The sequence below is a fragment of the Gossypium arboreum genome, chromosome 8, assembly GCF_025698485.1.
Source record: "Gossypium arboreum isolate Shixiya-1 chromosome 8, ASM2569848v2, whole genome shotgun sequence".
NCBI lineage: Eukaryota > Viridiplantae > Streptophyta > Magnoliopsida > Malvales > Malvaceae > Gossypium > Gossypium arboreum.
The window spans coordinates 76,321,240-76,465,418 of NC_069077.1; the positions used below are offsets into that span (position 1 = coordinate 76,321,240).

The 144,179-nt window shown below is 36.9% G+C and overlaps 1 pseudogene; it reads right to left on the bottom strand.

The window, feature by feature from the left end:
• Positions 1-12,477: 12,477 nt before the first annotated feature.
• On the bottom strand, positions 12,478-87,885 carry LOC108462152 (amino acid transporter AVT6E-like; annotated as a pseudogene).
• Between the last annotated feature and the right edge of the window lie 56,294 nt (positions 87,886-144,179).

The following is a 144,179-nucleotide window of genomic DNA, read 5'->3' on the forward strand; positions in this document are numbered from 1 at the left end:
CTGTAAACTCTGGTAATACTTCGTAACCCTATTTTGGGGACGGATACGTATTAGGCGGTTACATTTATTGGTATCAAAGCTACAATTTAGTCGATTCTCGGGCTAAACATAGCGTGTAGAGTCTAGCTATACATGCCATTATAAAACCTGTGATAGTGTGATATCTCTTGATCGCTTTGTACATGTTTTTATATAGCAATGACATCCAACTAAGCTAATTTTGATGAAGTTGAGATCAATGCTCAAGCCTCCATTCACGGAGTAGGTTCGTGTCGTACGAGGCCCATATCTGAGGGCCAGGGAGGAGAGGCTAAGGAATCCTTCATCCAGATGATGAATGAATGGTTCACCAAGTTTGTACGGATGAACCCGACTGCTTAACAACCTCCACCCCTCCTATTCCCCAACCAGTTCCTGTTATTCCTCAAGGTATGGAACCAGTCCGAGTTAGTAAGCCGCATGTTGATAAGATACATAAGTATGGGGCTAAATAATTTTGAGCTACTGCTGAGAATGATCCCGAAAGAGCTAAATATTGGCTAGAGAATACAATCAGGGTTTTTAATGAGCTATCCTGCTCACCGACCAAGTGTGTTAAATGTAAAGTGTCGTTATTGAAATATTCGACTTACTAGTGGTGGAACACATTAGTTTCTATTGTGCTGAGAGAGTGAGTCACCTGGGAATTTTTCCAAACAGAGTTTCAAAAGAAATATATTAGTCAGAGGTTTTTAGATCAGAAAAATAAAAAAAATTTGGAGCTTAAACAGGGTTGTATGATGTATCAGAGTACGAGTGGGAATTTGTTAGATTGAGCAAATATGCTCGAGAGTGTGTTTCGACCGAGAGCACTATGTGTAAAAGATTTGAAGAAGGTTTAAAAGAAGACATTAAGCTTTTGCTTAGAATTCTTAAACTAAAAGAGTTTGTTATACTGGTTGACTTGGCACATAAGGCCGAAGAACTGAGTAAAGAGAAAAGACGTGCTGATTTTGAAGCTAGAGACTTCAGAAAGAGATCAACTGCGAAGTCTTATAAGCCAGTATCAAAGAAATCAAAAGAACATCACAACTGTTCTACTGTTTCTGTGGGTTATTCCTAGAGACAGAGGTACCCGACGCTCCAGTCCTAAACCTTAGGCTACATCTATAGCGAGTGTGGGTAGTGTCAGAGATACTAGACTCGAGTGTAAGCACTATAACAGACCACATTATGGTGAGTGTCGAGTAAAGAGTGGAACGTGTTTTAGGTGTGGTTCCTTAGACCACTATCTTAGAGATTGCATAGAGAAATTCGAGAAAGAAAAAGTTTATGAGATCGAGCAGCATAGTTTTGAAAGGTAGGCCACCTTGTAATCCTAGAAATGTAAGTGGTATCCTTGGTGTTACAAAATATTCTGCTGTGAGATCAGAGATAGGAGAACCGACTAGGGCTTATGCTCTTCGCGCACGCAACGATACTTCTGTGCTAGATGTTGTTACTAGTACTTTCTCTATTTATGATACTAATGTTACTACTTTGATTAATCTGGGATCAACCCATTCATATGTTTGCATGAATTTAGTATCTAGTAAGAATTTACCTGTTGAGTCCCCTGAATTCATGGTTAGAATATCGAACTCCCTAGGTCGGTATGTGCTAGTTGATAAAGTTTGCAAGAATTGTCCTTTAATGACTCAGGGTTACAGTTTCCCAGCTAATTTGATGCTATTACCTTTTGATGAATTTGATGTGATACTGGGTATGGATTGGCTAACTCTGCATAATGCTGTGGTAAATTGTAGACGAAAGCTTATCATATTAAAATGTCAAAATGGTGAGATGCTTCTTATTGAATCAAATAATCTGAATGGGTTACCTAATGTTATATCAGCTATGTCAGCATAGAAATATGTGAGAAAAGGTTGTAATACTTATCTTGCTTATGTATTGGATACTAAATCGTCTGAATCAAAGCTTTAATTAGTGTAGTGGCTTACGAGTATTTCAATGTATTTCTAGAGGAGTTACCTGGATTAACGCCTGTCAGAGAGGCTGAGTTTGCTATAGAACTTGTACTGGGAACACCATCGATATCGATAGCACCTTAGAAAATGACTCCTACTGAGTTAAAAGAGTCGAAAGCACAGCTATAGGAGTTGACAAATAGGGGTTTTGCTCGACCTAGTTTTTTGCCTTGGAGTGCACCGGTTCTATTTGTTAAGAAAAAAGATGGGTCTAAGAGATTGTGTATTGACTACATTCAGCTCAACAATGTTACAATCAAGAATAAATATCCACTACCTCGAACTGGCGATTTGTTTGATCAGTTGAAAGGTGCCACAGTATTTTTGAAGATTGATCTTCGTTTACACTACTATCATCTACAAGTGAAAGATTCAGATGTGCTGAAAACTGCATTTAGAACTAGGTACGGACACTATGAATTTCTTGTGATGTAGTTTGGTTAAACTATTACAGCTAGAGTACTTATCGATTTGATGAACATAATCTTCAGACCATATTTAGACAGATTTGTTGTGGTATTTATTGATGACATTCTGATCTATCCTCAAGACGAGTTTGAACATGTTGAACACTTGACGATTGTGTTACAAACTCTGCGGGATAATCAGTTATTTGCCAAATTTAGGAAATGTGATTTTTTACTTTGAGAAGTTAGTTCTTTGGGACATATAGTATCGACTTGAGGCATTAAGTTGATTCGAGTAAAATTTCAGCAGTTGTTGACTAGAAACCACTGAGAAACGTATCTGAAGTCAGAAGTTTTCTAGGATTAGCTAGTTATTATTGAAGATTCATCAAAGGGTTCTCAATGATAACTACACAGATGACGTGGTGGCTATTACAGAAAAATGTGAAATTTGAGTGGTCTAATGAATGTCAGCAAAGTTTCAATCAGTTGAAAGCACTGTTGACTGAAGCACCAGTTTTAATTGAGCTTGAATCGAGTAAAGAATTTGTGATTTTTAGCGATGCATCTTTAAATGGTTTAGGTTGTGTTTTAATGCAGGAAGGCAAAATAATAGCTTATGATTCCAGATAGTTAAAACCACACAAAAAGAACTATCCAATGCATGACTTACAGTTGGCAGCTATTGTGTTTGCATTGAAAATATGACGACACCATTTGTTCGGTAAAAAATGCCATATATTTATCGATCATAAACATTTGAAGTATTTAATGTCGCAAAAATATTTGAATCTGATACAATAAAGATGGCTCGAACTATTAAACGATTATGAGTTGATCATCGATTACATCCGGGAAAAATAAATGTAGTTGCTAATACCTTAAGTAGGAAGTCCTTATTTACTTTGCGTGTGATGACTATGTGACTAACATAATCTAATAATGGCTTGATCTTAGTCGAGTTAAAAGCTAAATCTATGTTTTTACAGCAGATTTGTAAAGCTTAGAAATGTAATAGTGAGTTGCTAGGTAAACGGGCACAATGTGAATCGATTTTTGATTCAGATTTTCAGATAGGACCCAATGATTGTTTACTGTTCAGAGGTAGAGTGTGTGTACTAAAGAATTCAAAGCTTATACAGAAAATTTTGCACGAAGCTTATAGTGGTTGTTTATTTGTTCATCTAGGAAGTAATAAAATGTATAGTGATTTGAGATAGATGTACTGGTGGTCGGGAATGAAATACAACATTTTTTATTTTGTATTGAGATGTTTGATATGTCAGTAAGTTAAAGCTGAACATCAGGTACCTTCGAGATTGCTGCAGCCGGTGATGATATTGGAGTGGAAATGGGATAGAGTTACTATAGACCTCGTATCGTGTTTACCCCTAAATTCGAAAAAGAAAGATGTTATTTAGATTATTGTTGATCGTTTGATGAAGTTTGCGCATTTTATTCTGGTACATACAGATTTCTTCCTTGATAGATTGGAAGAGTTATATGTTTCCGAGACTGTCAAATTACACGGGGTGCCAATCTCCATTATATCAGATAGAGATCCCGATTTACATCACGATTCTAGAGAATGTTAGAGGAAGCTCTTAGTACACGGTTGCATTTTAGCACTACATTTCACCCTCAGATCGATGGTCAATCCGAGCGTGAGATTCAGATTCTTGAAGATATGCTTTGGTGTTGAGTTTTAGAGCTTGAAGGAAACTACAAGAAATACTTACTATTTGTTAATTTTGCATATAACAAAAATTTTTAGTAGAGCATAAAAATGGCACCATTTGAGGCTTTGTATGGTCGTAAATGCCGAACTCCATTATACTAGACCAAGCTTAGTGAAGAAAAGATACACGGGGTTGATTTGATTCCGAGACTAAAGAAAAAATGAAACTGATCAGAGATAGTTTGGAAGCAGCTTCAGATCGTCAAAAATTATATGCAGATCTTAATCGAAAAGATAGTGAATTCCAAGTCGGTGACAAAGTATTTTTGAAAGTTTTGCCCTGGAAGAAAGTTCTTCAGTTCAGTCACAAAGGAAAGTTGAGTCTACGATTTATCGGGCCGTATGAGATTACTGAAAGAATCAAACCTGTTGCATATCAATTAGCTTTACCATTAGAAATAGAAAAGATTCATAATGTTTTTCACATGTCTATGTTACAATGGTACCGATTTGACCCTTCACATTCTAGCAATAGATGTGAATTGAGAAATAAGAACATAGCTTTAGTTAAAGTTCTCTGGTTGCCTCACGTAATAGAAGAAGCTACCTGGGAACCTAAGGAAGCTATGAGAAAGCAATATCCGAACCTCTTTTTTGGTAAGATTTTTAGGGACGAAAATCCCTTTACGAGGAGAGTTTAACAACCCGTTTTCAGTGAAATTAGAATAGTGGTTTCGGGAACACAAATTCAAGAAAATTATGTTATTATTTTTTATGGTCTATAACATGATAGAAATACCGTATAAAAATTTTGTTAAGATATTTTACTGTCTACATGCTTAATTTAATAAAAATGACTAAATCGCGTAAAGTGCAAAAGTTTAGTTGTAATAGCTAAAGGTATTAAATAGCTTTAGGGCTTTAAAGTGGAAGTCCTTATATGGCAATTAGACCATTTATTAGTTAGTGGAAGATGTTGTCTTAGCAATTTTGAAATTTGGTTTAGTTATTAAGGTTAATTTCGAAAATTAGTAATTAAAGATAAAATAAATAAAACAAAATCAAGTCTTCATATTTTATGTTTCTTCTTCAACCGAAACTAGGGATTTAGAAAGCTATTTTTGAGTTTGATATTCGACCAAGCTTACAAACTCAATTGGTAAGTGATTTTTGTCCCGTTTTTAATGATTTATACATTTTCAGGATCATTGTAGCTTAATGTATCTAGCTCGAGGATTAATTTGTGAAACTGTTAAATTGTTAGGGTTTTACCATTGATGAGCATGTTTGAGTTTTGAAGTTTGATGTTAGACAATGAATGGTTGTTGTTAGATAAACAACTTTTGCAAAGGAATTTTTGATGAAATTATCAATTAGGGGCTAAATTGAAAAATAGAAAAATTGTGTGGTGAAATTATAAAATATATGGGCTGCTACTAATATGTATCAAAATTGGCTAGGCTTGGGTAAAAGTTAAATTGCATTAATTTCATTTTTTGAGCCTAAGGACTAAATTGCAAAGAAATTAAAACTATAGGGAAAAATGGTAATTTTTCCAAAAATATGTTTTGGACTAATTTGAATGATAAATATATTAAATTGAGTTAAATTTATCCGTATAGATCCAATTAGATGTCGTACGGAGTTAGATCGGGGCAAAGAGAAAATCTCGAATTAATCGTCTCCGTATCTATGTATACTCATCGAGGTAAGTTCATGTAATGAAGTTTAGTATTTATATGTTTTAATTCAATTATATGTATGTGATTTGTATAATTTCTATGTATAAATACCGATCGCAAATCCAATGACGTATGACAATTACCGAGTCTCGTTTGAGCCTTAGAAATTTGTATGATACAAATGACATGTCATTAGGGATTACCAATTCTTAGCTCGTATGAGCTTACCGATATTTAGCTCGTAAGAGCTTGCCGATTCTCAGCTCGTATAAGATTACCGATTTACAGCTCATGAGAGTATACCGATTCATAGCTCGTATGAGCATATACCGATTCATAGCTCGTATGAGCATACATGTACAAGAATTGACAGATTACAGTTTAGCACACTATGTGTGAGCTATCCCGCATATCCAATAATATTCTAAATGGTTCAATGGGCAATGTTTTGATACAATATGACATGAGTTCGATACCAACTATTACAAGTACAGATATGAATTTCATGGAAAATGATATTACATGGTATATAGGTATATGAAATGGATGATACATGTATATGGAATTTGATTAATTGTTGAGCTCACCCATGACTTGGTTTATATATGTGTTTACATGACTAACATGGTTGATGTATATGTGCTTATGTAACGCCCCAATTTTTGGGATTTTCGAGATTTCTATGATTTGACTGTTTGATGTAGGTTTGAGTATGTTAATGGGCCTTTAGAAGGCCCAAGAGTAAATTTAATTCAAGGTAATTTCTGAATTTTCAATTTTAGAGAGAGAGGGTTCTGGCATTATGGGCTTTTAAATTAAAGGTGGTAAAATAAGACACAAGAAGATCTGTGGTAAAGTGGCATGTGACGCCACATAGGTGTTTGGGAAGTGGCGTGTGGATGTTTAGGGGGAGCCAAGGTTCAAGTCGAAAGGTAAGTTAAATAGGGTATTTATTTTTTGTGAACAGGAAAAGTAGGTAGTGGAACGTAGGTGGAACTCTGTTAGGGAGAGTTTGAGCTACTTAGGGGATTGGGTAAGGGAGAGATAAGGAAGGAAAATTAGGAACTGATCAAGGAGCTTGTTGTTGGCCGAATGTTGGACTCTTGAGGAGCAAGAGTTGGTCGACCAAGGGTCTTTAGTATAGGCAAATTCGGCTAGGTCATTTAGTGTGGGGAATTTCGGCATTTGGACTTGTGGCTGCCGAATTCTTTTTGTATTTTCGGGACTAGTTTTGTCGAAATAGGGTGGTGTACCTAGGGTTTTCTCTTTTTCTTTCTTTTGCTAGAAGCAGAAACTACACCCTACACATGTGCCGACTTCTCTTCTTTAAGAACCGAATTCTCTCATCTCCTCCCCTCTTCTTTTCTCTTTTCTTTTCTTGTCGACTCCCATCTTCTTTATCTCTATTTCCTCTTAAAACCAAGTACCTACTACCGATTACCCCTTGGCTGAACCTAAATCCTTCATATTTCTCTTCTTCTTTTCCCTCATAAACCCTTGTCAAGAACTGGTTACCCGAAACTCCATTGAAGCCGAACCTCCCATTCTTTCTTTTAGAACCGAAACTTTTCCACACCGAGGTACTTCAAAAACCGAATCCTTGAGTATAATTTTCCCTTCTTGTATGGTGGATGGATCTACAGTAGATCAGGAGTAGTGTCATAACGATAGAGGTAAGTGTTTGAATCTTTCTTTAGTTACTCATGATTTAAGGTAAAAGCCGAAACCCCTTAAGGGTGGCTAACATTGGGACTAAGGGCAGTTTTGCCTCTTTCTTTGGTTTTGTATGTGCTAGCATGGACAAGGGTGCGTACAGCGAAGGGCTTGAAGGTTAACTCGGTTGGACATCTAGATCTAGTCCATATTTCGGCAGGAAGGTAAGAACTTTGGGGTCCAAGGCAATGTTGGCCGAATATGGTAAGGGGTCTAGTGCGTAGTTTGTTTTTGATATGTAGGCTGACGTTTTAGTAACTCGATTGTAGGCAACTCGAGTGTGGATCTTGCCAAGGTATCGTTACAGATCAGGTGTGTAAACGACACCCACTTATAGACTAGATCGGCAAAAGCCGAAAAGCCAAAATGCCGAAGAGCAACATTTTGTGAACTTACGAGCGTGTGAGCGCTCGTGAGATAGTTTGTTTGTTAATTCTGGTAATCTCAAGCAGTAAGATTGCAGAGTGCACAATTTCATGCATTTCGGTATTTGGGCTTAAAGGGCCGAAATCGGGTTAATGGGCCAACGGACCCAATTTAGTAAAAACGTTCGGTAAGTGTTTCTGTTAATACGTTAATGGCTGTAACATGCATGAAAACCCTAAAATAGTAAATTTACTAAAAATACCCTTAAGTATGAAAATTACCATTATACCCCTAGGTGCAAAATGACCATTATACCCCTAGGGTTAATTTTGACTGAAATGCATGATATTCTGATTCTGTTTATTGTACGCCATAACATGTATATCTGTTGCATGGGATATGGGTTATATTGATGGAGGAAGCGTTCTGGTGGCTATGCCACAAATATCTGTTTCTGGTGGCTAAGCCACAAATATCTATTCAGGGTGGCTCTGCCACAATATCTGTATCTGGTGACTCTGTCAGAATATCTGTTCTGGCAGCTATGCTACAAATTCTGTGGCGTGTAGCGGATGGGTGGGTTGAGTAGTCTCCCCATATGGTGTAAGGTTGGTACGGGGGTGTATGGATGGATATGGGTTGGGTTCTCAGCATACATGATATATCTGTTCTGTATCTGTTATGGGCCTATGGGCTTCATTCTGAATTCTGTATAGGGCTAAGGCCCTACTTAATCTGTTTCTGTGGTTTGACCTGATTTGGACTATGGTTGGGTTATTTTACACGCTGAGTTTTACAAACTCACCCCTTAATTTCATCCATACAGGAAATCCCCAACCATAGTGGACTTGGAGCCGTGAGGGATTCGTAGTGGCCACATGTTCTGCAAATTCGGTTTTCTTCATGTGTTTGGTTCAGCACTTATTTGCTTTAATTGTTGGGTTTTAAGTTGTAATAAGGCCATTTTAATTGTTTTTAATGGTTTTAGTATGTTTTGTTAGCTTAGGCATGATATTGTTTTAATTGTTTTGAAATTGAATAGCTCTAGGGCACGTTTTAAAAAGTTATGTGATTTCAAAATATCGTGATAACAAGCAAAGCTTCCGCAACGAAAACGTTTTCAAAAATTAATAACCTTCTTAAATGGCTTCAAATGAATTGGTTTTGCCTGAACAACCACTCAGTTAAAGTGTGGCAATGGTTGTGTGCATGTTTAAGATTGGATCCTTGGAGAGCTAGGTACTTAAGCAGTCTAATTGACTCACCTCCTCTTTTTCTGGCTTTCTACCTGGTGCACAGCTTCCATTCACTTTAATCTATAACGAGGATATTTTTTTAACACTAAGAAAGACTTTAGATAAAACATGACTTTTCTAGTAACGCTTCAATGTGACACACCGGATTCGGTCATCACGTCTGGGCCGGGTTTGGGGCGTTACAGCTTAAGCATTTGGCTAATATATGTTCGGATATTGTTTGATTAGTTACCTTATATGTGAATAAATGGCAAGTTAAATTCTAAGTTATACGAACTTACTAAGCTTAAATGCTTACTCTGTGTATTTTCCGTGTTTTATATAGTATTGGAAGCTCATTCGAGTTGGAAGATAGTCAGAGCTTTGTAATGGCATGTATAGGTTATTTTGGCTAATGTTAGCCTATGCATTTTTGTTGTGGAAATGACCATTTGGTTGGTTTGCATTTTGGCCTTATGTTGGTGAAAAGGTATATTTTGATGTGTATATAAGTTATTTTATACGGTTGAGGTATGGCTTGATATGGTAGAATGATGGAAGGTAAAATGGTGGTTTGAATATGTATTTTGTGTAAGCCTTGAATGGTTGTGAATTGGTACTTGTTTGAATGACTTATTTGGTGTTTTTAGTGCACAAATTATATATGAATTATATGACCATTTGAAGCTAGTTTTTGTATGTCATATATGGTACATTTTGGTATGTTTTTAAAGGGTGAATCAAGTGGCATAATATGGTTTAGTTTTGGTCAAGCCTTTATTGATTAAATGAACAAATTGTGTGTGTATTTGCACATGTTTATGAATTTTCATTTGAGGTGCCTAAAGGCATATTGGTTGTATGTTAATATACTACATGTTTAACACTTGATTTTGCTTGTTTTGGATGCCTTAATATGGCTTGTCCATACACACAATGTTGAGTGTAGGCTGATTCCAAGTTGGGTGAGAAATTTGGCTTGTAAAATGGTCTATTTTAGTCCACACTGTAATGCCCCAAACCCGGCCTAGACGTTATGGCCGAATCTGGCGTGTCACATCAAAGTGCTTTTCGAAGACTTGATCTTTTCGGTAAAAATTTATTACTGAATTTAAATCCTTTTATTCCTATTCAAAAATAGTTCTTATCAGAACGTTTACCAATTTATTTAACCTTGGTACATTTATCCAATCTAAATCGCGGAAGCATTTTGAAAACTTTGTTGTTGAAAGCTCGTGCTCTTTTAAAAAACTGTGACAATTTGAAAACTCGTGTTTTCCTAGACTAGCAGTTTATCATAGAAATTCACAAGCGCCAATTAAAACACAAAACCACCAATGGCCTTATTACATAAGCAGGACCCCAAAATGAAACTTAAATAAATAAAGTTAGAAGTAGATCATTAGCAAACGTGTGGCCACCTCTAAGCCTCTTACAGCTCCAAACCGTCTAAGGTTGGGGATTACCTGTATAGTTAAAACAAATGGGTGAGTTTATGAAAATTCAGTGTGTAAAATCCCCTATCATTCAAACAGTAAACAATGAATGTAGTAACATGCAGGCTGAGCCCTATTCATGTCGATCTGACTGGGCCTTAGCCTATCTGATAATAATGTGGGCCTAAGCCCAATGTAGTATCAGTGCAGTGCAGATATGCAACCCATCCCATCCTACTCTAACCAACGCACCACCCGTACCAACCAACACACCATGTGGGGATTAAATCGACCCACCCAACCAACACACCAATATCACAGCAAAGCTGCTAATAACAGTAAACATGGCATAGCCACTAATATTAGAATGTGTGGCAAAGCCATCAGAACAGTAAAAACGTGGTAAAGCCACTAGTACAGTACTTCCTCCAAATAAGAATCCCAACCCCAATGCAAAATGTCATGTCATAAATATTACATGTATGCAAAGTCATACTCAGCACAATCATATAAGTAAATCATAAGCACATCAGTCATACGGGACATAAGGGCATAATTGTCATAATACCATGCAGGGGTATTACGGTCATTTTTCTCTACAGGGGTTTTCAATAATTTTACACTACAAGGGTATTTCGGTCATTTTACCCTATAGGGGCATTACGGTCATTTTACAAACTAAGGGTATTTTGATAATTTTGTAAATCGGGGGTATTTTGGTAATTTTGTAAATCGGGGGTATTTATGACCCATCATATGGTCCGCCGTTGCCTCGAGCAACTTAAGTAACCTAAACAAACATAACAGTACAAATGGGCCTAAGGCCCATACTTGACCTAAGTGGGGCCCACAAGCTCGTGTGGCCCTTTTCGCCCAAACTTAGATATGGTTATGTGTATACAATAGCCCGATTCATTAACAGTCACATACCGCAGATTTTATCTGTGTGGGGCCCACGAGCCCATTGGGCCCACACGGCTTATTTTGGCCCATCGAGGCCCAAAAACAGCCTAAGTCATGTGCGCGACATGACAAGTCTACCTACTTCCTACTTAACAGCGAAATCTACCCACACGGGCCCATTGGGCCCATACGGCCCATTTAACCCAGAACTATTCACGGCGGTACAAACGATGTAGCCCAATCTAAAACTTACCACATAGCATACATTTTATCCGTGTGGGCCCACAAGCCCATTGGGTCTACACGGCCCAGTCCTGCCCAACGTAGCCCTGAACGGCTTATGCCATGTACGCAACATGACAAGCACAACCATATTCCACCTAGCAGCTGATTTGACACAAGCGGGCCCATGGGCCCATTGGGCCAATTCAGCCCATTTCATGGCTCAAGTGGCCCACTACGGCCTAAGCCCACAAATTCGTTCATGGTGGCCTTACTTGTCATATGCCCACATTCCGTGAGCTCGGTTCACCACACGCGCCATCGCACGCTCGTGTGGCGTCATACCCCATATTTCTGGCTTTTCGGTATTTTGTCGATCTATAGTCATAACATAGTAAACAACACACACATTTTCGGCTTTTCAGCCGGTTATCAAAACAAGGCATACAGTTACACACCTTCTTGCGAAAACTAGCTAAGATCCACGCTCTTCGAACCTAAAGTCAAACAAGATACACATATCAGCTTTACAACCAATAGGGTTAATGATTAGCTTTACCCCTAAATCGACAACCCTTGCTCACCTTGGTTGAGAAAATACCACTACTCCTATATGATAGTTGGCTAGAACCGATCACCCTTCCTCATTGACTAACTGTGACAAAACAGTCAACTATCAGTCACGACTACCTAACCCAAGGGTTGATGTGCACGAATCCGAAAGGCACAACCCCTAGATTAGAGCACAAATATTCGACCACCACACAACACAACCACATCTATCTCCAGTTGAACCAAATAATTGAGAGTAGGATTACCTTAGATGAAATCACAAAGAGGTTCCGAAAGCTTTAGCACTTCTGATAAACCCCTCAAGACACTTAGGACCTAGCGAACCAATAACACATAGAGGGTCAAAAGTTGCAATCCGAACCCAAAAGAAGAAGAAGCATTCGACTTTAAAGAAAGAAAAGGAAAGGAAAGCAACTTGAAACTATAGAAAGAATGAAAGACAAAACTCACCGAATGACTACCACTACCACCGAAACATAAACAAAGGGAGAGAAAGAACGAAAAGTTTAGTCGGCTAGAATATGAGAGAAGAGGGACAAAGGTTCGGCCAAAAGAAGAGTTAAGATTGAGAGGAGAAAAAGGCAATATTCGGCTTTGAGAATGCCTAAAAGTAATTGGGTCACCAAGGTAGAGCACGAAAACACCCAAGAAAAAAACAAGCAAATTTGGCACTTAGGAAAACCGAAACTAGGTGTCACTCCCAAAACTCAAAATTTGGCACAAAGAAAGAATACTCTAAAAGTTCCCATAATGCTTAAATGCCTACCAAAGAGACCCCTACTTGAATTTGCATGCACAAGCTTCCCCAATCGGCTACAACTCTTCAAGCTTTGAATTCCTTGATTTACTCCTCCAAATTCTCCTCCATAATCCCCTCCTCAACTTACTCCCACGTCATGTTCAAATTCCCTGACCAAATCAACCTTGCACCACATAGAATTTTACTCTAATTCAACCACCTGCCACCCAAAAGTGCAAGATAAATACTCATCAATATCCCATGCCAGTGCTCAAACCCTGGACCTCCTTGCCACCCTTGTGACACCACCTTGCCACTACATGACAAGGCTCTTTGTGTCACCATTTATCCTCAATTAACTAAAAGGTCTACAAGCCAAAATCTGGGTTCCTTTAAAAGAAAACTAAAATAAGAGCCAAGACTTGAACCCAGGCTCCCTTACAACCTTAATGACGCCCCAACCACTAGACTACATGCTTCTTTGTGTCATTTATTTAACACCATAATTTAAAAGGCCTTCATCCAAACATTCAGGGTTTTATTCACTTAAAACCAATTTTTTTTCTAAAGCCCAGGTTTGAACACAAGATTTCTCCAACACTTCTCAAGGCTATTAACCACTAAAGCAGACATTTAATTGTGTCATTTCCTTGCACAATTAAATACTTATATAACACCTCCTTACAGACCCACATTCAAGGCCCAATACTTCGAGGCCCAAATTTGGGGCGTTACAATTCTACCCCCTTAAAGAAATTTCGTCCTCAAAATTTCCAACTATCAAAACAGTCGCACAACCCAGACTACACCACTACACTCTCGCTGCGCACTCCGATCCCAATAACACTTCCACACTTTAACTTGAACTTGAAACCTCTTACACACACCCAAAACATCTAACCATTGGAGAAGATAGACATCACACGTATACAATTTCTATGTCCAAATCATCACACTCAAACAAAACATACCTGACTTAATAGTGATTTGGCAGTCTCGAGCCCGGTGCTCCTGAGACTCGCATCTGAGACATGCTCCTGACTTCCTCCAGTATTCTTCCGGGTGACGCCTTCTGTAATACTCACAAGTTGGAAAGTTTTGACGCATTTTAACATCCTGCATAGAATGAGGCTCCAGCCCTAGAGAACTGCGATCTCTCTTCTTCTTACAGTCCACATACCAGCCTGGAGTGTTTTACCAATCTTCTTAACTTCCTCCAGTACTTCCTGTAACACCCCGAACCCGAGACCATCGCCGGTGTCGGACACGAGGGGTTAACAAGCCAAGTCCACATATTTTGCCCACCAATTTGACATTTCCAGTCAGGCTGGAAAACTGCGTCACTGTCGCCTTAAAAATCATATCTCGAGTTTCAAAACTCGGAAACTGGTTTCGTAAATTTTCCCTGAATTTAGACTCATATATCCATCCATGGATTTATTTCTAGAATTTTTGGTCAGGCCAATTGGTACAGTTTATTAGTTAAAGTCACCCATTTTACAGGGATCGACTTCTTTAACCTTCGCGCGTTACAACTTGAATATCTCTCTGTACAGGGCTTTAATACTGGTGCCGTTTGTTTCTAATGAAACTAGACTCAAAATGGAATCTGTACATATAAGGCATGACTCCTAATTCTTTCTGGATAATTTATAGTAAATTTTAAAAGTTGCGACAGGGGACCCAGAAACCGTTCTGGCCCTGTCTCACAATAGCTTTAATATCTCTTAACATGTAACTCCTATGACCATTTCGTTTCTTCCATATGAAAATAGACTCATCAAGGTTCATTTACATAGCTTATTCACTATTTAATACCATTCCTACAAATTTTGGTGATTTTTCACATTCACGTCACTGCAGCTGGCAGCATCTGTTTTAAGGTAGGTCTTACCTATTTTGTAGTCTCCATGAACCAACTAGTCTTGTCATACATAGGTTCACATATGATCATTTTAACCATACCAATGGCTGATCATGTGACCAACATTCCCATTTCAATCCATAATCACATCATGACACCATATATATATATACAAACCGCAAATAGTCTAAGTTCAGACTTCACTTTTACGAGCCATTTTTGCATGGCCGTACACATATACATCACAGCATATTTAAACCAACAAGGGTAGTCCTATACATGCCATTTCAAAGTTCAACCAAAATTTATACCAAAATAGAGGCGTTGATAGTGTGGATGACTTCGACTTTAATGATCCCGAATCCGATTGCTATCGAGCAAAATCTATAAAACAGAGAGCCAAAGCAGCGGGGTAAGCATTTTTATGCTTAGTAAGTCTCAAGGAATATAATCAGCTTTAATTAAAGCAATACATTCACATAGCCAAATGCATCATTTCATTAATACACATTCACATAATCATTCTTACTTCACACTTCATCATTATATACTTTCACAAAGTATCAACCAATTCAATAGCTGAAATTAGTTAGTCGATTGAGCGAATGTTGCTCAAACATGTCGACTTTCAATGCACATATAAACGTACCTTATTCTTTGGGCTTTTCGAGCGTACTAATCAATTTATTACAGCAACCAACACTCACCTCCAGCCCAAGCTTCTTGAATACAACCGGATATAACCACGTGCACGAATGCCTTGGTCTTAGCCGGATAGAATGACTCGCACGAATGCCTTGGTCTTAGCCGGATGTAGCCACTAGCACAATTGCCTTGGTCTTAACCGGATATAATTTCAGCATAAGCGTCTTGAGTTTAGCCGGATATCATTCAATTGCTCATGCACACATACATCAATAATCATTAGACATTCATGTTTCATTTTCGTTACTAAGGCTCAAACACAAATGTAATCACTAGCATAATCGCCTTGGGACTTAGCCGGGTATCATTCAAATACTCATACACATAAATCAATAATCATTACACATCCATATTTCATTTCACATAATTCAAGTAGGGTCACTTCTTGAGGACTTACCTCGGATGTTGTCGAGCGGCTTTTACGGCTATTCGATCACTTTTCCTTCCCTTGTCCAATTGTGGCCCTCTAAGCTCTTGAGCTAATTCAAACAAATTCAATTTATTAAAACCTCATTGTGCTAGCTTATGGCGAATATGACAAGGAGTTTAAGCGGTCATATGGCCACCCTTTAGCTTGAATACACAATGGTCATGCACATTTTATACTACATCAAGCAATTCAATACAATTCATTCGAGCATCAAGGAAAAGCTAAGGCCATCAATAGGCTACCTAAGGCCGAATATACATGTCCATGTTGAGGCCAATTATGCACTAATACCACACAAAACAGCATGCATTTTACTAGTTAATGCTTTGCATATTGTAGCTCAAAACTTATAATATAGCATCAAGCACTCATATGTGTGCTAGGCAGAATGTGCTTGCAATTTCACAAACATTCTTCAACATCTTCTTCTTTAAACAAACATATTCATCACTTACTTCATAACCAAAACATCATGTGCAAACATATATATACATATATGAGCATGGCGAATTTCAAGGTGTCCATAGCCATCCAAAACACAAATTTTAACTAACATGCAAGAAGCATGAACCATGCTCATGAATGCATCATGGCGAATACATCACAATCATGCCCTTTCAACTTCAATCATGGTTAAACAAAAGAAAACTCAAAGTCTTACTCAAGATGGCTACAAAGAAATCTCAAGAGTAGACAATCCATCATTGCATGCATCATCATCAAGCTTCACACTTAGCATGCAATGGCTTTATCACCATATTCACTTTGGCCGAATTTCATTCCCATGACATAACAAAGATTTGAACCATGGGCTAACAAGAACATCAATCTAGCAACCACAAACATGCATGAATCTCATGGCACAACCTCAAACATACCTTACTCTTGATGCAAGTATAGCCAACCTCTTCCTAATCCTCTTCCAAACCAAGTATGAAGCAAAACTCCTTCCTTATCCTTAGTGTTTTCGGCCAAAAAGAGAGTGAAAATAGATGAACAATTTTTTTTCTTTTCTTTCTTTAGGACATTCGCCAAGAGCTATGGAGAAAGATGAACACTTTTTTTTTTTGTTTCTCATCCTACTAACATTAATTTTTTTTCCATACTCTTATTTTATTATTTCTAACATCCACCACTAGCAAAACATGTTTAAGACATGTTTTCTTTTATATATTCATCACCATGGCCGCCACTTCCTTCTCTTTGGGTAAATTGACATGCAAAACCATTCTTTTGCATGCATGTACTATTAGACCTTTGAAGATTGGCCTATCACCTTTCAACAATGTTTCATATAAGTCCATCTAAATAAATTCACATAGAAATGATCAAATTAATGCATGCAACTTTCACACATGCATTTGCTAACATCATAAACATAGAATATAACTTCTAATTACTTATAAGACTCGGTTTAATGGTCCCGACACCACTTCCCGACTAGGGTCAAATTAGGGACGTCACAACTCTCCCCCACTTAAGAAATTTTCGTCCCTGAAAATCTTACCGGTAAATAGGTTTGGATATCGCTCTTTCATAGAGTTCTCGGTCTCCCAAGTAGCTTCTTCTATCCCGTGCTTGAGCCATAACACTTTCACTAGCGGAACCCGCTTGTTTCGCAACTCTTTCACTTCCTGTGATAGGATACGAATCGGTTCTTCCTCATAACTCAAATTAGCTTGAATTTCAATTTCTTATGGACTAATCACGTGCGATGGATCGGATCTATAGCGTCGAAGCATCGAAACATGAAAGACATCGTGAACCCTTTCGAGTTCAGGGGGCAAAATCAAACGATATGCCACTGGACCGACTCGCTCGGATATCTCATATGGCCCAATGAACCTCGGGCTCAACTTGCCCTTACGGCGAATCGAGTATTTTTTCCAAGGCGAAACCTTGAGAAACACTTTATCTCCCACGATACTCGATGTCCTTACGCTTGAGATCCGCGCCGACTTCGGCGATCGGAGGCTATCTTTAGACTTTCACGGATTACTTTCACTTTCATTCAGCATCTCTAATCAAATCCACCCGAAAATTTTGCTTTCACCGAGCTCGGTCCAAAACAATGGTGTACGGCATTTACGACCGTACAAAGCCTCGTAGGGTGCCATCTTAATACTTGATTGAAAGTTTGTTGTTGTAAGCGAATTCAATCAACGGCAAATACCGTTCCCATGAACCACAAAACTCGAGGACGCAACATCTCAACATATCCTCAAGTATCTGAATTATCCGCTCGGATTGACCATCGGTTTGGGGGTGAAAGCGGTCTGAAATGCAACTTGGTACCCAAAGCTTCTTGCAACTTTTTCCAAAATCGCGAGGTAAATCTCGGATCTCTATCCGACCACGATGGAAATAGGCACCCGTGTAATCTCACAATCGAGAAGCGTACAATTCGGCTAATTTGTCCATTGAAAAATCCGTACGTACGGGGACAAAGTGAGCCGACTTAGTCAATCTATCTACCACGACCCAAACCGCATCCTTCTTACTTGCTGACAATGGCAGTCCGGATACAAAGTCTATTGTGACTCGATCCCATTTCCACTTGGGTATCGTGATTGGCTGAAGTAATCCTGAAGGCACTTGATGTTCCGCTTTCACTTGTTGACATATTAAACATCTCGAAACAAAGTCGGAGATGTCTCGTTTCATACCATGCCACCAAAACTGACGTTTCAAATCATTGTACATCTTCGTACACCCCGGGTGGATTGCCATTCGGCTACAATGGGCTTCATTCAGAATTATCGAAATGAGTTCCGAATTCTTTGGAACACACAGACGACTTTTGAACCTCAAAAAATCGTCATCATCAATTTGAAATTTCGAGTCCTTGTTCGGAACACACTCAGCCCGTTTTGCAGCCAACTCGTCGTCGACTTTCTGAGCTTCTCGAATTTGATGTATCAATAGTGGTTTGGCTTTCAATTCAGCTACTAACACACTATCGGATCGAGCATGACAAGTGCACGTTCATCGCTCGTAAAGCGAATAATGATTTGACTTAAGGCATCCGCAACCACATTCGCCTTTCGGGTGATAGTCAATGACCAGCTCATAATCCTTTAACAGCTCGAGCCAACGTCTTTGTCGCAGATTTAAGTCTCTTTGGGTCATCAAATATTTGAGACTTTTGTGATCCGAGTACACATGGCACCTTTCACCAAATAAGTAATGTCGCCAAATCTTTAAGGCGAATACGATGGCGGCCAATTCGAGATCATGGGTCGGATAATTTTTCTCATGTGGCTTTAATTGCCTCGACGCATAGGCCACAACTTGACCTTCTTGCATCAATACACAACCTAACCCAAATAGGGAGGCGTCATTATAGATGACAAACTCTTTGCCGGACTCGGGTTGCACTAGAATTGGGGCTTCAGTCAAATAAGTTTTCAGTTGATCGAAACTTTTCTGACATTTCTCCGTCCATTCGAACTTAACATCCTTTTAGAGTAGCTTCGTCATCGGCGTGGCTATTGTTGAGAAGCCTTTTACAAATCGTCGGTAATAACCGGCAAGCCCCAAAACTCGAACCTCGATAATATTTCTGGAGGCTTCCAATTAAGTATGGCTGAAATTTTATTCGGTCGACTCGAATACCCGATCTGAGATACCACATGACCCAAGAAGCTAACCTCTCTTAACCGAACTCACACTAGCTAAACTTAGCATATAATTGCTTATCCCGTAAAATCTGCAAAGCACTAACCTCGGTGTTCAGCATGTTCGGTCTCATTTCTTGAATAGACCAAGATGTCATCAATGAACACGACTACGAATCGATCCAAATATGGTGCGAAGATCCGATTCATTAAATCCATAAATACTGCGAGGGCATTAGTGAGCCCAAACGGCATCACTAGGAACTCATAGTGACCATATCTCGCTCAAGGCGGTCTTGGGTGCGTCCAATCTCGGATTCGCAATTGATAATAGCCCGATCTCAAATCTATTTTCGAGAACACCGAGGCTCCTTTCAGTTGATCGAACAAGTCATCAATACGTGGTAACGGATATTTGTTCTTTATCGTCGCTTTATTAAGTCGACGATAGTCGATCTGCAACCGCATGGTTCCATCCTTCTTTTTCACAAACAACACTGGCGCACCCCAAGGCGAAAAACTCGGGCGAGCAAAACCTCTATCCACCAATTCTTGCAACTGAGCCTTCAACTCCTTTAATTCCGTTGGTGCCATACGATACGGAGCTATCGAAATTGGAGTGGTACCAGGTACCAATTCGATGCCAAATTCTATTTCCCGAACAGGTGGTAAACCCGGCAATTCTTCAGGGAAAACATCCGGGTATTCACAAACCACGGGCACAGATTCGGGTTTCTTTTCTGATTCCTTGTCATCGAGCACATACGCAAGGTACGCTCCGCACCCTTTTCTTACATATTTCCGGGCCAACATTGCGATATTATACCGGCAACCCTTTAAGTCCGTAGACTCAACCCGAATTATCTCGTTATTCGCGCACCTCAAATCGATAGTCTTGCTTTTGCAATTTACAACCGCATCGTGCATGGTCAACCAATCCAAACCAAGAATAACGTCGAATTCATCGAACGGCAAAAGCATCAAGTCCGCCGGAAACAAGAACCTCGGAACACTAGGGGACTTTTCTTGCACACTTTGTTGACAAGCACGTAATGACCCAAGGGTTTGACACCGAATTACAAACTCGATGAGACTCAATAGGCAAAGTCTTCTTTGGATGCTAAGGTTTCACATATATAAGAATGAGTAGAACCGGGGTCAATCAAAGCAATCACATTAGTATTGAAAAGAGTGAAAGTACCGGTAATGACATCCGGAGAGGCATCTTGGCGTGCGCGTGTGGCATAAGTCCTAGCAGGAGCCCGAGCCTCGGATCGATGGTAGCATCTCTAGATCCTCTCGACCGCCACTAACATTGCCCACATTTCTAGGTGGCCTACCTCGGCGATGGTAGCCCCGGGTTTCCACTCGACTTACATTCTGTTCAAGCATCCTCGGGCAATCCTTCATAAAGTGGTCGGCCGATCCACACTTATAGCAGGAGCGATCACGGAACCAACAGCTCCCGAATGCCATTTGCCATAATGCGACACACTCCGCCTCTCTCGGCGATCATTTCCACCATCGGCGATCGAAGTGACTCGTGTGGTCACAGGGGTCGATCGTGTCCTCGTCTAGAAAAGCCCAAGCGCCTCTAGACCGGCTCACATCATCTCGAAATCTCTTGATGCTGTTGAAGAGACTTTCCGAGGACCTCTTCGAATTCTCCGGTTCCCACATCAACTTTTGTTTCTCCTTTCTAAGCTCTTGACTTTACAAGCTCGCTCAACAAGTACTACGAACTCTCGTATTTCGAGAATGCCAACGAACATCCTTATATCATCATTCAGCCCATCCTCGAGCGTTTACATAATAGCTTGGACGAAATGCATTCTCGCGTGTCGGCTAAGCCTCACAAATTTTCGTTCATAGTCGATGGCGACATAGAACCTTGCTTAAGATCAAGGAATTCCCTTCGCTTTTGGTCGATGAATCTCTGACTGATATACTTTTTTCGGAACTCGGTTTGAAAGAATTCCCAAGTCACTTGCTCTCTAGGTACCACAGAAGTTAGAGTACTCCACCAATAGTAGGCGGAATCACGTAGCAAGGAGATGGTACGCTTTAAGCACTCATCGGGTGTACAAGATAGCTCATCGAGCACCCGGATCGTGTTATCCAACCAAAATTCGGCTCGCTCGGCATCATCATCATCCGTAGCTTTAAATTCAGTGGCCCCATGTTTTCGAATCCTATCGACTAGGGGCTTACTTAACCTTATTTGGTCAGTCACCGGAGGTATTGTAGGTGCGGGGGTTGCATTTGTCGGGAATGGAGGTTGTGGAACAGCCGTGTTAGTTCGAATGTATTGGTTAAACCATTCGTTCATCACACTATAAAAGGCTTGCCTAGCCTCATCATTCGGATTGCTGGCCATAGGTTGAGAGTCCGCCGGCGCTATCCCTTGCGCGGGAGCAGGCGCCACACTCTCCACATCCTCAGCTATCGCTCGGTTGGGATCGGGATCCATTGCTATAAACAAACACAAAGTCAAATTGTCAGAAATCACCACACTATCGATTCATCATTTAATGGCATGTATAGCTAGACCCCAAACACATCACGATAGTCCTAGAATCGACTAAACCATGGCTCTGATACCAATAAAATTGTAACACCCCGAACCCGAGACCATCGCCGGTGTCGGACACGAGGGGTTAACAAGCCAAGTCCACATATTTTGCCCACCAATTTGACCTTTCCAGTCAGGCTGGAAAACTGCGTCACCGTCGCCTTAAAAATCATATCTCGAGTTTCAAAACTCGGAAACTGGTTTCGTAAATTTTCCCTGAATTTAGACTCATATATCCCATCCATGGATTTATTTCTAGAATTTTTGGTCAGGCCAATTGGTACAGTTTATTAGTTAAAGTCACCCATGTTACAGGGATCGACTGCTTTGACCTTCGCACGTTACAACTTGAATATCTCTCTGTACAGGGCTTTAATACTGGTGCCGTTTGTTTCTAATGAAACTAGACTCAAAATGGAATCTGTAAATATAAGGCATGACTCCTAATTCTTTCTGTATAATTTATTGTAAATTTTTAAAGTTGCGACAGGGGACCCAGAAACCGTTCTGGCCCTGTCTCACAATAGCTTTAATATCTCTTAACATGTAACTCCTATGACCATTTCGTTTCTTCCATATGAAAATAGACTCATCAAGGTTCATTTACATAGCTTATTCACTATTTAATACCATTCCTACAAATTTTGGTGATTTTTCACATTCACGTCACTGCAGCTGGCAGCATCTGTTTTTAAGGTAGGTCTTACCTATTTTGTAGTCTCCATGAACCAACTAGTCTTGCCATACATAGGTTCACATATGATCATTTTAACCATACCAATGGCTGATCATGTGACCAACATTCCCATTTCAATCCATAATCACATCATGACACCATATATATATATACAAACCGCAAATAGTCTAAGTTCAGTACTTCACTTTTACGAGCCATTTTCGCATGGCCGTACATATACATCACAGCATATTTAAACCAACAAGGGGTAGTCCTATACATGCCATTTCAAAGTTCAACCAAAATTTATACCAAAATAGAGGCGTTGATAGTGTGGATGACTTGACTTTAATGATCCTGAATCCGATTGCTATCGAGCAAAATCTATAAAACAGAGAGCCAAAGCAGCGGGTAAGCATTTTAATGCTTAGTAAGTCTCAAGGAATATAATCAGCTTTAATTAAAGCAATACATTCACATAGCCAAATGCATCATTTCATTAATACACATTCACATAATCATTCTTACTTCACACTTCATCATTATATACTTTCACAAAGTATCAACCAATTCAATAGCTGAAATTGTTAGTCGATTGAGCGAATGTTGCTCAAACATGTCGACTTTCCAATGCACATATAAACGTACCTTATTCTTTGGGCTTTTCGAGCGTACTAATCAATTTATTACAGCAACCAACACTCACCTCCAGCCAAGCTTCTTGAATACAACCGGATATAACCACGTGCACGAATGCCTTGGTCTTAGCCGGATAGAATGACTCGCACGAATGCCTTTGGGTCTTAGCCGGATGTAGCCACTAGCACAATTGCCTTGGTCTTAACCGAATATAATTTCCAGCATAAACGTCTTGAGTTTAGCCGGATATCATTCAATTGCTCATGCACACATACATCAATAATCATTAGACATTCATGTTTCATTTTCGTTACTAAGGCTCAAACACAAATGTAATCACTAGCATAATCGCCTTGGGACTTAGCCCGTATCATTCAAATACTCATACACACATAAATCAATAATCATTACACATCCATATTTCATTTCACATAATTCAAGTAGGGTCACTTCTTGAGGACTTACCTCGGATGTTGTCGAACGGCTTTTACGGCTATTCGATCACTTTTTCCTTCCCCTTGTTCAATTGTGGCCCTCTAAGCTCTTGAGCTAATTCAAACAAATTCAATTTATTAAAACCTCATTGTGCTAGCTTATGGCCGAATATGGCAAGGAGTTTAAATGGTCATATGGCCACCCTTTAGCTTGAATACACAATAGTCATGCACATTTTATACTACATCAAGCAATTCAATACAATTCATTCGAGCATCAAGGAAAAGCTAAGGCCATCAATAGGCTACCTAAGGCCGAATATACATGTCCATGTTGAGGCCAATTATGCACTTAATACCACACAAAAACAGCATGCATTTTACTAGTTAATGCTTTGCATATTGTAGCTCAAAACTTATAATATAGCATTAAGCACTCATATGTGTGCTAGGCGAATGTGCTTGCAATTTCACAAACATTCTTCAACATCTTCTTCTTTAAACAAACATATTCATCACTTACTTCATAACCAAAACATCATGTGCAAACATATATATACATATATGAGCATGGCGAATTTCAAGGTGTCCATAGCCATCCAAAACACAAATTTTAACTAACATGCAAGAAGCATGAACCATGCTCATGAATGCATCATGGCGAATACATCACAATCATGCCCTTTCAACTTCAATCATGGTTAAACAAAAGAAAACTCAAAGTCTTACTCAAGATGGCTACAAAGAAATCTCAAGAGTAGACAATCCATCATTGCATGCATCATCATCAAGCTTCACACTTAGCATGCAATGGCTTTATCACCATATTCACTTTGGCCGAATTTCATTCCCATGACATAACAAAGATTTGAACCATGGGCTAACAAGAACATCAATCTAGCAACCAAAAACATGCATGAATCTCATGGCACAACCTCAAACATACCTTACTCTTGATGCAAGTATAGCCAACCTCTTCCTAATCCTCTTCCAAACCAAGTATGAAGCAAAACTCCTTCCTTATCCTTAGTGTTTTCGGCCAAAAAGAGAGTGAAAATAGATGAACAAATTTTTTTCTTTTCTTTCTTTAGGACATTCGGCCAAGAGCTATGGAGAAAGATGAACACTTTTTTTTTTTTTGTTTCTCATCCTACTAACATTAATTTTTTTTTCCATACTCTTATTTTATTATTTCTAACATCCACCACTAGCAAAACATGTTTAAGACATGTTTTCTTTTGCCCATATTCATCACCATGGCCGGCCACTTCCTTCTCTTTGGGTAAATTGACATGCAAAACCATTCTTTTGCATGCATGTACTATTAGACCTTTGAAGATTGGCCTATCACCTTTCAACAATGTTTCATATAAGTCCATCTAAATAAATTCTCATAGAAATGATCAAATTAATGCATGCAACTTTCACACATGCATTTGCTAACATCATAAACATAGAATATAACTTCTAATTACTTATAAGACTCGGTTTAATGGTCCCGACACCACTTCCCGACTAGGGTCAAATTAGGGACGTCACACTTCCCTTACTAACCGGGTTAGCGCCTCAGTACCAAGCTCTGGGTTATCGCTACCCGAAGTTGGCAGGCTTGTCCTAACTTCCGTCTCTTGAACCATATCATGTTCCGATGAAGCTGGTGCCTCCCTAGCAGGCATGTGACCCGATGCTGAAGACCCAGCCGTAGCAATTCCTCAGCCTCTACCGTCGCCTCTTGTACCACTTCCACAAATACCTCTAGAGCTCATATCAATTCGCGTATTATCTGAATTTAGGAGTTTTATGCATCAGTTTGTAATTCCAGTAATTATTAACATATATGTTATGAACGACAGTAATTAGGTTTTGTTTTCGCAGAACAAGGTCTTACTACAGTTTTTAGTTTTCTATAGTTTCAGTTTCCGACAATCTCAGCTTACTCTAACTATAGAGTTGCAGTATAGTCCTACTATTTATAGTAGTTTCTCCGTAACATTTTAGTCTATAACAGTAAACAAAGTCAGAGAACTTATAGATTTAGCGTCAGAGACTCAGTGTACCACACATTTAGTATAACCTTTCAAAATAATTCAAATCGTTTAAAATAGTTCTTTTAGAATTTCAAAGTTTTAGAAAGAACCCAAAATTCATAGTTGAGTTTTGCAACTTGGCTCTGATACCATTAAATGTAACACCCCAAACCTGGCCTAAATATTATGGTCGAATTTGTCATGTCACATCAAAGTGCTTTTCGAAGACTTGATCTCTTCGGTAAAAATCCATTATTGAATTTAAATCCTTTTATTGCTATTCAAAAATAGTTCTTGTCAAAACGTTTACCAATTTATTTGACCTTGGTACATTTATCTAACCTAAATTGCGGAAGCATTTTGAAAACTTTGTTGTTGAAAGCTCGTGTTCTTTTAGAAAACCGTGACAATTTGAAAACTCGTGTTTTCCTAGACTAGGAGTTTATCATAGAAATTCACAAGTGCCAATTAAAACACAAAATCACCAATGGCCTTATTACATAATCAGAACCCCAAAACAAAACTTAAATAAATAAAGTTAAAAGTAGATCATTAGCAAACTTACAGCCACCTTCGAGTCTTTCACAGCACAAAACTGTCTAAGGTTTGGAATTACCTGTACAGTTAAAACAAATGGGTGAGTTTACAAAAACTCAGTGTGTAATCCCTTATCATTCAAATAGTAAACAATGCATGTAGTAACAGTCTGGGCCTGAGCCCTATTCAGTATCAGTACAGCTTGGGCCTTAGTCCTATATAGTAACAGTACAGGACTAAGCCCAATATAGTATTAGTGCCGTGTAGATATGCAACCCATCCCAATCAAACCAACACACCACCCGCACCAACCAACACACCATGTGGAGCTTAAATCGACCCACTAAACCAACACACCAATATCGCAATAAGTCTATCAACGAACGCAAACAAAGCGCTAATAATAGTTAACGTAGCGTAGCCACTAATATTAGAATGCATGGCAAAGCCACCAAAATAGTCAAAACGTGGCAAAGTCAGTAGTACAGTACTTCCTCCAAATCAGAATCCCAACCCCAATGCAGAATGTCATGTAATAAATATTACGTGAATGCAAAGTCATACTCAGCATAATCATATAAGTAAATCATAATCACATCAATCATACAGGACATGGGGCATAATCGTCATATTACCATACAGGGGTATTACAGTCATTTTTCTCTATAGGGGTATTTCGGTCATTTTACTCTACAAGGACATTACGGTCATTTTACAAACCAGGGGTATTTTAGTAATTTTGCAAATCAGGGGTATTTATGACCCATAATATGGTCCACCGTCACCTTGAGCAACTTAAGTAACCGAAACAGACATAACGGTGCAAATGGGCCTAAAGCCCAAACCCGGCCCAAGTGGGGCCCACACGCTCATGTGGCCCATTTAGCCCAAACTTAGATACGGTTATGTGTATACAATAGCCTCGTTCATTAATAGTCACATACTACAGATTTTATCCGTGTGGGGCTCACGAGCCCATTGGGCCCACACGGCACATTTCGGCCCATCGAGGCCCAAAAACAACCTAAGTCATGTGCGCGACATGACAAATCTACCTACTTCCCGCTTAACAGCAAAATTTACCCATGTGGGCCCACGGGCCTATTGGGCCCAGGCGACCCATTTAACCCCAGAACTATTCACGTGATACGAACGACGTAGCCCAGTCTAAAACTTACCACATAGCATACATTTTATCCGTGTGGGCCAACAAACCCATTGGGCCCACACGACCCAGCCCAGCCCAACATGGCCCAGGACGACTTATGCCATGTATGCGACATGATAAGCCTAACCATATTCCAACTAGCAGCTGATTTGACACAAGTTGGCCCATGGGACCATTGGGCCAATTCAACCCATTTCGTGGCTCAAGTGGCCCACTACGGCCTAAGCCCACGAATTTGTTCATGGTGGCCTTACTCGTCGTACGCCTACGTTTCGTGAGGTCGGTTCACCACACGCGCGATCGCATGTTCGTGTGGCGTCATAAGGCATATTTCTTTCTTTTTGGCATTTTGTAGATCTACAGTCATAGTAGAGTAAACAACACACACATTTTTGGCTTTTCAGCCGGTTATCAAAACAAGGCATACTGTTATACACCTTGTGAAAACTAGCTAAGATCCACGCTCTTCGAACCTAAAGTCAAACAAGATACACATATCAGTTTTACAACTAATAGGGTTAATGATTAGCTTTACCCCTAAATTGACAACCCTTGCTCACATTGGTTGAGAAAATATCGCTACTCCTCTACGATAGTTGACTAGAACCAATCACCCTTCCTCGTTGACTAATTGTGACAAAATAGTCAACTATTAGTTACGACTACCTAACCCAAGGGTTGATGTGCACGAATCCGAAAGGCACAACCCCTAGATTAGAGAAGAAATATTCGGCCACCACACAACACAACCACATCTATCTCCAGTTGAACCAAATAATTGAGAATAGGATTACCTTAGATTAAATCACAAAGAGGTTCCGAAAGCTTTAGCACTTCTAATAAACCCCTCGAGACACCAAAGACCCAGCGAACCAATAACACATAGAGGGTTAAAGATTGCAATCTGAACCCAAAAGAAGAAGAAGCATTTGGCTTTAAAGAAAGAAAATGAAAGGGAAGCAACTTGAAACTAGAGAAAGAATGGAAGATAAAACTCACCGAATGACTACCACCATCACCACCTAAACTTAAACAAAGGGAGAGAAATAACGAAAAGTGTAGTTGGCTAGAATATGAGAGAATAGGGACAAAGGTTTGGCCAAAAGAATAATTAATATTGAGAGGAGAAAAAGGAAATATTCGGCTTTGAGAAAGAGAGTAGAGAAAATGCCTAAAAGTAATTGGGTCACCAAGGTAGAGCACGAAAATGCACAAGAAGAAAATAGGCAAATTCGGCACTTAAAAAAATCGAAAATAGGTGTCACTCCCAAAACTCAAAATTTGGCACAAAGAAAGAATACTCTAAAAGTTCCCAAAATGCTAAAATGCCTACCAAAGAGACCCATAGCCGAATTCGAATACACAAGATTCCCAATCGGCTACACTCTCCAAGCTTTGAATTCCTTGATTTACTCCTTCAAATTCTCCTCCATATTCCCCTCATCAACATACTTCCACCTTATATTCAAATTCCCAGACCAAATCAACCTTCCACCACATAGAATTCTACTCCAATTCAACCACTTGCCGCCCAAAAGTGAAAAATAAATACTCGTCAATCTCTCATGCCAATGTTCGAACCCTGGACCTCCTTGCCACCCTTTCAATGCCACCTTGCCACTACACTACAAGGCTCTTTGTGTCACCATTTAACCTCAATTAACTAAAAGGTCTACAGGCCAAAATTCAAGTTCCTTTAAAAGAAAACCAAAATAAATTACAAGAGCCAAGACTTGAACCCAAGCTCCCTTACAACCTTAATGATGCCCTAACCACTAGACCATATGCTTCCTTGTGTCATTTATTTAACACAATAATTTAAAAGGCCTTCACCCAAACATCCAGGGTTTTATTCACTTAAAACCAAAATTTTTGCTAAAGTCCAGGCTTGAACCCAATATTTCTCCAACGCTTCTCAGGGCCATTAACCTCAAAAGCAGTCATTTAATTGTGTCATTTCCTTTTACAATTAAATACTTATATACCACCTCCTTATGGACTTACACTCAAGGGTTGATACTTCTAGGCCCAAATTTGGGGTGTTATACACACGGATAGAGACACGGGCGTGTGTCTCGGTTGTGTGTCAGGTATCCCCTATAGGTTTCAGAGGGTTACAAGTCAGGCTGTTACACAGCCTAGCACACTGGCGTGTGACTTGGCTGTGCGGCCCATGTTAGTGAGTTACATGGGTATGAGCACAAGTTGGGATATAGTTGTGTGTCCCTATTTTGAATGCCCACACGGCTTGAGACACGAGCGTGTCATTGGTTGTGTGACCCCTGCAGCTTTAAAAATTTTCAACATTTTTTGAAAAATTCTGAGTTTTTGATTTAGTCCCGATTTGTTTTAAATGCATATTTTGGGCCTCGAGGGCTCGTATATGGGACAATATGAACGCTTTTAATTGGTTTTTGATATGTTATGAAATGATCGAATTTATGTTTGTTTATACAGTAAACTCCGATAACACTCTATAACCCTGTTTCGACGATGGATACGGGTTAGGGGTGTTACAAATTGAGGATTTACTAATTGATCTATTTTCTTGTATGATTAGAGATGGTGGTTTTGGGCTAAAACTTTGATGTTTTAGATCGTAAATATTAATTATTTAATATTTACAAGGTAATTAATGCCATGTTAAAATTTGGTTATGAAATTTTATTGTTTAGATAGTTAATTAAGTGAAAAATACTGAATTGTAAAAGTTGCAAAGGTTAAATTCCATTAAATTAAAGGTATTAGATGCTAATTGAAAGGAAAGATAAGGTATTTAAATGGTTATTAAACATTTAATAATTATAATGGAGGGTTTGGGTAGCTAATAACATGAAATTTCATTAAATTTTAATGTTATAATCGTAATTTTGTAATTAAGCAAAATTTAAATAAAACAAAAGGCCAAAATGGCTATCATCTTCTCAATTCATTTTTTTTAAAGCTAAAACCACCATAGCTTAAGGGAGAAGCTTTTGGTTGAGCTTTGGGTTGCATGCTAGGTAGGTAATTTTTGCCCCATTTTAGTGATTTTTATGTTTTTAAGTTCGTATTAGCTTAATCTAGCTAACCCGAGGACTAACTTATAGAACTTTCAAATGTTTTGGAAGATAACATTAATGAATTTATTGTGTTCTTGAAATCTTATGTTAGATTGTTAAGTTTGGTTATTAAATAGTTCTATTTTGTAAAGTAATTTTTGGTAATTTTAATGTTTAAGGACTAAAATGTGAAAATAGTAAAAGTAAAAGGACTTCAAGTAAAATGACAAAAAATATGGGCTGTAATAGGGCCCCAACCAATTCAGCTAAACATGAATTTGAATAAAAATGGTTAAATTGCATGTTTTGGGCTAATGGACTAAATTGTATAAAAGTAAAATGTTGGGGGTAATTTTGTAAAAATGTAAAAAATGACTTAATTGCATAAAATATATTATTTTTTCTGTTATAGTTATTAAAATTAATGGAATTATTGTTTTAGATCCTAAAAGAGTGGAAAATTTAGGAAAAGAGAAAATTACCAAGTAGCCCCTATACTTTGTCGTTGCTACAGTTTAGTATGTACGTTCGTTCGATTTAATTTTAGTACATTTTTATATGTATTATATGAACTTAATTGTATATTGTTGGATTATATTGATGTGTATGATTGGAAATGGGAATAGTGGATTGAAATGACATCGATCACTAATTGAGATATTAAGAGTCGTTACTGCAAATCAATCTTGTAAGTTGTGCATTTATTTAAGCTTCTAATAATCTTTATATTCTTTGTTAATATACAATTATTAGGCGTTATATTATATATCGAATGAAGTTCAGTGAGCGATGTCCATCGATATACTGAATGAAGCTTAAATGAGTGTTACCTACTAAATCTATTGAAACATATGCGCTATCGAGCCATACCTATAGATCCTACTGAAAGTTGCTTAAACGAGCATTACTCACTGAATATATTGAAATACTGTATAGGTTGTTACTTCTTAGACAAAGGTTGCAATTTACGAAAATTTCATTACTTAATTTTAAATTGATTAATATGTTTGGTTGGAAAAGCTTAACGATTTATTTAATGAACTTACTAATCTTTATTCAAGCTTACCCGTATTTGTTTCATTTTGTAGATTATGTTTTGAGGGCTCAGAAAATTGGACCAACATGAGAAATCACACCATCTGGGAAATCTTTGGTAGAGTTTGATTTTAGTTGGTATATATGGCATGTATTAGGACCCTTTTGTATGTATGATATTGGTTCTTAGTTTTGAGCAAGTTTTACTTGAACTTGTGTTGTGTGATTGGAAAACAAATGAAATTAGGCATGTTTTACTAAGATAGGCTTATTGATTAAGAATGAAAATATTGACATTATGATGAACTATGATATGAAATGGAATTTGATTTTTTGATGTGTAAACTATAACTTGTACATGCAACTTGAAGGTATAATGTCATGAAATGCATTGAGGTGTCAATGATGGCGCATTGGTTAGGTAAGTTAGGATGTTTGAAATGGCATGTTTAGGTGTTTTTGAATGATGTTTAAAGTCATTTAATGTGTGCCCAAAATGAAATGATTAGTTATGCATGGTTTGGCCTTGGAATGACTTGGTTTTAGGTAAATTTTTGCTTTCACACGGTCTGAGACATGGGTTGTCACATGGCCCTAGGACACGGGTTGTCACATGGCCTAGCAACACGGTCGTGTGTCATTTTGAAATTTCTTAGTGTTCCAAGTCAGTGAATTACATGGCTTGAAACATAGGCGTGTAGGGCAACTCAGTGAGTTACATTGGTGAGGACACGGGTTGGGACAAGGCCGTGTGTCCCTTGTTCGAATATTGCACGACCTGGCCACACAGTCCTATGACCCATGTTTTCACATTTTTGCATATTTTTCTTAAAACTTCTATTTTGTTTCAAATTAGTCTCGATTTGCTTCTAAGTTATTTTTAGAGCTTCAAAAGTTCGATTTAAGAACTAAAACCGAATGATCTCTTTTATATTGAATATTACTTGTAATTATGGAATTGAATTGATTATTGAATGTAAATTGTGTTAACTATTCCAGCTTGACTGGTAACATTCGATATCCTATTCCAACAACGAAAATGGGATATGGGTGTTACACTCTGTTTCTTTCTGCACCTTAATTTTTTTTATTGAGTATTCTAAGATACTTTGATTATTTTTATGTTAGTTCTCTATTTCTTAATGTTCATATATTTTTGAACTAACCATTTTTTTCTCATCAATCTTTATTGGTTGTTTTTATAAAACAATAAGGGGGAGAAGAAAAGGTAAATTGATTAATTAATTTTATGCTAACCATATGCAAATTATGTGATCATTTTCCTCAAAGTCAAATTGAATGTCAAATTTTGAAAATGTATGTCAATTTTTTATTTTGGCCTTAAATTCAAAATGACTTTTATTAAAGTGGAGCAATGTATTCAAACAAATTTATCAAATGTTTTGTTATATCAAAAAGGGGGAGATTGCAAAATTAAGCTTTATTGAAAATATATTTTGATATAACAAATTAAAGGTTTTTTGAATAAAAGTTCAAATTAAACAAAATTGACTAAACGATTTCTCTAATGAAGTGTAAGAGATAAAATTTTTGAATCAATCTCAAAATCAAGTGAAAATGATTTTAATTAAGTAAGGTCTTTTTCAACTAGTCAAATAAATTTTTAAACAAGCTAGAATTGCTCCAGTCCAAAAGGTATTGATACTTTTCTGGCCAAGTATCGATATTTTCAAAATATGGATACCCCTTGGAAAAATGGTACCAAATTAGCATTATGTTTTTCACAAAATCAACTATGGATCGATTTGGTATCGATACCATTTATATGGTATCAATATTTCTTCTCTGGTATCGATATTTCAACTCCAACGGTCATTGAATTTAGCATTTATTGCAAAAAAATATTAGTCCCTTTTTTTCTAGTATCGATACTCACTATTGTAGGTGAATTAAATGATCTGGTTTTCACATTCCCAATGGCTCTGTTTATATCTCCAACAACCACAAGGGTTGGAATTCAATTCAGGGGTATAAATACTAGCTTCCAATGTAACACCCCTAACCCGTATCCATCGCCAAATTAGGGTTATGAAGTATTACCGATCATATCACGATCCATACAAGTATACATTACATTTTACAATTCGAAATTTAATCACATCATTTTTCGTATCATTATCAAATATCAAATCTTAAAATTCATATCGTTCATATGATAACATAATTAAAACATAATCCAACATAAATATCAACATAATTTATATATTTATATATAGAACATATAACAAATCAATAACTTCATTAATTGAATATCAAACCTAATTTTTACAAAAGTCTTGCACATGTATATGTTGTACTTCAAATGAAACAAATTTCAATACCAAACTTGCCATTCATTTATGCGGCATTACCATGTTAGTCAACATGAATTTCGTATTACATACATTAATACAAGTTAATGCATCCATTCAAATTCATGTATATATATATAGTCATTTAACCGCATTCAAATTAAGCTTTATAGTAAGTCACATTTACGGTCCATTAAACAACCGACATATAAGAGGTGCAAACATATTTCACTCTATTAACTAATCCTTTATTTAGTTGTTAAACATAATCTCAACCGGTCACACATTATCAAGTCACATACTTATTAAATGAACCACACACCAAAGCCGAATTGTTACCATATATATATTTAGCACATATAATAATCAATTATTTCACTAACAACTTGACTATTAAATGCCAAACCACAAACAACATGTCGTAAGCATAGTTATATATATTTTACCCATCACTAGGCATATCATTTGCTGTCTCCAAGAAAATTCACAAGACAAGTTACACATCTTAAATAAATCAATATAATAATCAAATTCACTTGTACTCCTATCCTTGCATAACCTTAGCCGAACCTTACTTATGTATATCCAAAGTCATCAACCACTTCAAGCATATAATACCTACCACAAATACTATGCATTCATAGTACATCACATTATAACCAAGATATATATATAAACCATGAGCAACATAACCAAATTCAAACATAAAAGTTAAGCCATTTTCGCATGGCTTAAATTACACATAACCAAAATCCAACATTTCAAAACATAGTCCAGCCTATACATGCCATAGATTCGAAAATTCACTTATAATGATACCGAAGGTAGTCGATAGTGTGATAGGCTTTACTGACAATTCCCGAGCTCGTAACTTGAATCCAAAATCTATAAAACAGAGTAAACATGAACACACTGAGTAAGCCATCATAGCTTAGTAAGTCATAAACAAATAAACAATCCAATGATATAATCAACTCATTTTAAACCAATTCGAATTACATTAACATTACCATGCTTAGACTCAAACTTACAATTTTCATAAATACTACAATTTCATACATAATTTCTACCTTGGCCGAATGCTCACAAAGTCAATTTAGCATATTATTATTCAACTTCCCAAGCCAAATAGTCATTATAAAACCTAGTCCACATACATTCCAATATATAAGCTCATATATCAAAATATAACTTCATATACACTAGTAATGTGGCTGAATACACATGATCATATATGCACATAGTTAAGAATCATTTCAATAAGATTCACAAGGCCGAATACACTTACCAAATTCACATATATTCTTTATTTGCATCAGACACAATTGTAACAAATATCAAGTTACTTACTTACCTTATTTCAATTAGACAACAAGCTAATTCATACTTGGCCATTTAACACATTTTACACATTCGATCAAAACTTAGCTTTGCCTGATGAACCATTCGGAATTGGATAGGACACTCAGATAATCACACATATATCGTACAATGCCAATATCCTCGATGTGGTCTTACATGTAATCACATATCGATTCCACTATCCCAAACAGGGTCTTACTGCACACATATATCAGAATCACATATCGATGCCATGGTCTTACTAGCACATCACATATCGGAATCTTATGTCATGACATATGTATCCTAGCTATTCCTAAGGTTCATACGGGGCTTTGGGATGTTGTAACTCAGTCGAAACGAATTCAGAAATATAGTTGCCAAGCTTACTCACATTCAGCTAATGCATATAAATACTGATATTTTCCATTTCAGCATGTATAATTTGCATTTAATTAAAATTAAGTACGTCTATTTGCTTATAAACTTACCTTGGACGATGTAAAACGGAACGGAACGACTAGTCGACAACTTTTGTTTTCCCCTGATCCAAACCTAATTTCTTTGGTTCTTGATCTAAACGTATTCAAATTAAACTCATTCAAACATATTTTCATTCAATTTAGTCCAAAAACACATAAATTGGAAAATTACCATTTTACCCCTAACATTTTACACTTTTTACAATTTAGTCCCTATTGCATAAAACACAAAATATGCAAAATTTCAATATACCCATGTTTGGGTGAATGTTCCTAGTGTCCATACAAGTCCATATATTTCATTTATTTCATATTTTAGTCCTTTAATTTATTATTTTTTTAATTTGGTCCTAATTACTCAAAATCATCAAAAACTTCAATACAAAACATGTTAATCCAAACCATATCTTTCATATTTCATCATCAAACAGCAAAAATCACAAGCTCTCAACAATGGCATAACTCAAAATATTCACCGAAATAAAAAATTCAAGCATGGGTTTACTAGTACTCGAAGCAACGATTTCAAAAATGTAAAAATTATCAAAAACCGAGTAAAAACGAACCTTGAATCAAGCTTGGAAGGTGGACGAACCTAGGTTTCATTTTCTTTTCTCTTGTTTTGGCAAGAAGATATTATGAATACAAAATAATGGTTTTATTTTCTTATGTTTTATGATATATTATATCTTATATTAACTAATGTTTAATTTACAAATATAACCTTAATGAAATATTATAAAAACTATATAATATATGCATAATACCGTCCATTCAATTTGTCAATGATATAATTGCAACATAAATCCTCCACATTAAAAGAAAAACCACTATTCGGCCTCTTTTACTATTAACCACCAAATTTTCATTTTACGCGATTAAGTCCTTTTATTTAATCGAACACTCAAACAACAAAATTAAATCACGAAAATTTCACAGATATAAATTCATACAAAATAAACATAAAAAATAGTTTTTAAATATTTTTTTGACTCAGATTCGTGGTCCCGAAACCACCGTTCCGATTAGGTTCTAAATTGGGATGTTACATCCAAAGATCCTACAGTAACAAAAAAGCATACTCAAGTAAAAATCATCAATCAAACAACCTTTGTGCCCAATTTTCCATGACATTAAAAATATATCCGACAAAGCCCGATCAATAATAATCTGATAAATGATAAATGATAAAAATGTTACTTATATGCTTGAAATGAATGTGGAATATGTTTATTTGAGTTATATGAATGTTATAGATGTATGAAATAATCACATGCTTAATAATGCTAGAAAAATGTTAAATCCCATTTGAATAAATGAAAAATCTATGGATATGTGATTTCTCAAAATGAATGAGGTCCTGCATTTGTTGCGGATGGGTAATTATGAAATAAGCCCTCTTGAGCGTATGTTATGGATTGGATTTAGCCCGGATGGGTAATCCAAAATAAGCTCTTTAGAGCATATGTCATAAAAAGATTTAGCCTGGATTGCTAATCCTGACTATGCTCTATTGAGTAAATATATATTAGAGACAGGATTTATCCTGGACTGGTAATCCTCTTGTATACATGTGTGGCTCGAGAGTGTACTCTCTAAGATAGTACCTTATTGGTACCATTGGACATGATTTGACGGATCCTAATTTGTACACCTCGAGTGTACTACCTGTGTATCCATCTATATTCTGATTAAAATTCAACGGGTAAAAATCTCGACATGAGAATATATGAATAAGAAATGAGTTATTACACGTATTTGTCTGAAATACATGAAAATGAGGATACATGACAATTGATATATGAAAACATGAGATGATTGATATATGGTAATATGGGATCATGATATTTGTACATGAAATTTATTTGATGAGTATGTTCATCCTTGATTATAGATTTGTACCCCTTGAGTGTACTATTTGTGACCTTGATGTTTCGAATGATATGAGTAAAGTTCTGACATGAAATAATTTGCACTTAAGATGAACTATTATGAAATTATACTTGTAATATAAAGAGATGATTTATACATGTTAAATGAATACATGTTGTGGAAAGCATATGTGCCTGGAAACTTGATCGCTGTTGAGCCCATATATGTTTTGATGTTTGTGACAGCCCAAAATTGACCCTAGTCGGGAAGTGGTTTCGGGACCACTAAACCGAGTCACCGAAATGTTTGAACGTAATATTTATTGTCTAGAATATGTATTTACGAATGTGTAAAAATTTCAAGCTTCGGTTTAGTCGATTGCATGTGAATTCAGTTAGTAGGACTTGTATGTCACTTTTGAAAAATGATAGGCTAATCTATAAGGACCTAATAGTACATGTAGTCAAAGGGAGGACTTGCATGTCAAAATCCCCCAAGTGCTAGTGGCCGCCATGACAAGGAAGCATGGGCAAGACATGTCATGAAACATGTTGGGTGAGTGTTTTATGTTGAAATAAATAAAATAAGGTGCATGAGTAATAAAAAAAAGTGTGTGTGTGAAGGCTTTCCCTCCCTCCCCATTGCCGTGCAAGTGAGAAGAAAAACAAAAAAAAAGCTTTGTTCATCTTTTTTTCCATCCTTTTAGTGAAAATCTCAAGGGAGAAGAAAGGGTCCTTGCTCATGGTTGGTTTGGAATAGGTTGACCATCCTTGTAGCTAGATTAAGGTATGTTTAATATGGTGCCATGAGATTCATGCATGTTCTTAGTTGCTAGTTTTAGTTCTAATTAGTCCATGATTCAAAACCTTGCTATGTCATGGGGATGATAGTATGAAATGAAAATTTGAGATAAGTAAGGTTAAATTTGATTTGGTAAAATCGGCCATATGGGTGTATATGTTTGTAAAATATATTTTCTTTGTTAACTCCTTACAATCGGTTGTAGGAGTAATATTGGCTTATAAGGTTGAGTTGATTCATGATGTTGTATGTTAGGATTAAAATACTTGAGACTAGATTAGCTTAATGGTGACCATGCATTGACCTTGAAGCATTAAACAAATGTTGGTTGAGATTTTGATATTTTGAACAAAGATAGTTGTGAAATGGGGTGAAAACCATTAAGTTATACACATAAAAATCCAGCAAGAAGATTAAACTACTAAATGTATTCATTTTAGATCAAGACATCAAAGAGGAGAACCAAGCAAAGGCAAAGCAAAGATAATCGAGTAGTAGATTGGGAATCATTTCATCCGATATAAGGTAAGTCATTAAGCACTTATTTGTACTAATTTAAAGGGTCGTAATGTCCAAGTAATGATGCTGAATGGAATGGTAGAATATATATATAAACATGTATGTATGTGGTGATAAAAATATTGAATTGAAAGAAAAGAGGTGAGATGTATTGAATGATCGGTTTGGCACTAAGTGTGCGGGTGTAAACATTTATAATCACAAATTGGCACTAAGTGTGCGGGTTCAAATTATACAGCACTAAGTGTGCAAGTTTGATTATATAGCACTAAGTGTGCGAGTTCGACTATTAAGCACTAAGTGTGCGGGCTTATTGCACATCCTCTAATAAACGTACATGTTCTATGTGCGCGGCCTTACCGAGTCAATCATGGACAGCGGTACGAGTAAACACCTTGAGCTCATGAGGAATGGACATTTTATTTATATTTGGAATTTTGGTTTGGTAAGTCTTGATCTATGTTCGAAAATAAATGCATGCAATGTCATATGGCGTAATGTATGAAATATCAAGTAGGGCTTGGTATGTGACCAAACCGAAATGCCTAAAGAATTATAGTACCGTTTGGGGTGTGGATGGAGGATTTTAATCCCGCATTAATTATTTTCTTTTATGGTATATTATTACTGAACGGCAATATAATGCTTATGGCTTACTGAGTTATATACTCAACCGGTGTTTGCTTGTCGCCATTTTAGGTTTCTGGACTCGTCCTTTTTGCGTGCTCGTGATCGTCATTGGAGTCATCACACGGCTATCAACTTTTGGTATTTTTTGTGTAGCGGTTTAGGAGAACATTTTGGCATGTATAGGCTAATATGATTTGTTGAACTTTGGTATGTAAACTTTTAGCCATGCGAAAATGGCATAAATGCTCGGTTGGATTTAGTTCTCCAATGTTAAGTCACAAGTCTTGGTAATTCGATTTCCATGCCTTATGCCATGGTTGATTATTTTGGTGTTAAAATGCATGTTATGGCAATAGTGTAGTAGGGAGATGTTGGATAATGATTAGCCTCTGGTATGGCTAGTCATGATCATGATTTGTGACATGTATGATGAATCACTAGTTAGATCAAAGGAAATCATGAAATAGGCATAGTTGCTTTAGTGACAGGTGCTGGCAGCAGCAGTAACGTGAGATTTAAAATTACTAAAAATAGTAGGAATGGTATTAAATAGTAAATAAATTATGTAAATGTACCTTGATGAATCTACTTTTATATAGAAGAAACGAAATGGTCATATGAGTTATAAGTTAACAGATATTAAAGTTCTTGTGAAACAGGGCCAGAACGGTTTCTGGATCCCCTGTCCCGACTTTCGAAAATCATTGTAAATTAACTAAAGATAATTAGGAGTCATGCCATATATGTGTAGATTCCTCTCTGAGTCTAGTTTCTATAGAAACAAACGGCATCAGTATTGAAGCCCTGTACAGGGAGATATCCAATTCGTAATGCACAAAGGTCAGTGTAGTCGATCCCTGCAACAGGGGAGACTTTAACTAATAAACTGTACTAATTGGCTGGACCAAAAATTCTAGAAAAAAATATGTAGATGGAATTATGAGTCTAGTTTCAGGGAAAAATTGCGAAACTGATTTTCGAGTTGTAAAACTCAAGTTATGAATTTTGGAGCGACTAGTACACAGATTGGCAGCTTGTCTGGAAACTCTCAATAAGTGGGTTGAAGTCTGTTAACACCTCGTGTTCGACTCCGGCGACGGTCTCGGGTTCGGGGTGTTACATTTTTATTGGTATCAGAGCTATGGTTTAGTCGGTTCTAGGACTACCATAGCGCGTATGAGTCTAGCTATACATGCCTTAATGTTAATGTTTAAATGTGTGATGACTTGACGGTTAAAATTTTTATTTTGATTAGTAAATGGATCACGGTGTAGAGAGAACCTTGGCGGATGACGTTGAAAGTGTAGCGGCTGCTCCTGCACAAGGGACGCCGCTGTTGAACCTCGGTCATCTGCGAATAATCAAGGTGAGGAGGCAAAACAAGCCTTCTTTACCATGATGAATGACTGGTAGCGCAATACGCCCAACCAATCCGGCTGTCCAACAATTCCGAATTTAAATAATCCACCCCAAGGGCTGTAATGCCATCGATTCTTGATCCTATGAGGCCGAGTAAGCCACCTGTAGACTTGATTAGAAAGCGGGGCTGAGGAGTTTAAGGCCATAGTTCTTGATGATGCCGAAAGAGCCGAAGTTACGGCTTGATAACACCATTCGGTGTTTGATGAACTATCATGCACACCGATGAATGTCTAAAGTGTGCTATATCCTTGTTGCGAGACTCACTTACTATTGGTGGAGGACTTTGATCTCCATAGTCCCAAACGAAGCGAGTTACTTGGGATTTCTTTCAAACAGAATTTGAAAGAAGTATATTAGTCAACGGTTCATCGATCAAAAGCGTAAGGAATTCTTGGAACTCAAGCAAGGCCATATGACAAGATTCGAATACTGAACATGAGTTCGTAAGACTTAGTCGGTATGCTCGGAGTGTGTGGCCGATGAGGTTGCTATGTGCAAAAGATTTGAAGAAGGATTGAATGAAGATTTAAAACTACTAGTGGGTATTTTGGAGATAAAGGAGTTCGTGACGCTGGTCGAACGAGCACGCAAGCGAAAGAACTTGGAAAGGAGAAGAAGAAGGCTGAATTTGAAGCTAAAGACTATCGTAAGAGATCGATGGGTAAAGCTCCGTTCTCGATTGTAAAGAAGTTCGGGAGGACACTAATAAATCGAGGACGATCGGGAATTTCCATTAGAGCACGACCATCGACGGACTCCGAGCTACTTCGGTGGCTAGTGTGGGCAATAATCGTCAAGGAGACCGGATGCCCCAATGTGGAAGACGACACCTAGGTGAATGTTGGGGTAAGTCTGTTAACCTGACTTTATTACGGATGTGGTTCAAGGACCACTTCATTAGAGATTGCACGGAGCTAGATGAGAAGAATAAGATGCAAGGTGCAAGATCGAGTGGGGCGACACTAGAGGTAGACCCCGAGGATTTCGGGAGGTAGGGGTGGTAATCGAGAGGAGCCACTGACACGGCTGTTCGATCCGAGACCCGCTCTCTGCTAGAGCATATGCCATCCGCGCACGAGAGGAGGCATCCTCCCCGACGTTATCACCGGTACTTTTACTCTCTTTGATACTAGTGTGATTACATTGATTGACCCGGCTCTACTCATTCATATGTATGTGAAACTTTAGCATCCAAGAAGACTCTACCGTTGAGTCTCATCGAGTTCGTAATTCAGTGTCAAACCCTTTGGGTCAATACGTATTCGTTGATAAAGTGTGCAAAAGATGCCCCTAATAATTCGAGAATCTTGTTTTCCGGCCGATCGATGCTTCTACCATTTGATGAATTCGATGTTATTCTTGGTATGGATTGGTGGCATTACATGATGCAAGATGGTGGATCGCAAAAGGAAAACCATTGATTTGAGGAGTGCAAATAATGAGGTAGTCCGAGTCGAGTCTATTGATTTAAAAGGAGTGCCAGCGATAATATCTTCTATGACCGCCGGAGATATGTGAAAAGGGTGTGAAACATACCTTGCGTATGTGTTTGAAAGTAAAGAGACGGAAAAGAAACTCGAATCGGTACCGTGGTTTGTGAGTATTCGGATGTTTTCCGGAGGAGTTACCGGATTGCCACCGGTTCGAGAAGTGGAATTCGCATCGGTTGTACCGGTACTACGCCGATCTCAATAGCTCCGTGTCGTATGGCATTAACGGAGTTAAAGGAATTGAAGGTCCAATTGCAAGAATTGACGGATAGAGGTCTCGCTCGACCGAAGTTTTTCTCCATGGGCGCACCAAGATTGTTTGTGAAAAAGAAGGGCGGAAGCATGAGGTTGTGCATCGACTATCGTCAACTCAATAAAGTGACGATAAAGAATAAATATCCGTTGCCACGAATTGACGATTTGTTTGATCAATTAAAGGGAGCCTCGGTGTTTTCAAAGATAGATTTGAGGTCGGGTACTATCGGTTGAGGGTCCGAGAATCGGACATACCCAAAACCGCTTTTAGAGCGAGGTACGGTCACTACGAATTCTTGGTGATGCCGTTTGGGCTCACTAATGCCCTACGGTGTTTATGGATTTAATGAATAGAATTTTCAGGCCATACTTGGATCGGTTCGTAGTTGTATTTATCGATGACATTTTGGTCTATTCGAGATGAAACCGAACATCTTTGAACACCGAGGCTAGTGTTGTAAATCTTACGAGATAAGCGATTATACGCAAAGTTCAATAAATGTGAATTTTGGTTGAAAGAGGTTAGCTTTTGGGGCACGTGGTGTCCGCGATCGGTGTCGGGTGGACCCGAACAAAATTTCGACCATAGTCGATTGGAAACCACCAAGGAATGTTACCGAAGTTAGGAGCTTTTTGGGGCTTGCGGTTATTACCGACGATTTGTAAAGGTTTCTCGATGATAGCCACGCCAATGACGGCTTACTCCAAAAGGATGTTAAGTTCGAATGGACGAGAAATGTCGAAAAGTTTCGATCAACTGAAAGCTTATTTGATGAAGCCCCAATTCTAGTGCAACCGAATCGGGCAAAGAGTTTGTCATTTATAGTGACGCATCCCTACTTGGGTTGGGTTGCGTATTGATGCAAGAAGGGCGAGTTGTGGCCTATCGTCGAGACAATTAAAGCCACATGAGAAAAATTATCCGACCCATGATCTCGAATTGGCTGCCATCGTATTCGCCTTAAAGATATGGCGACATTACTTATTTGGTGAGAAGTGCCATGTGTATTCGGATCACAAAAGTCTCAAATATTTGATGACTCAAAGAGACTTAAATCTGCGACAAAGACGTTGGCTCGAGCTGTTAAAGGATTATGAGTTGGTCATTGACTATCACCCGGGAAAGGCTAATGTGGTTGCGGATGCCTTAAGTCGTAAATCACTATTTGCGTTGCGAGCGATGAATGTACACTTGTCTGTTCTACCCGACAATGTGTTAGTAGCTGAATTGAAAGCCAAACCATTATTGACACGTCAAATTCGTGAAGCTCAGAAAGTCGACGATGAGTTGGTTGCAAAACGGGATGAGTGTGTTCCAAACAAGGAATCGGAATTTCAGATTGACGACCATGATTGCTTGACGTTCAAGGGTCGATTATGTATTCCAAGGAATTGAACTTGTTTCGATGATTTTGAGCGAGGCTCACGGTAGTCGAATGTCAATCCACGGGAGTACGAAAATGTACAACGACACGAGACACCGCTTTTGGTGGCATGGTATGAAACGAGACATTTCCAACTTTGTTTGAAGTGCTTAGTATGTCAACAAGTAAAGGCGGAACATCAAGTGCCCACGGTTTGCTTCACCAATCATGATACCGAATGGAAATGGGAACGAGTCACGATGGATTTTGTATCCGGCTTGCCGTGTCGGCAAGCAAGAAAGATGCAATTTGGGTCGTCGTTGATAGATTGACTAAGTCGGCTCACTTTATCCCGTCGTCACGGATTTTTCATTGGATAAGCTAGCTGAATTGTATGTTTCTCGTTGTGAGATTACACGGGTACCGATTTCTATTGTGTCGACACGGAGATCCGAGATTCACCTCACGATTTTGGAAGAAATTGCAAGAAGCTTTAGGTACCAAGTCGCATTTTAGCACCGCTTTTCATCCCCAAACCGATGGTCAATCCGAGCGGATAATTCAGATACTTGAGGATATGTTGAGATGTTGCATCCTCGAGTTTAATGGTTCATGGGAACGGTATTTACCCTTGATTGAATTCGCTTACAACAATAGTTTTCAGTCAAGCATTAAGATGGCGCCTTACGAGGCTTTGTATGGTCGTAAATGCCGTACACCATTGTTTTGGACTGAGCTCGGTGAAAGCAAAATTTTCGGGGTGGATTTGATTAGAGATGCTGAGCAAAAAGTTCGAGTAATTCGTGAAAGTTTGAAGGCTGCTTCGAATCGTCAGAAGTCGTACGCGGATTTAAAACGAAGAGATATTGAGTATCAGGTGGGAGACAAAGTGTTTCTTAAGGTATCACCCTGGAAAAAGATACTCAGATTTGGCCGTAAGGGCAAATTGAGTCCGAGATTCATTGGGCCATATGAGATCTCCGAACGAGTCGGCCCGATGGCGTATAGGTTGCTTTTACCCCGAACTCGAAAGGATCCTAACGTTTTCCATGTTTCGATGCTTCGACGTTACCGATCCGATCCTTCGCATGTAATAAACCCCTCCGAGATTGAAATTCAAGCCGATATGAGTTATGAAGAAGAACCGATTCGTATCCTAGCTCGTGAAGTGAAGGAGTTGCGAAACAAAAGGGTTCCGTTAGTAAAAGTGTTATGGCTCAAACACGGATGGAAGAAGCTACTTGGGAACCCAAGAATTCTATGAAAGAGCGTTACCCAATCCTATTTACGGTAAGATTTTCGGGACGAAAATTCCTTAAGTGGGGAGAGTTGTGACAGCCAAAATTGACCCTAGTCGGAAATGGTTTGGGACCACTAAACCGAGTCACCGAAATGTTTGAACGTAATATTTATTGTCTAGAATATGTATTTACTGAATGTGTAAAAATTTCAAGCTTGGTTTAGTCGATTGCATGTGAATTCAGTTAGTAGGACTTGTATGTCACTTTTGAAAAATGATAGGCTAATCTATAAGGACCTAATAGTACATGTAGTCAAAGGAGGACTTGCATGTCAAAATCCCCCAAGTGCTAGTGGTAGCCATGACAAGGAAGCATGGGCAAGACATGTCATGAAACATGTTGGGTGAGTGTTTTATGTTGAAATAAATAAAATAAGGTGCATGAGTAATAAAAAAAAAAGTGTGTGTGTGAAGGCTTTCCCCTCCCCTCCCCATTGCCGTGCAAGTGAGAAAGAAAAAAAAAAAAAAAGCTTTGTTCATCTTTTTTTCCATCCTTTTGGCCGAAAATCTCAAGGGAGAAGAAAGGGTCCTTGCTCATGGTTGGTTCGAATAGGTTGGCCATCCTTGTAGCTAGATTAAGGTATGTTTAATATGGTGCCATGAGATTCATGCATGTTCTTAGTTGCTAGTTTTAGTTCTAATTAGTCCATGATTCAAAACCTTGCTATGTCATGGGGATGATAGTATGAAATGAAAATTTGAGATAAGTAAGGTTAAATTTGATTTGGTAAAATCGGCCATATGGGTGTATATGTTTGTAAAAATATATTTTCTTTGTTAACTCCTTACAATCGGTTGTAGGAGTAATATTGGCTTATAAGGTTGAGTTGATTCATGATGTTGTATGTTAGGATTAAAATACTTGAGACTAGATTAGCTTAATGGTGACCATGCATTCGGCCTTGAAGCATTAAACAAATGTTGGTTGAGATTTTGATATTTTGAACAAAGATAGTTGTGAAATGGGGTGAAAACCATTAAGTTATACACATAAAATCCAGCAAGAAGATTAAACTACTAAATGTATTCATTTTAGATCAAGACATCAAAGAGGGAGAACCAAGCAAAGGCAAAGCAAAGATAATCGAGTAGTAGATTGGGAATCATTTCATCCGATATAAGGTAAGTCATTAAGCACTTATTTGTACTAATTTAAAGGGTCGTAATGTCCAAGTAATGATGCTGAATGGAATGGTAGAATATATATATAAACATGTATGTATGTGGTGATAAAAATATTGAATTGAAAGAAAAGAGGTGAGATGTATTGAATGATCGGTTTCGGCACTAAGTGTGCGGGTGTAAACATTTATAATCACAAATTGGCACTAAGTGTGCGGGTTCAAATTATACAGCACTAAGTGTGCAAGTTTGATTATATAGCACTAAGTGTGCGAGTTCGACTATTAAGCACTAAGTGTGCGGGCTTATTGCACATCCTCTAATAAGCGTACATGTTCTATGTGCGGCCTTACCGAGTCAATCATGGACAGCGATGCGAGTAAACACCTTGAGCTCATGAGGAATGGACATTTTATTTATATTTGGAATTTTGGTTTGGTAAGTCTTGATCTATGTGGTGATTATGCTCGAAAATAAATGCATGCAATGTCATATGGCGTAATGTATGAAATATCAAGTAGGGCTTGGTATGTGACCAAACCGAAATGCCTAAAGAATTATAGTACCGTTTGGGGTGTGGATGGAGGATTTTAATCCCGCATTAATTATTTTCTTTTATGGTATATTATTACTGAACGGCAATATAATGCTTATGGCTTACTGAGTTATATACTCAACCGGTGTTTGCTTGTCGCCATTTTAGGTTTCTCGGACTCGTCCTTTTTGCGTGCTCGTGATCGTCATTGGAGTCATCACACCGGCTATCAACTTTTGGTATTTTTTTGTGTAGTCGGTTTAGGAGAACATTTTGGCATGTATAGGCTAATATGCTTTGTTGAACTTTGGTATGTAAACTTTTAGCCATGCGAAAATGGCATAAATGCTCTGTTGGATTTAGTTCTCCAATGTTAAGTCACAAGTCTTGGTAATTCGATTTCCATGCCTTATGCCATGGTTGATTATTTTGGTGTTAAAATGCATGTTATGGCAATAGTGTAGTAGGGAGATGTTGGATAATGATTAGCCTCTGGTATGGCTAGTCATGATCATGATTTGTGACATGTATGATGAATCACTAGTTAGATCAAAAGGAAATCATGAAATAGGCATAGTTGCTTTAGTGACAGGTGCTGGCAGCAGCAGTAACGTGAGATTGAAAAATTACTAAAAATAGTAGGAATGGTATTAAATAGTAAATAAATTATGTAAATGTACCTTGATGAATCTACTTTTATATAGAAGAAACGAAATGGTCATATGAGTTATAAGTTAACAGATATTAAAGTTCTTGTGAAACAGGGCCAGAACGGTTTCTAGATCCCCTGTCCCGACTTTGGAAAATCATTGTAAATTAACTAAAGATAATTAGGAGTCATGCCATATATGTGTAGATTCCTCTCTGAGTCTAGTTTCTATAGAAACAAACGAAATCAGTATTGAAGCCCTGTACAGGGAGATATCCAATTCGTAATGCACAAAGGTCAGTGTAGTCGATCCCTGCAACAGGGGAGACTTTAACTAATAAACTGTACTAATTGGCTCGACCAAAAATTCTAGAAAAAAATATGTAGATGGAATTATGAGTCTAGTTTCAGGGAAAAATTCCGAAACTGATTTTTGAGTTGTAAAACTCAAGTTATGAATTTTGGAGCGACTAGTACACAGATTGGCAGCTTGTCTGGAAACTCTCAATAAGTGGGTTGAAGTCTGTTAACACCTCGTGTTCGACTCCGGCGACGGTCTCGGGTTCGGGGTGTTACATTTTTATTGGTATCAGAGCTATGGTTTAGTCGGTTCTAGGACTACCATAGCGCGCATGAGTCTAGCTATACATGCCTTAATGTTAATGTTTAAATGTGTGATGACTTCGACGGTTAAAATTTTTGTTTTGATTAGTAAATGGATCCCTGTAGAGAGAACCTTGGCGGATGACGTTGAAAGTGTAGCGGCTGCTCCTGCACAAGGGACGCCGCTGTTGAACCTCAGTCATCTGCGAATAATCATGGTGAGGAGGCAAAACAAGCCTTCTTTACCATGATGAATGAGTGGAGTAGCGCAATCGCCCGAACCAATCCGGCTGTCCAACAATTCCGAATTTAAATAATCCACCCCAAGGGCTGTAATGCCATCGATTCTTGATCCTATGAGGCCGAGTAAGCCACTGTAGACTTGATTAGAAAGCGCGGGCTGAGGAGTTTAAGGCCATAGTTACTGATGATGCCGAAAAAAGCCGAAGTTACGCTTGATAACACCATTCGGTGTTTGATGAACTGTCATGCACACCCGATGAATGTCTAAAGTGTGCTATATCCTTGTTGCGAGACTCACTTACTATTGGTGGAGGACTTTGATCTCCATAGTCCCAAACGAAGCGAGTTACTTGGGATTTCTTTCAAACAGAATTTCGAAAGAAGTATATTAGTCAACGGTTCATCGATCAAAAGCGTAAGGAATTCTTGGAACTCAAGCAAGGCCATATGACAATGACGAATCTGAACATGAGTTCGTAAGACTTAGTCGGTATGCTCGGGAGTGTGTGGCCGATGAGGTTGCTATGTGCAAAAGATTTGAAGAAGGATTGAATGAAGATTTAAAACTACTAGTGGGTATTTTGGAGATAAAGGAGTTCGTGACGCTGGTCGAACGAGCACGCAAAAGGCGGAAGAACTTGGAAAGGAGAAGAAGAAGGCTGAATTTGAAGCTAAAGACTATCGTAAGAGATCGATGGGTAAAGCTCCGTTCTCGACTGTAAAGAAGTTCAGGGAGGACACTAATAAATCGAGGACGACTGCGGGAATTTCCATTAGAGCACGACCATCGACGGACTCCCGAGCTACTTCGATGGCTAGTGTGGGCAATAATCGTCAAGAGAGACCTGAATGCCCCAATGTGGAAGACGACACCTAGGTGAATTTTGGGGTAAGTCATTTAACAAGACTGTTATTCGGATGTGGTTGAAGGACCACTTCATTAGAGATTGCAGAGCTAGATGAGAAGAATAAGATGCAAGGTGCAAGATCGAGTGGGCGACAGCTAGAGGTAGACCCCGAGGATTTCAGGAGGTAGGGGTGGTAATCGAGAGAGAGCCACCGACACGGCTGTTCGATCCGAGACCCGTGCTCTGCTAGAGCATATGCCATCCGCGCACGAGAGGAGGCATCCTCCCACGTTATCACCGGTACTTTTACTCTCTTTGATACTAGTGTGATTGCATTGATTGACCCGGCTCTACTCATTCATATGTATGTGAAACTTTAGCATCCATAAGACTCTACTGTTGAGTCTCTCGAGTTCGTAATTCAGTGTCAAACCCTTTGGGTCAATACGTGCTCGTTGATAAAGTGTGCAAGAGATGCCCCTAATAATTCGAGAATCTGCTTTCCTACCGATCGATGCTTCTACCATTTGATGAATTCGATGTTATTCTTGGTATGGATTGGTGGTCGTACATGATGCAAAGGTGGATCGCAAAAGGAAAACCATTGATTTGAGGAGTGCAAATAATGAGGTAGTCCGAGTCGAGTCTCTTGATTTAAAAGGAGTGCCGCGATAATATCTTCTATGACCGCTCGGAGATATGTGAAAAAGGTGTGAAACATACCTTGCGTATGTGTTTGAAAGTAAAGAGACGAAAAGAAACTCGAATCGGTACCAGTGGTTTGTGAGTATTCGATGTTTTTCCCGAGGAGTTACGGATTGCCACCGGTTCGAGAAGTGGAATTGACATCGAAGTTGTACCGGGTACTACGCCGATCTCAATAGCTCCGTTTAGTATGGCATTAACGGAGTTAAAGGAATTGAAGGTCAATTGCAAGAATTGACGGATAGAGGTTTCGCTTCGACCGAGTTTTTCTCCATGGGGCGCACCGGTATTGTTTGTGAAAAGAAGGACGGAAGCATGAGGTTGTGCATCGACTATCGTCAACTCAATAAAGTGACGATAAAGAATAAATATCCGTTGCCACGAATTGACGATTTGTTTGATCAATTAAAGGGAGCCTCGGTGTTTTCAAAAATAGATTTGAGGTCGGGTACTATCGGTTGAGGTCCGAGAATCGGACATACCAAAACCGCTTTTAGAGCGAGGTACGGTCACTCTGAATTCTTGGTGATGCCGTTTGGGCTCACTAATGCCCTCGCGGTGTTTATGGATTTAATGAATAGAATTTTCAGCCATACTTGGATCGGTTCGTAGTTGTATTTATCGATGACATTTTGGTCTATTCGAGAGATGAAACTGAACATCTTGAACACCGAGGCTAGTGTTGTAAATCTTACGAGATAAGCGATTATCATAAAGTTCAAGAAATGTGAATTTTGGTTGAAAGAGGTTAGCTTTTGGGGCACGTGGTGTCCGCGATCGGTGTCGAGGTGGACCGAACAAAATTTCGACCATAGTCGATTGGAAACCACCAAGGAATGTTACCGAAGTTAGGAGCTTTTTGGGGCTTGCGGTTATTACCGATGATTTGTAAAGGTTTCTCGATGATAGCCACGCCAATGACGGTTACTCCAAAAGGATGTTAAGTTCGAATGGACGGAGAAATGTCAGAAAAGTTTCGATCAACTGAAAGCTTATTTGACTGAAGCCCCAATTCTAGTGCAACCCGAATCGGGCAAAGAGTTTGTCATTTATAGTGACGCATCCCTACTTGGGTTGGGTTGCGTATTGATGCAAGAAGGGCGAGTTGTGGCCTATCGTCGAGACAATTAAAGCCACATGAGAAAAATTATCCGACCCATGATCTCGAATTGGTCGCCATTGTATTCGCCTTAAAGATATGGCGACATTACTTATTTGGTGAGAAGTGCCATGTGTATTCGGATCACAAAAGTCTCAAATATTTGATGACTCAAAGAGACTTAAATCTGCGACAAAGACGTTGGCTCGAGCTGTTAAAGGATTATGAGTTGGTCATTGACTATCACCCGGGAAAGGCTAATGTGGTTGCGGATGCCTTAAGTCGTAAATCACTATTTGCGTTATGAAGCGATGAATGTACACTTATGCATTCTACCCGACAATGTGTTAGTAGCTGAATTGAAAGCCAAACCATTATTGACACGTCAAATTCGTGAAGCTCAGAAAGTCGACGATGAGTTGGTTGCAAAACGGGATGAGTGTGTTCCAAACAAGGAATCGGAATTTCAGATTGACGACCATGATTGCTTGACGTTCAAGGGTCGATTATGTATTCCAAGGAATTCAAGAACTTGTTTCGATGATTTTGAACGAGGCTCACGGTAGTCGAATGTCAATCCACCCGGGAGTACGAAAATGTACAACGACCTGAGACACCAGTTTTGGTGGCATGGTATGAAACGAGACATTTCCAACTTTGTTTCGAAGTGCTTAGTATGTCAACAAGTAAAGGCGGAACATCAAGTGCCCACGGGTTTGCTTCAGCCAATCATGATACCGAATGGAAATGGGAGCGAGTCACGATGGATTTTGTATCCGCTTGCCGATGTCGGCAAGCAAGAAAGATGCAATTTGGGTCGTCGTTGATAGATTGACTAAGTCGGCTCACTTTATCCCCGTCGTCGGATTTTTCATTGGATAAGCTAGCTGAATTGTATGTTTCTCAGTTGTGAGATTACACGGTACCGATTTCTATTGTGTCGGACGGAGATCCGAGATTCACCTCACGATTTTGGAAGAAATTGCAAGAAGCTTTAGGTACCAAGTCTGCATTTTAGCACCGCTTTTCATCCCCAAACCGATGGTCAATCCGGCGGATAATTCGGATACTTGAGGATATGTTGAGATGTTGCATCCTCGAGTTTAATGGTTCATGGGAACGGTATTTACCCTTGATTGAATTCGCTTACAACAATAGTTTTCAGTCAAGCATTAAGATGGCGCCTTACGAGGCTTTGTATGGTCGTAAATGCCGTACACCATTGTTTTGGACTGAGCTCGGTGAAAGCAAAATTTTCGGGGTGGATTTGATTAGAGATCTTTGAGCAAAAGTTCGAGCAATTCGTGAAAGTTTGAAGGCTACTTCGAATCGTCGGAAGTCGTACGCGGATTTAAAACGAAGAGATATTGAGTATCAGGTGGGAGACAAAGTGTTTCTTAAGGTATCACCCTGGAAAAAGATACTCAGATTTGGCCGTAAGGGCAAATTGAGTCCGAGATTCATTGAGCCATATGAGATCTCCGAGCGAGTCGGCCCGATGGCGTATAGGTTGCTTTTACCCCCGAACTCGAAAGGATCCTAGCGTTTTCCATGTTTCGATGCTTGACGTTACCGATCCGATCCTTCGCATGTAATAAACCCTCCGAGATTGAAATTCAAGCCGATATGAGTTATGAAGAAGAACCGATTCGTATCCTAGCTCGTGAAGTGAAGGAGTTGCGAAACAAAAGGGTTCCGTTAGTAAAAGTGTTATGGCTCAAACACGGGATGGAAGAAGCTACTTGGGAACCCGAGAATTCTATGAAAGAGCGTTACCCAATCACATTTACAGTAAGATTTTGGGGCGAAAATTCCTTAAGTGGGGAGAGTTGTGACAGCCCAAAATTGACCCTAGTCGGAAGTGGTTTCGGGACCACTAAACCGAGTCACGAAATGTTTGAACGTAATATTTATTGTCTAGAATATGTATTTACGAATGTGTAAAAATTTCAAGCTTGGTTTAGTCGATTGCATGTGAATTCAGTTAGTAGGACTTGTATGTCACTTTTGAAAAATGATAGGCTAATCTATAAGGACCTAATAGTACATGTAGTCAAAAGGAGGACTTGCATGTCAAAATCCCCCAAGTGCTAGTGGCGGCCATGACAAGGAAGCATGGGCAAGACATGTCATGAAACATGTTGGGTGAGTGTTTTATGTTGAAATAAATAAAATAAGGTGCATGAGTAATAAAAAAAAAGTGTGTGTGTGAAGGCTTTCCCCTCCCCTCCCCATTGCCGTGCAAGTGAGAAAAAAAAAAAAAAAAAGCTTTGTTCATCTTTTTTTCCATCCTTTTGGCCGAAAATCTCAAGGGAGAAGAAAGGGTCCTTGCTCATGGTTGGTTGGAATAGGTTGGCCATCCTTGTAGCTAGATTAAGGTATGTTTAATATGGTGCCATGAGATTCATGCATGTTCTTAGTTGCTAGTTTTAGTTCTAATTAGTCCATGATTCAAAACCTTGCTATGTCATGGGGATGATAGTATGAAATGAAAATTTGAGATAAGTAAGGTTAAATTTGATTTGGTAAAATCGGCCATATGGGTGTATATGTTTGTAAAAATATATTTTCTTTGTTAACTCCTTACAATCGGTTGTAGGAGTAATATTGGCTTATAAGGTTGAGTTGATTCATGATGTTGTATGTTAGGATTAAAATACTTGAGACTAGATTAGCTTAATGGTGACCATGCATTCGACCTTGAAGCATTAAACAAATGTTGGTTGAGATTTTGATATTTTGAACAAAGATAGTTGTGAAATGGGGTGAAAACCATTAAGTTATACACATAAAAATCCAGCAAGAAGATTAAACTACTAAATGTATTCATTTTAGATCAAGACATCAAAGAGGAGAACCAAGCAAAGGCAAAGCAAAGATAATCGAGTAGTAGATTGGGAATCATTTCATCCGATATAAGGTAAGTCATTAAGCACTTATTTGTACTAATTTAAAGGGTCGTAATGTCCAAGTAATGATGCTGAATGGAATGGTAGAATATATATATAAACATGTATGTATGTGGTGATAAAAATATTGAATTGAAAGAAAAGAGGTGAGATGTATTGAATGATCGGTTTGGCACTAAGTGTGCGGGTGTAAACATTTATAATCACAAATTGGCACTAAGTGTGCGGGTTCAAATTATACAGCACTAAGTGTGCAAGTTTGATTATATAGCACTAAGTGTGCGAGTTCGACTATTAAGCACTAAGTGTGCGGGCTTATTGCACATCCTCTAATAAACGTACATGTTCTATATGCTGCCTTACCGAGTCAATCATGGACAGCGATGCAGTAAACACCTTGAGCTCATGAGGAATGGACATTTTATTTATATTTGGAATTTTGGTTTGGTAAGTCTTGATCTATGTGGTGATTATGCTCGAAAATAAATGCATGCAATGTCATATGGCGTAATGTATGAAATATCAAGTAGGGCTTGGTATGTGACCAAACCGAAATGCCTAAAGAATTATAGTACCATTTGGGGTGTGGATGGAGGATTTTAATCCGCATTAATTATTTTCTTTTATGGTATATTATTACTGAACGGCAATATAATGCTTATGGCTTCTTGAGTTATATACTCAACCGGTGTTTGCTTGTCGCCATTTTAGGTTTCTCGGACTCGTCCTTTTTGCGTGCTCGTGATCGTCATTGGAGTCATCACACGGCTATCAACTTTTGGTATTTTTTGTGTACTCGGTTTAGGAGAACATTTTGGCATGTATAGGCTAATATGCTTTGTTGAACTTTGGTATGTAAACTTTTAGCCATGCGAAAATGGCATAAATGCTCGGTTGGATTTAGTTCTCCAATGTTAAGTCACAAGTCTTGGTAATTCGATTTCCATGCCTTATGCCATGGTTGATTATTTTGGTGTTAAAATGCATGTTATGGCAATAGTGTAGTAGGGAGATGTTGGATAATGATTAGCCTCTGGTATGGCTAGTCATGATCATGATTTGTGACATGTATGATGAATCACTAGTTAGATCAAAGGGAAATCATGAAATAGGCATAGTTGCTTTAGTGACAGGTGCTGGCAGCAGCAGTAACGTGAGATTGAAAAATCACTAAAAATAGTAGGAATGGTATTAAATAGCAAATAAATTATGTAAATGTACCTTGATGAATATACTTTTATATAGAAGAAACGAAATGGTCATATGAGTTATAAGTTAACAGATATTAAAGTTCTTGTGAAACAGGGCCAGAACGGTTTCTGGATCCCCTGTCCCGACTTTGGAAAATCATTGTAAATTAACCAGAGATAATTAGGAGTCATGCCATATATGTGTAGATTCCTCTCTGAGTCTAGTTTCTATAGAAACAAACGAAATCAGTATTGAAGCCCTGTAGAGGGAGATATCCAATTCGTAATGCACAAAGGTCAGTGTAGTCGATCCCTGCAACAGGGAAGACTTTAACTAATAAACTGTACTAATTGGCTTGACCAAAAATTCTAGAAACAAATATGTAGATGGAATTATGAGTCTAGTTTCAGGGAAAAATTGCGAAACTGATTTTCGAGTTGTAAAACTCAAGTTATGAATTTTGGAGCGACTAGTACACAGATTGGCAGCTTGTCTGGAAACTCTCAATAAGTGGGTTGAAGTCGACGGTCTCGGGTTCGGGGTGTTACAATGTTATTATGGAATATATGGCTAACAAGGGCAATGAGGATATGTGTAGGGCTTGAGATCAAATTGATTGAATATGCCTTACATAGTTACCTCAAAATAGAATGAATGGTAAGTTAAGTATCATGTTATATGAACTTACTAAGCATTTTATGCTTACTTAGTTTTATTTCCCTATTTTATAGTAAATCAGAAGCTCGTTGGATTGAAAGCTTGGCAGAGATCACTCACAATATCCATCGGCCTATTTCAGTATAGGTTAAATTGGTCATATTGGCATGTAAATGTAAATGATTATTGTAATCTAGCCATTGGAATGGCTAATGATAATTATGTTTTGGTATATGTATATATGTATTATGTTTATTCTATGGAGATAACATAAGTGGTTATTATTGATTGATTGAGAAAGGTTAAATGAGTATCCTTATAAAAGGTAAGATTAAAAGCATGAATGCATGTAACAATATATCATATTAGATGTTACAAAATGCTTGAATTCAATGCTTGGATTGGTTGGTGTTTGGATGTAAGTTTGGTGCAGGAACTCAGTAAAAATTTTGGGTGAGAAATGAAGCTAGAAATGGCTTTATTTTGTCCACACGGACAGAAACACAAGCGTGTGTCTAAACCATGTGTGACACACGGCCTGGTACATGGGCGTGTGGTTAGGCCGTATGTCCCCTGCATCTTACATTTGAGAAAACAGAATGCTCAGAATTGAGCACATGGGCAGAGACACAAGCGTCTGTCTCAACCGTGTGTGCTACACGGGCATGTGTCTTGGCCGTGTGAAACTTACACCTAATTTCAAAGAATTTAATTAACCACACGGCCTAGCACACCGGTGTGTGGCCAGCTGTGACAGCCCTAAATTGACCCTAGTCGGAAAGTGGTTTCGAGACCACTAAACCGAGTCATAAAAATAATTAATTGTTATATTCTATGCTTACTATGTGTGTGCATGCATATGTGGAAGTTTCATTCTCTAATTTTACCAATTTTATGAGAAATTATTAAATAGGGATCAATGTGAAACATGGTGAAATATGATAGGCTAATTTTAAATGGCTTATTAGTGCATGTTAACACAAGGGTGGAGTTGCATGTCAAATAACCCATTTCCTAAGGTTAGTGGCTGGCCATGACATGATGATGGGCAAAGAAAACATGTCCTAGACATGTTGGCCTAGTGCATTATGGAAGGAAAATAAAGAAATGAAAAAAAAAGGAAAATGATGAAAAAAAAGAGTGTGGATGCCCCCCCCCTTGTTGCCGTGAGTTGAGGAAAAAGAAAGGAGAAAAATTTTGTTGTTCATCCTTTCTCATTTTGTTACAATTGCCATGACTTGAGAAGAAGAAAAAAAAAAGTGTCCATTCTCTCATTTTTCTTTGCATGGCCGAATGTACTAAGAAGAAAGGGGGAAGCTTGAGAAAATCAGCCATGGGAGCTTACTAGACTAAGGTTTTTTGATACAAGAAGCTCAAGAAGCTAGAGGGGGAGAATCAAGCAAAAGCAAAGGAAAGAACATCGAATAGCCGAGTTGGAACCATTTTACCCAACACAAGGTAAGTCATTAAGCATATATTTGGCATTGTTTTAAATGATCATAATATCTATGCAATTGTGTTTAATGAGATGATATGTAAATGAAAATGTATGTGTATGGAATGATGACATTGTTGAATGTAAAAGAAATAGTGAAATGTGTAGAAAGTTTGCTTTCGGCACCAAGTGTCTTGAACAATCGTGTGTACGGTGGCAGATTGGCACTAAGTGTGCATGCTGGAAATATATGGCACTAAGTGTGCATGCTGGAAATATATGGCACTAAGTGTGCATGCTGGAAATATATGGTACTAAGTGTGCATGCTGGAAATATACTGACCTTTGGGTGTGCGAGCTCGAAGGGTATGGCACTATGTGTGCGGGCTTAAATCACATGGCACTAAGTGTGCGAAATCGAGTATTAAGCACTTGTGTATGCGTACTCTATATATATATCTCCGATCGAACAATTATATGGAGGGTGTGTCTTCATCGAGTTGAGTATGGACAGCGGAAAGAGTAAGTACCTTGAGTTCGTGGCTAATAGATACTATGTTCATGCTCGGAGTTGAGTCGGTAAGTTTTAAATCTATGTGATGATTTCAATTGCATGATTGTTGCGGAAATGAAATGATGTATGGAAATTGCTTCAAATATCCTATTGAATAGTATATGAAATGTAAATGTATGACTTGGTATGAGATTGATCCGAAGGTCTAAGGAACTATGGTATAGTTCGGTATGGCTGGAACAATGGGCCTTGTTTCATTATTTCATTTTATGATAATTTTAGTAACGGATGGTTGTGAAATGCTTATGACTTACTGAGTTATAAACTCACGCGGTGTTTTCTTGTCACCCATTTTAGGTCTCTTGGACTCGTATCGTTTGCGTGCTCGGAACCGTCGTTGAAGTCATCACAATGCTGGAAATCTTTTGGTATTGTCTTCGTAGTTGAACTAGGAGAACATTTGGCATGTATAGGCTATTTTGTTTTGTTGAATCTCGGGTTGTAAACTTTAAGCCATGCGAAGATGGCCTATGTGGTCGGTTGAGTGTGAATCTAAAACCTATAGGCACGAGCCTTAGAAACCTTAATTTTGATAAGGTGGCCATAGTTTGTATTATGTATGATGAAATAGTTGGCCATGGAAGAATTATGAAATAGTCATTGTTTGCTTTAGTACCAGATGCTGCCAGCAGCAGTGAGGTGAGATGGATAAATCACTAAAAATAGTAGAAGTAGAATTAAATAGTGAATAAATTATGAAATTGAACCTTGATGAATCTATTTTCATATGGACAAAACGAAACGACCGTATGAGCTGTATTTTAAGAGATATTCAGGTTTTCACGAAACAGGGCCAGAACGGTTTCTGGATCCCCTGCTCCGACTTGGAAAATTTACCATAAATTATCCAGAAACAATTAGAAGTCATTCCTTATATGCATAGATTCCCCTTTGAGTCTAGTTTCATTAGAAACAAACGGCATGAGTATTAGAGCTCTGTACGAGATGATATCCAGGTCGTAATGTGTAAAGGTCAGTGTAGTCGAACCCTGAAATAGGGGTGACTTTAACTAATAAACTGTACCAATTGGCCAGACCAAAAATTCTAGAAATAAATCCATGGATGGATATATGAGTCTAGTTTTAGGGAAAATTGACGGAACTCATTTTCGAGTTCTGGAACTCGAGATATGATTTTTAAGGTGACAGTGACGCAGTTAACTAGCCTGCCTGGAACAGAAAAAGGAAAACAAAAAAAAAATTTTCCAAGAGAGGAATAAGTAAAGTAAGCCCGGTAACACCTCGTGGTCAAATCCGGTGACGGTCACGGGTTTGGGGTGTTACACCAGCTGTGTGGCACAAGTCAGAGAGTTAAATGGGGTTGAACAGGGCCTGCAGCACTAGCGTGTCCTAGTGTCACACGGTTGTGTCCCTTGGACCACACGGGCGTGTGAGCCCTGTAACTTGGAAAAATTTTGAAATTTCATAAAAAACTTTTAGAGTTCCCAGTTAAGTCCCGATTTAATTCTAAAGCTCATATTGGACCTCAAGGGTCCATTTAAGGGACGTTACGAATAATTTCAGAAAGTGAATAGTAATTATTGTAGATTATCTAAAAATACTCTGAAAGTTTTGGTAATAATTCTAACTCTGTTCCGGCGTACCGGGTTTGGGGTGTTACATTTAATGGTATCAGAGCTACAGTTTAGTCGGTTCTCGAACTGAACGTAGCATATGTAGAGTCTAGAAATACATGCCATTATATAACTTGTGAGAGTGTGATATCTTCTGACTCTGATGAAAATTGTTTTACAAATAGACAGAGATGCTTTTCAACCGAGCTAATTCTGATACTGCCGAAAGTGATACTCACGTGCCTGAGTAAAAATGTTTCTTATGATGAAACGAGACTCATAAAGGTATGAAATGAATGTTTTATAGTGAACATGTTAATGATAAATATTAAGTGATATGTGTGTAATTGTGAAAGTTAAATTTTGAGGTTTATGATATCCACCCCCTTACCAGTACAGTTTTATAATATGAAAATTCACAAGATTTATATGGATTAAACTCATGAATGTGAAACTAAAGAGTTCAAAGTCTGAATGATTAATAATGTACTCAGAATTGAGAATAGGTTGGTAAGTAAAGACAGTATTAAAAGAGATATCAGATTTTTCTAAAGATTTTTTCTGAATATGTGATGCCACTGTTAAGAAAGAAGTTATTCATGAGTAATCGACTTATTCAAGTATGATATCTACAGAACATATTAGCCAAAAAATTCTTTCGAATTGATTCTTTCAGTGAACTGAATAATGTAAGACTATTGATGACTTTATTAGTCAGTGGAATAGTGATAAAATTGCAAAGATATTTGAATACAGCTGTTATAATCGGGTATATTACAACAATCTCTTCTGGGTACTCCAGAAGTTCTGTTATTAGAGGCATATGAAATTTTTCATGTTCAGATGCAATATTTAACATATTGGAAGGTTGGCTAATTATAATAGTTGGAATTATTATAAGTCTGTTTGATTCATGAGCGGTATTGCTCTATCATACTTGGGTTTTCTAATTTATCATGATTGATATAAGATTTGATGATAAGGTTCATATGATATCATTTTCTACTTCTACTGATTGATTTTCTTCCACATATACAGTTTTAGAAATACCTTATCACCTACTTGAAATTTAATTTCCTTTTGTTTTAGATCTGCGTACGATTTCTATCTATCCAAAGCTACTTTCAAACAATCACGAATTATTTTCATTTTTTCTTCAGTTTCTCTAACCAAATCAACTCGTGAACCTGTCTCTCTCTAAGCTCGATCCAATACAATGGAGTTCGACACTTGCGACCAGACAGTGCCTCATATGATGCCATCTTTATACTCGACTGAAAGTTATTGTTATATGCAAATTTGACTAAAGGTAGATATTTTTCCCAACTACCTTCGAACTCTAAAACACAACAGTGAAGCATATCTTTGAGTATCTGAATCGTCCTTTCAGATTGATTGTCGATCTACGGATGAAATGCGATACTAAAATTCAATTTTGTGCCAAAAGCCTCTTGCAACTTTTTTCAAAATCAAGACATAAACCTCGGATCTCTATTTGAAATAATAGAAATAGGCACTCCATGCAATCTAAGAATTTCAGCACTGTACAATTTAGCTAGCTTATCAGGTGAATAGTCGGTAAATACCAGAATAAAATGAGCTGATTTCGTCAATCTATCAATAATGACCCAAACAACATCTTTCTTCTTCAGAGTCAGAGGTAATCCAGTTACGAAATACATTGTAATTCTGTCCCATTTCCACTTGGGAATCATCACATGCTGAAGTAAACCCGAAGATACTTGGTGTTCAGCCTTTACTTGTTGACAAATCAAACATCTCGATATGAATTCAGAAATATCACTTTTCATACCTGACCACTAATACAATTTCTTCAAATCATTGTACATCTTCGTACTTTCTGGGTGAACAGATAGACAAACACTGTGTGCTTCATGAAGAATTTTCAGAATAAGCTCAGTGTCTCTCTGTACACAAATCCTACCTTGGAACATCAAACAATCATTGGCCCCAATTTGAAAATCTGAATCACTAGTCGATTCGCACTGAACTCTTTTAGCTTGAATTTCTTTGTCACATTTCTGAGCTTCACAAATTTTCTAAAGAAATACCGGCCTAGCTTTCAACTCAGCTATAATCGAGCCATCATTAGATAAAGTTAGCCGTGTATTCATTGCTCTCAAAGCAAACAAAGATTTCCTACTTAAAGCATCGGTGACTACATTTGCCTTTCTCGGATGATAATCAATTACCCATTCATAGTCTTTTAACAACTCGAGCCATCTCAATTATCGTAAATTCAAATCTTTCTGAGTCATCAAGTACTTTAAACTCTTATGATCAGTATAGATGTGACACTTCTACCAAATAAATGGTGCCACCAAATCTTTAAAGAAAACATAATGGCAGCCAATTCCAAGTCGTGCATTGGATAATTCTTTTTGTGCGGTTTCAACTGTCTCGAGGCATAAGCTATCACTTTGCCCTCTTGCATCAGCACACATCCAAGACCGTTCAATGACGCGTCACTGAAAATCACAAACTCTTTTCTCGACTCAGGTTGCACTGATATCGGTTCCTCAATTAACAATGCTTTCAACTATTCAAAACTCTTTTGGCATTTCTCCGACCTCTCGAACTTAACATTTTTCTGTAACAATTTTGTCATATGTGTAGCAATCATCGAGAATCCCTTAACAAAACATCAATAATACTTGGCTAAGTCCAAAAAGCTTCAAGTACCGGATACATTTCTCGGTGGTTTCCAATTAACAATTGTTGAAATCTTACTCGGATCAACTCTTATACCTTCTGCTAAGACAATATGCCCCAAAAATCTGACTTCTCGGAGCCAAAACTCACTTTTGCTAAATTTAGCAAATAATTTCTTATCATTTAAAGTCTGCAATACAATTCTTAAATGTTCAGCATGCTCAAACTCATCTCGGGAATAAATCAAAATGTCATCAATGAACACAACTACAAACTTGTCTAAATATGGTCAAAAGATTTGATTCATCAAATCCATAAAAACAAAAGGAGCATTAGTTAATCCAAAAGGCATAACAAGAAATTCATAGTGCCCATACCTCATCTTGAATGCGATTTTTGACACATCCGAGTCTTTAACTCTCAGCTCATAATAACTAGATCCTAAATCTATCTTCGAGAATACTGTTGCCCCTTTTAACTGGTCAAACAAATCATCAATCCTCAATAAATGATACTTGTTCTTTATTGTAACCTTGTTGAGTTGACGATAATTGATACAAAGTATCATGGATCCATCTTTCTTCTTGATGAATAATACTGGTGCACCCTAGGGAGAAAAACTCGGTATCACAAAACCCTTGTCTGTCAACTCTTGTAACTGAGACTTTAATTCTTCCAACTCGGTTGGAGCCATTTTATACGGAGCTATCGATATTGGTGCAGTCCCCAGTACCAAATCAATAGCAAACTCCACCTTTCTTCTAGGAACACGTTCGGATATTCACAAACTATCGACAAAGATTCGATCTTCAATTTAGACACCTTAGTATTCAGTAAATTCACAAGAAATGCTTCAAAACCTTTTCTTACATATCTCTGAACTGACATCGACAAAATCACAATAGGCAATTCACCCGACTCATCTGACTCAACCCGAAGATTTTCATTGTTTTGACATTTCAATTAAATAACCTTTTGTCTACAATTCACTATGACATTATGCAGAGTCAACCAATCCATTCCAAGTATTTCATCAAACTTATCAAATGGCAAAAGCATTAAGTTAGCAAAAAAATAGTGACCCCGAATCATTAAAGGACAACTCTTGGAAACTTTATCAACTAAAACATGTTTGCCTAAGGGGTTCAACACCTTAATCACAATCTCAGTAGACTCAACCGGTAATTTCTTACTAGATACCAAATTCATGCAAATATAGGAATGAGTCGATCCAGAATCAATTAATGAAATTACATTAGTATCATAAAGAGAAAATGTAGCAGTGATCACATCAAGGGAGGACGCATTCTCACAAGCACGAATAGCATAAGCTCTCGCAAGTTCTCTAGCTTCCGATCTCACAACTAAGTCTTTGGATACTCTTCTGCTACTGGTCTCATTTCCCGTATTTATCACTGGCCTCCCTTTAGTAGTATTGTTACTTGATCTTGCATTCTGAAAATTATCTTTCTCAGCCATCTCAAGACAGTATCAGATAAAGTGATCTTGGGAGCCACATTTGAAGCACGCCCAGTTATTCATCCTACATTCACCGGGATGTCGTTTACCGCAGTGCTGACATTCAAGCCTATTAGACCTAGTGTTACCAATACTTGTTATTGACATAGTCTGGGCCTTAAAAACCGAATATTGCTTCCCACGATCTCTGTTGGGATACCCAGCTAAAGCATTCAATCAAGTATATAAATCCCTCAATTTCTTTGACAAAAGTTGAAACAACTTATTCATCGGCCTCTTTCTCGAATCTTTACCCTCAAACTCAACTTTACTCTTTTCCTTACTTAACTCCTCGGCTTTGCAAGCTCGTTCGACTAGCACAACAAATTCTTTCACTCTAAAGTCCCAACTAACAACATGATGTCCTCATTCAGCCTATCTTCGTATCTCTTACACATAATAGTCTCTATTGAAACACATTCCTGAGCATACTTATTGAGTCTAACAAAATCCCGCACATATTAAGTCACGGTCATTCGGCATTGTTTCAACTCTCAGAACTCTTTGCGTTTTTTATCAACAAATCGTTGACTGATATACTTCTTTCTAAATTCCTCTTGGAAGAAATCCCAAGTAACCCTTTCCCTCGGTACCATAGATACAAGTGTGTTCCACCACTGATATGACGTATCCCTCAGAAGTGATATAGAGCATTTCAAACACTCATCTGAGGTGTAAGAAAGCTCATCAAATACCTGGATAAAGTTCTCAAGCCAGAATTCCACTCTCTCAGGATCATCATCGACATTTTCTCTAAATTCTTTAGCCCATTGTTTTCAAATCTTATCAATTGGAGGCTTATTCAATCTTACCAATTCCACACCTTAGGGAGCTACGAGAACCAGTTGGGGGTTAGGTAGGGTGGAGTATGTTGGGCAGCCAGATTTGTTCGAACAAACTCGGCAAGCCACTCATTCATCCTTTGGAAGAAGGTTTCTCTAGCCTTTCATCCTCGACTAATCGTCACTGGTTTACTTTTAGATGGTGCGGTCCCTTGAGCGGAAGCCGTCGCATTACTCTCAACGTCATCAGTCACTTCTCAGTCGGGATCCATTTACTATATGAAAACACAGTTTAAATTGTCAGGAATTGTCACACTATCAAAATTTATATATAGCATGTATAGCTAGACTCTTTTACACACGCTACGTTAGTCCGAGAATTGACTAAACCATGGCTCTGATACCATTAAATGTAACACCTTTTACCCGTATTCAATGCCAAAATAGAGTCCAAGGCATTACTGGACTTACCACGCAAACAATCATACAATTTCGAGCCATAAATTTGCATCCAAATTAAAACCATTTGCAATTAATCGTATAGTCCCTAATATGAGCCTACGAGGCCCTAAACATGCTGTGGGAGTGGCTCGGGACTAAAACAAGAATTTTAGAAATTTTTATAGAACTTAGAAAAATTTTCCACTAAACAAGGGTCACACGCCCATGTGGATATAGGACACGCCCGTGTGATTAGGCCATGTGGTCACATATGCCCATGTCCTGACCCCGTGTAACTCTCTAACTTGTAACTCATGAACAAATTAGGATCACCCGGCCAAGTCACACGCCCGTGTGCTAGACCATGTAGAAAATTAATTTTCATAAAATAGGTGTAGACTGCCAGGGCACACGCCCATGTTCGAAGCCGTGCCGTCCACATGGCTGAGACACACGCCCATGTCTCTGCTCGTGTGCTCAATTTAAGCATTCTGTTTCTAAAAATTAAGGTGTGGGGGACACATGACTAAACTACATGCCAATACAATAACAACATCTATCATATGCACAACATTAATTATGCCCTAAATCAATCATGAAAATTTCACATTCATTAAGCCTCAATTTTCTACTTTCAAGACACCTAATTGTGCACAATTTATCATCTCATCAGTATATCACATTTCCAAACATTTCACATTCATCCTATGAATCACATTCCATCATTCACCAAGCATACCATGACCATATCACCAAAGACATTGGCACATATATGAATATGTTTAGGCTTACAACCATGTTAGCCAAAATAAGCCAATTTACACGGCCAAATATCAAATCAAGCCTTTGACTATTACAAGCTAATACATTGGCTAAAATCATAATGACACATATAACAAAATGACCAAGTCCCTATACATGTCATACTTTCAAAATACTAAGATCATCAATAACCAAAAATGAGAGTTTGATAGTGTGATTCGAATCTCCAACTATCCGAGTTAGCTTGTCGACACTATAAAACATGGAAAATAAATGGAGTGAGCTATATAGCTTAGTAAGCTCATATCCAAGAAATAAGCAACATTACCATGCATATAACATTTAAATATTATAACATAATTAAATGTAAATTTACCATAGTCTCATGATCATAACTCATTCCACCACGAAACTTACCTCATAGTCATCGTTTCAAGCATTTAATACACATGGGCTTTATGTACATACCTGAACCATCTCGAAATAAATTTACACATATTCTCATCTTTGACATACCCATGAACCACTCAGAATAATAATGTCAGATACTCGGGATTTTTGCACACTAAGTGCCACATACGTAGCCAATGCTACCTCAATCTCATATCACATAATCGCTCGTTCTCCAGCTATCGACGGGCCTGCTCACACAAGCTATTAGTCAAGACGTAGCTACATGGTGCTGTCACACAAGTTGTGAAGTATCCGCAACATATGCCGATATACTCAGCCACTAGTAGGACGTACAAGACCAGCACCCGGATCACATAATCACATAACACATAATGACCCTAGTGACATGTCACTTGTATCCTAATATATACCTAAGGTTCAACGGGACTTTTTACTTACTGAATCATTGTAACACCCCAAACCCGGCCTGGACGTTATGACCGGATCTGATGCGCCACATTGATGCATTCAAAACATTCCGTATTACTTAGTTTGGAAAAGCTGAGTTGGTGTTGTAAAAGACACTTTTAAAAGTAGGTTAAAGTGAATGGAAGCTGCACACGGTAGGAAACCGGGAAGAAGAGGAGGTGAGTCCGTCGACCGCTAAGTACCAAGCTCTCTCTTGGATCCAATCCTAGACATGCACACCGCCATTGCCACACTCTAACATCTCGTATAATTTTGAGAAAACCGTTTGATTATGACCACTTAAGAAAATGATTAAGGTTGCAAATCGTTTGCTTAAAATATTTATTTTTCTTGGGAAAACATTTACTTTGCGGAAACTTTGCGCGTCACCGTGATCTTTTAAAACAAGTAGATTTTATAAAACGAACCCTAGTGCTAACCAGTTTAATAATCCCCAAATAAAAGCAATTAAAAAGAGCGGCCTTATTACAACTTTTAGCATAATAAAAATAAAATAATCCAAATTAAAAGCTAAACTTATTTAAAATCGGCAATCAATCTTCATGGCCACTCTGAATCCCTTGACTCCAAGTCCACCAATTCTAGGGCTCACCGCAAGGATGGAAGAGGAAGGGGTGAGTTTGGGAAAACTCGGTGTATCTGAAACCCATCCAAAGCCCAATTCAGCTCGAGCCCATTGGGCCTAAGCCCTATTCAGATAACGATTACAGAGGTCAAGCCCTTTTCGAATATAGTAGCAAGGCCTTAGCCCTTTTTACATAACGGTGTGGCCCATAGGCCCGATTCAAGAACATGAGTAACAACAAGAATAATGAATGCAAGCCCATCCGGGAGACTACTCAACCCACCAACCGCTACACCGCCTGTACCAACCCTACACACCATGTGGGAATATCTCAACCCACCCACCCTACACACACAGTTAAACAACGAACACTCAAATTCGATCGATTGAGGCAAAGCCTCCAAGACGTGGATGAACCACTTTCATACTTCCTCCATTAATACCCCAATCCCATGCAACAGATATTAATAAATGCATATCATGCAAAATACAGTAGTAATCAATCAAGCGGTTGACCAATTTAAAACCCTAGGGGTATATCGGTAATTTTGCTCTTTAGGGGTAATTTAAGTGATCTACGCTCTCGCACAAGCTAATTCATAATTTTTATCAGTTTTATGCAATTTGATTCCACCATCTACCTAACAGCTAATTTGCCCATCTCTTACCCATGTTGGTCCGTAAGCCCATTGGGCCCGATTTTGGCCCATCGAGCCCTTTTTTCGAATACGCTAAAACGTCCACGCTGAACGTGCTTACCACCTTGCGGTGCGGATCTAACAATTACTCTATGACTTGAGAGCATTCACATACTTACATGACCATGAAATGCCGAATTTGGCATTTCGACTTTTGCAATTGAACTAAGAAAGGGTGTTCGGACACACCGTTATGGGTTGAAGTTGAAACGTTTCCAAAATCAATCGCCTCGATAACCACCACATCACTCAAACTTAACTAATCCAATATCAATATATGTAAATCCTAAGCACATCACCATACGGAACATAAGGGCATATTCGTCATTTTACCATACGAGGGTATTTTGTTAGTTTTACAAATTGAGGTATTATGGTAATTTCACAAACCAAGGGTATTTTAGTAATTTTGTAAATCGAGGGTAAAACAGAATTACAGAAATCTAGGGTAAAACAAGTAATTCTATAAATCGAGGTAAAACGATAATTATGTAAATCGGGGTAAAATGGTAATTATGTAAATTAGGGTAAAACGATAATTCTATAAATCGAGGTAAAATAGTAATTACAGAACCGAGGGTAAAACGGTAATTACAGAAATCGAGGTAAAGCGGTAATTTTACAAATCGAGGTAAAACAATAATTCTATAAACCGAGGGTAAAAGCAGTAATTACAGTAAATCGGAGTACTTTGGTAATTTTACAAGTTGAGGGCATTTCAAGAATTGGTAAACTAAAGCATTCTAAACATGGATAACAATACGAATGGGCCTAAAGCCTATTCTCGGCCCAAATGGGCCCACACGCTCGTGTGGCCCTTTTAGCCCAAACCTAGCCACGATATGCGATTCACCTAGCCTAGTCCAATATTTACTACACAATCAAACAACTTATCCAATTGGGCCCGTGAGGCCTATTGGGCCCACATGGCCCTTTTCATTACCATCGCGTCCAAGTAGCCATCCAACAACAAGAGTAGTGATAAATACACACGATAGGAGATCGGAGTTAATCCGCACTCGAGCACTTCTAGCCGATGCCCAACCCAAACGAGCACGCCATAACGCGAAAGGGATCGACCAAGAAAGGTACATTTGCTCTCCTCATAGTTCTCTCTATTTAAAGCCGACCGCATCCACTCCTATGTTAGCTTACCGATGTGGGATCCTCTATCTTCGAGTTTAAATTCAACACCAACTCTTGCCATCCCAACATAGCAAAATAATCAACCTTTGCATGCCAAGGATTCAACCAAAGTCCTCCTATATGCCAACTCACGCCATCACCACTAGGCCACCAACTCATTTGTGTCATAAATCCAACACATTAAACTTTAAACTGCACCTACTTGCTTCTAGATTTATTGAAAAGAAAAACCAAAATATATTGCAAGAGCCAAGACTTGAACCTTGGACCCTTGCTTCCCCTATGGCGTCACTTCCTTGTCCCTAAGTGGCGTCACCTTGCCACTACACCACACTCCTTTTGTGTCACAATTTCTCCAACAATATTCTTAAGGCCTACCTACTACACCCGTGGTTTGATCTACCTTAAATTTTTACTAGAGTCCGGTTTGAACCCAAGACTTCTCCAACACTTCTCGGACACTTAACCACTAAAACAAGCCTTCATTAACAAAATTTACATGCACAACAAAATATTAAAAGCTGCCTTCAACCGCTCCCATGCTCAAGGCCCAAAACTTTTAGGCCCATATTTAGGGTGTTACAACTCTACCTCCCTTAAAGAAATTTCGTCCTCGAAATTTCCATTTAACAGGGTAGTCATCTAACATCTACCCCACTACGCTACATCACAAGACTCGATCCTACTATCACTATCCCGGTGCTAGCTCCAGCAACCTTTTCCAAAATCTTAACATCACTTGAGACAAAGCGTCATCCCCTGCGGCCCGATCATACGGCCCATTTTCATTAACCGGTGGTGGTCGTGCCCCACCAGCTGGCATGTGTTCAGATGACGTAGATCCAGCTTGAGTGCTACCTCGGCCTCGACCACGGCCTCTTCCTCGAGTAGCCCTTGAACTAATAACGATTTATCTGATTACGAATTTTATGACATTAGTTTACTGTTTCCACTATTTATTACAGAATGTCTTATGAAAAGATAAAGTTTGAGTTATTTTCGCAAGAATCACAATTTAGCTACGGTCTCGGTTTGTAGCCCTAATACTACCTTATCAATAGCACTATCTCTAAGGCTCAAGATTATCTATAGTATTATTTCCATTCGATTTCATATAAATATTTAAAGCGTAAAAGAACACTTACAGACTTGGTGCGGGATTCATGTGCCACTTCTTTATCGATCCATAAAACCCATGTTTTTGTTTACCGAAAATAAAAAGATTTCATTTGAAAACACTTTTTTTAAAACTATTGATTTAACCCGTTTAACAAATAGAAAAACTTGAACATCTTGAAAAACTTACTATTTCCAAAAATACCCTTCTTAGGCCCAAGTTTTTGAAAAGATTTTCGGACCGATCCACACCGAGTTGTTGCAACCTAGGCTCGATACCACTAAATGTAACACCCCAAACCCGCCCGGGCGTTATGACCAGATCGATCGCCACATTGATGCGTTCAAAACATTCCGTATTACTTAGTTTGGAAAAGCTGAGTTGGTGTTGTAAAGACACTTTTAAAAGTAGGTTAAAGTGAATGGAAGTCTGCGCACTGGTAGGAAACCAGGAAGAAGAGGAGGTGAGTCCGTCGACCGCTTAAGTACCAAGCTCTCTCTTGGATCCAATCCTGACATGCACACCGCCATTGCCACACTCTAACATCTCGTATAATTTTGAGAAAACCGTTTGATTATGACCAGCTTAAGAAAATGATTAAGGTTGCAAATCGTTTGCTTAAAATATTTATTTTTCTTGGGAAAACATTTACTTTGCGGAAACTTTGCGCGTCATCGTGATCTTTTAAAACAAGTAGATTTTATAAAACGAACCCTAGTGCTAACCAGTTTAATAATCCCCAAATAAAAGCAATTAAAAAGAGCGGCCTTATTACAACTTTTAGCATAATAAAAATAAAATAATCCAAATTAAAAGCTAAACTTATTTAAAATCGGCAATCAATCTTCATGGCCACTCTGAATCCCTTGACTCCAAGTCCACCAATTCTAGGGCTCACTGCAAGGATGGAAGAGGAAGGGGTGAGTTTGGGAAAACTCAGTGTATCTGAAACCCATCCAAAGCCCAATTCAGCTCGAGCCCATTGGGCCTAAGCCCTATTCAGATAACAAGATACAGATGGTCAAGCCCTTTTGAATATAATAGCAAGGCCTTAGCCCTTTTTACATAACGGTGTGGCCCATAGGCCCGATTCAAGAACATGAGTAACAACAAGAATAATGAATGCAAGCCCATCTGGGAGACTACTCAACCCACCAACCGCTACACCGCCTGTACCAACCCTACACACCATGTGGGAATATCTCAACCCACCCAACCACACACACACAGATTGCAACAGAACACTCAAATTCGATCGATTGAGGCAAAGCCTCCGATCGTGGATGAACCACTTTCAAGACTTCCTCCATTAATACCCCAATCCCATGCAACATATATTAATAAATGCATATCATGCAAAATACAAGAGTAATCAATTAAGCGATTCACCAATTTAAAACCCTAGGGGTATATCGGTAATTTTGCTCTTTAGGGTAATTTCGTGATCTACGCTCTTGCACAAGCTAATTGATAATTTTTATCAGTTTTATGCAATTTGATTCCACCATCTACCTAACAAAGCTAATTTGCCCATCTCTTACCCATGTTGGTCCGTAAGCCCATTGGGCCCGCTTTTGGCCCATCGAGCCCTTTTTCCGAAATACGCTAAAACGTCACGCGAATGTGCTTACCACCTTGCGGTGCGGATCTAACAATTACTCTATGACTTGAGAGCATTCACATACTTACATGACCATGAAATGCCGATTTTGAGATTTCGGCTTTTTTAAATTGAACTAAGAAAGGGTGTTCTACACACACCGTTATGGGTTGAAGTTGAAACGTTTCCAAAATCAATCGCCACGATAACCACCACCGTCACTCAAACTTAACTAATCCAATATCAATATATGTAAATCCTAAGCACATCACCATACTAATATAAGGGCATATTCGTCATTTTACCATACTGAGGGTATTTTGTTAGTTTTACAAATTGAGGGTATTATGGTAATTTCACAAACCAAGGGTATTTTAGTAATTTTGTAAATCGAGGTAAAACAAGAATTTCAGAAATCTAGGGTAAAACAAGTAATTCTATAAATCGAGGGTAAAACGATAATTATGTAAATCGGGGGTAAAATGGTAATTATGTAAATTAGGGATAAAACGATAATTCTATAAATCGAGGTAAAATAGTAATTACATGAACCGAGGGTAAAACGGTAATTACAGAAATCGAGGGTAAAACGGTAATTTTACAAATCGAGGTAAAACAATAATTCTATAAACCGAGGGTAAAACAGTAATTACGTAAATCGAGTACTTTGGTAATTTTACAAGTTGAGGGCATTTCAGTAATTGGTAAACTAAAGCATTCTAAACATGGATAACAATACGAATGGGCCTAAAGCCTATTCTCGGCCCAAATGGGCCCACACGCTTGTGTGGCCCTTTTAGCCCAAACCTAGCCACAGATATGCGATTCACCTAGCCTAGTCCAATATTTACTACACAATCAAACAACTTATCCAATTGGGCCCGTAGGCCTATTGGGCCCACATGGCCCCTTTCGGCCCATCGCGGCCCGAAGTAGCCATCCAACAACAAGAGTAGTGATAAATACACACCTGATAGGAGACTGGAGTTAATCCGCGCTCCGAGCACTTCTAGCCGATGCCCAACCCAAACGAGCACGCCATAACGCGAAAGGGATCGACCAAGAAAGGTACATTTGCTCTCCTCATAGTTCTCTCTATTTAAAGCCGACCAGATCCACTCCTATGTTAGCTTACCGATGTGGGATCCTCCATCTTGAGTTTAAATTCAACACCAACTCTTGCCATCCCAACATAGCAAAATAATCAACCTTTGCATGCCAAGGATTCAACCAAAGTCCTCCTATATGCCAACTCACGCCATCACCACTAGGCCACCAACTCATTTGTGTCATAAATCCAACACATTAAACTTTAAACGCACCTACTTGCTTCTAGATTTATTGAAAAGAAAACCAAAATATATTGCAAGAGCCAAGACTTGAACCTTGGACCCTTGCTTCCCCTATGGCGTCACTTCCTTGTCCCTAAGTGGCGTCACCTTGCCACTACACCACACTCCTTTTGTGTCACAATTTCTCCAACAATATTCTTAAGGCCTACCTACTACACCTGTGGTTTGATCTACCTTAAATTTTTACTAGAGTCCGTGTTTGAACCCAAGACTTCTCCAACACTTCTCAGACACTTAACCACTAAAACAAGCCTTCATTAACAAAATTTACATGCACAACAAAATATTAAAAGCTGCCTTCAACCGCTCCCATGCTCAAGGCCCAAAACTTTTAGGCCCATATTTAGGGTGTTACAATCATCGTCGAACTCGTTTGTAGAATTATACTCATTCACATAATCAAACATACAATTCATGCAATATTAAAGCATTTAAGTACAATTATTCTAAAGCTTATTTTTAACATACTAACTTACCTCGATACAAAATGGCTAATAGTTCGATTTAGTCCACAACCTTGTTCTTTCCCCAGTCTAGGTCAAAACCTCTTCTTTCTTAATCTATAATATCAAATTTAACTCATTCAAACATCATATTATTCAATTTAATCCCAAAAATCCCTTCTAGAAAATTTATATTTTTGCCCCTAACTTTTCAACTTTTTACATTTTAGTCCTTGTAACGCCCCAATTTTTAGGCTTGGAAGTATTGGGCCTTGAGTCTAGGTTCGGGTGGAAAATGACCCGAATAATTTGGATGTTATTATTATTATTTCGTATGTTTAGTTTAGTAATGAAATAAATTACGAAGAGTTTATGTTGTGGGGAAAAAAAAAGGCCCAAGGGTAAATTTAATTCGAGGCAATTCCTGAATTTTAATTTTGGGAGAGAGGGTTCTGACGATATGGGCTTTTAAAGTTGAGGTGGTAAAATAGGACACAAATAAGGCCTTGGTAAAGTGGCAAGGTGGCGCCACTAAGTTTCTAAAAAAAAAGGCATCTAGGAAGGAATTAAAGGTCTAGGGTTCAAGTTGCAAGGTAGGCATATGGTTACTTTTTAATTTTAGGCATGTGCCGGGCATGTGATCACTTAAGTGAATTTTGGCAAGGGCCTTAAGGAGGTTGGGTCGATTGTTTTAGTTGATATTAGGCTTAGGTTCTTTTCTTTTTCTATCATGGAGAATTAGGGTTAGCCACCTGAAAGCTTTCACTGTCATTCATCCTTTCTGAGTTTTCACAAAAGCCGAAAACGCAAATTCCTTCTCCTTGGTGCCGATTTCTTCTTCCTCTCTTTTTCCTCCACTTTCTTTCTTCCTTTTTACTTTTTCTTCTAGTCGAAACCTTCTGATCACCTTACTCACCTCCTCTGTCGATCCCATCCTCCACAAAACCTCCACAGCCGATTGACATAAAAGCTGAACCCGAAAACTCACTTCTTGTGCTGATTTCTCCAAGCCAAAATCCTTCAGTTATTTTTGTTCTTTTTGATCAACTTTCATCTTCTCTAAACCCTTAGTATCTGTCGGCAACATTACTTCAAAGTTCTAGCCTCAAATCGTCATCTTCTTCATCACTTAAAAAGCCGAAATACCATAGATTTAGGGACTTATAGCCGAAACATCAGATCTCCTGGATTCGAGTTCTACTATCGTTTAGAGGATAGATCTACATCAGATCTGCGTAGAAATCAAATAGGAATAAGTGGTAAGTGCTCATCACCTCAGATCTAGTCTTATTTTACAATTTAGAAAAGCCAAAGTCCCTAAAATCTAGGGAGGTTGTCAATTTGGGCATAGGGCTTTAAGGGTCTTTAACCGATGAATTCTTTTGGTGATTAGTGTCTTTTAGAGGTTTGATCGAAGGCTTGGATCTTTGGAGCAACTAGACTTGGACCTAGTCATCGGTTTTCGGCAAAAAGGTAAGATTCTAAAGGCTTAAGGGGCATGGTTCGAATATGGGTAGGTGAATATTAAGATTGGTTGTTGTGGTTTGCAATCTAAGAATTATGGTAATCAATTGTAGGACATCATAAGGGATCTCAGCAGTAGTCGTCGCGAAACAGGTGTGTATCAAACACCCTCTCATAGTTCAAATCAGCAAAAGCTGAAATGCCAAAAATCTGGCATTTCGTGGGCTTGTGAGTGCACTACAGGAAAACAGACTTTTAGTGGCGTTTTTTTTCCTTTAGCGGCGCTTTCCCAAGCACCGCAAAAAACGTCGCTATATGCAGCGCCACAAAAGTTCGCGGTATTTTTTATAAAAGCGCCGCTAAAGAGCAAGACCTTTAGCGGCACTCTTAAAAAAACGCCGCCAAAGACCAGGACCTTTAGCGGCGTTTTTTATAAAAGCGCCGCTAAAGACCAGGACTTTAGCGACGCTTTTTTAAAAAACACCGCTATAGACCAAGAACTTTAGCGGCGCTTTTATAAAAAACGCCACTATAGACCTGTACTTTTAGCGGCGCATTTATAAAAAACGCCGCTATAGACCTGTACTTTTAGCGGCGCTTTTATAAAAAATGCCGCTATAAACCTGTACTTTTAGCGGCGCTTTTTTAAAAAACGCCGCTAATTTGCCCAGTTTTGCAATATGTATTTTTACACCTATATCCAACCCTCCTGCAAGAAATTCAATAAAAAACAGCAAATATACCATGAAATTCAACCCAACCAAAACATGCAAATTTAAATAATACAAAATTATACGAAAAATATATTATATAAATTGGAAATGAATATTCAAAATATTCTTAAAATAATGTTAAAAGTTACAAGAAAACATGTCTATGATGGCGGATTTTGAAATTGGTGGAACATAGTCATCATAGACTGAAGCTGCTGCTGGAGTTTATTGTATTTCCTGTTCTGCTCCGCCTCCCTCGCTGCTGCCTCCGCCTCCCTCGCTGTTGCCTCCGCTCTAAGTTGAGAAATTTGCTCATCTGTGCTAGCTTGTATCTGAACTATCGATCTTTTAACCTCTGAACTTGACTTGACTTTGACTTAGGAAGGCATGTATTGGTGCGAGGTGGATCCAAAATATTGGGTCGGGTTAACACGGATCCTTCAAATCTAACCCGACCATACCTTTCAGACCCAAAACTTCATTAATAATTACATTATCAATATCCTCAAAATTAACAGAACTATCGATCGAAGCGATCGTATTGCCTTCTTATCTTTTAGTTTCTCCTAATAAATTAGTTAAAGAGTTAGAAACGAAATATACAATAAAAGGAATACAACATAAAATTATTTAAATTACACTAATAAAAACGACGAGTTAAAACATTATAATTAAATATTATAAATATTTATAATGAATCAATTTTTATTAAGTAAATATACCATAATTTCGCACCTCGGTGACATCGGAGTTCCATCTTTTTTCTCATGCGTAATGTCAAAAAGTTGAAGGCGTCAACTTTTGACCGACGAGGCTTCCTACAATATAGTAGTAAAATATTATTTAATAGTAAAAGTTATTAATACTTGATAGATTTAATAAATCCATTGTACCTCGGCTTTGAGCTACACAAGCAAAACTTTTCGACCTGCTGTAATAAATAAATTTTGTTTTTGGTCTTTGCTTGTTCCAACTCGCTCACGGTCCTACATAATGAAATTATTATTACGTATATAGTAAATACTATAAACCAAAAATTTATAAGAGTTTGCAAGTACATAATACCTCTCCTTTCTTGAATTCCAAAATCGAACCGCATCTTCCCATTGGTACCTCAAAGATTCGATGGGACATTTTGCAATTTTTCTTGAGGCTTATGGGTTTTTAAAATATTCTTTTTCAAAATGCTTTTATTGTCTCTCCATTTTTACCCAATGCCTTCTTGATATAGGCATCGAGACCTCTAAAGCAAACCTATCCTAAAAACACAAGTTTAGGAAGTAAATATAAATGAAACTTAAACAAAAGTATTATAATTACATTAACGTTTTGTTACCTTAATATTAGAGAGAGCTTGATTTTTATTGCTATCGGGCATGTTATGCCATGATTAAGTAGTTGATGGGCAACATATTGGCATTTCGTGCTATAATGCCCAAATAGCCCGCTAAAAGTCGAGCTTCTTGTCCAACAGTGACCATGGTCGTTTCTAGTTACTTTGACATGCTCGATGTAATTTAAGTTATATAAATCATTAGGAGCGTCGTCCTCGACCTCTGCGCGTCCCACCATTTTCAGCTGAAAAATAATAAATTATTACTATATTGAAATTCAAAATAAATCAGTAATAAAATTTAATACAATTTGTAAAATAAACTTAACATTACTTTGAATTTCCACAGACTCGTCAAATGTCTCCGGTACGCTTGAAGATCCAACAACTGTCTGCTGTTCAATATTTACTTCTTCCGAATTTGTAGTATTCTGTACAATACTAAGACCTCTTAATCTTCTTCTAGGCATTTTTCCTGCAACACATAAAATAGATAAAATTTTAGTAAGAAATAACAACAATAGTAAATATAAAGTAGTTAAATTATATAACATGACCAATGTTAATATTGTAACATTACATATAAATAAAAAATCATAAAATCTTACTACATCATAAATCGTAAATATCTTTGTCTACATCCTGACGAACCCATTGAAATTGTGTACTAATACTAGGGATATTTTCATCTAAGTCTTGTTCTGGAAAAGGCAAAGTTTCTGATCTTTCACCGATGTCATCTCTACTTCCATTCCCCATGTCAAACAAGTCTCTAGGGGTGTTTCGGAGTACAATGTACCAACCCTCATCAATTGGATCTTTCAAGTAAAAAACTTGTTTAACTTGAGAAGAAAATACATACGGCTCGTCTATCAAATGTTCTCCAGTGTGAATCAATCGAGAGAAATTCACCATTGTAAAACCAAACTGATCATTTTTAATTCCACGAGCAGTATTAGCATCAGCCCAATCACATCAAAATAAGACAACTTTCCATTTTCCATAATAATCCAACTCAATAATGTCGGTTAGAAGTCCATAATACTCCACATTTCCCTCGACAGGATTACTGTCCCTAGCACTAGCGTAACTTGTAATTAAAGAATTAACAACTACTCCACAATTTTGAGTTCTCCTCAATCTCTCGCGATATTTGGTATGAAATCTGAATCCATTCATGATGAAGCCACTATATCTTTTTACTACTCGATTCAGACCTTGGGAAAGCCATTTAACTTCGTCATTAATGATATTCCCACTCCAAACCTATTGAATCGAAAGTAAATTGAGTAATTATAAATGTTATGAGAAAACATTATTATTTGTCAACAAAATGTTGAGTTGCATACCATTTGGCTTAACCATTCATAAAAAGATTCTGAGAATAACCTATTAATCTCGCGATGTTGTAATCTTCGTGAGCGTGGACGAGATCTTAAGATTTGTTTGTACTCACTATGTTAAACACATGTTTAATTCGTTAAAAAATAAACAAATCAAAAAAAGAAGAATATTTATCATATTCTAGAACTTAATTGCGTAATTGTTCAAGTGCATCGTGGTGGAAAAGAACATATCTATGTGCTTGTATCCAAGATCGGTCATCTAATTCTACAATTTCAACTTTGCCGATTGGTTCTCCATAACTTTGAAATAAATAAGTTTTGTCCAAGTTAGGATCATTGAGTCCAACATTTCTACTTGGTCTATTCAATCTTGTTTCAACATCTAAATATCTAGAACAGAATGTCATGCACTCCTCTGCCAAGTAGCCTTTAGCAATTGATCCTTCCGGATAACGCTTGTTACTGCAATAAGACTTCAATTTGCTTAGGAACCTAAACACCATATACAACATTATCAAAACTGGTAACTATAGGTATAAAGGTGAATTCCTTTGAAATAAATTAGCACCTTTCAATTGGATACATCCAACGATAGAAAACCGGCCCACCAATTATTGCTTCACGAGGGAGATGAATGGCAAGGTGCACCATAATAGTGAAGAAGAAAGGTGGAAAGATCTTCTCCAAATTGCATAATGTCAAAGTGGCTCGATCTTGTACTTTTTCAAGTTCTTCAACATTCAGAACTTTGCCACAAATTGCTTTCATTATATTGGACAGCTCAATTATATAGGACGTTACCTTCTTTGACATACAGCACCGTAAAGCAACTGGAAGTAGATCTTGCATCAGGATGTGATAGTCATGTGATTTTAATGAATATAGTCTTTGATCATTAAGACTTACACATCGAGATATATTTGATGAATACGCATCCGGAACCTTTATATCCTTCAACACCGTGCAGAACATTTCTTTCTCTTCCTTTGACATTGCAAAAATTGTAGGCGGCAACCAATATTTTCCATTAGGAAGTACTTGGGGATGAAGGTCACGCCTAATTCCCATGTGAACTAAATCAAGTCGACTTTGAAGATTATCTTTTGATTTACCATCGACGTTCAAAATTGTCCGGATGATGTTCTCGCAGACATTCTTCTCAATATGCATCACATCAAGATTGTGGCCTAATATGTGATGCTCCCAATAAGGCAACACAAAAAAAATACTTCTTTTCTGCCACAAGTTCGCCTCATTAGGGTCATCCTCCTCGTCAGATTCATCATCAGATTCATCCCTCGATCGTCTATTTGTTTGCTTGTTAGATGGTTGATTCAGCTTCCCGTAACTGAAATCCATATCTTTTAACATGAATAAGATTTCAGATCTAATGGTCTGCTCAGGAGCTTTTTTCAACTCTTCAGTACCATCAAATAAAGCCTTCTGAAATCTATATCTATGATTTTCATCTAACCACCGATGATGCCCCATATAGCAGAACTTCTTCCCATTATATAACCACTGTGAACACGTTTAAGCAGCACAACAAGGACAAGCATAACTTCCTTTGGTACTCTAACCCGATAAATTCGTATATGCCGGGAAATCATTAATTGTCCACATCAAAGCAGCACCTAGGTAAAAGCTCTCCTTTCTCAATACATCATACGTCTCAACACCCGCCCATAATTGTTTTAACTCTTCAATAAGTGGCTGCAGATATATGTCAATATCATTTCCGGGGCCTTTCTCTCCGGGGATAATCATAGATAATATCAAAGAAGATTGCTTCATGCAGAGCCATGGAGGCAAATTATAAGGAACAATGACCATAGGCCAAGTACTGTACGAGGTGCTCATGATTTTAAAAGGATTAAATCTGTCAGATGCTAACCCGAGCCTTACACTCCGAGGATCACTTGCAAAGCTTGAAAATTTATTATCAAATGATTTCCATGCAAAAGAATCTGTAGGATGCCTTAATAATCCATCATCCATTCGTTGATCATGATGCCACGTCATAAACTCAAATTGTCTTTGACGACATGAATAGCCTTTGAAGCCTTGGGATTAGCGGAAATATCGCAAAATCTTGTTCGGCTTCCTTCTTGATATGGCCCATATTCATCCTCATTAACATCTTCTACATCTCTATTCATCCAACGAGATTTACCGCAAACATGACAAGACTGTTGATTTCTCCGATCACCCCAATACAACATGCAATCATTTGGGCAACTATGAATTTTGTTGTACCCAAGGCCCAAATCTTTTATCACTTTCTTCATGTCTTTACATGATTGAGGATTTTGCAAATGGGAACATTTCTCTCAAAAGCTCTAACACATTGTCAAAGAGTTTCGGTCCACCCTCCCAAACATTTTAAGTGGAAAAGGCGAATATAGAATGACATTTTCAAAATTTTGATCCTCATAAAGTTCTTCATTCATTTCACCAAGTAACGTATAGAACTTCGCCGCTTCTTCATTCATTGTTCATCCGTACACTTCTTCTCGTTTCCATAAAAGTATTCCCACCGATATTATAATTATCGGATGCAACATAGTTTGGTGGAAATGATTGGAAACTTTCACTCCGCATATTAAATGCATCCCGCATCATACCTTCCATGTCATCTTCTCTAACATGCCGACGGTAACCACTATAAGGATAACCCGGATTAATCGTCAAGAGGCTCCACTAGTTGTACACTCTCCATGGAAAATCCATTTTTATACCCCGAATGAAGCCATCAACAATTAGATGTTCAGAGACAACTTCACGATAATGCCAATAGATATCGCCACACTTCTTACGGGCAAAGAATCATATTCTCTTGGCTTGAATTGTGAAATGCAAAATCTAAAAAAGATTGCACTCCATTTTGATACTTGTTGCTTGCCCTTGAGAAATTCATCCAAGTCCTATCCATTTCGTAGTTGTTGAAGTCTATGGTTGGCAATAAGTTTCACGGGTAAGTTGTTTATTATGTAAGTCTTGATATGATATATATTTATGTTTTATGTAAGTTATGTAGATTATGTAAGTTATGAAATTTGAACTTTTAAACTATATGCTTTTAAGGAAATTATTAGATTAAACTACATGTATTAGTTAAGTTATGTAAGTTGTTATGTACGATATGTGAGTTATGTAATTTATTTAAGTAATGATCAATATTAATACTATTTTGATAAAAATTAGTTATAATATATTTAAACAATGATCAATAATGTTATGTTGATAAAATAATTTATAATTGGCCATTCAATCGTTGAAATTTTTAATTCTTTTTAAGGTCAATAGAATTATTTATAAGCTCCATAGAACTTTTTGGAAATCTTATTAATATAACAAAATTTTAAAGACATTTAAAAATATTAAATATTAAAATCAAACATGTTTAATATAACAAAATAGTAATTTGAATATAATAATATCAAGAAAGAATCGTAGTTTAATTTTTATAAGTAAATTGGAAATAAATTAAGGTTATATAAATATTCAATAGCGATAGAACTTTTTCAATTCTTTTTGAATTTTTAAGATTCATCATACGTGGCGTTGTTACACCTAGGAGGATCCATTATATCTTGCACTCGATATAAGGCAACCCGTCAAAGTTTCCAACCTATATACTTTGAATCTTTAAAATATTTAAAATAAGGAATGGACAAGCAAGCTACATATATGGTAATAAAATTAATTCATACTTAAGTTGAATCAAATAATACTTAAGTTGAACCAACATATAAAAACTTATTCATACTTCAAATAATAATTAATAATACTATTTTGATAAAAATTAGTACAAAATTTTAAAGATATTTAAAAATATTAAATATTAAAATCAAACATGTTTAATATAACAAAATAGTAATTTGAATATAATAATATCAAGAAAGAATCGTAGTTTAATTTTTATAAGTAAATTGGAAATAAATTAAGGTTATATAAATATTCAATAGCGATAGAACTTTTTTCAATTCTTTTTGAATTTTTTAAGATTCATCATACGTGGCGTTGTTACACCTAGGAAGGATCCATTATATCTTGCAGCTCGATATAAGGCAACCCGTCAGGTTTCCAGCCTATATACTTTGAATCTTTAAAATATTTAAAATAAGGAATGGACAAGCAAGCTACATATATGGTAATAAAATTAATTCATTGAAAATTGTTGAATCAAATAATACTTAAGTTGAACCAAAATATAAAAACTTATTCATACTTATTCATACTTCAAATAATAATTAATAATACTATTTTGATAAAAATTAGTTATAACTTTTAAAGACATTTAAAAATATTAAATATTAAAATCAAACATGTTTAATATAACAAAATAGTAATTTGAATATAATAATATCAAGAAAGAATCGTAGTTTAATTTTTATAAGTAAATTGGAAATAAATTAAGATTATATAAATATTCAATAGCGATAGAACTTTTTCAATTCTTTTTGAATTTTTAAGATTCATCATACGTGGCGTTGTTACACCTAGGAGGATCCATTATATCTTGCACTCGATATAAGGCAACCCGTCAGTTTCCACCTATATACTTTGAATCTTTAAAATATTTAAAATAAGGAATGGACAAGCAAGCTACATATATGGTAATAAAATTAATTCATACTTAAGTTGAATCAAATAATACTTAAGTTGAACCAAAATATAAAAACTTATTCATACTTCAAATAATAATTAATAATACTATTTTGATAAAAATTAGTACAAAATTTTAAAGATATTTAAAATATTAAATATTAAAATCAAACATGTTTAATATAACAAAATAGTAATTTGAATATAATAATATCAAGAAAGAATCGTAGTTTAATTTTTATAAGTAAATTGGAAATAAATTAAGGTTATATAAATATTCAATAGCGATAGAACTTTTTCAATTCTTTTGAATTTTTAAGATTCATCATACGTAGGCGTTGTTACACCTAGGAAGGATCCATTATATCTTGCATTTCGATATAAGGCAACCCGTCGAGTTTCCAACCTATATACTTTGAATCTTTAAAATATTTAAAATAAGGAATGGACAAGCAAGCTACATATATGGTAATAAAATTAATTCATTGAAAATTGTTGAATCAAATAATACTTAAGTTGAACCAAAATATAAAACTTATTCATACTTATTCATACTTCAAATAATAATTAATAATACTATTTTGATAAAATTTAGTTATAACTTTTAAAGACATTTAAAATATTAAATATTAAAATCAAACATGTTTAATATAACAAAATAGTAATTTGAATATAATAATATCAAGAAAGAATCGTAGTTTAATTTTTATAAGTAAATTGGAAATAAATTAAGGTTATATAAATATTCAATAGCGATAGAACTTTTTCAATTCTTTTGAATTTTTAAGATTCATCATACGTGGCGTTGTTACACCTAGGAGGATCCATTATATCTTGCAGCTCGATATAAGGCAACCCGTCAGGTTTCCAGCCTATATACTTTGAATCTTTAAAATATTTACAATAAGGTTGGAGAGAAGGTAAGCTATTGTTGTAATTATAATGGACAAGCAAGCTACATATATGGTAATAAAATTAATTCATACTTATTCATACTTCAAATAATTAATACTATAAGGGCAGGTTTCCAGCCTATATACTTTGAATCTTTAAAATATTTAAAACGTACCTTAATAAAACGTACCTGGTCTACTCTACTCTCACCAGCAAACAAAGGCTGGAGTCCAAAAAGTAATATTTGTTAAGTAATTTAAAGTGAAAATGCATAGAAATAACGAAAAAATTTAGCAACTAAACGGCCAGACGTACCTAGAACAAATGTCAACTACGTGGTGTATTTAGTTGCACCAAATATTATTTCGGTGCTCGATAGTACCTAGAATGTATGTAAGATTATAAAAGTAGCACCAAATATATTTCAGTTTAAGAAAATATAAAACTTTATCTATATCAGTACCAAATTTTAATTGAAGATTAAATGGCGACTTCATTGAACCAATACTTGTAGGAGGAGCAGAAGCGAGAAATGAAGTCAGTACACCTCAAAGCAAAATCGCAAAACGCACATCTTTTCAAACCATTTCTACAAAAAATACAAAAACTTTTATGAGCATACAAATGACTTCCATCTCTGCAAAAAATTGTAAATACAAGGCACATAACACAATTAGCAAATCCAATCAATTTGTTTCTTCAAACCTTGACTTTCCTAAAGTGCCCAAATCGAACACATTATCCTACATCTAAAAACAGGTTTCGAATAAGTACAAGCAAATACTAGCATGCTCATCCCACTCGGACATGAATCGAGCATCATAGGAAATAATATCAATATTCTAAAGACAGAAAGCAAAAGAAAAACTCCAATACTAACAATTTCGTTTAAGGACAACACCACCTCTTGTTCTCTTGACTCTCATCAAGAATTTTCAGCATGGCGAGCAATTCTCTTCTTTTGGTTCATTACCAACATTTCAAGAACATTTTTATAAAATTTCACAACCATCATTTTATTAAGTTCTAGGTTTGGTGAACAAAAACTTTATAATGAAAAAATATCTTAGAACTTTTGACTTTGTCTCACGAGCACTTCCTTTTGGTAGTATGGAGGGTATGAAACTAAAAGAATCCAACAGAAACAAGTAAGGATAAAATGATTCACAGAACTAGACATGAATAGGTTAACAACCCAATGTGTAGGTTCTTGAAAAGACCATGAAAATTACTCTCTTAAGCAAGTAAAGTGTCTTTTTCTTGCATGCTAAAATTCTTTTATTTGATTCAAAATGCATGAAAAGGAAAAATCAATATTAGGCTAGACTCTAGAGACAGCCAAGGAGAAAATTAGAAAGAATCTTCACATAATTTCAAGAATGGTGAAATAGAACATAATGTCAATAAAACTGTAAATTCATCTAAACCTGGTTTTACCGCAGAGATTGAAAAACCAAACAACAGCCCAGTAAGCTCAAAACTCAAAAGGTCCCTTTCCAGGATGCAGAACAGTAAATACAGTTTTTAACATTAAGTACCAGGCAAATAAATGCAGAACTACCCCAAGACAATTCCAATTCAAACAATAAAAAATAATAAACAAATGGATAAGAAAGCAGTCAAAGCACAGCCAATTTCTTCACATAACTGAAAGAAAATGAATAGAGGAATTCAACAATATAAAACGTGAGCAACAAGACAGCAATAAACTCTTAAATCAATCTAAGTCCACACTAAACACATAAGTTGGATAGAAACATGAAAAACAGACCAAAAGAACATCTAAATAACCAAAATATAACAATTTTATTATATAAAACGTGAGCAACAAGACAGCATTAAACTCTTAAATCAATCTAAGTCCACACTAAACACATAAGTTGGATAGAAACATAAAATCAGACCAAAAGAACATCTAAATAACCAAAATGGAATCACCATTATTATGTAAACATGAAAATGCATAGATTGAAACAAACCAACTTTGCATGTGCAGAATCATACTCCACAAAACTCATAAACATTAACTTCTCCTAACCAGAATACCAACTTTATGTTTACAGAGGCCTTGATGGAAACTAACATAACTATTGATATATAACTTATCTAATAAGAATCACAGAATATGCAGAATGTACCTGAGTATTTAGTATCAAAAGAACCATGTATTCAAAGGAAAAGAGCCAGAAATTGATCAATGTATGCAAAACTTGGTCTATATTTCAAAACTGGAATAAAGCTTTCATCTAGTACCAAATACATACATATATAGAGACACAAACACACAGGCATACATCTTCTATTACCTAAATCTGTTTCTTGAAAATAAAAGATAAGTAAGCTTCTACAGGAAACTTAACGAAGGAAGCCAAATCGAGACAAAACACAAACAAGAGTGGATGAAATAAGCTTAAAAATTTAGGAATGTAATTAAAATGTTAATTAAATGTTAGGAAAAACTTTAAAAATTTAGGAATGTAATTAAATGTTAATTAAACATTGAAAACATAAAAGGAAAAACATGTTGAAAGAAACATAAATGTTAGGAAAAACATGTTACCTTGATTGAAATGGAAATGTTTTCTTGAGGGTTTATTTAGAGATGCTTGGGATTGATCTCTAATAATGTTGAGAGACTTCCCTACTCATTGCATTTGAAGAACAAAAGTCTGTTTCTGGTCGACAAAACAATCATATGAGTTCTAAAAATAAACAACATTTAATGATTGGTATAATATTAATTATATTGCATAATAACAGGTGGGAATAAACAAATAAAATGATTAAAAAAAACAGCCAGCAATTTGGTATAACATTAACAGGAGAAATAGGACCAAGCTCAATACCATTAAAAGACAGTAAGTTACATTGTATACATATTAAAAGACAGTAAGCTGTTGTTGCTCCAGTAAATTTGAAAGCTGTCCATATATTTGGGATCATAGTAGATCCAATATATATAAGCACTAACAATATTACTATTAATGCCAAAGACCTTTTTTTACTCTCCGTGAGAGGAGCTGATCCCTCAAACACCAAGTTATCCAGGGTTTGCCATAGAGAAAAGTGAATAACAGGGAAAACCAGAACCAAATGAAGAGCAAATATAATTCAAAGCAGTGCTAAAACAAATTCCTAGATTCCTATCAAAATTGGTCAAAACATCACCTTCGAGCTCATTGTATATAGGTTGAACATTGAAATGGCAAACATATGCATTAGTCATAATAGGATAACTACTAGTAAATCCAAAATTGCCATTTTCGATCCAAAATGGCTCCTCCTTGGAGCCTCTATCTTCCTTCAATAAGCTTAATGAATGCAACAAAAAGCAAACCACAACGAAAACAACAATGAGAGCTACCGGCGTACCAAGTCATGCTCAATGAATCAATCCTATCTAACACGCAAAGTGGAGCAAGAAAAACAACCATAACAACCAAAACCAATAACTTCCTATGATCCCCAAAACTAGTCCTAACCAGCGATCGAAAACCCCAATATGACGAACCGAACCGGACATAACATCACCCGGACATTACGAATCGAACCGGTCCTAACCAGCGATCGAGAATCCCTAAAACAAGCCCCGAACCTTCATAGTAGCAGGTAAAGCCATGATTCCAGCACCAATAATTGTGGTGGTTCGATTAAAAAAAGACCGTAAATACCGGACCGGTATTGGGTTTACTTAAAATAAGGGTATAATCATCGAGATCAACATCAACATCAAGATCAACATCATCATCATCATTAAGATCATCAAAATCATCAATAACCTTGGGATGATTTACCCGGTTCCCATCATCAGAGAGGAGCGATTTTTGTTGGGATCTAAAGTCGTGGTGTTCATTATGCATTTGTAATTCTACAAATGAGCCTTTGGGTATAGCTGAATAATTACTATCCATTCTAGATCAAAGAAATGTTTAAAAAGCTTGAAACTTTGTAAAGATCTCTCAGAAAAAAATCAAATGTAACGATTAAAAAACTTACAAAGAATTAGGAGGAATTGAATTGAATGGAATGGATTTTGAAAGGGTCAAGAAAAAGCAGCAGATCCGTGGTGGGTCAATGTTTTTGGATGCTTTATTGGAAGGAGAGAGATAAAGAGCAATATGTTTGGAAATAAAGGAAAAGTTTTCCAGTGCTGCCATTGGAGGATATAATTAAAAGCCAAAGCAACATGGCCAGAGCATAATCACTCCCAGACTACTATAGCAACTGAACAAATCAGAGCAGAGGTAATGTGCTAAAAACGAGTTGCAAGTTCTCCATGAATAACATTTAATTACACGAATGACAGAAAAGTCTACAAGAGAAGAAGACGCAAGAAAATTCCAGCATACACTACATATCAAGAAAGGAAGTGGTTGTTCAAAATAGCAAGTTCAGTCAATTAAGCTTAATTCCAAAAAAAAATAAAAGCCAAGTAATACAGTAACTACACATTAATCTAAAGGGGACTAAAAAACTAACCATTTCAAACCCATGAAGCATCTGACCGTCGACGAGAGGAAAGGGAAAATAGTAAGGGATTTCGGGAATGGGGAACAGATTAAGGGAAAAAAAGGGGACTTGGGGAAAATGTTAGGGATTTCGGGTTTGGGGAATTAGGGGATTATTTGGGGAAAAAGAAAGAGGTGTTTGTTTTAGGGATTTGGGGAAGGAAGACGAGATAGGGGAAAATGACTTAGCAAAAAAATGAAACCGATTTCGGGTAAAGGGCATAAACCTCAGGAGAGAAAAAACGACGTCGTTTCAAATAAGAAAAACTTGTGGCGTTTTCAGCAACGCGCCGCTAATAAGACCTTTTGCGGCGTTTTTAGCAAAGCGCCAGTAACACCTATTTTATCTACACTATAAAACGACGCCGTTCTAATACGCGTTGTGGCGTTTATTATAGAAACGCCGCTAAAGCCACTACTATTCAGAGGAAAGACGCCATTTTACTCTAATGTATAATGAAATTTTGTGGCGTTTTCTAAGAAAACGCCGCTATTTTCTATCTTTTGCGGCGTTTTATGTATAAACGCCGCTAATACCTGAATATTTTATAGAAATTGATCAAAATTTAAAACTATATATTTAGAATTTCTTTTAAATTATATATAAACCCTAAAACCCTAACTATAGTTGAAACTTTAATTTTGATTTAATACACATTTTAAAATACATATTATGTATGCATATAAATTAATTAAATAAAAACATGATGCTGTTTATTATATCAATAACGTGTAAATATTTTACAAGATCACGATCAAATTACAGTTCATGTACACAATTGCACACTAAACCACTTTTCATATATATATTTATATATATTTTAAAATAATATTTTATATATATTTATCTTATATACATTTATCTTCTAAATTAAAATCCAAAATTATACTCTAAATTTAAAACCTAAACCTTAGACCACAAACACAAAACCCCTCACGCCAAACTTTAAACCCCAAAACCATTCGGTAACCCCTAAACCAACCATAACTCCTAAACCATAAAGCCTAAACTATAAAGTACTCTAAAAAACTGTTAACCCTAAACCATAATAAACATACTTTTGGGAATTCGTGTGGCCAATGTTAGTGTAGTACAAATTAAAACACATATATATATATGTTTATATTCTTATATTAAATAATATTATGAGTACGTATATACAAAATAACATGAATCTTAGTAAAATCCAAATGTTCTTCGGTTAATTTCTAGCTAATAGTATCATTTCCTTAAACCCTTAACCTAAACTTAATTTTTAACATATTTTATTTCGACATTCTATTTAATCTAAATATATTTAAACAAAAAATAGATAATTAAAAATACACAATAGCATTATTATTTATACAAAGTTACATAACTTTAATAGAATAATTAATTCTCTATTGGAACACTCTAGTTATAATGTCCACTCTGTAAGATATTTCTATGTTATATAAGCTTGGAATTTATACATAGTTCAACAAATGCTAATTCCACATTCAAAATCACCCTTTCTTAATAGCATCCCAAGTAAGAATCTGGAAAGGAAATTATCTCTTAAGAAGTTAATAATTGTCCCATTCTAAACTTTAACCCTAACCTTTAAACCCTAAATCATAATCCATAATCCCTGAATTCATCATAAACCTTCAAATACTAGTTAACTCCTAAACCTTAAACCATAGTTAACGATCATAATTAAACCTGCTTAAACCATATATCTTAAACCATAAACCTTAAACTATAATGATAATTAATTCAATATTTTAAATTCAATTAATACTATCTCTTTTATGATTATATAAGAAAATATTTAATATATTGTATAATTATAAATTTTAATAATTATTGTTTTAGAGGTTAGAGATTAGTGTTTATGATTCTTTTTGAGGTTTAGGGGTTATGGGATTTTTAGCGGCGTTTTACCAAAAGCGCCGCTAATGCTCTGGTTTTTAGCGGCGTTTTACCTAAAGCGCTGCTAATGCTCTGGTTTTTAGCGGCGTTTTACCAAAAGCGCCGCTAATGCCCTATTTTTAGCGGCGTTTTACCGAAAGCGCGGCTAATGCCATGTTTTTAGCGGCATTTTATAGAAAGCGCCACTAATGCTCTGGTTTTTAGCGGCGTTTTACCTAAAGCGCTGCTAATGCTCTGGTTTTTAGCGGCGTTTTACCTAAAGCGTCGCTAATGCTCTGTTTTTAGCGGCGTTTTACCGAAAGTGCCGCTAATGCTCTGTTTCTAGCGGTGTTTTAGTGAAAAGCGCCGTCGTTGTTCTATTTTTACCGGTGTTTTTTTTAGAACGCCGCTATTGCTCTGAATTTTAAAATTTTGGTGGCGTTTTTTAGTAAAACGCCACTAAAAACGCCGCTAAAGCCCTATTTTCCTGTAGTGGTGTGCGAATGCTCACAAGACGTTTAGAAATCATTAGATCTAAAATCACAAAGTGGTAAGTTAGTCGTGTGTGAAATTTCATGCACTTTGGTAATTGGGCCTCGATAGACTAAAACTGGGCCCAATGGGATTACGGGCCCATATGAGAAAAAAAGATAATAAAAAAAATAGGCAATAAGTATGTTCTATTAGACTGTGGAATCAAAACTGCTTAAACCAGTAAACTGGTCATAAAACTTGAATTAAATGGGCTTAAATTGCCAGTGGACAATGTAGGGCCCATTAGGTGTTTTAGGGCCCAATGGCTAAAATTGTGAAATTGAGATAAATAAATTATTGCAATGACAAATGGGCTAGTAAGGACCGTAACATTCATGAGAACCCTTAAAACTGATAAAATTACTGAAATACCTTTATAGGTGGAAAATTTACAGATTTACCCCTCGGAGTAAAATTACTGATATACCTCAAGGATTAAGGTTGACCTGAATGCATGTTTGACTGTTACTATATATTGCATGCCATGTTTTTATTATCTGATGCATGGGACTGGGTTATTAATGGAGGAAGTACTGAAAGTGGCTTGTCCGTGTACTGGAGGCTTTGCCTCAACTTACTGATATCTGAGCGGAAGGTTAGAATGTGGAGTGTAGGGTGGGTAGGTTGAGCTATTCCCCACATGGAGTGTAGGGCTGGTACGGGTGGAGTGTAGCAGTTGGTTATAGGCTGGGTTGGGCTTGCATACACGAGTATGTCTGTTCTATTCTAGAATGGGCCACGGGCCATATTGTTATCTGAAAAGGGGCTACGGCTCAGGTTACTGTATTTTGAAAAGGGTTTTGACCCAGTACCCACTGTTATCTGAATAGGGCTTAGGCCCAATGGGCTTGAGCTGACTTGGGCTTTGGATGGGTTTTCCATACACACTGAGTTTTGCAAACTCACCCCCTTTCTCTTCCATCCTTGCAAGTGAGCCCTAGTTGGTGGACTTAGAGTTGGACGGGATTCAGAGTGGCCACGAAGATTAAATTTCTGGTTTTTTTTAAATAAGTTTCAATTAGCTTCCTTTTCAATTTCGCATTTATTTTTGATTATTTCTATTTTGGTTAAATTTGTAATAAGGCCGCTCTATTATTTTTAGTTTGGGTTTTTAAATTGGTTAGCTCTAGGGCACATTTTATAAAAGTTACTTATTTTCAAAATATCACGATAACCGAGCAAAGCTTCCGCAACGTAAATGTTTTCAAAGGAAATAAATATTTTAAATAGACTTAAACTTAATTTGTTTTTTGTAGACAAGTAATAATCTTACAGTGTGGCAATGGATGTGTGCATGTCTAGGATTGGATCATGGAAGAGCTAGGTACTTAAGCAGTCTAATTGACTCACCTCCTCTTTTCTTGAATCCTACCTGGTGTGTAGCTTCCATTCACTTTAATTTAAAAAAAATGTTCTTTAAACACTAAGAAAGATTTTAGATAAAACATGACTTCTCTAATAACGCTTCAATGTGACACGAAGATTTTAGATAAAACATGACTTCTCTAATAACGCTTCAATGTGACACGCCAGATTCTGTCGTAATGTCTAGGTTGGGTTTGGGGTGTTACATTTAATGGTATCAGAGCCCGGTTACAACAACTCGGTTGTAGATCAGGGTCTGAAAAGTTTTTCAAAAAACTTTGCTAAACTTAGGCCCAAGAAGGGTATTTTGGAAACGGTTTTGGGAAATTCTTTTCAAAGATTTTTTACAAGGTATACATGTTTTAAGGTTCAATCTTAAAATGGTTTAAGTTTTTCTGGGTTTCTGAAATTTGATAACCAAAGAAGTGGCACACTGAATCCCTAGCACGAAGTCTGTAAGTATTTTTATTCTGTACTGTACTGAAATATTGTTATACTACTATAAATAGGACTGAGACCCTACTATGATTCTTTAGTTAGGGTCATACTGAAACTGTAGAAACTGAGACAGTAGGGAAAACTGAAAACTTTAGAAGACTAAGACTGTAGCTAGGATACGATACTGCAAAAATAAGAACTTTGAAATACTCTTTATGCATAGGACATCTGTATAAATACTAAAATTTTTGAATCGTGTGACACCCCAAACCCGGCCCAGACGTTATGGCCGAATCTGATGTGCCACATTGAAGTTAAAAACCCATGTTTCGTTTTAGTGCTTTAAAAATCGACTTTTGTTAAGCTAACAATGTGAATGGGAGCTGGGCATCAGGTAGGAATCCGTAACAGAAGAGGTGAGCCATGAAGGTTGCTTAAGTACCAAGCTCTTCTAATGGATCCAATCCTAGACATGCCCACAACCATTGCTACACTTGGTTAAATCGAGTTGTAATTTATTTAAGTTGAAATCTTTGATAAATCGGATAATCGTGGCGTGGTGTTATTTTGAAAACAATTATCATTTTGAAAACATATCCTAAGTCTAGCCCATTTATTAACAACTGATTAAAGTTATTAAAAATAAAATAATCCCAGAAAAATAATTAAAATGGCCTTATTACAACCCAAAACCAAACAATAATATTAATAAGATAAAACTTATAAAGAAATAAATCGGCTACTTATTGCAATTAAAAGAAACAGAAATAGTTGTGGCCATCTCCAAGTCCCTCGCAGCTCCAAACTATCTAAGCTTAGGGATTACCTACATAGTTAGAAACGGGGTGAGTTTATGAAAACTTAGTGTGTAATCCCAATAACAAACAAACAATGAAAACATAGTATCAGTACAATCTGGGCCAAAGCCCTATTTAGTCTTGACATATACTAGGCCGAAGCCTTTCATTTAATCTATTCTCGGGTCAAGCCTTTATCAGAAAGCAGTATGGCCCTTAGGCCCATTTTAATATCACATGTAATGTCAATGGATGTATGCAAGCCCATTTCAATATCACATGAAATATCAATGAATGTATGCAAGCCCATTTGGGGAGACTACTCAACCCACCATCCGCTACTCTCCACCCGTACCAACCAACACACCATGTGGGGAATAACTCAACCCACCCAACCAATACACCACCGGCAAAGATAGTCTTTATCATATATCTAGAGGCCTAGCCTCTTTAATAACTGGGGCAAAGCCCTTTTCGGTAAACTGGGGCAAAACCCTTTTCAATAAATTGGGGCATAAGCCATTTTCGGTAAACTGGGGCATAAGCCCTTTTCAATAAACTGGGGCATAAGCCCTTTTCGGTAAACTGGGGCATAAGCCTTTTTGCACTTCTTCCATCCATATAAAAACCCAACCCAATGCAACATGTCATGTATGCAGAATGTCATGCCCATATTTGAATTAAACAATCACAGTCAAGTCATTCATATCACCAACATATATTCACAATCAAATCCGTTAACCACACAGTCCAAGTCAGTGACTTGCCCACAAGGGCACAACAGTCATTTTTCACATTATAAGGGTATTGTCGTAATTTTACCAAATATCAGGGTTTTCCATGTTCATTACAATTATCAATATTTTCGAGTATTTAAACAATGATCTTTAACTCACTTTATCAAATTCGGGCTTTTGGGTCCAAAACCCCTAATGGGCCTTACGAATGCTGATTTAGCCTACTTAACCCAAATTTTACAACAATACTAACCGTGTTAACGTGCAACTTTTCCAAATTCCATTTTCTATCAATTCTACCCAAATGGGTCCAAAAGCCCATTGGGCCCAATTTCAGCCCATTGAGGCCCAACTTACCATTGTGCACAAAATTGAGTTCTTACCTGTTCCATCGATCCAAACACCGATCTTATCGTATTTATCGCATCTATACCCAAATGTAACATTACAAGTTCCCGAAATACCGGTATTTTAGCATTTCGCTTCTCAGCAAATATTAATCTACGCTATTACGAGGGTTAGTACACACCTGTTACGGGTTGAAGTTGAAACGTTTCCAAAATCAATCGCCTACGATAACCACCACCTGTCACTCAAACTTAACTAATCCAATATCAATATATGTAAATCCTCAGCACATTAGTCATACGGAACATAAGGGCATATTCGTCATTTTACTATACAGGGGTATTACGGTCACTTTACCCTACAGGGGCTTTACGGTCACTTTACCCTACAGGGCTTTACGATCTTTTTACCTAATAGGGGTATTTTAGTCATTTCATCCTACAAGGGTGTTTTGGTAAATCTATAAACCAAGGGTATTTCAAGAATTTTGTAAACCAATGGTATTTCCATAATTTTTAGAAAGTCAAGGGTATTTCTGTAACTTTGTAAATTAGGGGTATTTTGGTAATTTTACAAATTGAGGGTATTTCGGTAATTTCACAAACCAGTGGTATTTTGGTAATTTTACAAACTAGGGGTATTTTGGTAATTTTACAAATTGAGGGTATTTCGATAATTTTACAAACCAAGGGTATTTTAGCAATTTTACAGACTAGGGTATTTAGGTAATTTTACTGATCGAGGGTATTTTGGTAATTTTGTAAACCGATGGTATTTTAGTAATTTTGTAAATCAAGGGTAAAACAGTAATTCTATAAATCGAGGGTAAAACGGTAATTCTATAAATCGAGGGTACTTTGGTAATTTTACAATTTGAGGGAATTTCAGTAATTTGGTAAACTAAAGTATTCTAAATAGGGATAACAATACGAATGGGCCTAAAGCCTATTCTCGGCCCAAATGGGCCCACATGCTTGTGTGGCCCTTTTAGCCCAGATCTAGCCACAGATATGAGATTCACCTAGCCTAGTCTAATATTTACTACACAATCAAACAACTTATCCAATTGGGCCCATAGGCCCATTAGGCCCACATGACCCCTTTCGGCCCATCGCGGCCCAAAGTAGCCATCCTACAGCTAGAGTAGCGAGAAATACACACCTGATAGGAGGCTGGAATTAATCCACGCTCCGAGCACTCTTAGCCGATGCCCAACCCAAACGAGCACGCCATACAGCGAAAGGGATCAGCCAAGAAAGGTACTTTTACTCTCCTCATGGTTCCTCTATTTAAAGCCGACTTTGCATCCACTCTTATGTTAGCTTCCGATGTGGGATCCTCCAACATCAGAGTTTAAATTCAACACCAACTCTTGCCGCCCCCTGTTAGCAAAATAAATGCTCCTTGCTTGCCATAGGATTCAAACCCATGCCTCCCCTCAGATGCTCCACACGCTTCTTGCCACTAAGCCACAAGGCTTTTTGTGTCATATTTTATCCCCAATTAATTATAAGGTCTAAAGGCCAAAGTCCATGTTCCCTAAAAAAAACCAAAATAAATTGCAAGAGCCAAGGCTTGAACCCAGGCTCCTATACAACCTTAATGACGCCACAACCACTAGACTACATGCTTCCTTGTGTCATTTATTTACCACAATAATTTAAAAGGCCCTCATCCAAGCATCCAGGTTTTTTTTTCACTTAATACCAAAATTTTTGCTAAAGCCCAAGTTTGAACCCAAGATTTCTCCAACAGTTCTTAGAGCCATTAACCACCAAAGCAGACATTTAATTGTTTCATTTCATTGCACAATTAAATACCTATATACAACCTCCTTACGGACCCCCACTCAAGGCCCAATACTTCTAGACTCAAATTTTGGGTGTTACAAATCGAGATCTTGGTAGTTATTGTTATGCATGCTGATAATGTAGAGTATTGATATGGATTCTGAGGGTAAGCAAAGTCTGCCAACTTTGGGTAGTGGTAACTCGGAGCTTGGGACTGAGGCATTGGCCGAGTTAGTAAGGAAAGTGGTAGAAGAAGTATTGGAGACTAAGGTTAAGGAAATTAGGGAAACGCTTCAAGCAGGGTGCTTGGAGTGTAAGAAGAGGAAGGATTCTAGTTCTCAAAAGATAGAGCCTCGTTCTGTGAAACATGTTAATACACGACCAAAATTTTCGACCTACAAGAACTGTAACAGGCGTCATCCGGGTGAATGCCATAGGAAGACAAGAGCATGCTTTAGATGTGGTTCCAAGGAGCATCGAGCTCAGGATTGCCAAGCTTATTTTATTTAAGTGTGTGTTACGAGTTGTATGCGTACTTGATAGATGTTTCTTTACTTTGGTAATTAGATGTTTTGGGCCGTACTAAGAATTATTTTTAATTAGAGTGCGCAGCAGAAGCATAGTGGTTTGACTTGAGTAATACAGTTAGTTGATAGTCTGAATATTTCAAAGACGAAATTTCTTTAAGGGGAGTAGAGTTGTAACGCCCCAATTTTTGGGCTTAGAAGTATTGGGCCTTGAGTCTGGGTTCGGGTGGAAAATGACCCAAATAATTTGGATGTTATTATTATTTCGTATGTTTAGTTTAGTAATTAAATAAATTACGAAGGGTTTATGGTGTGGGGGCAAAAAAAAAGGCCCAAGGGTAAATTTAATTCGAGGCAATTCCTGAATTTTACTTTTGGGAGAGAGGGTTCTGGCGATATGGGCTTTTAAAGTTGAGGTGGTAAAATAGGACACAAATAAGGCCTTGGTAAAGTGGCAAGGTGGCACCACTAAGTTCCTAAAAAAAAAAAGGCGTCTGGGAAGGAATTAAAGGTCTAGGGTTCAAGTTGCAAGGTAGGCATATGGTTACTTTTTAATTTTAGGCATGTCCCGGGCATGTGATCACTTCAGTGAATTTCGGCAAGGGCCTTAAGGAGGATGGGCCGATTGTTTTAGTTGATATTAGGGTTAGGTTCTTTTCTTTTTCTGTCTTGGAGAATTAGGGTTAGCAACCTGAAAGCTTTCACTGCCATTCATCCTCTCTGAGTTCTCACAAAAGCCGAAAACGCAAATTCCTTCTCCTTGGTGCCGATTTCTTCCTCCTCTCTTTTTCCTCCACTTTCTTTCTTCCTTTTTACTTTTTCTTCTACCTGAAACCTTCTGATCACCTTACTCACCTCCTCTATTGATCCCATCCTCCACAAAACCTCCATAACCGATTTCCATAAAAGCCGAAATCCCAAAAACTCACTTCTTGTGCTGATTTCTCCAAGCCAAAATCCTTTAGTTATTTTTGTTCTTTTTGATCAACTTTCATCTTCTCTAAACCCTTAGTATCTATCGGCAACATTACTTCAAAGTTATAGCCTCAAATCGTCATCTTCTTTGTCACTTAAAAAGTCGAAATACCATAGATTTAGGGACTTATAGCCAAAACTTTAGATCTCCTAGATTCGAGTTCTACTATCGTTTAGAGGATAGATCTGCATCAGATCTATGTCGAAATCAAAGGGGAATAAGTGGTAAGTGCTCATCACCTCAGATCTAGTCTTATTTTACAATTTAGAAAAGCCGAAGTCCCTAAAATCTAGGGAGGCTGTCGATTTGGGCATAGGGCTTTAAGGGTCTTTAACCGATGAATTCTTTTGGTGATTAGTGTCTTCTAGAGGTTTGATCAAAGGCTTGGATCTTTGAAGCAACTAGACTTGGACATAGTCATCGGTTTTCGGCAAAAAGGTAAGATTCTAAAGGCTTAAAGGGCATGGTTCGAATATGGGTAGGTGAATATTGGGATTGGTTGTTGTGGTTTGCAATCTAAGAATTGTGGTAATCAACTGTAGGACATTGTAAGGGATCTCAGTAGCAGTCGTCGCGAAACAGGTGTGTATCAAACACCCTCTCATAGTTCAAATCGACAAAAGCCAAAATGTCAAAAATTCGGTATTTCGTGGGCTTGTGAGTGTGCGAGTGCTCACAAGACGTTTAGAAATCATTAGATCTGAAATTGCAAAGTGGTAAGTTAGTCGTGTGTGAAATTTCATGCACTTTGGTAATTGGGCCTCGATGGACTAAAATTAGGCCCAATGGGCTTACGGGCCCATACGAGAAAAAAGATAATAAAAAAATAGGCAATAAGTATGTTCTGTTAGACTGTGGAGTCGAAGCTGCTTAAATCGGTAAACTGGTCATAAAACTTGAATTAAATGGGCTTAAATTGCTAGTGGAGACTGTAGGGCCCATTAGGGGTTTTAGGGCCCAATGGCTAAAATTGTGAAATTTAGATAAATAAATTATTGTGATGACAAATGGGCTAGTACGGACCGTAACATTCATGAGAACCCTTAAAACTGATAAAATTATTGAAATACCTTTATAGGTGGATAATTCAGAAATTTACCCCTAGGAGTAAAATTACTGATATACCTCTAGGGTTAAGGTTGACCTGAATGCATGTTTGACTATTACTATTTACTGCATGCCATGTTATTATTATCTGATGCATGGGACTGGATTATTGATGGAGGAAGTACTGAAACTGGCTTGTCCACGTACTGGAGGCGTTGCCTCAACTTACTGATATCTGAGCAGCAGTGTTGCAACTGTGGAGTGTAGGGCTGGGTGGGTTGAGCTATTTCCCACATGGAGTGTAGGGTTGGTACGGGTGGAGTGTAGCGGTTGGTTATAGGCTGGGTTGGGTTTGCATACACGAGTATGTCTGTTCTGTTCTGGAATGGGCCTACGGGCCATACTGTTATCTGAAAAGGGGCTAAGGCCCAGGTTATTGTATTCTGAAAAGGGTTTCGGCCCAGTACCCACTGTTATCTGAATAGGGCTTAGGCCCAATGGGCTTGAGCTGACTTGGGCTTTGGATGGGTTTTCCATACACACTGAGTTTTCCAAACTCACCCCCTTTCTCTTCCATCCTTGTAGGTGAGCCCTAGTTGGTGGACTTGGAGTCAAGGGGATTCAGAGTGGCCACGAAGATTAAATTTCTGGTTTTTTTTAAATAAGTTTCAATTAGCTTCCTTTTAAATTTCGTATTTATTTTTGATTATTTCTATTTTGGTTAAAGTTGTAATAAGGCCGCTCTATTATTTATATTTTGGGTTTTTAAATTCGTTAGCTCTAGGGCGCGTTTTGTAAAAGTTACTTATTTTCAAAATATCACGATAACTGAGCAAAGCTTTCGCAACGTAAATTTTTTCAAAGGAAATAAATATTTTAAATAGACTTAAACTTAATTTGTTGTTCGTGGACAAGTAATAAGCTTAAAGTGCGGCAATGGATGTGTGCATGTCTAGGATTGGATCATGGAAGAGCTAGGTACTTAAGAAGTCTAATTGACTCACCTCCTCTTTTCTTGAATCCTACATGGTGTGCAGCTTCCATTCACTTTAATTTAAAACGAAAATGTTCTTTAAACACTAAGAAAGATTTTAGATAAAACATGACTTCTTGAATAACGCTTCAATGTGACACGCCAAATTCTGTCGTAACGTCTAGGCCGGGTTTGGGGTGTTACAGTCCCTAGGCTCGTAAAATGATTTTCATTCAATTTCATCACACCCAAGCCTAGCCGAACCTATTCCTTGCTCATAACATCCCATATTTTTCATTTATTCATATTTTTACACATATTTTACAACTTTTACAAATAGGTCCCTATTTAACATTTTCATCAAAAATCACTTGGAAAATGTTGTTTATCTAACACCCAACATGCATTTTCTACCATTCAACACCGAAATACACTAATATTCAACATGGGTGAAATTTTAGAATTTGATTTTCTTTCAACTTAGTCCTTGAAATATCTAGATTAGGTTGAGACAACTTCAAAAACATAAAAATCATTAAAAATGAGACAAAGACAGACTTACAGTCGAGCTTGGAAGCTTGGCCAACACCTTAGCTATGGTGACCCTTGAAATTCGGCTATGGGGGATGAAATTAGAAAGATGAACAACTTAGAGTACAATGGTCTAATTACCATTTAAGGACCTCCAATTTTAAATTTCATAGCAATTAGACACCTATAGCTTCTAGAATACATATTTTGCACCTATTGCAATTTAGTCTTATTAGTCAAATTGGATACTCTATCGATAAAATTTCTTAACAAAATTTTAACACAATGATTCGATCATACTGTAGACCTTAAAGTAATAATAAAATTAACATTTCTACTTTAGATTTGTGGTCTCGAAACCACTGTTTCGTTTGACCTAAAAATGGGTTGTTAAAAGTGATTTTGGGACCACAAATTCGAGTCAAGAATAAAATATATTTTAATTTTTTTATATGTTCCATATTATGTTAGAAATTTCATGTGAAAATTCTAATAAGAAAATTTTACCGATTATGTGCTGAAGTACAGAAAGGACCAAATCGCATAAAATACAAAAGTTCAATTCTTGTTGCTAGAAGGATTAAATTAGCTATGGAATTCAAAACTTGAGGTCCTTATACGGTAATTAGACCATTAATGAAAAGTTAGTAGATATTTTTGGATATTTATCCATGGAAAATTAGAAAAAGGCTAAGGACTAAATTGGAAATCAAAATAATTAAAAGATGATAAATTATTAAATAAAAATAAAAATCATTTTATATCATCTTGTTCCCCAAATATTCCATGGAAACCATAGGAAAGAGAAAGAAAGTTTTCGTGGCCAAATTGGGTAAGTTTTCTTGTCATGTTTTTAGTAATTTTGATATTTTTAAAATCGGGATAGCTTAATTTATCTATTTGGGGGATCAATTTTAAAATTTATCAAAGTATGAAAATTATATTATTGATGAATATGCTAAAAATTTGAAATTTGTGGTAGAAAATGAAAGGTTTTTGATAGATAAACAACTTTTACAAAGTGATTTTTTATGAAAAATGATTCAGGGACTATAATGTAAAGTTGTGAAAATTGAAGAAAAATTCTAAATTTTATAGAACATATGTTCTGTAAATTTTATGGTGAAATTTTGGTTAGGCTTAGAATAGGGAGTAAATTACATAAATTTCATTTTCTGAGTCTAGGGACAAAATTGGAATTTATGGAAAAGTTAGGGGCAAAATGGTAATTTTGCCTAGGATATAAATTGAGTCCACTTGAATATGAACTGTGATAAATTGATGTTAAATTTACTCGTATAGATCTGGATACACCAAATTTAGAGTTAGAACGAGGAAAAGAGGAAAATATCGGATTAGTAGATTTTATGTACACGAACATTTGTCATGGTAAGTTCGTGTAACTAAATTGTGTATGTTTATATGCTTGAATTAAATGTTGTGTTTGTGAATTGTATAAATATTGTATATATATGACATTAAAAATATACCTGACAAAGCCTGATCAACAATAATGCCCGATAAATGAGAAAAATGTTACTTATATGCTTGAAATGAATGTAAGATGTGTTTATTTGAATTATATGAATCTTATAGATGTATGACATAATCACATGTCTGATAATGCTTGAAAATGTTAAATCCCATTTGAATAAATGAAAAATCGATGGATATGTGATTTCCCGAAATGAATGAGGTCTTGTATTTGTTGTGGATGGGTGATTCTGAAATAAGTCCTCTCAAGCATATGTTATGGATTGGAATTAGCTCGGACGGGTAATCCAGATTAAGCTCTTTAGCCTATTTCAGTATATATGGTAAATTAATTATGGTTATAATGGCATGTATAGGTTAAATTGGCCATATTGGCATGTAAATGTAAATGATTATTGTAATCTAGCCATTGGAGTGGTTAGTGATGATTATGTTTTGGTATATGTATATATGTATTAAGTTTATTCTATGGAGATAACATAAGTGGTTATTATTGATTGATTGAGAAAGTTTAAATGAGTATGCTTAAAAAAGGTGAGATTAAAAGCATGAATCCATGTAACAATATATCATATTAGATGTTATAAATTGCTTGAATTCAATGGTTGGATTGGTTTGTGTTTGGATGTAAGTTTGGTGCAGGAACTTAGTAAAAATTTTGGGTGAGAAATGAATCTAGAAATGGCTTTATTTTTTTCACACGAGCGTGTGTCTAGATCGTGTGTGACAAATGGCCTGATACATGGGCATGTGGTCAGGCCGTATGTCCCCTGCATCTTAAATTTGAGAAAGCAGAATGTTTAGAATTGAGCACACGGGCAAAGACACGGACGTGTGTCTCAATTGTGTGTGCTACACTGTAACACCCTTAACCCGTATTCGACGCTGAAAAAGGGTACGAGGCATTACCGGACTTATACACAACCAATCATGCAGAATCGAGACATAAATTTCCATCTAAATTAAAACTTTTCAAAAACATTCGTATCGTCCCTTAAATGAGCCTACGAGGCCCAAAACATACATTGGGAGCGGTTCGGGACTAAACCGAGAACTTTGGAAATTGCCCAAACACTTAAATTTTTTTCATAAAAACAGAGGTCACACGTCCGTGTGGTTTGGGACACACCCATGTGGATAGGCCGTGTGGTCACCCACGCCCATGTAACTCTCTATTTATGATGTCATCAACAGATTAGGGTCACACGGCCAAGGGACACGCCCGTGTGCTAGGCCGTGTGGGTGATTTAATTTTCATAATTTTCCATAAAATAGGTGCAGACTTCACACACCCTCAGGACACACCTATGTACCTGGGTCGTGTCCTTCATGCTATTGAGGCACACGGCTGTGTCTCTACTTGTGTGGCCAATTCGAAGCTAAAATTCAAAAATGTAGGGAACACACAGGTGGATCACACATCCAATAGGCAAGCCGTGTGTCACACACAGCCTAGATACACGCCCGTGTGTCCACCCGTGTGGACAAAAATAAAGCTATTTACCAAGCCTTTTTGCCACCCTTACTTGCACCAACCTATACAACATCAAACACGCCAATCCAAGCATATACGCATAACCAATTCAGCCACAACCAAGACATCTAGACATCAATCACATGTTATTTTCTATCACATACAATATTTCATAATTATCATCACAAACCATGTAATAACTCCATCCATGAAAGGCATCTCTATATGTATAAATACTTAACCAAAATTAGCCAATACCAAATGACTATTTACAAAATGAATCAAATACCATTACAAGCCGACACATTTGGCCAAATCAATAATGACACATATCACAAAAAGACCAAGTCCCTATACATGCCATAACTCAAAATAATGTAATAATAAGTACTCAAAATGATAATTTGATAGTGTGAGTGGATCTCTGATCGTCTTCGATCCCTGAGCTGGCTTGATGACACTATAAGAAATGAAAAGGAAGGGGGTAGGCTTTAAGCTTAGTAAGTTAGCATGTAAATAATAATCAACTTTAAATGTAAATTAACACAAAATCATCAAGTGATCACAGACATATCTTACTCATTTGCATCCTTACCAATAGTGCATCTTAAACTGAGATCATTTCTCATGAGTTTTGCATATGTACCTGTACCACTTCATAACATAATCATAACCTTTCACATCTTTGACATAATCTATAAATTTACCCGTTGAACCACTTGGAACATTAAAGGATACTCAGAAAATACATACACATAGAATCATACCAATACTATATCCCAGATATGGTCTTACATAGGATCTCACATTGATGCCAATAGCCTAGCTATGGTCTTACACGATTCTCATATAGATGCCATGTCCCAAACATGGTCTTACAAGAAATCTCATAACGATGCCATATCCCAGATATGGTCTTACATGTAAACTCATAACCCTAATGTCATGACATTTGTATCCTAACTATTCCTAAGGTTCAACAGGGAATTTCACCGTATCGAATCTTTACCGAACGAATCCATAATGATAATTGTACAAGTCATGCAATAACGAAATATTAAATATGTAATATAAGTTGTGTAACGCCCTAAAATTTTGTGGTCTTTTTTTTGCATGCTTTGACGTAAATATCACGTTTGCTTTATTGACTAAGTGATTTGGGTGCGTTTGGGAGTGTTAGAGAAGCCTGGATTCAAGTCTCGGCTTTTGCAAAAATTTTAGTTTTTCCCCTTAAGTAAACCTTGGCTTTTGCTTGTTGGCCTTATAAATATTTGTGGCTAAAATATGTTACAAAAAGCCTTGTGGCTTGGTGGCAAGTGGCGTGACTTGGTAACTAGGAGAACTTGGGCTCGAATCCCATGGCGTACAAGGTGTATTTATTTTATTGCCATGAGGTGACAGAGGTAGAGTTGGATTGAATTTCTGTTAAGGTGGTTGTGGACTTGGTCAAAGGGAGAGAATCAAGGGTTTGGATGATGATTGTTATGGATATGGAGGAGATTTTTGTGGAGAGAATCATGGAGCGATATTAGGAGAAAATCAAGGAATTTGGGTTGGGGAGAAGAGTTGTGCTGTATGGGGGCTTTAGGCACTTATACATTCAGCTGTCAGGGGTTCTTTTCTATGTTTTTGTAGTCATTTGTTGCTAGGGACCTTGGCTTCGATTTTTCCTTGCTTTGGTATTTTTTTCTCTCTAAAGTCAAAATTAGCTTTTTGTTTTAAGGTGTTTTACTGTGAGGTTGTTTTGGTTTGCACTCTTCTTTACTTTGATTAGCCGAATCTCTACATTTCCCTTCTCTTCCAATACTTGCCAATTACATCCCTCAATCACTGTCGAGATCGCTTCCCTTTTGTTCTCCATTTTCTTCCTTTTCCCCCTCTTGTTATTTTCATTGCATCTTGGCCGAATTTTCAAGGCTGCTCTCTCTCCCTCCTCACGATTCTATTCTCTCTTTTTGGTTTTTCTTCAATAGCCGATTGTCTCCCTGCCTTTCTCTATTTTCTTTGGTTTTCTTTGTTATTGGGTATTCTTGGTCGATTATTACTGAGCCCTATGGTGAGTGTTGATTTACTCAATTTCTACAAAAGTTCTTGACATAAGGTATGTGTTGTATTGTCCTCTGTTAGTTCAACCTATTTTCCCTCATTTTGTTTCTTAAAGCCAAATACCCCCTTTCTCCTTGTTATTTGACAACCGATTGTTGGTTTCTTATGTGGATCATTGGGTTTCTAGGTTCTCACGAGAAGTGGTGGAGTGCAAGTATTTTAGAGGAGATCAAAACCTTTTACCTCACTATTCTATAACGGTAATACGATACCTTGTTTTGGAGTTGATGATAATGGATTTAAGCCACACTTATGAGCAGTCTTGCTTAATAAGATCTATGGTTTATGCAGTTATCCGGCGAGAAGCGTGTGATCATTTTAGTCATCGATCTATGTGTATGTAGTCACATTACTTTCGGTCAAGGTAAGTGGGAGTAATGATTTGGGGATGTAGTGTTTATGAACACTAACAAATGAAAGGCTGACTGTATGTGGAATTGAATGTAGGTCACATAGTCGTGACTGAATTGGGGCTAAATGGGCCACACGAGCGTGTGGGCCCACTTAGGCCAAGTAGTGGGCTAGGGGCCCATTTACACTGTTATGATTATTTAGGTTATTTGTGTCGCTCGAGACAACTGTAGACCTTCAGAGAGGTCGTTATCTGAGCTGAAACCCTAAAATAGGTAAAATAACCGTAATACCCTTGTATGCTAAAATGACGATTATGCCCATGTGCTCTGTATGGCTGATGTGCTTATGATTTACATATATGATTGTACTGAGTATGATTTTGCATACACGTAATATTTATGACATGACATACTGCATGGGGTTGGGATCTGATTTGGAGGAAGTTCTGTACTAGTGGTTTTGCCACGTATTCTAATTCTAGTGGCTCCACCACGTTTTTTTATTAGCAGCTTCGCTGCATTATTGGTGTGTTGGCTGGGTGGGTCGATCGAATCACCACATGGTGTGTTGGATGGTATGGGTGGTGTTCTTGTTGGATTAGGTTGGCATACTTATTTACTCTATATTGACTCTATTTTGGACTTGGGCCCATTCTGCTACTGTATAGGGCTAAAACCCAAACTGCTCTGTTACTGAATAAGGCTACGGCCCAAAATCTTTTGCATATTCTAATTTCTCTTATCTGTTAGGGGATTACACACTGAGTTTTGACAAACTCACTCTTCCTTTTAACTGTACAGGTAATCCCTAGCCATAGACGATTTGGAGCTGTGAGGACTCGGAGGTGGCCACATGAATACTGTTATTTGGATTTGATTTTAATTATTTCAAAATTTCAGTTTGGGTTTTTATTTATGTAATAAGGCCATTTAAGAGTTTTAATTTTCCTAATTAGGTTTTCGTTTTATCATCTCAAACTGCTAAAATAGGATAACAGGTTTTCGAAATAATAAACGTTTTCAAGAAAATCACACATTTCAAGTCCAAACTTTAGAAGCTTCGACATTTTTTAAAATAACTGAATAAAACAAAGATAACTTTTAAGTAAACGTCTTGAAGAAACGACAACAATAATAAAAAGGGCTTTGAAACTTAAATAAACTTCTATTGACAAGACCGATGTTTTGAATGTAGTTTCAATATGACATGCTAGATTCGGCCGTAACATCCAGGCTGGGTTTGGGGTGTTACATTTAGTGGTATCAGAGCTAGGTTGCAAAACTCGACTGTGGAATGGGTTTTTGAAAAAAATTTCTCAAAAGTGAGTTTTCAAGATTTTTTTTCTAAACCTTGGTTTTTGAAAGAGATGATTTTAAAGAATTTGGATCATTTTAAAATGTTGACATTGGAGGTGTGGCACACTGAGTCTCGGGTGCCAAATCTGTAAGTTCTCTTACACTGTTTACTATTATAGACTGAAATGTTATATTATAGGTAGTACCACTATACTGGAAACCCTAGGGTCTGAGTTAACTGAGTTTGTAAAAGACTGGAAACTGAAGTGAGATTCTGCTCTACAAAAACAAAACTTTAACTTCTGATTGATCATAAGATATCTGATAATAATTACTCGAATTATGAACTAATTCATAAGACTCTTAAAATAGATAATACGTTATAACGATATGAGCACAAGAGGTACTCGCAAAAGGGGTACACGAGGCTGTAGTAGAGGCCGAGGAAGCGCTAGGGCTGGGTCTTCAGCGTCGAGCCACATGCCTGCTAGGGAGGCGTCAGCATCACCAGTGACTGAGACGGGGTCTCATGATCGAACTGAAGGGTATGATGCTTTATCCCAAGCGATGCTTCGTGTTCTAAAGAGGGTTGCTGGAGCGAGTACTGGATCAGTGGGCCAGGGGTCAATTTCTAAGCGACTCCGAGTAATGGAGTGGAAATTTTTAGGGGTGTTTCTAGTGTAGCCCCAAATGTGGCAGTGTACTGGTTAGAGGCCACTGAGCGGATAATGGACGACCTTAATTGCACTGTGGAGCAAAAATTAAAAGTAAAAGTGTCCTTACTGCGAGATGAGGCCTACCAATGGTGGCTTACCGTGAGAGATGGTACGTAGGCTGATCGTTTGACATGGGACTTCTTTAAGGCGGCCATTCAAGGGAAATAAGTTGGGACAAGTTATGTAGATGCCTGAAGGAAGAAATTTCTGAATCTGACCTAAGGGAACAAGACTGTGGCAGAGTATGAGGCAGAGTTTCTGCAGCTGAGTCGATATGCCCGTGGGATTGTCGCAACTGAGTATGAACACTGTGTGGGTTTTGAGGATTGACTTTAGGATGAGTTGCGTGTGCTGATAGCTCCACAGAGGGAGTGGGACTTGGCTTCCTTGGTTGAGAAAGTAAAAATTGTTGAGGATGTGAAGTGCTTGGAGCGCCAGAACCACGAGAAAGATAGGGCCAGATTTAAGAGGAATTCAAGGCCCTCGGGTTCTTCTAGAAGGCCTGTAAAGAAGACCAGATTTGAGGGGTTAGTCAGAACAGTCCCTGCTACTATGGTTAGACCACAGACTTGCACAGATTGTGGGAGGTCTCACTAGGTGAGTGTTGGAGACGAACCGGGGCATGCTTCAGATGTGGGTCCATGGGTCATCAGGTCAAGAATTGCCTTCAGAGGCCTATTCAGATGCAAGCTATAGAACAAAGGTTTGTTCAGCTAGTGAGAGGTGGTCAACAAACACCGAGAGGCCGTGGTCAGGCCAGAGGTGGAAACGGTAATAGACGTGGTCGTAGAGCACCGGGCAAAGGTACTGGTAATACTAAGGTGAGGAAGCTAGCTCTAATCTATACTGCTCATTGCCGAGAGGATGGTGACACCCTTGACGTTATAGTTGATACGTTTTTTATTCATAACATGACATACATTGCTTTAATTGATATTGGGTCTACGCATTCATATGTTGTATGCACTATGTCTGAGATGTTGGGTATCCAGCTTGAAAATACAACTAGTGAAATGACTGTGATAAGTCCATTGGGACAGTCAGTTAGGGTAGACAAATTGTTTAGAGATGTTCCCCGAGAAGTTCAAGGTATAATCTTTCCAGTGGATTTGATGGAATTACCATTTGGAGAATTCGACCTTATCTTGGGTATGGACTAGCTAGTGAAACACTGTGTGAGTTTGGATTGCGCTACTAAGCGAATGATGTTGAAGACTACTGAGGATAAGGAGGTGGATGTGATAGGGGAGCGAAGGAATTATCTGCTAATTTAATCTCCACATTAAGGGATGAAAAGTTGGTTCACAAGGGTTGTGAGGCGTTTCTAGCGTATGTGAGTATTTCTGATTCTAAAGGTCCTTCGGTGGGAGATGTTAGAACTGCCAAGGAATTTTTGGATGTATTTCCTAATGAGCTTCCTGGGTTGCCTCCGAACCGTGAGGTCAAATTTGAAATTGAACTACTGCCTGGAACAGCTCCAGTGTCCATCGCCCCGTATAGGATGGCACCGAAGGAGCTTGTGGAGTTAAAGGCTCAAATTTAAGAGCTTCTAGACCGAGGGTTTATTCGACCAAGTGTGTCTCTGTGGGGAGCACTGGTGTTGTTCGAAAAGAAAAAGGATAGGATTATGCGTATCTGCATTGACTACCGGCAGTTAAACAAGCTGACGATCAAGAATAAGTACCCCGTTCCAAGGATTGATGATCTTTTTTTATCAACTTAAAGGAGCTTCATTTTTCTTCAAGATCGACCTCCGCTCGGGGTACCATCAGCTAAGGGTTAAGGAGGCTGATGTGTACAAGATAGCATTTAGGATTCGGTATAGACACTACGAGTTCCTAGTAATGCTGTTTGGGCTTACGAATGCACCAGCAGCCTTTATGGACCTCATGAATCGGGTGTTCCAACCCTATCTAGACCCGTTCGTAGTTGTCTTTATAGATGATATTCTGATGTATTCAAGAACCGAGGAGGATCATGATGTGCATCTTCGAACTATTTTACAAATTTTGAGGGAGGAACAACTATATGCAAAGTTCAGCAAGTGTGAGTTTTGGCTATGAGAAGTGACGTTTTTGGGTTACGTGGTATCTGCTGAGGGGATTAGGGTTGATCTTCGAAATATCGAAGCCGTATTAGATTAGAAACCACCGAACACTGTATCGAAGATTCAAATTTTTCTGGGTCTGGCTGGGTATTATAGATGCTTTGTTGAGGGGTTTTCTATGATTGTTGCACCTCTGACTAAGTTACTGTGAAAAGGAGTACCGTTTAGTTGGACTGATAAGCAAAAGAGAGTTTTGAAAAATTGAAAAAGGTTCTGACTGAGGCCCATGTCTTAATATAGCCAGAGTCTGGGATGAAGTTTACTGTCTACAGTGATGCGTCACACATCAGATTGGGTTTTGTGATGATGCAGGAGGGTAAAGTGGTTGCTTACGCATCACGTCAGCTTAAGCCTCATGAGGCAAATTACCCTACTCACGACTTGGAGTTGGCTGCCATGGTGTTCACGTTAAAGATTTGGAGGCACCATTTATATAGTGAGAAGTGCATTATTTACATAGATCGTAAGGGCTTCAAATACCTTCTTACTCAGAAAGAGTTGAATCTTAGGCAGCGAAGATGGATAGAGCTGCTTAAGGATTATGATTGCTCGAGTACCACCCGTAAACTTAAAATACTAGCGTTCACTTATACCTGTATGATAGCTTGATACTGTGATGGCATCTCCGGCAGTCTCCAACCTGAGCTAGCTAAATTAACCTATAAGAGATGGGAAAGGAAGAGAAGTAAGCTTCAAAGCTTAGTAAGTCCATATGAAAATAATGAGCAACTCATGCTAGTCATATACTATGCTTGACAATATAAGCACAAGTTAATATAAAATAGCTATAAATCTCAAGGTTGTAATATAACATATTCACATGTTTACTTTCTTTTGATTTATCAAAATAATTTAACATTACTCGACTTTCAGTCTAGTAGCCATAGTTTCTCCATTGTAACATGTTTCATAATTAGCAAATCATTTTAAACATCTTAGTAAAAGTACACATTACTTATGTATATTCATGTTTCCATGCATATAGCTCAACGTATTTCAAATTGTATAAACTCTTTCTTTCCGTATTTTCTTAACCATTTTAATAGACAATTAGGCTAATATTTCCTTTCGCTCATAACCAATAAATCACAATTCAAATGAACAACATTTACTGTCTCACCAATCAATTAGGCCTCCAAGGCCTAACATATAGTCATCAACCATGTTTACATGCATTTATACCTCATGTCCATAAATCAACAATCATAGGGCTATCTCAAAGTCACTTTTATAGTGATCATAACTCACAATATCGTGAAGTCAATATTTAAAATCTTTACGTACATACCTATACCATCTCGTAACATAACCACTTACTTTCTCATCTTTGGCATACCCGTTGAACACTTGGAATACTAAATGGTTACATGGAAAGTCTTTGCATATAAGTACCACATATGCAGCTAAAGTTACGTCATATTTCATATCACGTAAATGCTCGCTCTCGAGCAAATCTCAGGCCTACTCACATAAGCTGACGGTCAAGACGCAACTACACAGTGCTGCTCACACAAGCTGTCAGGTATCCGCAACACATGCCAGACTACCTAGCCACTATTAGACGTACGAGACCAGCACCCGGATCACATAATCACACTTACATCACAAATATCCTTAGTGACATGTCACTCGTATCCTATTTTATTCCTAAGGTTCTAACGGGATTTTTCTCACTTATCCGAACTTCATCAAATACAACTATAAAATCAATCATTTATTTCATACATTATCAAAGCATTTAGAATATTTAAAATACAACATAACATAGCATTATTTACATATGAACTTACCTCGACACCAAAATGGCAAAGAGGGACCTAACCGTCAATTACTCATTTTTCCTCATTCTAGGCCCGAATCTCATTTTCTTTGATCTATAACATCACATTTCACCCACTTATTAGTCATATTACTAAATGTGACCAAAAAATCATACTTGGCAAAATTTTGTTTTTGCCCCTAAAGTTTATCATAATTACACTTTTGCCCCTAGGCTCGTAAAAGGAAATTTATTCAATTTCTTTAACATAAAAGCCTAGTTGAATCATTTTCATAACTATAGCAGCCACAATTTCCATTAAAACACAGTATTACTACATACTTTATAACTTTTACAATTTAATGCTTTTGGACGTTTTCACCGAAAATCACTTAGTGAAAGTCGTTTCTTTAACCATAAACATACATAATCTACCATTAAACATCAAAATACATAAATTAATAACATGGTTCAAAACCTAAACCTTCATCATATCTCAAATTAATGGTAGAAATAACTAGATCGTGTTATAAGGATTTCAAAAACGTGAAAAATCATTAAAAACGGGGCTAGAACGGACTTACAATTGAGCTTGAAAGCTTGAAAAACCCTAGCCATGGCTTCCTCTTTCAAATTTTAGCCAACAAGGAAGATGGACAAATATTTGGGCTTTTATTTTTGTTTTTAATTAATTTTAATAATTAAATGATCAAAATGCCCTTAATGAAAAACTTTGGAACCATGCCTAACCATGTCCATTTTGTCCATCAACTTAACCAGTGGTCTAATTACCATATAAGGACCTCCAATTTAAAATTTCATGACAATTGGACACCTCTAGGATATAGAACTCAACTTTTGCACTTTTTACAATTTAGTCCTTTTGACTAAATTAAGTGCCCAAACATTAAAATTTTCAAATGAAATTTTCACAAAATCATTTCGTGAAATCATAGACCATAAAAATATAATAAAAATAATTTTTTTACGCTAAATTTGTGGTCTTGAAACCACTATTCCGACTAGACCCCAAATCGAGATGTTCCAATGTGATTGTGTTGAATGGTATTTGAGTATGAATGCATAAATGTATGAGTTATGTATGTTAAATGATGTATATTGATCAGTAATACCTCATAACCCTACTCCGGCGATGGATGCAGGTCAAGGGTGTTACATTCCACAAGTCAAATCTCCTGACAATTGCAAAAATAAAAATAACCTAAAGCCTAAGAAAAGGGAAAGTCTAAAAACTAAAACTCTAAAGGAAATTATACAGTATGAAAAGCTGCCCATAACAAGTTCTAAATGAGCCTATGCATAAAGTTAGTGTTGTTGTCGTCCTCAACCCTAGGTCAACTGATGCTCTTGTGTTTAATATTTGATTGAGCAGACCAAAATGCCCTTGGCTCGTAGGTATTTCTTGTACAGGACCGATATCATGGCATCCTATTGTCTGTGTTATGAAATCAAAAGTAGTATGTCCGTACTGTATAATTTTTTCGTGTTGCAACATAACTACTAGTATTGAGTTGGTACACGCTCTAATGGTCTCATGCACACTCATAAAGTATATTAGCTCACTCTTAGGCCTAGCTCGGTCTCTAAGGTCAATAAAAGACTCAAATTACACTTTTTATTGAGTGCAAACGAAACTAATAAAACTTAATTAAAACATAATAAAAGTGCTTGTATTCAAGCTCCTCAAGTGCGAAAACTAGTTTAATCTGTTACACCAAATTATGGTAGATCACTCCCTCATGGACTTATATATAATTTCACGTATTGTGATCTACCAATTCTATTTATTCATTATTCAAGGCTACACCATGAATATACATACAGTCAAATCTTTCATATGTTTGAGCCACAAGGACTTATACACATTCATGTATCGTGATCTGCCAATCTAGTCTTTAACTTACTCGAGGCTACACCATGAGTGTGCTCATATCATACGATGTCATAGGTCTTAACCTCATGGTCTAAAAATTGATTTCATATCATGACCTACCAATCTGGCTAGCAATATAACTCCTTACCAATGGCTTAACAGAGAAACATTGCTCAACATACACTTGCCCAAAATTGTTTACATTCTTGACTGATTCATACTTCATGTATATCAAACTTTACCTATATGTTTACCAATCAACATCCTTTTCAACAAAATTTAATACATATAGCACATATATCATCTTTACTTTACTCATACACTTACCAATTATTATAAATGCCATCATCCTTTATATATATCCTTCTACTTGAACCGTCCACATATAAGAGCCACGATAGGGAATCACCTTAAACTCACCTACTGTAGTTTTAAGCTCTATACTTAGACATCCTTCTCGAACCAGTAGCAACAACTGCTTACAGAACATAGGATCATAATTAAAATTCATTTTCATACAATTAATTATCATTTCAAACTCCAATAGAATGATCACTAATTAAACTAAGAATCCTTAACTTCTAGCTTAATAAGAAAAAGATACCATTGGATTTAAAAAAGCAAAATTATAAAGTATCATTGAAGGAAGAAGAAGACCCTTTTTTGAACCCTTCTCACACGTATATATGACCCATTCTACTTAGTGGAACTTAACAAGGGTCACAACTTTAGAATTTGTCCTTCTTAATGGCCTATAGTTTCCAAGAGAAAAATAAATGATAATCATGTATTATATATATCAAACTAGTCTATTTAGTTGGATCCTAACTAGATTACTTTACAACCTAACTAGCACAGTACTTTAGACAAACTAGGCATACTATTGCTTTGGCATTAACCCGTAACCAAATATTTCTCTTTAAAAAGAAAAATAATCTAAATAAAAATCTTCATGTACTTATACAACGGTTACTATATGCTCCAGCTATGCGCCAAAAGAAACATATGGGTGGATTACACTTCGCCAAACAGATTATTTTGCCATTATACGCAAAAATCTGAGATCCATCAGACTTGGGGTGTGACATTTCCCGGTGTACTTAGCTTTGTCAGAAGTTTAGTTCTTCCATCATGCTCGTCTCAAATTCACCTTGCATTAGCTTTGAAACTTATTGACAAAAAAGATCATTAGTAGAACAAAAAATGATATAATCAACATATATTTGAACTACTAATAAATACTTGTCTTTTCTTTTAATAAAAAGTGTTGTGTTAACCTTCCCTTTACTAAAACCTTTTTCAAAAAGAAAATTTGATAATCTTTCATACCAAGCTATAGGAGCTTGTTTCAAACCATATAAAGCTTTTGAAAGTTTGAAAATATGGTTAAAAAATTTTAAATCTTCAAAACTGGGTGGATGTTCAACATGCACTTTTTTATTTAAAAAAGTATTTAGAAAAACACTTTTTACATCCATTTGATATAATTTAAAATCATTAAAGCGTGCAAAAGCTAAAAGCATCCAAATGGCTTCTATTCTAGCTACGGTAGCATATGTTTCATGAAAGTTTACTCCTTCCTCTTGAGTGTATCCTTGAGCAACAAGCCTAGCCTTTTTTCTCACTATGTTTTCACTCTCACCTAGCTTGTTACCAAAAACCCACTTAGTACCTAAAGTAGATTTTTCAGTAGGTCTTTCAACTAGGGTCCATACTTTACTTATCTTAAATTGATTTAACATTTCTTGTATAGCCAATATCCAATATTCATCTTTTAATGCTCCGTTGATATTTTTAGGCTTAATGCATGAAATAAATGCAACATAATTACATGTATTTATATGAGAAGATCGAGTGGTTTCCTATTTGGATGGATCTCTCAAAATCTTACTATAACAGTCTGATTATACCCTAGTCGAAATAGTGGTTTCGAGACCACAAATTCGAGTTAGAAAAATATTTAAATATTATTTTCTGTGCTTATGGTATGTGAATTCACATGTGTGAAAGTTTCGTATGAAAATTTAATTGTTTGTGTGCTCAATTAGATAAAAAGAACCTAATCGCATAAAATGAAAAAAGTAGCTTTCTATGTTGTAAGGGTATCTATTTTTCATGGCTTTCTAAAGCAAGGGCCCTTATGAGGTTATTAGCCCATTAACAAGATTAATTGACATAAATGGACATTTGGTAATGGTTTAAATTATGTTATAAAATAAGGGCAAAATGGGAAATTGATTAATATCTTAATATTAATCAAAACAAATCAAAATGTAGCATTTTATTCATTTTTTCTACCACAAATAGAAGAGAAGAAAGGAGTTTAAGCTTCACTTCATTCGGCCAATGATTTCCTTAATTAAGGTATAGATTTTGTTCAATTTTTAATAGTTTCTATGTTTTTATGATTATTGCTTTGTGTTTTACTAAGCCCATGCCTCAATTTCTGAATTTGATTATGATTTTGAAATGTACCATTGATGAAATTGTGAGTTTTGTGATGTTATTTGTTGGGAAATAAAACATATATGTTGGATTGATATATTTTGTCTTTGAATTTTTGGTGATTTTGAGTAAAATGGGCTAAATTGTGAAGTTTGTAAATTAAAGGACTTAAATGTGAAATAAATGAAATGTGTAGACTAGTATGAGTACTTGGAGAATTCAGCCAATCATGAGTATATGCAAATTATATGTATTTTATGATTTTGTGAATTAGGGACTAAAGTGTCAAAATGTGAAAATATGAGGGCTAGTTTGCAAAATGCCCTAAATGTATGTTTGTGGATTGAATTGAATGACTTGGTGAATAAAAGGGCTAACTTTGAATACATATAGATCAAGAAAAGAGGAATTCAGATTTAGATTGAGGAAAGTGAAGATAATTGAGTAGACGATTCAAATCGACAATTTCAAGTACGAGATAAGTTCGTATGGAATAAATGTTATTATAGTCATTTTTTAATGCTTTGAAGATGCATGAATTATATAGATGTTTTACTATGGTTTGTGTAAGTGGATAAATCGAAGATATTCGGTGCTAAGTGTCCGATTTGAAATAGTTGCGGTTATAAATAGCACTAGGTGTGTGAAATGGAATAGCTTTGGCTATATAAGGCACTACGTGTACGATACTGATGTAGCTTCGGGTATTTGAGATGGCACTAAGTGTGCAGGATCATTTTAGCTTCGGCTAATCATTAAAGCATTAAGTGTGTGAATTCTTAAAGTGTGGAAAAACTTCAGAAAGGGTTAATGTATTCGAATAAGAGGTAAGAATGAAAATGAATAAATACAGGAATGTTCAGGTACGTACAAAACTTGTGTGGTAGATGATACTGTGTATATAAAGCTTGATAAGTCGGTATGAACATATTAATTTGTGATGGAGTAGAATTGATAAATGAATTGAGAACTAGTAAGTGTCTATTAGATGATGATTTTTTGTATTATATAAAATGTTGGTTATATTTAGTACGAGCTTATTAAGCTTTTGAAAGCTTACTTTGTGTGTGTTTTCATTATTTTATAGATATTGAAGCTACTGTGAGCTTGGGGATCGTCGAGGATTGTCACCACACTATCGAACCTTATTTTGGTACCTTTTGAAAATGTATAAAGTAAAGTATGGCATGTATAGGCTAGAAGTATTTTGGATATGTTTTGAAATGTTTATACCATGCCATGTGATATTGCTAGCTTGTGTATAGACTTATGGTTGGAAATGTTATATGATATGTGAGGCAATATGAATTATATGGTATGTTTTGAATGACCAAAAGAAATGGACAATGTTGATAAGTTTTGGTAAGTTTTGAGCATGATATTGAATGATGTATTGAAACATATGTTTTGGTATGATATTGTTTAGATTTGTTATGTTTTGGTTGATGAAATGAGTTGGGAATGTGGTTGGCAATGATATGTCATGAATGGCTTATGTTTTGGTTGTGAATTAGTTATAAATTTTGTGCAAATATGCTTAGTTTGGTGCTTGTAGGTTTGACCCAATTGGGACGGCAAGTTGGCTATTCAAATGGCCTTTTTTTTGTCCACACGGGTAGAGACACGGGCGTATGTCTCAGCCGTGTGTGACATAAGGTCGCGTTACACAGTCGTGTGTCCCCTGGGGTACCCTATGAATTAAAGTCAGAATATCCTCCAGTTTTGACACGGCCTAGACACATGGGCGTGTCTATTGGTCGTGTGTGTCACACGGGCTGGCACACGGGCCTGTGGTTAGCTGTGTGGCCAAGTCAATAGCCTCCCTAATTTTCACATGGTTGGCACATGGGCGTGTCTCAAGGCCATGTGGACAAATCAGTATGTATGCTTTGTTGTGCCACGGCTTAGACACACGGGCGTGTCTAATGCTGTGTGAGGCACACGGCCTGTTCACACGGGCGTGTGACCTTTGAATAGTTGAAAAATTTTCTAAGTTTTGAAACTTTCATATGTTATCAAATTGGTCCTGAACGCATGATTTAGACTTTGTATGCTCGTTTTAAATTCACATTGAATATGAATGACTTATATTATTGAAATGAGATGGTATTTGATATATGATTGTTTTTAACTGAGTTATAAGTTCGATAATGCCTCTTAATCTATTCCGGCGACGGTTATGGATTAAGGGTGTTACATTTTATTAGTATCATAGCTATAGTTTAGTCAGTCCTAGGACTACCATAACGTATGTGAGTCTAGCTATACACGCCATATTTATGAACTGCGATAGTGTGAAGAATCCTGACATTGATATGTGCTTTTATTTAGCAAACGGATCTCGAATATGCTGTAGTGGATGATGTTGAAAGCAATACGCCTACTCCTGTGCAAGGGATGGCACCATCCGATTCTAAACCAGCTACGAGTAGCCATGATAGTGAGGGTAGACAAGCCTTCTATCAAATGATGAATTCTAACACCCCTTACCCGTATCCGTCGCCAGAACAGGGTACGAGGTATTAACAAATTATAGTATATACTATTAAACAAAACCCAACAAAAATATGGCGTGCAATTTGATCATTATAACATATGCCATTAACAATACAAACCAACTTCAAAGGCTTTATACAAAATGATTAGTTTGATACTATGAGTAGTAATTTGAACCTAGACAATTATGACGTGTAACAAAATAACTAAGTCTACTATACATGCCATATTTCAAAATGTTGAGTTCAGATACCAAGAGTATTGATAGTGCGGGCAGATCTTCTACGATCTCTGACTCCTGTGCTAGCTGGACGACACTATAAGAAAAAGGAGAGAAAAGAAAGTAAGCTTATAGCTTAATAAGTAAGTATATAAATAATAAATAAGAAATCTAATATGTTTACAACATAACTCAATTATATCATATTTTAAATTTTATTGTTTACTCCAATTTGATCAAGCTGTCCCTCCTGCGTCATGATCACTAAATAAATCATAACTCGAGTTACGAAACTCAAAATTTAAATCCGTAAAATTTCCCTGAATCTAGACTCATAAAAATTCTTACTAAAGTTGTTCTAGAATTTTTGGTTCAGCCAATTAGTACAGTTTATTAGTTAAATTTTCCCCTGTTACACAGCTCAACTGATCTGACCTCTGTTCATTACGAATTGAATTTCTCTCAGTACACAATTTAAATAACCATGAAACATATTTCATTTAAAACTAGACTCAATAAGAAATTTAGGCATATAAACTATATTTATTAATTTGTTTTGTACAATTGTTAATGATTTTTCAAAGTTGAAACAGGGGATTACATAGTCATCCTGAGCAAGTCTAACACAATTGTAAATATCTCAAAATATAGAATTCCTTTGCTTGCTCCGTTTCTTTCATATGAAAACAGACTCATTAATCTTTAATTTCACATCTCATTAAACCTATAATTAAATTCTTTCTATTTTTGGTGAATTTTCAAAATCACATCACTGCTACTGTCCAAAACAGTTTTAATGCTAATTTCATTCTTTCACACATTCTTTATACTAACCTCATTTTAACTTACATATATATACTACAAATCATTTTCATCAGATTTCATATATCACAAGTGTAAGTCTATGACTACAATGTCACCACAAAACCATCCCGTTGAACAATTCGGAATAATCCTCAATACTTGATAGTTTCAGCACACAGCCCCACCATCATATCTCATTTAATTCGGCTCTCTTGTACACATGGTGAACACTTAGTACCACTCATGCGACCTACCCGATTTATCTTGTAGCTCTCCTGTCTACATGGTGTCCTTCACTTGAAATCACTCATGCGACCTAGCTACATTTATCTCTCACGTAGCTCTCTTGTCTACATGGGATACATCCCGTATCACACATGTGACCTAGCTACTATATAGTATCTCGTAGCCTTCTTGTACACATGATGTGAACTCGGCACCATACATGTGACCTAGCTACGCTCCCTCTATTTTATTCGATTTTTCTGAATGTTCGACCGGGATCTCTCTCTCTATTATTTATTTCCATTCTTTCAATAGCCGATTTATACTTCAAAATCAGCTAATATATATATAATAGGCTGAAATATAAAAAAGTAAATAAAATTAATGTATTATTTACATACAAACTTACCTCGATGCAAAATATGAGAATTTTGCAATTTAGTCCAAAACTTTCTCCTTTCCCCGTTTGAGGTCGATTCCATGCCTTTCTTGATCTATAACAACATATTTAGCTCATTTAACACTCAAACTATTTATTTTAATCCAAAATCACATTATACAAAATTACATTTTGCCCCTAACTTTACAAAATTACGATTTTGCCCCAAGGCTCGGAAATTTAATTTCAGCCCTTATTCTTATGTTTAATGACCTACTGATCATTTTCTCTTCTATAGCAACATTAAATTCTCACTCTAACACATAGTTATGAACAATAGGTATTTTTATCGATTATCTTGCTTTTACTCGTTTTCGTTAAAAATCGCTTAGAAAAGATCGTTCCCTAACTTCAAACATTCATATTCTACCATCAAACAAGAAAATACATGCCTATCATTCATGGGTAAATTTTAAACATAAACCCTAATTGAACTAATGGTAGAAATAAGTAAACCGAAACTACGAGGATTTCAAAATGCGAAGAATATTAAAAACGGGCTTGAATTAACTTACTATGAAGCTTGAAAGTTGAAGAAACCCTAGCTATGGAGGAGAGCAATTTTCGCAGCAACTAATGAAGATGATAACCAATTTTGTGTTATTTTTCCCATTTTATTTCATTTAATATGCAAATGACCAAAATGCCCTTACTACTAAACTTTCAAAAATTCCTCCATGTCCAACTTTTGTCCATAACTTAAGAATGGGTCAAATTTCTATTTAAGACCTCCTAATTAATATCCCAAAGCAATTTCATACTAAAACTTCTAAAACACGAGTTTTACAATTTATTCGATTTAGTCCCTATTCTCAACTTAAGCGCGAAATGCATGTAATTTCATCACGAAATTTTCATGAAATCATGAAATCATATCATAAACCCCAAAATAATTATAAAACGATTATTTCTATCTCGGATTTGTGGTCACGAAACCACTATTCCGATTAGGCCCTAATTCAGGTTGTCACAATTCTCCCCCTTTTAGAGATTTTCGTCCCCGAAAATCTTACCGGTAAAGAGGTTCGGGTTTTATTTCCTCATAGCTTCCTCGAGTTCCCACGTAGCCTCTTCTATCCCATGTCTGTGCCACAATACTTTCACTAAGGCTATACTTTTATTCCTTAACTGTTTAATTTCTCGAGCCAAAATCTTTATTGGTTCCTCCTCATAGGTCATACCCGGTCGAATCTCAATTTCTGTTGGAGAAATCACATGTGAAGGATCAGAACGATAACGTCACAACATTGATACATGAAACACGTTATGAATTCTTTCTAACTCTGCTGGTAAGGCTAACCGATATGCCACTGGTCCAATCCTCTCAGTAATCTCGTACGGCCCAATAAAACGCGGACTCAACTTGCCTTTTCGCTAAATCTCGAATCTTTTCCATGGTGACACCTTCAAGAACACTTTATAACCCACCGAAATTCAATCTCTTTTCTTTTAAATCAGATATGACTTTTGTCGATTTGAAGCGACTTTCAAGCAATCCCGAATTACTTTTATTTTCTCTTCGGTTTCTTTAACTAGATCAACTCAGTGAATCTGCTTTCTCACTAAGTTCGGTCCAATATAAAGGAGTCCGACACTTACGACCATACAAGGCTTCAGATGGTGCCATTTGTATACTTGATCGATAATCATTATTGTAGGCGATTCAATCAAAGATAGATATTTCTCCCAACTACCTCCAAATTCTAAGACACAGCATCTAAGCATATCCTCGAGTACCTGGATTACTCTTTCCGACTGACCATCTGTTTGTGGATGAAACGCGGTACTAAAGTTCAATTTTGTACCCAAAGCTTCTTGTAACTTTTTCCAAAATCTCGAGGTAAATCTCGAATCTCTATCTAATATTATAGACATAGGTACTCCGTGTAACCTCACAATTTCAGCAATATATAATTCGGCTAATTTATCAAGTGAGTAATCGGTACGTACTGGTATAAAGTGGGCTGACTTTCTTAATCTATCAACCACTACCTAGACAGCATCCTTCTTTTTAGGAGTTAAAGGCAAACCGGTTACAAAATCCATGGTAATCTTGTCCCATTTCCACTCAGGCACCATTACCGGTTGAAGTAATCCTGAAGGCACTTGATGTTCAACTTTTACTTGTTGACAGATCAAACACTTGGTTACAAATTCAGAAATGTCCCTTTTCATACCTGGCCACCAATACAACTTCTTTAAATCATTATACATTTTTGTGCTACCAAGGTGAACTGATAAACAACCACTATGCGCCTCATGTAATATTTTCTGAATCAATTCATCGTTTTTCGGTACACATATCCTATCTCGAAACATCAAACAGTCATCTGGTCCAACTTGAAAATCTGAGTCGTAACCTGATTTGCATTGAGTTCTCTTGGTTCGCAACTCACTATCATTCTTTTGAGCATCACAAATCAACTGGAGAAATAACGGTTTAACCCTCATCTCGCTAAGATTGACCCATCATCGACAATGCTAACCCAAGATTCATGGCTCTCAAAGTAAAAAGAAATTTCCGCTCAAGGCGTCAAGAACCACATTTGCTTTTCCGGATGATAATCAATCACTAGATCATAATCCTTTAATAATTCAAGCCATCTCCTCCGTCATGATTCAAATCCTTTTGATTCATCAAATACTTCAAATTTTTGTGATCAATAAAAATTCGGCATTTTTCACCATACAAATAATGTCGCAAAATCTTCAAGGCAAAGATAATAGCGGCCAATTCCAAATGTAGGATAGTTCTTCTCATGCGGTTTTAACTGTCTCAAAGCATAAGCTACCACTTTACCCTCTTGCATCAACACACATCCAAGGCCTGTCAATGATGCATCACTATAAATTACGAACTCCTTTCCTGGCTCGGGCTGTACTAAAATTAGTGCTTCAGTCAATCGTGCTTTCAACTTTTCAAAACATTGCTGACATTTATCAGTCCATTCAAACTTAACATTCTTTTGCAACAACTTAGTCATAGGAGAGGCAATCATCGAAAATCCCTCAACAAAACGTCTATAATACCCGGCTAAGCCTAAAAAGCTTTTAACCTCGGATACATTCTTGGGCGGTTTCCAATCAACGATCGCAGAAATCTTGCTTGGATCCACCCGAATACCATCACCTGAGACTATATGTCCCAAAAATCTAACTTCACGAAGCCAAAACTCACTTTTACTGAACTTAGCAAACAGTTTCTTTTCTCTCAAGATCTGCAATATGGTTCTCAAGTGTTCGGCATGTTCAGACTCATCCCGAGAATAAATTAGAATGTCATCTATAAACACTACTACAAACTTATCCAAATATGGCCGAAAGATCCGATTCATTAAGTCCATAAATATAGCTAGAGCATTTGTTAAGCCGAAAGGCATCACAAGAAACTCATAATGTCCATACCTTGTCCTAAAGGCAGTTTTCGGCACATCCGACTCCTTAACTCTCAACTGGTAGTAACCAGACCTCAAATCGATCTTTGAAAACACTGTGAGCCCCTTTAACTGATCGAATAAATCATCAATCCTCGGCAATGGGTACTTGTTCTTTATAGTCACCTTATTAAGCTGACGGTAATCAATGCAAAGTCTCATTGAACCATCCTTCTTCTTCTGAACAATACAGAGCACCCAGTGGAGAGAAACTCGGTCTCACAAATCCCTTGTCTGTTAACTCCTGCAACTGAGCCTTCAATTCTTTTAATTTAGTCGGAGCCATTCTATATGGAGCAATCGAGATCGGTGTAGTACCCGGCAACAAATCAATGGCAAACTCTATCTCTCTGTTCGGAGGCAACCCAGGCAATTCCTCTGGATATACATCTGGAAACTCACAGACTATCGGTACTGATTCAAACTTTAGTTGAGGCAACTCAGTATTCATTACATAAGCTAGATAAGCTTCACACCCTTTCCTCATGTATTTCTGTGCAGACATGTGCGAAATCACCATAGGCAATTTATTTGATTCATCTGTTTCAACCCACAAAATTTCTCCATTTTCACATTTCAACTCTAGTGTTTTTTATTTACAATCTACCTTGGCATCATACAATGTCAACCAGTCCATTCCCAAGATAACGTCAAACTCATCAAATGGTAACAGCATCAAATTAGCCGGAAAATAGTGAACTTGAATCATTAATGGGCATGTAACACCCCGTACCCGAGTCCGTTACCGGAGTCGAACACAAGGTGCACACAGACTTAACTTAATTATTTTCACAGTCCATTTAAAAATTTCCAGACAAGCTGGTTACTATGTCACTGTCGCCTTAAAAATCATATCTTGAGTTTCAAAACTCAAAAATCAGTTTCGAAATTTTTCCCTGAAACTAGACTCATATGTCCATCTACAGATTGTTTTCTAGAATTTTTGGCCAATCCAATTAGTACAGTTTATTAGTTAAAGTCTCCCCTAATCCAGGGTTCGACTACACTGACCTTCATGCATTACGAATTGGATATATCCCTGTACAGGACTTCAATACTGATGCCATTTGTATCTATAGAAACTAGACTCAAAGAGGAATCTATACATATATGGCATTACTCCTAATTATCTCTGGTTAATTTATAATGAATTTCCAAATTCGGAACAGGGAATCCAGAAACCGTTCTGGCCCTGTTTCACGAAAACCTAAATATCTCTTAACATACAACTCATATGACCGTTTCGTTTCTTCCATATGAAAGTAGATTCATCAAGGTTCATTTACATAATTTATTAACTATTTAATTCCATTCCTGCTATTTTTAGTGATTTTTCATATCCACACCACTGCTGCTGTCAGCATCTGTTTTCAAGGTAAACTTTACCTATTTCGTGGTTTCCATGGACCAACTAGAGTTTTGTCATACATAGGTCCACATATGATCATATTTAGCCATTCCAAGGGCTGATCATTGCCCAACACTTCCATTCCAGTCCATAGTCACATCATGAAACCATATATACATACATAAACACAAATGGTCTAATGCCATACTCCACTTCTACGAGCCATTTTCGCATGCCTGTACACACATACATCATAAAGAGTACTTGAAAAACAACAAAGGGTAGTACTATACATGCCATTTCAAAGCTCAACCAAAATTGTACCAAAAGAGGGCTTTGATAGTGTGGGAGACTTCGACTTCCAAAAATCCCGAGTCCGATAGCTGACGAGCCAAAATCTATAAAACAGAGAAACAAAGAAACGGAGTAAGCAATTTATGCTTAGTAAGTTTTGAGCAAGAATTTAAACACAACTAAAGTATAGCATTCACATAATTAAACGGATAATTCCGCGTATTCATATATTCAAATCATTTCTACTTTACATTCCAACCCCTATGTTCATACATAAGGGATCATCTTAGCCAAATACCGGAAGCTCATTACTCAACTGAGCGAATATTATTCGAAGGAACTCAAATATTCCAATGCACATACGGACATACCTCATTGCTGGAATTTTTTTCAAACGTATTAACTGGGATTTTTACAGCAAGATCGTTCATTCTCGAATCACGTACCTTTGGATCTTATCCGGATATAGCGACTCGCTCAAAAGCCTTCGGGACATAGCCCGGTTATAATAGCTCGCACAAATGCCTTCGGGACTTAACCCGGATTTGGAAACTCGCACAAATGCCTTCGGATCTTAGTCTGGATTTGGGAACTCGCACAAATGCCTTCGGATCTTAGTCCGGATATGGTCACTTAGCACAAAGCCTTCGGGACTTAGCCCGGACATCATTCGAATCATCATGCACATTTAACACTAAATCATGACACATTTGTATTTCATTTTCATTAGCAAAACTCAAACACGAGACACTTATCACTCTTGCAATTTCGGCTCAATATCCACACACAAGGAGCATGATTTCGATTTGCTTAAAACATGATCTAATCAAATCATAATTTAAGCTCTATTACTCAAGAACTTACCTCGGATGTTGTCGAACGATTCCGATGGCTATTCACAAACCACCGGCACAGATTCGGGTTTCTTTTCCAATTCCTTGTCATCAAGTACATACGCAAGGTATGCTTCGCACCCCTTTCTTACATATTTCTGGGCCAACATTGATGATATTACAGCTGGCAACCCCTTTAAGTCCGTAGACTCAACTCGGATCATCTCGTTATTTGCGCACCTCAAATCCATAGTCTTGCTTTTGCAATTCACAACCGCATCATGCACGGTCAACCAATCCAAACCAAGAATAACATCAAATTAACGGCAAAAGCATCAAGTCCGCGGAAAACAGAACCTCGAATTACTAGGGGCATTTCTTACACACTTTGTCAACAAGCACGAACGACCCAAGGATTTGACACCGAATTACGAACTCAAGAGACTCAATAGGTAAAGTCTTCTTTGGATGCTAAGGTTTCGCATATATAAGAATGAGTAGAACCGGGGTCAATCAAAGCAATCACATTAGTATCAAAGAGAGTGAAAGTACCGTAATAACATCCGGGAGGAAGCATCCTCGCGTGCGCCAGATTGCATAAGCCCTAGCAGAGCGCGAGCCTCGGATCTAGTCGTAGCATCTCTAGATCCTCTCTGACCACCACTAGCATTGCCCGTATTTCTAGATGGTCTACCTCGAGTAGTGGTAGCACCCGGTTTCCCACTCTGATTTACATTCTGTTTAGGCAACCTCGGGCAATCTTTAATGAAGTAGTCAACTGATCCGCACTTGTAACAGGAGCGGTCATGGAATCTACAACTTCCAGAATGACATTTGCCACAATACTGGCACTCCGTTCTGTCTCGACGTTCATTCCCAACACTGGCGACCGAAGTGCCTCGTGTACCCACAGGGGGTCGATCACGATCTCGTCTAAAAAGGCCCGAAGTGCCTCTAGACCGGCCCACATCATCTCGAAATTTCTTCGATGCCTGTTGAAGAGACTTTCCCGAGGATCTTTTACGAAACTCTCCAGTTCTCACATCAACTTTTTGTTTTTCTTTTCTAAGCTCTTCGGCTTTACAAGCTCGCTCGACAAGTACTACGAACTCTCGTATTTCAAGAATGCCAACGAACATTTTTATATCTTCATTCAGCCCATCCTCGAAGCGTTTACACATGATAGCCTCGGACGAAATACATTCCGGCGTATCTACTAAGTCTAACAAATTTTCGCTCGTAATCGATGAATCGACATAGAACCTTGCTTAAGCTCAAGAAATTCCTTCCGTTTTTGATCAATAAATCTCTGACTGATATACTTTTTCCGAAACTCAGTTTGGAAAAACTCCCAAGTTACTTGCTCTCGGGCACAACTGTAAATCGAGTACTCCACCAATAGTAGGCGAATCGCGTAGCAAGGAGATAGTACACTTTAGGAATTCATCGGTGTACAAGATAGCTCATCGAAAATCCGGATAGTGTTGTCCAACCAAAATTCAGCTTGCTCGGCATCGTCGCTATCCGTAGCTTTAAATTCAAGAGCCCCATGTTTTGATTCATCAACTAGGGCTTATTTGACCTTATTTGATCGATTCTCGGAGGCATTGTAGGTGCGGGGTTGTGTTTGTTGGGAATGGAGGTTGTGGAACAGTAGTATTAGTTCGAATGTATTGGTTGAACCAATCATTCATCACGCTATAAAAGCTTGCCTAGCCTCATCATTCAGATTACTAGCATTAGGTTGAGAGTCCGCGGAGCTGTCCCTTGTCTTGGAGCAGCGCTATACTCTCAAGATCATCACTACCGCTCGATCGGGATCGGGATCCATTACTATAAATAAACACATTTCAATTGTCAGAAATCACCACACTATCAAATAATCACATAAAATGGCATGTATAGCTAGACCCAAACGCATTACGGTAGTCCCAGAGTCGACTAAACCGTAGCTATGATACCAATAAAATTGTAACACCCCGTACCCGAGTCCGTTACCGGAGTCGAACACAAGGTGCACACAGACTTAATTATTTTCACAGTCCATTTAAAAATTTCCAGACAAGATGGTTACTGCATCACTGTCGCCTTAAAAATCATATCTTGAGTTTCAAAACTAGAAAATCAGTTTCGAAATTTTTCCCTGAAACTAGACTCATATTTCCATCTACATATTTTTTTCTAGAATTTTTGGTCAAGCCAATTAGTACAGTTTATTAGTTAAAGTCTCCCCTAATCCAGGGTTTGACTACAATGACCTTCATGCATTACGAATTGGATATCTCCCTGTACAGGGCTTCAATACTGATGCCATTTGTATCTATAGAAACCAGACTCAAAGAAGAATCTATACATATATGGTATGACTCCTAATTATCTCCGGTTAACTTATAATGAATTTCCAAAGTCGGAACAGGGAATCCAGAAACCGTTCTAGCCCTATTTCACGAAAACCTAAATATCTCTTAACATACAACTCATATGACCGTTTCGTTTCTTCCATATGAAAGTAGATTCATCAAGGTTCATTTACATAATTTATTCACTATTTAATTCCATTCTTTCTATTTTTAGTGATTTTTCACATCCACACCACTGCTACTGTCAGCATCTGTTTTCAAGGTAAACTTTACCTATTTCGTGGTTTCCATGGACCAACTAGAGTTTTGTCATACATAGGTCCACATATGATCATATTTAGCCATTCCAAGGGCTGATCATTGCCCAACACTTCCATTCCAGACCATATTCACATCATGAAACCATATATACATACATAAACACAAATGGTCTAATGCCATACTCCACTTCTACGAGCCATTTTCGCATGGTCACACACATACATCACAAAAAGTACTTGAAAAACAACAAAGGGTAGTCCTATACATGCCATTTCAAAGCTCAACCAAAATTGTACCAAAAGGGGCTTTGATAGTGTGGGAGACTTCGACTTCCAAAATCCCGAGTCCGATGGTGACGAGCCAAAATCTATAAAACAGAGAAACAAAGAAACGGAGTAAGCAATTTATGCTTAGTAAGTTTTGAGCAAGAATTTAAACACAATCAAGTATAGCATTCACATAATTAAGCGGATAATTCCGTGTATTCATATATTCAAATCATTTCTACTTTACATTCCAACCCCTATGTTCATACATAAGGGATCATCTTAGCCAAATACCTAAGCTCATTACTCAACCGAGCGAATATTATTCAAGGAACTCAACTATTCCAATGCACATACGGACATACCTCATTGCTGGAATTTTTTTCAAACGTATTAACTGGGATTTTTACAGCAAGATCGTTCATTCCCGAATCACGTACCTTCGGATCTTATCCAGATATAGCGACTCGCTCAAAAGCCTTCAGGACATAGCCCGGTTATAATAGCTCGCACAAATGCCTTCGGGACTTAACCCGGATTTGGGAACTCGCACAAATGCCTTCGGATCTTAGTCCGGATTTGGGAACTCGCACAAATGCCTTCGGATCTTAGTCCGGATATAGTCACTTAGCACAAAGCCTTCGGGACATAGCCCGGACATCATTCGAATCATCATGCACATTTAACACTAAATCATGACACATTTGTATTTCATTTTCATTAGCAAAACTCATACACAAGACACTTATCACTCTTGCAATTTCGGCTCAATATCCACACACAAGGAGCATGATTTCGATTTGCTTAAAACATGATCTAATCAAATCATAATTTAAGCTCTATTACTCAAGAACTTACCTCGGATGTTGTCGAATCGATTCGATGGCTATTCACCACTTTTTCCTTCCCTTTATCGGATTTAGTTCCCTTTGCTCTTGAGCTTAATTTAACAAATAAATTGATTTAATCATTTGAGCATCGAAAAGACGAATTCAAGGTACTTAGCCCACATATATTCATTAGACATTAAAGTCACATATGTACGGAAATCATGAATCAAACTCAACACATTAGTTAGTATTCTCCTTAGCCGAATTTTCTAAGTCAAGATAAAGCCTTCAACATGCTTACTTATGGCCGAACAACATATCAACCTATGTACTCATTCATGTGGCCGAATATGCATGTTGATGTTGAGGCCAATTACATGTTTAATACCACACATAAATGGCATACATTTTACTAACTAATGCATTACATATTGTAGCTCAATACGCATTTATCATTTACTTCATAACCGAAACATCATCATAAGAAAATATATACCTTGAGATAGTATATATGTCATACCAATACATCATGTGCAAACATATATACATATAGGTGCAAGGGCGAATCTCAAGTTGATTATAACCAAATATAAACATATATCCACACAAATCTTACCTACCATGCAATAAGCATAAATCATGCTTATGGATATACCATGGCGAATACATCACAACACCATACCATTTCAATTTTGGTCATGGTTAAACAAAGAACTTAATGTCTCACTAAAAATGCTAAAAAGAAAATCCAAGAGTCATCAACCCACCATCACATATATCATTAACAAGCTTCATATTTAGCATGCAATGGCATTAACACAAAATCCACCTTGGCCGAATACCATTCCCATGACATAGCAAGGATTTGAACCATGGCTAATAAGAACATCAAGCTAGCAACTAAAAACATGCATGAATCTCATGGCACAACATCAAACATACCTTAATCCTCTTCCTAATCCTCTTCCAAACCAAACATGAAGCAAAAACTCCCTCCTTCTTCCTTAGAATTTTCGGCCAAGAGAGAATGAAAAGGATGAATAAATTTTTTTTTTCTCTTTTCTTCAACTCACGGCAAAGGTGGGGGGACACTCACACCATTCTCTTTTTTTTTTCTTCACTTTCATTATGCAATTCCCATGCTCATTATTTTATTTTTTTCTTACATACACCATTGTCACAACATGTTTTATGACATGTTTTTTTTTGCCCATCACTCTTTGTCATGGCCGGCCACTAGCACTTAGGGGGGAAATTTGACATGCAAGTCCTCCCTTTTGATTACATGCACTATTAGGTCCTTATAGATTAGCCTATCACATTTCAAAAGTGTCACACAAGTCCTACTAACTGAATTCACATGCAATCGACTAAATCGAAGCTTGAAATTTTCACACATTCATAATTACATATTCTAGACAATAAATATTACGTTCAAACATTTCGGTGACTCGATTTAGCGGTCCCGAAACCACTTCCCGACTAGGGTCAATTTTGGGCTGTCACAGGGCAATTCTTGCAAACCTTGTCAACTAGCACATATTGGCCTAAGGGGTTTGACACTTTAATCGTAAACTCAGTAAACTCAACAGGAAACTTTTTATTAGATACTAAATTCATGCAAATATAGGAATGAGTGGACCCGGGATCAATCAATGCAATAAAAATAGTATCATAAAGAGAAAATGTACCAGTAATGACATCGGAGATGATGCATCTTCTCGCACGATAGCATAAGCTCTAGTAGGTGCTCTAGCTTCGATCTTGCCATCGAATCTTTCATCGCAGCTTTTTGCTAGTTCCACCTCCAGATTTCTCGGTGGTCTACCTCTACTAGCGGTGGTATTCATCTAGCACTCAAATCTTTCTTCTTTAAGTTTCTCCGGACAATCTCTAATAAAATGCTCGCGAGAACCGCACCTGAAACAAGCTCGCTCGGTTCCCCAACACTCACCATAATGTTGCCTGCCACACTGCTGACACTCTGGCTTTCTAGGTCGCACATTACCCACACTTGCCACCGAAGTAGCTTGAGCTTTAGACCCCGAATATGCTCTACCACGATCTCTGTGTGAATCCCTAGTTGAAACTGTCATTCGAGGGTTTGTCTCTTTGGACCTCTTTGATTGAGATTGAAATGGCTTGCTTATCGGCCTTTTTCTGGCATCTCGAGCCTCAATAGCAGCTTTTCTTCTTTCTTTGTTCAATTCTTCTGCTTTAAGCGCTCGATCAACCAATACTACAAATTCTTTCAACTCCAAAATTCCTACAAGCACTTTAATGTCCTCATTGAGCCCATCTTCAAACCTTCTGCACATAATGGCCTCGGTGGACACACATTCCTGGGCATACTTGCTGAGTCTCACAAATTCGCGTTCACACTCTGCCACAGACATCTTGCCCTGTTTCAATTCAAGGAACTCCTTCCGTTTTTGATCAATAAATCGCTGACTTATGTATTTCTTTCTAAATTCTTCCTGGAAGAAATCCCAAGTAACTCTTTCTTTTGGCACCACTGCTACCAAAGTCTTCCACCAGTGGTAGGCCGAATCTCTCAAAAGTGATACAGCACACTTTAAGAACTCCTCGGGTGTACATGAGAGCTCATCAAATGCACGGGTAGAATTTTCAAGCCAGAATTTTGCTTTTTCAGGATCATCATCGACCTTTGCTCTAAACTCTTCGGCCCCTTATTTTCGAATCTTGTCAACCGGAGGCTTGTTCATTCTTACCAAATCTATGCCTTGAGCAGCTACAGGAATCGCCTAAGGTATAGAAGGGGGTGGAGGAGATTGAGCATTTGGATTTGCTCGAATAAATTCAGAATACCAATTGTTCATCATTTGGAGAAAGGCATCCCGAGCCTCATCTCCTTGTCTCAATGTCTCGTGTCTACTTTCCACAGCGCAGTCCCTTGTGCGGAGCCGCATTACTAGCAAAGATCATCACCGCAGCCCTTCAGATCCATTATTATATTAAAACAAAACACGCTTTAGAATAATCAAGTCACCACACTATCACAATATTTTTATGGCATGTATAACTAAACTTTTACACACACTTTATTAGTCCGAGAACTGACTAAACCATAGCTCTGATACCACTAAATGTAACACCCCTTACCCGTATCCGTCGCCGGAACAGGGTACGAGGTATTAACAAATTATAGTATATACTATTAAACAAAACCCAACAAAAATAAGGCGTGCAATTTGATCATTATAACATATGCCATTAACAATACAAACCAACTTCAAAGGCTTCGTACAAAATGATTAGTTTGATACTATGAGTAGCAATTTGAACCTAGACAATTATGACACGTAACAAAATAACTAAGTTTGCTATACATGCCATATTTCAAAATGTTGAGTTCAGATACCAAGAGTATTGATAGTGCGGGCGGATCTTCTACGATCTCTGATTCATGTGCTAGCTGGACGACACTATAAGAAAAAGGAGAGAAAAGAAAGTAAGCTTATAGCTTAGTAATTAAGTATATAAATAACAAATAAGAAATCTAATATGTTTACAACATAACTCAATTATATCATATTTTAAATTTTATTGTTTACTCCAATTTGATCAAGCTGTCCCTCCTGCGTCATGATCACTAAATAAATCATAACTCGAGTTACGAAACTCGAAATTCAAATCCGTAAAATTTCCCTGAATCTAGACTCATAAAAATTCTTACTAATTTTTTTCTAGAATTTTTGGTTCATTACAGTTTATTAGTTAAAGTTTCCCCTGTTACACAGCTCAACTGATCTGACCTCTGTTCATTACGAATTAATTTTCTCTCAGTACACAATTCAAATAACCATGGAACCTATTTCACTTAAAACTAGACTCAATAAGTAATTTAGGCATCTAAACTATATTTCTTAATTTGTTTTTTACAATTTTTAATGATTTTTCAAAGTTGAAACAGGGGATTACATAGTCATCCTGAGCAAGTCTCACACAATTGTAAATATCTCAAAATATAGAATTCCTTTGCTTGCTCAGTTTCTTTTATATGAAAATAGACTCATTAAGCTTTAATTTAACATCTCATTAAACCTCTAATTAAATTCCTTATATTTTTGGTGAATTTTCAAAATCACGTCACTGCTACTGTCCAAAACAATTTTAATGCTAATTTCATTCTTTCACACATTCTTTATACTAACCTCATTTTAACTTACATATATATACTACAAATCATTTTCATCACATTTCATACATCACAAGTGTAAGTCTATGACTACAATGTCACCACAAAACCATCCCGTTGAACAATTCGAAATAATCCTCGATACTTGATAGTTTTAGCACACAGCCCCACCATCATATCTCATTTAATTCGGCTCTCTTGTACACATGGTGAACACTTAGTACCACTCATGCGACCTAGCCGATTTATCTTGTAGCTATCTTGTCTACATGGTGTCCTTCACTTGGAATCACTAATGCGACCTAGCTACATTTATCTCTCACGTAGCTCTCTTGTCTACATGGGATACATCCCGTATCACACATGTGACCTAGCTACTATATAGTATCTCGTAGCCTTCTTGTACACATGATGTGCACTCGGCACCATACATGTGACCTAGCTACGCTCCCTCTATTTTATTCGATTTTTCTGAATGTTCAACCGGGATCTCTCTCTCTATTATTTATTTCCATTCTTTCAATAGTCGATTTATACTTCAACATCAGCTAATATATATATAATAGGCTGAAATATAAAAATGTAAATGAAATTAATGTATTATTTACATACAAACTTACCTCGATGCAAAATACGAAAATTTTGCAATTTAGTCCAAAACTTTCTCCTTTCCCCATTCGAGGACGATTCCACGCCTTTCTTGATCTATAACAACATATTTAGCTCATTTAACACTCAAACTATTTATTTTAATCCAAAAATCACATTATACAAAAAATACCACTAAATGTAACACCCCTTACCCGTATCCATCCCCGGAACAGGGTACGAGGTATTAACAAATTATAGTATATACTATTAAACAAAACCCAACAAAAATATGGCGTGCAATTTGATCATTATAACATATGCCATTAACAATACAAACCAACTTCAAAGGCTTCGTACAAAATGAATAGTTTGATACTATGAGTAGTAATTTGAACCTAGACAATTATGACACGTAACAAAATCACTAAGTCTGCTATACATGCCATATTTCAAAATGTTGAGTTCAGATACCAAGAGTATTGATAGTGCGGGTGGATCTTCTACGATCTCTGACTCCTGTGCTAGCTGGACGACACTATAAGAAAAAGGAGAGAAAAGAAAGTAAGCTTATAGCTTAGTAAGTAAGTATATAAATAACAAATAAGAAATCTAATATGTTTACAACATAACTCAATGATATTATATTTTAAATTTTATTGTTTACTCCAATTTGATCAAGCTGTCCCTCCTGCGTCATGATCACTAAATAAATCATAACTCGAGTTACGAAACTCGAAACTAAAATCCGTAAAATTTCCCTAAATCTAGACTCATAAAACGTCTTACTAATGTTTTTCTAGAATTTTTGGTTCATCCAATTAGTACAGTTTATTAGTTAAATTTTCCCCTGTTATACAGCTCAACTGATCTGACCTCTGTTCATTACGAATTGAATTTCTCTCAGTACACAACTCAAATAACCATGAAACTTGTTTCATTTAAAAATAGACTCAATAAGGAATTTAGGAATATAAACTATATTACTTAATTTGTTTTGTACAATTTTTAGTGACTTTTCAAAGTTGAAATAGGGGATTACATAGTCATCCTGAGCAAGTCTCACACAATTGTAAATATCTCAAAATATAGAATTCCTTTGCTTGCTCCGTTTCTTTTATATGAAAATAGACTCATTAAGCTTTAATTTCACATCTCATTAAACCTATAATTAAATTCCTTCTATTTTTTGTGAAGTTTCAAAATCATGTCACTGCTACTGTCCAAGACAGTTTTAATGCTAATTTCATTCTTTCACACATTCTTTATACTAACCTCATTTTAACTTACATATATATACTACAAATCATTTTCATCACATTTCATACATCACAAGTGTAAGTCTATGACTACAATGTCACCACAAAACCATCCCGTTGAACAATTCGGAATAATCCTCGATACTTGATAGTTTCAAAGACACATTTCACCATCATATCTCATTTAATTGGCTCTCTTGTACACATGGTGAACACTTAGTACCACTCATGCGACCTAGCTGATTTACCTCGTAGCTCTCTTGTCTACATGGTGTCCTTCACTTGGAATCACTCATTCGCCCTAGCTACATTTATCTCTTATGTAGTTCTCTTGTCTACATGGGATACATTCCGTATCACACATATGGCCTAGCTACTATATAGTATCTCGTAGCCTTCTTGTACACATGATGTGCACTCGGCACCATACATGTGACCTAGCTACGCTCCCTCTATTTTATTCGATTTTTCCGAATGTTCAACCGGGATCTCTCTCTCTATTATTTATTTCCATTCTTTCAACAGTCGATTTATGCTTCAACATCAGCTAATATATATATAATAGGCTGAAATATAAAAATGTAAATGAAATTAATGTATTATTTACATGCAAACTTACCTCGATGCAAAATATGAAAATTTTGCAATTTAGTCCAAAACTTTCTCCTTTCCCTTTTCCCCGTTCGAGGTCGATTCCACGCCTTTCTTGATCTATAACAACATATTTAGCTCATTTAACACTCAAACTATTTATTTTAATCCAAAAATCACATTATACAAAAATTACATTTTTGCCCCCTAACTTTTACAAAATTATGATTTTGCCCAAAGGCTCGGAAATTTAATTTCAGCCCTTATTCTTATGTTTAATGACCTACTGATCATTTTTCTCTTCTATGGCAACATCAAATTCTCACTCTAACACATAGTTATGAACAATAGGTATTTTTATCGATTATGCTATTTTACTCGTTTTCGTTAAAAATCGCTTAGAAAAGATTGTTCCCCTAACTTCAAACATTCATATTCTACCATCAAACAAGAAAATACATGCCTATCATTCATGGGTAAATTTTTAAACATAAACCCTAATTCGAACTAATGGTAGAAATAAGTAAACCGAGCTACGAGGATTTCAAAAATGCGAAGAATATTAAAAACGGGGCTTGAATTAACTTACTATGAAGCTTGAAAGTTGAAGAAACCCTAGCTATGGAGGAGAGCAATTTTCGGCAGCAACTAATGAAGATGATAACCAATTTTGTGTTATTTTTCCCATTTTATTTCATTTAATATACAAATGACCAAAATGCCCTTACTACTAAACTTTCAAAAAATTCCCTCCATGTCCAACTTTTGTTCATAACTTAAGAATGGGTCAAATTGCTATTTAAGACCTCCTAATTAATATCCCAAAGCAATTTCATACTAAAAACTTCTAAAACACGAGTTTTACAATTTATTCGATTTAGTCCCTATTCTCAACTTAAGCGCGAAATGCACAGAATTTCATCACGAAATTTTCATGAAATCATGAAATCATATCATAAACCCCAAAATAATTATAAAACGATTATTTCTATCTCGGATTTGTGGTCACAAACCACTATTCCGATTAGGCCCTAATTCGGGTTGTCACATGAATGATTGGTTTAACTAATAAATTAGAACCAATCCAGCTGTGCAATAATCTCCACCGCTGGTTAATCCTCTATAAGCTCCTGTTATGCCATCAGTGAACCCAGTTCAGTTAAGTAAGCCTATGGTAGATAAGATTAGAAAGTATGGGGCCAAAGAGTTTCAAGCTACAACAAATGATGATGCTGAAAGGGCCGAGTTCTAGTTAGAGAACACAATACGAGTATTTGATGAATTGTCATTGAATCCCAAGGAATGTATAAAATGTGTCGTTTCACTCTTGAGAGATACAGTGTATCACTGGTGGAAAACTTTAATATCAGTAGTTCTGAGTGAGAGAGTTACATGGGATTTCTTTCAAGTTGAATTCTGGAAGAAATACATCGGTCAGAGATTTATTGACCAGAAACGTAAAGAGTTTCTCGAGCTTACACAAGGCTGTATGTCTGTTACAGAATACGAGCGGGAATTTGTAAGATTGAGTCAGTATGCTCGTGAATGTGTATCTACTGAGGTAATAATGTGCAAAATATTTGAGGATGGTTTGAATGAAGATATCCGTTTGTTTGTCGGGATTCATGAGATTAAATAATTTGTTGTGCTTGTTGAACAAGCATGTAAATTTGAAGATCTCGGGAAAGAGAAAAGAAAAGCCGATTCTGAAGCTAGAGAAATGTGAATGAGATCGTCGGGCAAATCATGTCAATCTACATTAAAGACATTTCGAGATGAAAATAGCCATTCAAATGCTAATGTGCGACATTCGAATAGAGATCCTGCTAGATCGCATTCAAATTTCAAAGCTCCAGCTACATCTGTTGCCAGTGTTGGTAATGTAAAGAATGAAAAGCCTAAGTGTAATCAATACGGAAGATGGCATTTTGGAGAGTGCTGGGGAAAAAGTAATAATCGAGCTTGTTACAGTTGTGGTTCACGAGATCACTTTATAAAAGATTGTCCAGATTTAGCTGAAAAAGATAATGTTCAGAATTTGAGGCCAAGTGGCAACGCTTTCGTGGTAGACCTCTCAGAAATGCGGGAAATGTAAGCGGTAGTTAGAGAGGAACAAAAGATACAGTTGTTAGACCCAAGGCTCGTGCACCTGCTAGAGCCTATACTATCTGAGCTTGTAAGGAAGCTTTGTAGCCAGATGTGATTACGGGTACATTCACTCTTTATGATACTTCTATGATTGCTTTGGAAGATCCTAGATCAACACATTCGTATATATGCATGACCTTAGTGAACAGTAAGACTCTGCCTATAGAGTCTATTGAATTTGTAATTAGAGTTTCGAACCCCATAGGTAGATGTGTTTTGATTGATAAAGTCTGTAAGAATTGCCCGTTAATGTTTCGAGACACTTATTTTTTGGCTAATTTGATGTTGTTGCCTTTTGATGAGTTTGATATAATTCTGGGTATGGATTGGTTAACTTTGCATGATGCTGTTGTGAACTGCAAACGGAAAACTATTGATTTGAGATGCAAGAATTATGAAATAGTCAGAATTGAATCTAGTGATTTGAATGGATTGCCTACTTTGATTTCTTCAATGAAAGCTTTGAGTATTGTGAGAAAGGGTTGTGAAGCCTACTTTGCTTATGTGCTTGATTCGAAAGTGTCAGAAAAGAAAGTTGAATCAGTGCCTGTTGTATGTGAGTTCCCTAATGTGTTTCTTGAAGAACTTTCGGGATTACCTCTGGTCTGAGAAGTTGAATTTGGTATTGAGTTAAAACTGGGAACTACTTGTAACACCCCTGTAACACCCCTATCCCGTAACCATCGCCGGAATAAGTAAGGGGCATTACCGGACTTGTAACTCATGAAAGAACGGTAAAACGTTTTTTTTTTTTTAAGATCATTCATTTGGATAAACACTAAACACAGCTAGGGATAAAATGTAAACTTCTATAAGTAAACATTCAAAAGATGTCATTTTCGCATAGCTTATATACAATAACCAAATTATTCTTTCGCTACTAGTCTATTCTATACATGCCATAAGATAATCCAATCTCATGGCTACCGTAATGGTAGATAGTGTGATGAAGTGCTGACGATCCCCGAGCTAGTAGTTAGAATCCACAACCTACAGACCAAAAACATGAACGAACAGAGTAAGCTTTCGTAAGCTTAGTAAGTTTTAAGCAAAACGATAATTTTGTTGAATCAATGACGTTTTTCACATATACTTAATCTAGATAAAATCTCATTTGACCCAAATATACCTAACCAAAATTTCACATAATTTAATTCGCCTTTCTTTAGCCCTGAGCTTTAAGTCGCAAAGTGTTTTCATTCAATATCTTTGGTCATTCATTTCAACTGTTCGATGAAGTTAATCTAGAGCTTCATCTCGAGCTATAATATCAAAAAACGCATCACTTAACTCTCACATATATATACTTTCGTACAATAGTGATCTAGATGGTTGAATATTTCCAAAGCACATTCTTCATCAACCGAAGATGGATTCACATGGTAAGCACATTCTTCACCAATTTACAACTTTCAATTATCCTTTCCACTTGTTCATAGTCGCATCCATATTTTCAAGTATTTCAACATGACAAGTACTAAATTTCTGTAGGCACCAAAAGAACCAAACATATTCCTTATTACATATACGTAAGTTTACAAAATGTAATCCTTACCTTGTACTGGCACATCTAGCTGAACCCAACCCGTACTCAAATCATAAGGCCTTTGGGCAGAATATGCACTAATACATAAGAATATTTCATCCCATACTTCATTATACAAGCATACCATTACCAATTAGATCATTCTCATATTTGAAGTTATAATATTGATCACATTTACATACCTTTTTGATACTAATAATTCACTTTGAAATCAATCCACCGACGAGTAAGTAATACGTACCTGAACATCTTTAAATACGTAATACTTATTTGATGGTAACTTACTGCGGATACTCAATATCAAAGTCTTACTTGAATCTTCAGGTCTTCAAAACCCGGATATAGTACGAGCACGAAGCATACGGACATTAATTCAGAATAATATTCCCGCATAAAGCCTGCGGGATCTTAACCCGAATATAGTACTGGCACAAATGCCCTTCGGGACTTATCACATTTATACACTTTCACATCCATCACATTGGCCATTCGGCCTTATCACATATATACACCTTCACATCCATCACATCGGCCATTAGGTCTTATCTCATATATACACTTTCACATTCATCACATTGGCCATTTGGCCTTATCACATATATACACTTTCACATTCATCACATCGGCCATTAGGCCTTGTCACATATATACGCTTTCACATTCATCACATTGGCCATTCAGCCTTATTACATATATACACTTTCACATTCATCACATTGGCCATTAGGCCTTATCACATATATACGCTTTCACATTCATCACATCGGCCATTAGGCCTTATCACATATATACACTTTCACATTCATCACATTGGCCATTCGGCCTTATCACATATACATATCTTGTACATCAATTTCATCATAACAAAATTGACTAGGTATACTAGTCATTTACGGCTTATAGCTTCACTTTAATACGGATTTGGTACTTTGATTACCAATATTTAATCGATAGCTTATAAGCAACTCAAATAGTTTTATTAAGGTTTACAACATAATCACAAATTCAGCATAAGCTGTTTTTCCTGAGCAACAGTCATTAAATTATTCGTAAATGGAGCTACGAAACTCCAAATGAAGTGCCGTTAATTTTCACTGAAAATAGACTCATACATACTTTATCCAAAAAATTTTCAGAATTTTTGGTTTGGCCAATCAATACCAGATTTTTCTTAAAGTTTCCCCTATTTCACTGTTTGACTATTCTGACCACTCTTCACTACGAATCAAATTTCTCATTTTAAAAAATTCAAAATATGTTTTAGTTTATTTCATTTGAAACTAGACTCACTAAGGCATCTAGCATATAAATTTTGTCTTTTAAAATTTTTTTTACAATTTATAATGATTTTCTAAAAACAGAATAGAGGATTACAGTGTCATTCTGCACTGTCTCACACAACTTTGAATATCTCATTATCGGAAATTCCTTTGCTTACACGGTTTCTTTTATAAGAAACTAGACTCATTAAGCTTTAATTTCATGTTTTATTCAGCCTCTAATTCATGTCCATAAATTTATAGTGATTTTCTAAAGTCACGTTACTGCTGCTGTCCTAAGCAGATTATTTCAAATTACACTTAAATTTCCAAGCTCAAACACTTAAGAACTTACCATTTGAGATTAGAACATATCATGGCCCATCATATCTTATTAAATCAACTCAATGTGTTCTATTATGATTGAATTTACTCAACGTTTAATCACTTAAAACTTACCTCGGAAGTGGTCGACGACTAGATATCCACGGCTATTCGTTTACTTTCTCTTTTCCTTTATCCGACTTTGATCCTCTTTGCTCTTAAGCTTAAGTGAAACAATAGATTGGCTTAGGTACTTAACTAATATTATTCACTTGACAATCACATTTGGCAATCACATATCATTTTCAATATGGATTAATTAATAAAACATGCCATGACTCGATTTCATGCTTATTTAATCTATATCTAATTCACATTCACAAGCAAAGAGTCACTTAATTTATCATTCTTTCTTATACAAGAATTTAATCATATTGCCAAATGTCCTTATGTGTACATGGTACATACATAAGGCATACATATACATAATTCATATTCATTCCATTTAAGTACTTAAAACTTACAAAGGAATCAAACTCAAATACTCAAGAACCTACTTTTCAAACAGACCTATAGTAAAACATATGTATATGAATATAAGATTTTCCCTCATTTGAAGAAAGCACAAATACATAATTCACTCTCTCACATACCCTTTTGCACTTCACATTATCATATCCATTCAACACTTTCACTAAGTGTAGCCCAATATCTTATTCAACAACTAATTCGGATAACACATAAAGAACATCTCAATTTATATTCATTCAAAATCAAGCTAAAACTAAATTTAATTACTCAACTTAATATGCGGCATTTATCTACCAATTCAAATGACAAGTTGAATTCATGGTCGAATGCAACAATCAACCCAATTACATAATCAATTTATCACTTAGGTGCTAATTTGAATAATTCTAATACAACTATTATCAATACACATTAATTTTTGTATAAGCCCCCACATTGCCTATTTTCACAATCAACATAGTCACAAGGGCTCACCCTATCCACTCAAAGTTCAATTCACCAATTAAGCAAGTGCTATTAATGCTAAGAATTTTTTTTTTTACAATTTATCCTAGTTTGCCGAAAGAAATTATGCCCTAATTCATGAACTTAAACAACATTAGCCAACTTTCCAAGCTCATTTGAGCCATCAAGCACATTTAGTTTGTTCATACTCAACTAGAATCAATTATCCTCCCAAAATCATCAAACATACAAGATATACCCCATTAAGCTCATGACCGATTGCTACATGCTTCATGAACACAAAAATTTTCACATGGGTCTTGTTGCAAGCTTCAAAACCAACCAAAATTCACAAATTTTCAAAGAAAATAACATGAACCTTACCTTATTTGAAGCCTTCTTTTGCCGAATGCCCTAAGCTCAAAGGTTTCTATTTTCTTTCTCAACTCACGGCAAGAAGAAGAAGAAATGGCCTTGTTATTTTCACCTCAAACATATTTTATTCATTTATTTTATTAACTTTTATTATTTCTATTTTATGAAACCATTTTCTTTAATATAAACAAATATATTTAACATTATTTACTAACATACAAAGCACAAAATGCCAAAACAAAGTCATCATTACCTTCCACTAACATTAAAAGGGGAAATTTGACATGAAACTCCACTATTTTGCATGCATGAATCAACTAGTCATCACACATTTCTCCATCATACTTTCAAAGTTTACTACTAAGCCCTTTTTAGTGAAATTCACATTTATAACTCTAAGTTAAAACATCAAAAATGTCACACATGAATTAACACATATTATAGGCATCAAAATGAATATTAAATTATTTTTATGACTCGGTTTTGTGGTCCCGAAACCACTTTCTGACTAGGGTCAAATTAGGGATGTCACAACTCTCCCCCTCTTTAAGGATTTTCATCCCTGAAAATCTTACTAGCGACTACGTTAGGATAACGTCCTCTTGTTTTCAAACAAATACATAACATCAACTCAGATATTCATAACCCACATTTTCATTCATATATATATATAAGCCGTAACATGGCCGAAAGTATACATGTTCTTAAACATCCTAATGAATATCCTTTATAACATAACATTCTCATATCTAAATATTCGACTTAACTTATTTCCAAAAGAAGATTAACTTCCACGTACCTGAACATTTAGTTCATTCAATACATCCATTCATATTTAAAGTTACCCGTATACAGTCGAATAGGCATAAAGCTTAACACAAGTGATGCCAGTGTACTAAACACGGTCTTACACACTATCAAAAATCAATGCCGTCGTCCTAGACGAGATCTTACATGAAATGAAATCCGCACACAAGTGCCCACTGACCGATCTCGCACACATAGTGCTCGGTTAAAGAATTCGCACACACAGTGTCCACTGACCGATCTTGCACACATTGTGCTCGGTTAAAGAATTCG